We start from the raw sequence: 143,865 nt of genomic DNA on the forward strand, positions 1-143,865 counted from the left end.
CAGCAGGTCTCTATAACACCATTTGGCCGACCTGCATGGATAAACTTGATAGAAATGAATAGGTCTAAATAGGGTTTGACGCGGAACAATATCATGCAGTGTTCATAACTAGAACGATATCCGAAGAAACCGCAAGTTTTTTTCAATTTCATAACAGTCGCTCTGTGTTAAAAAAAAAAACTAGGTACCATCGGAATTAATGTCATTCATGGGGATACGGAGGATTCCGCAACTCCAGTGTGAAGGTAATTGGGAAACCGAGAAACCCCTTAGAATTATCGGCACATTCTGTCTGTCACCATGCCACAATGAAACGAAGTTGTCTGCAAGACTATCGCAACAGGCATCCCAAATAAGTGAATCTTGCTGACGTTGCGGCAACAAATGAATGACTTAGCATCTGAATTGATTAAAATATGCGCATGTATACACATACTCGGCAGGTTCTTACCTTTAAGCTGCCTGACGACCTTCTTTTGGGATCCCCAGTACTGAAAAAGAAAAGCATGTCAGATGAGCTGGAAGGGATTTACCGATTTGGTACGACCGTCACCATGGCACCCGATCAGTCGTCAGTTTTATCAATGAGGTTACATCGGGTGATTAACCTAGAACGCCTAGGGGGGTTGTATCAACCCCCCCCCTGAGGTTTTTTCGAAGTGCACGCTAAACGGCTTGTCGTAGCGGGCTGAAATTTTCAATACCCTCTGGGGCAACCTTTGCGCATCTTTTGCCGAAAAAAATTGATCGGGTCATGTCAGGTCACGGAGTTATGACGTCATAAGAGGTACAGCCTCCGGCCGACAGTTACCAAACGTGTGCGCCGAATCCCTAGGTTTTCTGCCGGTGATACCCACATTGTTTGATGGATCATGATGAAACTTCCCATGCATGTTGGGGCAAGCATTGGCTATCGTGTGGTGCAATAAAATTGACCGGGTCAGGTCAGGTCACGGAGCTATGACGTCACAAGAGGAACAGCGTCCGGTACTATTTTTGAAAAGCGCCCGAACCACTATTTTGCTAATTCTTGTCACCTCAATGGGAATATGCAGCAATATTAGCTTCTATAGGGAGCAAATGGACCTCCCAAATCCAAAAATACAATCAGATTTCAAAAATTTAAATTTTGATTTTTCGAATTTCTGCCGCCGACTGTGACCTTGCCGACTTCCGGCGCTCCCAACGCGCCATTTTTAGAGCTAGGGAAACGAAATACATACCAAACGATAGAGAATTGATCAAGGAACACGATAGTGAAGGTTTCAAGTCGATATCTCCCACCGTTTTGCCGCAATCGCCGCGGAAAGTTGAAAAAGTTTGATTTTTTCGGAAAATTTGACCTTTGACCGGTCATAAGTAGGTCAAATGTTGACCTAGGACCAAAAAATATACCATCAATCGCAAGATCTCGTTGAGAGCAATCCGTTGGTTTTTTCCGCTAAGCTCTACGACCTTCCGTTTCGAAACGCCAGGGGGGTCGTAACAACCCCCCCCCCCCCCTGGTCGTTCGTGTTATGAGAAATGGCCTGGTCGTGCGAGGGTTAAGATATGGGTATTCATTGCAGTGTTTTCCATCTTATCAATGACGATAAGCAGCACTGGCAATGCATTTTTCATCTATCGGATCTGTTGTTGAGCAAAATTCTCGCATTGGTAACAAAGTAATATGATACAGCTCCCTACAAAGTACAAAGGCTCTTGAACAGACGTAGACAAACACATTTGTCTCATCTCGCGTGTCCAATAATTGCCCTGGGTCACATCAGGTCAGTTTCCGGTGGGTTTTCAGTACGGTGTCAGCTCACCCCATGAGGTCATTTTTCGATTGCCTCCTCAGGTCCGGGCCGAGCCAAGTCAGAGGCTGCTTAAAGAATCTTCTTTATGGCCACCGAATCCAGCCATTAGCCATTGCTCGGTCCGAAGCCAATCGAGGTGTACGTCAAAAGCGCAATCAGAAGATAGCCGGGGCCCGAGCCGAACCGGCCAAATTGCTCCAGTATTATCCGGCTTGCCCTATTTAATTGGCGTTCGGGCGCGTTTTTCTCCGCCAGGAGATCGGGTGAAAATTACGGCCATACAGTTTTTACCGGGCGGGTCGGCTGGGCGGCGGGCGGCGGCACTGGCGGGGGCGGGGGCGGGGGCGGCCGCCGGCCGGTCCTGGGTGGTCGCAGGGTGACGCCGCCCGTTCCGCTGCCGCGCTGGCCTGATACGGCTTGGACGCGCGTGACCGGCGGCCAGCCAGGTGTTATGGTCAGTGACGCTGCATCCCATCCCCTCGGCCGAGACGCAGCACTGTGTGGGGTCGCCGGAGCTGGGGCCGCAACCACAACACCCCGTATTATAGGGTATCGGGCATCGGCACTATCAGAGATGTAACGGTAGAGTGAAGACGGAGAGCGTGTGGTTTTCGCCGCTTAGACCATCTCAGTGATGTCTCCGTCTGGCCTAAATACCCAGCGTGCTTCAGCCCATTCTGCATTGGAAGGACATCTTCAGACAATGGCAGAATCGATTAAATGCGCGCACCCCAATCCTTCAGTCAGAGTCGACCTTCGTGGGACAAAAACGTACAAACCAGGCCACGCACGCTCGCTTCATTGTCAGTACCGTAGTGCTGAAAGTGAGTGCGCCGTCTTCATCGCACGCGGAGAGAGTGAGCGTGTGTTCAATGGCCGAGGCCGGGTTGGGCTGTTTGGGCACAGCCACCGAGCTAGCATTAGCTCAAATAACCAGTGCGACCAAGAGCATCAACGGACCAGTTGCTGCAAACTAATTAAATTTACCTACGGAGCTCGGCAAGTGGCGCGTAGGGGCGGGAAGTTAATTTAGCCGTAAGGTGTTCCCCGACTCCTGTAAAATAAATCGCAGCTAAAACTTAACATAGGGTGATTAAACTGCATGCATAATAAAAAATGTCCGAAGATTTCGAATCTGAACTCTTCTTTATTCATACGCAAATCGACAACGAATCGGATAGACACATCAAAGAAATATGCAAATAAGTTTGTAAATTAATTATTTTTCTAATAAAAACGACAATCGAGAACACATCTCGCTGTGTTTTGGGGCGACATATCGTAAATTAAAGCCACGCTGTCTTATGCTTCCAAACGCGGCTTATCCAAGGGAGCAGCGCAGGCATACCGAAATAGCTCGCTGGTCGCGTGGGACTCGAAAACGGGTTTTGCTGGCCGGTTTTATCGCCCGACCATTAGTCAAATCCACGGGCGGCGCCCCGGGCCACGCCGTCTCTCCCTTCACTCCGAATTCCAAATTCGATCAGCATCGATATGCCATTGGCCGTGACGGAGCCTCCAGCTAAGCTCAGAGGCCTCCTTCCTCCCGCTCACATTTCTCCTCTCAAGCAGCTTCCTGCGGGTCCATACCCATTCGTCCAAGTGCAGATTGCGTCACTGGTGCACAGTGCACAGACTTGGTGTGACCACGCCGAGTGGACCACTACACCGAACCAACCCGGGCGGGCGGCCCGAGTCAGGAACGTGACTCAGCCGGTACCGCGCACCGGTCCAGACCGCTTGCCAGCGACACGGACCGGTCCGCACAATGCGCCGCGCTGTGCGCTTCTCGGTCCGTGTCACCTGAGCTGGGCCGCTGACAACACGCGTCTCGCCGAGTGTCGCTTGAGTCGCCCGAGCCAGACAGACCCGCGAGCGTCTATCAATGTGTGTCGCAGAGGTAGGCGTTTAAGTTGATGTAAAGATGACCGCAGCGATGATCGCTACTAAGAGACAACGACAATATAAAGAACAATGATGTGGTTGCATCAACAATATTAACCATGATGACGGGGCTGCATCATGGCTGCGATTAGGACCCATCCGAACAGGTCGGTACACGCGGCTGGCCCGCCGCGCCGTGCAGACGGCACCGCTCGGTCCGTCACGGCAGCAGACAGGCCGTGCTGCTACCCGGCAATCTGACCGCCGCGCCGCCACGACCGACCGTCAGGTATCAAAGCGGTCCAGAGCGCGTCCGGCCGGCGCTGCACTTGACCCATATTTCCTGGTGCGGTGCCGACAGTCGTGGCGGTCGGCTGGTCCGTACTGTGGTCGCGGGGAGGGGGCAGAGGCGACCGATCAGCTGATAAAGCGACGATGATGTGCTCCTAATGTGTCAGGGATATGGTCAGAGCCTTGTATGTGCGGCTGGGCGGGAAAGGGGTGTGTTCAGGCGAGTGGGTGGTGCCAGCAGGTGGCATAGGAGTGGCCGTCTGCGGCAAGGGTAAGCTGCGACCGATGAATCACGAAGTGGTGAAATAAATAGATAAAAGATGTGACGAAATCTACTGTGAATAGAAACGTGAAACGAAATAAATGCCCTAAAATTTAAGCAAACGAAATACGAAAGAAGCAATCCCTTCTTTTCGTGCATGGAACATACCGAGAAAGCAGTTTCGCTCAACTGCACGGTGCATGATAAGAGTTTGCCATGTGAGGACGGCCTCAGACCCACGTTACGGCTCGCATCCCCCCCCCCCCCCCCACCTCAGAGCACCAGATGCACACGGGTGGAGGGGGGGCTTAGCCATACATACCTCGGCGGCAAAAAGTCGGGTCGGTCGACAGGGAAGGGCGGCTAACGCCTATATACGACTAAAGAAGGCCGACAGCTCCCCGTTAAACCTATTATCAATGGAATTTCGAGCATTCCTTAGATGGGTTAAAAGATACTTCAACCAACCATCCTGTACTTTGTCGTATTGGAAGATATGTACCCATTTTGCCATCACCTTATAACTTATATGCTTCTGTCTTAACTTGTCATGCTTCTGCTGTCTAGGTATATTGTTGAAATTAGGTCCTTGCCATAGGCACACGGCTTGAGCAAGGACGTGTAAAATAAGGTTATCATTATAAACTGTTAGATTGACAACAAGGAACCCGTTAAATTTAAATCAAAGGATAAGACATTACAGTCTTGAATATGCTTGAAAGCTGGTTTGAGAGGCATTGTAAGTTGTAACAAATAGTAAGAAAACTGACCCTACTCTCGTGCTTCCTAAAAGTACATTTCGGATTCAAAGAAAAATTGTTTTGAAAAATCTCGTTTGTCTCGTTTGTTTCGAAAAGTTGTTTTCTTTGGAATTCAAAATTTACTTTTAAGATGCATGAGAGAGTTGGGTTAAATTTCTTACCATAATACGATAGGACATGACATTTATGCAGAACACGTCGAGAAATATGCACCTAACATTGTGATTTCAGTAGCGATATCTAGGGATAGTCAGATGTTAAGAACGATAATCGCTATATGTATGTTCGTGACAGACAAAAAGAAACAGGATAAGGTTTCTTGTTTATCTTTACTGATCACTCGTTTCCATCATGCACGCTGTTTAGGGGTTTGCGTTGAGCACACCCATTTGCCTTTTGTTTCGCTGGCACGTGCCATGTCAAGTTCAAATATGTAGAAACGATGGCCAATTAAAATTTGCTCACGTGACGGCAAACGCTACCAAAGAAGCTCTAACGTGATCATAACTGCACCAAGCATCACACGTGGCAATGAAGTTCTCAAAATTAATTTGAGCTACATCTATTTTTAACCTACCCAGTCACGAATTTCAGAAGAGGTATTGTAGCAAAAATGTTATGATTGCCCAAACGCAACATCGTGAGATTATACCCAAAAAATAGAGCATGACATTTGTTAGAAATTCTAATTGGAATGTTCCCAATTTTCAGATGGTCGTTTCGAATAACCAACTACCAAAAAAACAATGATGCAAACGGTTAGTATGCCTATTGCCTAAGGCACTGAAATCATAAAGATAAAGCGAAACGAATCAACAGCGATATGTAAAATATGCTAGTTCGACACTCTCGCCCATGCCAATGCCAAATAACAAGAATTGTTCATCGTTTGTAGAAAAAGAGCCATGAAATTTATTAAATATTAAGTCGAGCATTTTATATCGATCCATGCTTTGTCGTGCCTCGAATGTTTTGGGGACAATTTTTTTTTCCAAATCCAACAATGCAAAGGCTGCACTCATCGGTTGAAATTGCATATCAGACAAAAGAGCTTGAATTCTCTCAAACAAAAAAACATAAATTTACTAGCTTGGTGGCCGACTATTGTGACTTATGAGAAGCGGTAACACCATAATATATAAGCTTAAGGTAAGATCGCGAGCGATTTGATTCCACTAAGTCGCCAAAAAATCAGAAGGTTGACTCATCATGTATGAATTATTAGAAAGGAAAGCACGCTCCCAGTTGTGTGGGTGTTGATATTTTTACCAATCATACCTACTTCAAATGCATGTCACTACAGCATCAGTCGAAAACAAGATCTCATTCTTCGTTCAGTCTTTGATTTCACGAATTAAAAAACTGAGCACTTAAAACCGATGAGCTAATGCTTTATGTCTGATACCCATTTCAAACTGACATCACCTTGCTAGATATGTGCCATTTTAAGGCCATCATGCCAGCTTTTTCTGTGACAAAACGCTGTTTTCCTGCAGGACAGCCTCAATGCTCGCACATTTTATGCTAATGACATCGATAAGTGCAGTGCCGGCGCTGAGTAAAGAGCCATTTTAGCTCCCTAACAGCGATGTCCGCTGGCGGCCCCACCCACCGCCCCCGAATGAGGACTGTGTTGTCGGTTACCCGTGTGGCGTGTCGGGGGACCATAAAGGGCCCAGTTCTCCCGGCGCCGACTGAGCGCAGAACAATGAACCCGCTGGCCGCCGGTTCCGATCGCGATTGATTACGGGCGGAGCGCGGATCCAGAGGCCATTGTGACCGGTTACCGGCGCCGATCCATCAGCCGGCAGGGTCACCGGTCACCGGAGACGGAACCGGGCCGAAACAAATGGCAGGTAGGTCACTCAAGGCTAGCCACACAGGGCGCCAGGGCCGGGTAGAACAGTGTTTTCTATCTTATACCTACGAACGAATTGGTAAAGCATTGTCAACACAGCACTTATTTTCAGCAATATCGATACCGTAAAACATTTCAAGAGACATGTCCTGGTTATGCAAAATACACACGTCCCTTTATACAGTCACTATTCAAAGTCCTGGGTAACATTTCCCAGAACTGTATCCATTGTCCAATCTCCATTGGCCGCCACGGCGCAGGTCGGCGCGGCGGGCGCGACGGAACACCGCTCCTATCCAAATGTATCAGTTTAAACCGTTGTCCGTCAGTATTGAGTGACTCCAGCACTAGCAAACACGTCCCAGAACAGTCGAGAACAGCCTGCATGGCATCGTACGTCCCAGCGCGGGCTCAGCATGGCTCAGCGCGGCTGGGTACCGCACGGCGCTGCGCCGCGTGCGCCGAGATCGTTAGGCCCCGCCTAGCTCGTGGGGGGCGTGAGAAAGGGTCGCGATACAATCTCACGGCGCCGGAACTGATGGTCCTGCCACGACGCCGACGGTAGCAGTCAGTCGACCCGTGTCCTCGGGACAGGCAAAAGGTCATTAGCAGGGACTGGAGCAGAAGGAGAGGGTGATTTCCAATCTGTGTTTGAATCTCAGCATTCCTCCGGATTATTGGAATGTAACTAGACACCCAAGGGCGAAAACTCAATCTTGTTTTCTGGCTCTTCGGAAACAAACATGATAGAAAGGCATGCTGTGTGATCCTAATTCATGGAATGACCAGACAGAGAAAGTCCTTATCATGGCAGGCAATTTGGAGACAGCAAATTGATTACAACTAAAACGTTTTGTATTGTAGTGGACCAGTGGCGGATCCAGGGCGGGGGGGGGGCAAAATGGGCATTTGCCCCCCCCCCCCAAACGGCATGATTTTAACATTACGCCTATGGACGATGCATGGAAAGAATGGATAAATTTTTATGGTTTGCCCCCCCCCCCCCAAACCTCTGAGCTGGATCCGCCTCTGTAGTGGACTAATGAACACCTGAACAGTGAGCAGACAGCTGTGCATTGGTCGAAAACAAAGCTAGTCGACCACAAGAACATGGAATTAAGCACACCGCGAGCTAATGAAGAATCGCTACTGGTCACGACACACGTTCAATCTCCCGCCGGAGCTATATTACACCGTCGCGACCCCAACCGTGACAGGAAAATCACGACTTAATTAGACAGCTTCCACCGATAGAAATTATAGCCTAATTTAACCTGTTGGGGTGTTCCGTTAGCCATTGAATTGTAGCCTGTAAACACTACATTGCATTGGAGCATATTACCACAAACGCTCATTTGATCCATGCGCACAATTTCATCTTCAAGACCACAAGTGTTTGCCACAAGAGGAGTGACTCTTTAGAGCGCAAAAGCATTCAGTGCCTGGCTAAATCCTTTCTATGCCCTTTATAAGAATGTTCCTCAGTGCCCACATGCATGTAGATAAACGCTGAGTAAGCAACTGGAGCTGCACGATGGTCCGCACCCCGCGTTTGTACAGACTTCTGAATTTGGTGATACGACCACGCCTCTTCCTGAACGTGACAGAGCTGTGTGACAGTGCACTGCAGACACCTGGCCAGCTGGCCAGCTGGTCGACCACTCCCTCGGATACCATAATGCGGTAGGACAACAATGTCAGCAGTCCCTTCGATAGCATTACTGACCTCAGCCGAGTCTGACAGCCACAACGTCACCGACAGTGTTACCAGGCGGGCCGATAAAGCTTTACTGACACGGCCCACCCAAACAGCCCTGATTACCGACACGCTCCTCACGACCCAAAACTGACACCGACGCAGCCCAACCAGTGCTCGTATACGGAAGGCCAGGCTTCAGCCGTATGAAAAGACAAACTCGATTAGGCATAAGCTCAGAACAGGTCGTCGCAGTAAGAAGAACCAACTAATGCGATGCAATTTGTTACCGTTGCACGTTTTTGCAGCATTATTTCTTTCTCAGTAAGTTTCGCGTTTCAGGCAGCGTTTTTGTGCGGGGAGGGAAGTTCATGGCTCCGATAGTATGATAATCTCCCTTTGGCGGTGCAAAAGTGCGCTGCTTTCGGTTAGTGGCCTTGCTTTTCACCAACACTTTTGCAGATGTTGTTTCAACTCCCTTCGATAACCACCCTCAATATAGAAAGCACGACTTTAAAAAACGGCTTAGCGCCGTAATTGCCCTATATCTAGCTGCCAAATTCGTCACCAGCTCTTTTCTTCTACCCGGTAGGATTATAGGCGCCCTGATATAGCTACAGGATGATGTCAGTGGTCACCCGAGCGAGTGGGGTGAGCCGACTGCTTGAAGGAGTGGTTTGCGGGTTGGCTGGAGGAGTATCTGGGGGTAACACTCACTGACTATTCAGCTGGTTGGAGGAGTGATTGTTGGATGAGTGACCCCAGCTCAAGCTCAAGCCACAGTGTACTGTGGAGTGTCTGCCTACGTCAATACATACATACATACATACATATACATGCATACATATATCCCTAGAACGCCTAGGGGGGGGGGTTGTATCAACCCCCCCCCCTGAGGTTTTTTCGAAGTGCACGCTAAACGGCTTGTCGTAGCGGGCTGAAATTTTCAATACCCTCTGGGGCAACCTTTGCGCATCTTTTGCCGAAAAAAAATTGATCGGGTCATGTCAGGTCACGGAGTTATGACGTCATAAGAGGTACAGCCTCCGGCCGGATTTTCACAAACTGAGTGCCAACGCCCGAGGTTTCCTGCCGGTGGTACAAACATCGGTTGATGGATCGTGATGAAACTTCCCATGCATGTTGGGGCAAGTATTGGCTATCATATGGTATAAGAAACTTGACCGGGTCAGGTCAGGTCACGGAGCTATGACGTCACAAGGGGAACAGCGTCCGGTACTATTTTTGAAAAGCGCCCGAACCACTATTTTGCTAATTCTTGTCACCTCAATGGGAATATGCAGCAATATTAGCTTCTATAGGGAGCAAATGGACCTCCCAAATCCAAAAATACAATAAGATTTCAAAAATTTAAATTTTGATTTTTCGAATTTCTGCCGCCGACTGTGACCTTGCCAACTTCCGGCGCTCCCAACGCGCCATTTTTAGAGCTAGGGAAACGAAATACATACCAAACGATAGAGAATTGATCAAGAAACACGATAGTGAAGGTTTCAAGTCGATATCTCCCACCGTTTTGCCGCAATCGCCGCCGAAAGCTGAAAAAGTCTATTTTTCCGAAAATTTGACCTTTGACCGGTCAAAAGTAGGTCAAATGTTGACCTAGGACCAAAAAATATACCACCAATCGCGAGATCTCGTTGAGAGCAATCCGTTGGTTTTTTCCGCTAAGCTCTACGACCTTCCGTTTCGAAACGCCAGGGGGGGGGGTCGTAACAACCCCCCCCCCCCCCTGGTCGTTCGTGTTATGAGAAATGGCCTGGTCGTGCGAGGGATATATACAAGTGGGTAGCAGAAGAGTGCATCTCTCATCCGCTGGTCCGCAGTTGGAAAACTGGGAGTTAACACTTGCCGGCTGGTTGGCGGAAGGACGTTTTACACCCGATACCCGCTTTTGGAGTGACTTACCGGCTGGTTGGAGGAGTGGAGGAACCGCAGGCCGAAGTAGGCCGTCTCCAGCAGGTTCAGGTGACGAAACACATTATCCAGCAGCTCCTGGCCGAGCGTCGTGTCCTGAAACAGAACAACAAATGTCAGCAAAAGGTCGGGATCAAAAGAATAATGGGGTAACGCTATCTGTTAAATGTTGGCAAGTTATGCTTAAGTAAAGCGCAATAACCGGACGTGGAGGGAGGCATGAGAAAACAGCGTTAGGAAGTGACTAAATGTCTGAAGCGGTAAAATGTTAGCAGCCGGTGTTCCGTCCGGCCGTTCCGATGTGCCAGAGTGTGGATATTTCCCGTATGTCGACGTTTCCGTATCCGGTCCCCAACTATGAGAAAGTGTATGGCACCTATGTGAGACAGCCCCGCCGGCTCGGTGAGAGCCATCAGCGGTGAGAGTTTCCAGTGTCAGATAGTATCTTTAGCCATCTGCGATCAGTCGATGAGCACGATTTGTGACCCGATGATCTTGTCTGACTGCTCACTCTCCCGTACCTACTACACACCGATCCGGTATCGACCCAATGCCGCAACACCGGGCCGGCTGGTCGCAAGGCAGCGCTGCTACGGCCCGGGCAACATCCCCACAAATCAACCCCCACAAATCTGCAAGTCCGACTGATGGTCGGTTAACTACTTAGCAGCAATCATAGCCGGCCATTCAGCGGTGACTACAGGTGACTGGACCGTGCAGAGCTGCAGGATGAAATCGGTGTCATCCAGCGGGTGGTAAACGGTCCCTCCAGCGCAGTCTCTCGCCTTCCGAGCGCCGTCGCTCGCCGCTGGAGCGCAGTCGTTGACGCTTGGCTGCTGTCTCTCGCCTCTCGGGCGCCGTCTCTCGGTCCTCGATCGCCACTGCTCGCCACTCGAGCTACCTTACTCGGCGCTCGAATGTAGTCTCTCCCGCTCAGCCCGGTCCGATAGCTCCATCAGCTCGCTGTGTGGCCGGCGGTGAGTGCAGATCGCTGACCCGACCGGTTCCGGCGATCTCCGGTCACGAGCCAAGTCCGCAGCTCGGGCAGACCTAATGTGGGGTCCGTGGCCCAGCCCGTGACTCGCTCACGTTATGTCCATACGGTAAACGGAGTCGGTGCAGAAGACATGATATCACGAAACTGGGCCGGGAGAGCCTGAAGCTCTTCTTTGGCGTTTTGAACACCGTCAGTCTATGGATCGCGTAAAGATGTTTTCAATAAACACTTGGAATTGCTTTTCATGAGGCAAACTTTTCATTGTTAATCCTTCTCTTGACTCCTTCCCTGTCTCGCACGCTTGATGTTACTAATTCATTACCCGCGAGCTAAAAGATCCAAAGACCCAAGCGTCTTGAACCCATTGTCCTCCAAGCAGCTCATACGCTCTGCACAGTTTGCAGTGTGCATACTGCCCCCTCCCCCCCCCCCATCACGTCCTGTGCTGTCGTATCCGACAGACATCGCCTGAAGAAGCGACTAACAGTTGGATCTCTACGCAGCTGTAGAACCATTACCGCCCGTCACACGATCAGCCTGTCCGTCTGTCAAACCGCGACGGTTCCCGCGGACGCCGATCGACCGCGCTGCCAAGATGTTCCATCTGAAGTCTGAACATTGTCAGATTTCGCACAATCATGTTACATCCAGGTGGATGTGGGAAAGACGAAAACGTGTAAAATGGAATGAATCGAGAAGACGTTATTTCTCATAACATCTGAACCTGAACCTGGACCTTGTTTTGATTCGTCTCAGCCAGCCCGGCTTCAAATCGTGACAGGAAACGTTATCAAAATTCGCCTTAGTTATGAAGGTGGTGGTGTGATGACTGCAGTGCTGACGAAGGAGCGGAGCTGTAACCGCGGCCGGTGCGCAGCGAGGGCGGTGGGTGAGCGGCCACCATACATCAGCGGCCTGCCGACGCCGCGTGCCGCCCTGTCGGCCGCCGCGAGGGGGCGGCGCCCGGTGAGCTCCATGTCGAATGGCAGGGTCGCCGCAGGAGATTAGCATCTACCTGGCCGGAATTCAGGGTCGGCGCGGCCCCACAGACGGACAAATAACACCCACAGCGCCGGTGCCGAGCCGCACATCGCGGATTGAACGGGCGCCCGGCCAGCAGACAAAGGAGGCGCGTCATTTCAGCTCGGCACTTCAGAGACAGGGCGGCGATTATTTTGGGATCAACTCTGTAGCGGAGCTGCTGGAGCGACCTTCTCAGCCGACCTCGTCGGTCATCCAGGGTCATGGCCCCGCGCGTGATACTAGAAAACATCGTAAATAGATAAATCTGTTTACGTTTCAGGCTCAGTAGCTTTCACCGATCTTTTACAACACGTCTTTCGAGAAGACGGATCGGGGGGAATAATCAAGACGTTTAGCTCCGGATTGGATTGCTCCGTCAGTCACCCGCCGAGATGTTCAGAAATCCCATCAATATCAGAGGCGAGGTCGTATATCCAGGGCACCGCGTGACGTCACACTGGCCGACCTTCCCTCCCTCTTCAGCAAGTGCCCCTCTCCCCACCACCTCACCTGCACAGCGAACTCACGTGAGCGCCGCTCCGCCCCGGGACAGCCGTTTACCAAGAGCCATCGGACGGTAGCAGGTCCAGCTCTCAACAGCCGGCTTTCAGCACCTGGTTTGCATCGACAATCAGATTAGCTGTCTCTACTCTGCCGGCTGGACTGTCCAATGAGCAGTTCCTGGGAACGGCGGGCGCAATTTATGCCCGCCATCGAGGTAGTCTCGATATACAGAGCCGGTTCGGGGTATTCCATTTGAACCTGCACCAATAGAGACAGCACTGGCGCATGACCCTCCTGAGACCAGCGTGGCTTAGTTCGAACCAACGATTAATGGTGTGATCCGGACCTTGCCCTCACACCGGGTCTCTCTCTCTCTCTCTCTCTCTCTCTCTCTCTCTCTCTCTCTCTCTCTCTCTCTCTCTCTCTCTCTCTCTCTCTCTCTCTCTCTCTCTCTCCCTCTCTCTCTCTCTCTCTCTCTCTCCCTCTCTCTCTCTCTCTCTCTCTCTCTCTCTCTCTCTCTCTCTCTCTTTATCTCTCTTATCTCTCTCTCTCTCTCTCTCTCTCTCTCTCTCTCTCTCTCTCTCTCTCTCTCCGACTCTCTCTCTCTCTCTCTCTCTCTCTCTCTCTCTCTCTCTCTCTCTCTCTCTCTCTCTCTCTCTCTGCCTCTCTCCCTTGAGGCACCTAAGCTGCTCGCCATTTTGACAGCCGAGGTAGCCGCCCTGACGCCCTGGGTGAGACACGTGGGTGCCGCCCTCCCCATCGGCAGAGCTCCTCTGTCCCGACCCGCCTCCTCTCATCTCTCCATCTGTGTGCCATGCTGATGTCGGCGGGAGGCGCATCTATCCAGCAGGGTCACTGCCGGAGGCCGCGCGCGCCGGGTCAGCCAGCTAGATGGGGTCAGCAGGTCGTGGACACCATAGCGTCCCGCCGAGATCAGCACGTAGCCCGTATGGAGGAGACGGCTGGCGTGGGTACGGGCGATTAGACAGCCCGCTGCCCGGCCGACCGCCATGGAAATGGTCCGACGTAAGTACCGACCGTGTCTGCAATGTCAGTGAACTCGGATAATGCGCAGCGAGAGAGATGAGCTTGCTGAAAAGCGCCACTGATTAGCAGCTTTGCTGCCGAAATCAAGGCGCTTTTTACAACTGAAAGGAATCGCTTTATTGGTTTTATCAGCCATAATTCTGATATGTATATTTTTGTATAAATGTATACACGAATAAATGTTATTTCATAAATGTTTAAATGTTGTCCAGTGTTCGCTCTGAGGTGGCGACGGCGGCATGGCGGCATGGCGCGGCGGCGGCAGCCGGGTGGCAGTGGCAGAGGCGGCGGTGGCGGCGGAGGCTGGCAGAGTCCAGAGGTCGACCCACCTGCGGCGGAACCGTTATCGCTTCTCTGCGCTCCACTCAGGCGGACAGAGCTGCCCAGTGCTGCAGCCGTCACCCGTGCCCTCTCCTCGCCTTCCTCCCTCCCTAAACCTTCTCTGCCCTTAACTAGAGGTGGCAAAAGATGAAAATTTTGGGAACCAGACTCGAACCAGACCCGGCTGGATATTTCTGGAACCAGTCGGACCCGGTCTTAGTTGGAATCGGAACCAGTTGGACCCGTTCCCCAAAAGTCAATTAATACAAACTACTTGTAGGTATCATTAGTTGCATCATGTAAAACAGCCTATTTCCCACTGGGAATACTCATGAGCTACTGTGTGCAAAGAAACAATCACTTCATTCACTTCATATTTTGCAATAATGTGTAGTGCGCAAGATGTATAGTTATGGTAGGACCCGGTTGGACCTGTCAGAAAATTTCCAGGAACCGGTCTGGACCGATATGGGTCCAGGCTGGTTCTTTGGACCGGGTCCTCGGGTCCACATTTTGCCACCTCTACCCTTAACTCCTCTCCTCCCCTCTCCTCTCCTCTCCTCTCCTCTCCTCTCCTCTCCCAAACCTCTTATCTCTCTCACCTCCCTTACCTCCCCTCCCCTCTCTTCCCCTCTCTCCTCCCCACCGCTTCTGGAGATGGCATCTCCCTCTGGCATCTCCCACCTCCTCTCCGAGTTGCGCTTGCGCAGCACGAGTGTCGATCAGACCATCTTACGGCGTGAGCAGAGACGCCCGTTGCTGCTACCGCGCTGCTATAAATGCCGCCGGTATTCGCCAAGGGCAGACCAGCGGGCCAGGCCGACCTGCATGAGGGTAGGGGCGTGCAATGCGCGTGGAGGCAGCGTTGGCACGCACCCTGCAGGGGAGGCGTGCGGCATGCACCCTGCGGAAGGGAAGCAGAACGAGCTGCCGGGAATGTGGGCCGTTCTGCGGGTTGTTCTTTTGGTCTGTCTGTGGGCCATCCGTAGCCAATGTGTGGTCACGTCATGACCAATACTCGTCCACCGCCCCCGGGCGACACAGCCGATCCAAGACGCGTGCTCCCTGCTGGACAAGTGCGCCAAATTGGCCGCCCCGCACCAGTAATTGTCCAAACGGGAAGCACCTGTTTCGGCTTCTGGATGGCCTTTGTCCGCTCGCGGCCACGGCCCCGGGGCGGCTAATGCGTGCTGACGGCACGGCGGCGCTGTTTTTCACGCGTCTGATGACAAAATGATACGCGCTCCTGTGTGGGAGCCAGAGGCCATGTTCAGCCGCGCGTGCTGTTAGCGGTGCCGGGGCCGGCTCGTGCGCTCCAGTCGGTCGGCCGGCACAAGGCCAGCTAATTAAATCCGACGCCTGACCCCGCTCCGTATGCCTAATTTGTTTGGCTGCCGTTGTTTGTCCGCCGCCGCGGATGAATTCGCCGAGTGGCTGAGGTCGCCGGGAAGGGTTCTCGGCCGACTGACGACTGTGAATAAACCACTGCAGCAATGCGCACGCGGCAGGTGAACGAGATCGAGCGAGATCGGTATCGACTAATGGCTCACGCCTCACAGGTGTAATCGAACCTGGCCGCCCGCCTCCGCCCGCTGACTGCCGACAGCCCCCGAGCATCCACTAGGGGGAGATGGAATGCTCCGATCTCTGACAGACCCACAGCCGGCGGCCGGCCGGCCGCGTGCCGAGTGGGCCGGGTCATTTCCCAACAGCGCTATCCTGTCCGATCAGTGTTTGCGTTCGCCCACGCGCAGCTCCGGTGAAGGCTGGGAGAAAGTACGGAGGGCGCCGAGTCCAGAGCCGCTGCTGTCCGGTGTCCCGGTCCACTCTGTGCCATCCGCCCCCGCTCCGGCCACGCTCCTGTCCGCCCCGCCCGCACCCGTCTCCGACAGACTTTATGACGAATCCTCGGTGAGTTTGATCTCATCAGGCCATCGCGACCGCCCCTGCCTGCGCCCGGCCGGGCAGCCCCGGCGGCCGGGCGCTCAGCCTCCACACGCGTCCCTGGAATCTTCTCTGCAGCGCCGTGATAAATTGCCGCAGATTATGCGGGGAATAACAGGGTCGGCGCGCCGGAGGCAGCGCCTCACATGTTTATAGATGGTGGCCGGCGGCGCGGCGGGCGGCCGGGTGCCGAGCGCCGGCGGGCCGCCGACGCCATGGGTTATCTCAGCGCCCCGCCGCCCATCCCAGATTCCTAACGATCGCCGCTGGTATGCCCCAAAATCACCTTCTTGCCCTTGTTCTTCGTACCCTTTGGATCCTCCCGCGCCCTAAGGTAACCGCTTTGGGTGTCTGAGACGAATCCGCCATCACATTAAATTCACATCTCGCATTCCGCACCTGTCCCAGAGCGCGTGTTTGGAGCGTGCGTGCCACGCGCGTGAGGCATGGAGATATGCCACCGCCGCTACGCCGCAGATGCGGCGCCTGACGCGCGTGTCTTCCCGATACGGCCTGTGTGGTAATCGCGAGATGAGTGACGCAAACACACGCCATCTCTCCCATGACATGTGTCGCCACGGAGTCACGGGGCGCAGTCGGCTGACAAATGTCGCTACGGTGCCGTGTTGGACAGCCGTGGATGAGGTGGTAATGGGATGGGTAGCAGGAGGCTCTGCAATCTGCCTACCAAGGCCAAAGGACTGGCATGAGAGATGGGGTGAAACAAGGCGGCCAGACGGGTGGCAGGTGCGTTGACAGGTGCGTTGTGAGGGTAACATGTAAACAGGCAACGAGCTTCAGCATGCTCTGACAAACCAACAGGTAAGCCTGAAGTCTGGGTCACGAGAGATATGCAAAAGTGGGAGAAGAGCGCAGACCACAAGAAAAGGGAAAATAGAATTTGCAATGGTAACAGGTAATTACAGGCAGAAGGCGCCGTAGGTAATGAGAGGCCCGCGCGGAGGAAGGTCGCTCTCCACCCGATCACGATCGGAAAGGGAGGGAGGGAGCGTGGTCTCCGGCGTCGCGCCGTCCGCCGTGACTGTGCACCGCCGAGAGAGCTGACCGGCGAGCGTGACGACTGATTTCCGACAGAACACGACAGTGCGCGGCCGATTGGGGAGATTTGTTACACCCGCCGAAACCGGTTACCGGGCTGATACCAATAAATACCGACTCGGACTGGTTGAGCCCCGCTGAGGTCGGCTGAGCGCCTGTTAATTTGGCTCAGCTCCGCCTTAGCTCCACTCGACTGGGTTCAATAATTTGCCCCGTTCAGCTCCGCGGAGCGCGCGGTCTGCGCCTCTGCTCTCCGGCGCCGGCCGTTGGCTCGCGGCCCGCGCGGCCGGCCGGACGGCTCGCCAGGGCCATGACCGGCGGCCGGCTGGCCCGAGGCGCTCCGTATCCACGGACAAATTACACATCTCCCGGCACCGGAGCGCCGGCGGAGCGGCCGCGCGTCGGCGCTGCATGCAACCGCGGCCATAACCGAGATTAAAACGCCCCTGCAGCCGGCACTCTGGCCGCCCGGCACACGAAGGGCCCGCTGCCGCCGCCGTCGGCCGATCAAAGTCAATCGGCCAAACGACCGGCCGGCGCGCCACGCTGACACTGGCCGCTGAGGTGTGGCCGAATTTGTCAACCTGAAACGAGCCGAAGCGCGGCCGGACGAGGCGGGCGGTCGCGGCTCAAGTCGCTAATGGGCGCTCACGTCCGGTCGGCCGGGGATGTCGCATCACTGGGACTGAGAGAGCGACCGATCGGCCCATCGCCAGCCCGCCCGGCTCGGCGGCGACAGAGTGCCGTACAAATGGGCGGCCGCCGCGCCGGGGGGCGGAGGTCCCGTCGAGGCGATACCTGTCCCTCCCTCCCCCTCCCTCCCTCCCCTCAGAGGGAGGGCACTCGCCGCTGACACATTCCAGTTCAGCGGGTCGCGGGATATACGGCCTCCCGGTGCTGTAAACCTGCCAATGGCCGGGGTGACGCCGGCCGTACACAAAGGCTAATAAAACGGCCGGCCGGTGCGGCGCACGGGCCACCGCCCGCCCGCTCGCCGCCCGCCCGCCCGATCGCTGCCCGCCGCCCGCCGCCGACCGCCCGCCCGCCGCCTCTAGCCGTTCGCGCAGCTAATGGCTGCCCACAGCCACCGCCGAGTCTCCGCACCCGGAAAAATAGAGCGATCAGGCGGCGCCGGCGGCGATATAGACGCGGAGATGATGCCCTCAGGGCAGGTCAGCCTGAACCCGACGCACCCCTGAGATGACCGGCACCGGCCGAAAGTCCGGCGCCGCCCCGCGCCGGCCGCAGGGCACACCGAGGATGGTGAGGGAGGGAGGGAGAGAGAGAGAGAGAGAGAGAGAGAGAGAGAGAGAGAGAGAGAGAGAGAGAGAGAGAGAGAGAGAGAGAGAGAGAGAGAGAGAGAGAGAGAGAGAGGAGGGGAGGACTGGAGATCACTGGTACAGAGAGACGGGATTCACACAGCGATGTGCAAGTAAGTACGGCGAACCGCTAATGTGCCACCAGTCGCGACCACTCTGTTATTTCCGTAATTGAGCGCTGATGAGACGGTTCTTTGCAGTCGTCCATCACAGAAGATGAGGTGGTTCTTTGTAGCTATCATACACATGCCGAGAATGGGCAGTCATGAGGCGAGCCGGCCACCTGTCGCACCTGTGAGGATGGTGCTTTGGTCGCCGCAGCGGTCTCTCGCTAGTGTTTTGTTCCCAGACGCAGTCTCCACTGGTTTGACGCTAGCGGTGGCTTCTGCCGTGTGAATTGGACGGGAAGCGAGCAGTCTGCCGCCGCGCCCGCATTCCTATGCCAACATTTTCCTTGGTAGTCGCCCCTATATGCCGGCTTGCTCAAAAGAGGACCGTTAGCTCTCGTCGTCAACCATTGAGCAGTCACTGATTCGGTGGTATTTTGAAGCAGGCGGTCCGGGTCCGTCGCGTCATGAAGCTGTTTGGTGATTGTGGCTCGGGCAGCGGTCTCTGAGTTAATGACGCCGCGCGGACAGTCATCTGGGAACAGGCGTGACCGCCAATTTACAGCCTATTGACGCTTCGTATGTGTCAGATGCGGTATGTGTGCCACAGGGGACGGCAACAGCGAACCATCCAGCAGCCCAGCGTGGGCAAACATCATCACCGCAGCACACTATACCATTGGAACTTGTAAATCGTAAAAAACTGAGTTGGAAGCTCTACCTGAGTGCTCCATATACAATAAAAAACATTTTGATTAAGTTGAAACGGCGGTGTCAGCCCTACTCTCATCTGGTCGAGATGGAGCGGCCGCAGCAGTTGCAGCTTCTAGACCCGCTATACCGCACCTGTCGCGAGGGTGGTCGGCAGCTAACGAAATTGGCCAGCAGTCAACGAGGTCGTTTCCCAGTGGACCGGCCATAAAAGCGAGTCGTACCCTCTGGAACACCGGTCACGGACTCCCCATGGCCCTTTTTGGCAGTCATTAGACGCAAAAATGTGTGCGGCTGAGACAACGACTAATTATGTCTCACCTTGGCATGTCCAGCACGAGACACGCAACGCGAAACAAGCTTATAATACCGGGAACTGCTGATTGGTGGAAATATAACGCCGCGTGCGAGGGATTGTCGTAAACGTTAATTGAATCAGAAATGTCATGTATAGTTGAACACTTCAGTAACAAGTGTAACTACTGAACTTTTCCTCTAAATCAGTGCGATTGTTGATGACAAATGTAGAGACATGGTCTGTACGATGCACAGTGTGGCCGAACACCAGTTTAGCGCGAATTTAATCCCAGCGCCGCTCGGATCCACTGAAAATGGTTCTCTGGTTCCAAAACTGACACTTACCTTTCGCCGGACTTATTGGTTTTCAAAATACGCGCCGGTCGAAGGGGGGGGGGGTACGACCCCCGTCGCTGTTTCGCCCCTGATGGAGCTAGAGCCCCGCGGAAAAAAAAAACGAGCGTGTACGCCGTTACGAGACGCAGCGACTGGTATCCGATTTTAAGGTCTCAGGCCAACCTGTGACCTCTGAGGTCAGGTCAAGTGACCCAGGCGCGGATTCGTTTTTTATTAATAACTTCGCGAAAAAATGCCGCAGAGCCGCAATTTTGGTATCATCATGTTCGCCTCACTCAGGCGCGTCGAATGGTATACTTTTTGTTCGGCTGAAGTTAACTTAAGGTGTTGACCTTGGGTCAAGGTCAGGTCAGAATCCTCCAGATCACGAAGTTGGTTGAAGGAGGTCATGTCGCGTATCATTCGATTCGGCAAGTCTTCCTGAGTCCATTGGTGGCTTTCTCGACTCGCTAGCTCAATTTAATCGGGAGTTATTGACGAAAAACTCTTATTACCCTAGTGACGTCATAAATGACGTCACGTAAGACCAACAATGCATAAGTGAAGCATCGGACCTTGCAAGGAGTGCATGAAATCACGATTTCGTGTGCTTGAGATAGTTTATTAGGCTGGAGCCTATCCGGCCGCGCCGCCCCCGACCTTGGTCAGGTCACATAGGGCGGCCGACTAGACATGTTCAAAGCTGAGTTGACGGCAAATAGGCAAAAACTGGCAGCTGAAACTTGCTCGCTTATGTTCAGAAAGGTGCGATGAGTTCAGCCATGCCCTATTCGTCATATCCATTTTTATCCATTTTGACATTTTTCAACTTCTTTATTAAATACTATCGTGAGAACGATGCACATGCAGGGCTCTTGTTGTAACTCATTAAACTCAAAAACCATGCATTGAAAAGCTACAATGATAGCAGAAACAGCTTCATCATGAATTGTGCTATCCAGTGATATGCTATTTTCTCATATATCTTCTCGAAACTTCCGTAAAATTTACGTTGAAAACTGGACATATTTATCAGTACCATAGCCCGATTTTAGGAACCGGAGCGTGGGTCTACTTTCGGCAGGGATATAAGTCCTCAAATGGTAAAGTGGCTTAAAAATAAGGTTCTATCCGATAACTTCAGACAATTTCCTACCCACTGATAGGTATAAATAACAGTTTATCGAAAGTCGGGTTTTTGATTAAATTCGCGCTAATCTGGTATTCGGCAAGACCGTGCGATGGTCTGCGAGCGGAGGAGATAGGCAGATGTATAATGTATATGATAACTATGTAGGCAATCTAATAGGTACAAATGCCCTTGTCCAGTACCTACTTCAAGTTACGGTCACATGGTGTTACATGGTGGCTGTTATTTGAGAAAATTGCACAGCTCTAACTTACCTGTATCTCCTGTATGAGCTCCTGATCGTCCAGTAGGATTATTTTGCAGTGATAGGTGTTATTTTTGGCTCCGAAACACTTCATGGCTGGGCCCGAAGCCGCCGAGGCTTGGGCAGCTCAGCTCCGGCTGGCTCACGAGCTGGTCACTGCTCTGTCGTGGAGCTGTGTGAGCTGCGGAGCTCAGCGGCTCTGTCGGGTGAGGGGCGATCACAGTCCCCTTCAGACCATTCGTGCTATGACGGGCACCTGAGGAAGGCAGAAACAGATACTGGTTACAGTGGAAAATAAAAACACCAGCCCATCGTATATTTCAGCAACCGAAACACTTTCGAAAAACGCCTACAAAGGCTGGTAGGTCAGTAACACGAAATGAGCCCGGTTGTTGACTGTGTTGTCAGCATCAAAGCTATTCAACAGGGAGCATCTCGTATGTGCAGCGATGGCAGGCTACCAGTGACTGCTTTCACTAGTCAGATAATGTAACTTTGAAGTCAGCAATCATCAACAATATGAAGTGTCAAGTCTGTGGCATCAAGCCTTCATTCAGACGTCACATCGGGCAGTCTTCTGTCATCAGCGATATACTCAGACACGAATCACCACACCTGTCAGCCAGCTGCCTGTCAGCTGCCTGCCCCAGTTCAGCTCACGCTGTCGCCTGTCATGCCGTCGCTGTTCTACAGATCTATATCGACTGGGACGTGCATCCGGGATTATAAAAGCAGTGTTCGGCTCCGATCTATCGATCATGTAGCTCACCGTTACTTAGCTCTCTGAACCTCCAAGCGTGATTTTTTTAGCATAGCGTTCTGTTTGAGAGAACATGGTGGAAAGTTTTGAAAGGTTATCAGTCGTTGGGAAAAGTATAAAAATACTCATAATCCAAGCGTAAAAGTGCAGATAAAACACAACAGATGCAAATTTCAGTGTAGCACGAATTCCTTTCAGACATTCACATTAAATCCGACACAGTGAAAGGCGCGCCCAAACAGCCCCCTGCTGTCTCACCTGGCAGACTAACTTTCGTCGGTGCATGTTATCAACATTTGAAGCAGAGGAACGCTTCGGAATTTTCCCTGGGATGATCCCATGGGGACCTGCTGGAGGACGGAATAAACGGGCACATATCAGCACTATTTGCTCATATTCCGCTGCTCATACGATGCAGCTTTATCGAATTAACGAAAAAAGTATATAATTGGTATCTAGCAACCATCTAATTGGAGCATCCTTAAGTTTGGGGGTTCGCCTCAAAGCTAGCTTGCCGCCAGCACTGCCCGTTCTCTGCCAGTTAACTGCTAGTTCAAGTCCACCGAACTCCAGTCTGCCCGTGGCCAGCCAGTGCAGTGGTCGGCCGAAACAAAGCCGATACGCCGCAGCCTAGCCAGTGTTTATGGTGCGGCCCCTGTTAATATGGTAATGGCCAAAAGGTTGGAGAACCCATTTGAAGGCGGCGGCTCGCTGCGCCGCCTCCGACCAAGCCGGGCCCCACTACCGACCCGAGTTTTTGTCGATCGCTCCGTTCGTTATGTACACCTTGGGGGCTGTCGGCCGGCCGGCCGCCGCGGTCCGGGAACCCTCTGCGCCGCTGTTAGCCGCTGCGGGGTTGTTTTTGTCAGTCTAGTGTCATTGGCGAAAGCAAGAGCGCGAAATTCCGCGTGCTAAACGCCCCGGAACACGAGACAACAATGCGGGACGCGTGCGAGCTCTTGAGAGGGCACTGCTCTGTGTTGAATGAACACTGCCGCTTTGTCTGTCGATGGTGTCGAGTGTGTAAAGAGCTCGACGGTAAGAGTAGTCGGACTGGCTCATGAATTCGTGAGAATGGGACCACACATGTGTCGTAACACAGCGGATTGTGTAAACACGGCGCGCTGATTTCTCATTTCACTCGCTGTTTTTTGCGGCTCCCATCGACGACAGGCAGCTCCGGTGAGACTCGAGCGAGTTTACACAGAGCAGAGTGGAGTCTCTCCCCGCAGACTTCACCAGCCACACAGAGTTCCGGTCAGAGGTCAACGATCCTCCGCTAAGACAAATGTGTCTGCATACACCGCTAGTCCTCGGATGGTCGTTTGGATCGGCGGGGAGGATGGCTGTGGATGAGATCGGGTCGAGACCGTGACCGGGTCAGCGGGTAACGTTTTTAGATCAATGATCAGGTCGTAATCAAACTCAGGAATGGGGCGCGTGTAATGCGAATCAAAGCTTACGGGTTCATAATATTTATACGCGGCGCTGTAATAACACGGAGAGCTTGATAACGGAGAGCTATAATAACACGGAGAGCTTGCTGCTCATCATCAGGATAAAGATATGCCTGGCTGAGGCGAACCATACGGGAGTCGTGAGCATGTCATGAAGATAACTCAGGCCAGACACGGGTCATTCCCATCCCAGGTCAGACACCACTGATCATCGTCGATCAGACAAAGGTCGCGTTGTCTGACCTCCAGGTCGTCAGAGGTCAGCGGCGTCAGGTTCGGCAGAGGTCAGCCGCACCACACTCCGCAGAGGCCAGACCCGACGGCGCACGGCGGCAGCTCTGTGCCCGCTCGGGTCCAGAACCGACCGCGCTCATGCATGACCGGCGGTCGAGCGGCGTGCTCCCGGTATCGGTGGCCGGGGTCCCGGACGGTCACCACACCTGTTCTGGGCCGGCCTTGATGTGTGTGGGAACCGCCCGCCTCCCACAATGCCGACACCGGAAGGCGACTCAGCCGCACGAGGTCCGTCCGGTAGGCAGTATGGGGGCGGTGGAGCGTCAAACCGCCAACCCCGGGTGACGGGGCGGGGCTGAGGAGCCGGTGACGCGGACCAGGGGGCGGGGACGGTGTCACAGGAAACGGACAGCTAAAAAACGGACGGACGGGCGGCCGCGACAAGTGACGCACGGGGGCAGATGGAGGGCGAGGACGAGCCAGTGTCTCAGGGACCACTGGGGCCCGTCTCCGTGGATAAAATAGCTCGGAGGAGCACCACCGACCAGCGCTGTGCGCTATAAAGGATGCTTCCTGCCGGCGGCGGGCCGGGCCGGTAGGATCGCCGATCGCGTGCAGACCGCCCTCCCGGAGCGGCGGCCTGCACGACGGCCACACGACGATACCATCGGCCCGGAATCACACCTGCACCCAATGTGGCACCGGCGCGGCGCCGCCGCCGACACCGATGACGGCCGCGAAAACATAATCCCCGGCTATAGAATGGTCGAGTGTAAAAATGGGGGCGGATACGTGGAAACATTCCGCGTATTTTTCGTGATTCGTGAGAAAATGTATGAATTAGGTGAGGTTTACGGACGGGGAATAAAAACGGTCTACCTTCCTCGCGAGCAGTGTTGACGTCAGCCGAATCGCTGGATGACGTGATTTCGTCCGACTTACTTGACTGTCGCCGAGTCTGGTTGGCGGACCAGCTCCGATGGAATGTGATGGTTCGTGCACTCAAAACCGGCGGCGACGGCGGCAAAGTCAGCGTCGCGCGGTCCAGCACACCCCACCCTCCGCTCGCGGCACCAGCGCACGACTGGAATAGCACGGTACCGCCGCCCGCCGCTCGCCGCCCGCCGCTCCAGTCACGATCAGACGGCGGACTGTCCGGCCCCACAGTAGCGACATCCAGCGGCAGCAGAGTACACTGCAGCTTATGAGCTCTGAGTGCAGGCGACGCGGTAGTCGGTGTGCGGAGACTACAACGGTGGAATGCGTCGGTCAGCATTTGTGAACACCTAGGGTAGACCGGGGCAAGTCGCCCCGCCGAGGTAAAACGCCTCACCGATGTTTCTCGGAGCTGGCAGAGTTCTGGGGAAACATCCTCTCTTCTATAAAACGTGCACTACATGATCATTATATGAGCAGACCAGTGGCGGATCCAGGGGGGGGGGGGCTGCGGGGGCTGGCAGCCCCCACCCAAGGAAAACTGGCGCCACTGCGCAATTTTCAATTCGCAACTCATCGGAGTGCCACATACTAGGACTAGGATGCAAAAATCAGTCGAATAACGTCGTTTCAGTACGCTCCGCACCGATATTTCCAATCGTGTGGTGTCACTGTACATACTGATCCTGGGCGCCTCTTGTCAGGGCCACTGGGCGCCAATATTTCAGCGCCAATACGATGCGACTATGGCGCCCATCCGGGGCGTGGCGCCCAATTATGACCTGCAGCCCCTCCCCAGTGAAAATCCTGGATCCGCCACTGGAGCAGACTGGAAAGAAATTGTGATGACTCTTTCGGGAGATATAGCCAAAAATGTGTTTTTTGAGTGATTTTTATGTTTTGTTGTCAGATTATGCATCATAGCGTTCCTTTATGGTCCATATCAGGTTAACGACTTTTATGTATTTTGAACAACTGTTATCTAACGCTTATCATGCCGGGTTGGTTCGTGTTAAATTATGTCTTGCTGGAGTGCAAAGCTTTGTTCTCTGATCGAACTACGTGATGGGGTAAAACGCCCCAGTAGGTCACGGGGCAAAATGCCCCATGGGGCGTTTTACCTCATGTGTTGTTCGGGCTACCCACTTTCTAATGTTCGGTAGCTGGCGAACAGTAAGTTTCTATGCCTTTATGTGTATTTTTCCCAGCAACTGGATGGGAAAGAAAGTATTCTGTAGACATTTGCATTGCAATAATTTATTATTTGGTCTTATGAGGCAGGTGAAAAACCTGCTCATACAATAGTGTCATAGCTGAACACCTGACAGGATGGAAGGTGCTAACTTCAGCGCCGTGCCTCCAGAGGTCTAACAGACCTCTCATATAAGATTTAGCCAACTACCAAGTTAAATCTGTAATCTAAAGTATGGGGCTACTTGCCCCAGGCCGTGGGGCGTTTTGCCCTGGGGTTGGGGCAAAATGCCCCATTTGCAGTTGCTTCACAAATCACTTCCTAGCTTGGAGTCCGATCATAAGTGAATGAATTTGAGGGGTGCACTTTAAAGTAAAATGTCCAAAGAACGCATTGAGCACAAATTTGGCCTTCCAGGTGATGTGGGACAAAATTTATGTAGCAAAATAAATTATCTGGGGCGTCTTGCCCCGGGCTACCCTACATATAGGGCGTCGGCGGTCGTGTCCAGACTCATTCCAAATTGTAAATGCTGGCGAAAGCTCAGCTTCGGTTTGGTGGCCTGAGAGTACGAAAATCGTTTGAATTTATTTATTTGTTTATTTATTTATTTATTTAGGTATTTATTATTTATTTATTTAACGTCAGTCGTCAATTAATCTTTCCACCCATGTGTGGCTGTTCCAGAGCCAGGGTCACCAGTTAACCCTATTCCGGGCGGGCTCTGAAAGGTTCGGAATCCTTTTCGACCCCCCCCCCCCTAGACCTCGAAAATCACGAATCGGAGCGACAAACGGTAAACGGCGTTTGATAGTTTGTTGAAAGCCCTACAACTTTTATAAATATCTTTTTAGGGTAAGGTCAATATTGAGGTCACTAGAGGTCATCAAAGATAGTGTTCGAAACAGGTACTTATTGTATTGTATTTGCCATCGTAGAGCGGTCCACTCAAAGTGTGGCTATTAAGCTCCGAGTCAAACATGGTCGCTGTCATGGATAAAAAAAAAACACACACACACACACACACACACACACACACACACACACACACACACACACACACACACACACACCTACACACCTACACACACACACACACACACACACACACGCACTCATACACGGTACACAGGGCTACCCCTGTGCTGTGGCGGCCACGGCTGTCGGAACGGTCACGTTCGGTGGAGATCCAGCAGGCGTCTCTTCACGGTACGTGAAAAACGCTGCTGGCTAAGCGGTGTCAGGTCACTCGACAGCCGGTTGTAGAGGGCAGGTGCCCTCGAGCAAAAGCGTCTCTTGCCGGTCTCGGTGTTGGACCTCGGCACGTAGAGCTGCCCGTCCTGCCTCGTGCGCCGGGACCGCCGGTCACCGTTGCACACGAATGCAGCCGCCAGTGACTCGGGCTCACCACCAGCAATCACCTTGTGCGCCAGACACAGTGTACGGTGGTCGGCCATGTGCTGAGCGGGCAGCCAGCCAAGTTTCCCGCGCAGGTCACTAACATGATCAAATTTTCTCTTTCCAAAAATGAATCGTGCAGCAAAGTTCAGTACCTTTTGAATTCTGTCAATGTTTTTCTTAGTGCCGTTGCCGTAGACGGAAAGGCAGTATGTGACCTGCGAGAGAACCAAGGCGGCTACAAGTGTCTTGATGACACCGACAGGCAGGACGTGACGGACATGTGACAGCGCGACAAGAGTACCGCTGCATCGCCTGCCGACGACACCCACGTGACTGTCCCATGATAATTTCTGGTCGAAAATAACGCCAAGATTTTTTACCTCGCGGCAAGGTACGAGGTCAGTGTTGCGGAAGGCAATTTTGATGTCTGGAAGGCCGCGCAAATTTTGACCTGTTCCGAGAGTGATGAGCTGTGTTTTGTTTGCGTTTACTTTAAGGGCGTTTGCGCAGAACCACTGATCCAAAGCAGTCAATGAGTTTTCCATGCTATGAATAACAGCCGAAAGTTCGTTCTTTTTGCCAGAGACAATCACCTGGGTGTCATCAGCGTACTGCACGACACCTGCACCCGCAGCGAACAGTGACATGTCATTTGCAAACACGGTAAACAAGAGGGGGCCCAGGGCAGACCCCTGGAAAACCCCCATCGAGTTCGGCATCGGCGGGGAGACGCTGGCAGCTCCAGTGTGGTCTCTGAGTGACACACTCTGGGTATGGCCTGTCAGGTAAGCTTTAAACCACTGAACATCCACACCGTGCAGCTCGAGTTTCCGAAGTAAAATGTCATGGTCGATAATATCAGAACACTTGCTCAGGTCAATAAGACATAAGAGGGTGATCTCCCCGCCGTCGGCAGCTGTGAGGATTTGGTCGGTTACGGTAGCCAGCGCGGTTTCCGTCGAATGGCGCGGACGGAAACCGTGCTGGCTGGGGGATAGGAGGTGGTTGGAGGATAGGTAATGGTAAAGCTGCCGCTGGACAACGCGCTCTACTAGTTTGGCGATGGTGGGGATGATGGAAATAGGACGGAAGTTGGAAGGATCGGATGGGTCGCCGGTCTTGAAGATGGGGTGAATGAGCGAATGTTTCCAGGTTGGAGGGTAGTCGGATTGGGTGAGACATGCGTTAATGATATGTAGGATGACATAGCCGACGGCGGGGAAGCCAGCCTTCAGAGCACGAGCACACAAACCATCAGATCCGCACGCAGGCGAGTTCCTCATGCTGTACAGCGCGATCGTCAGCGTGTCGAGGTCGATGGGAGAGACTGAGAAGCCGCAGGCCCCCACACGCGGCAGGCGGCAGGGCAGGTCTGCCGCGTGCTCGGCCGCACCGGCCACCCCCGCCGCCACCCTCGGCCCGACAGACACGAAATACTCATTCAGCGCGCTCGGTGATAGCTGTGGTGAGGTGACATCTCGCTTCCGGCCAGCAACAACACTCCGAATGTTGCGCCACACTGTGTGGGGTCCCTGCTCCCTGATACGGGACTCTATGGCCAGGCGCGTGTCGCGGCGGATGGCGGACCGGACAGATCGGTTCAGATCGCGGTATTCGCTCGAGTCACGGCCGAGGGTGCGCAGAGCGCCGCGGCGGCTCGCCATCAAGTCCTTAGTGGCGGCCGTGACCGGCGGGGCAGATGGGTTGTGAACCTTGCGGCTCCGTATCGGCGCGTGCTTGTCCAGAACAGGTATGTAGAGTGATAAAAAAGCTCGCCACTTCCCATCGACCGTCTCGGATGTAAAAAACGTCACTCCAGTCACAGCACTGTAAATCGAGCAGAAACGCACCCGAGTCTATCCTAGCGAGTGGGCGTGACCGCGACACTACAGTGTGCGATCGTGGACGGCGCGGCACACTGAGACTACAACTAACGATGCGATGTGGGCTAAAATCACAATGTTTATTGCGGCGCGGCGTTGCTACGTTAAGACGATTGACAATGAGAACATCTAAGAGCGATCTATCAAGGTCATCATACTTGATGATGACCTTGATAGTTCAACTTCAAAATTTGACCTAGGAAGGTCATAACATGATCCAAGAAGGCCACGCTTGATACCTACCAATCAACGCGTCATGACCAGGCAAACAGTTTGGTACCATTTACAAGTCTCAAGCACCATCATATCGTGATTTACTCAGCTAAATTAAAACTATTGATGACCTCACATGACCTCAGATGACCCTTCCCGGTGCCCCTGCAGTAAATGGCACCTGGGTCATTACAGATCAGAGAATCTGTCATAATCCTGGAAGAACTGGGTGGTTTTGACTCGTTTACTCGAAGCAGGACACTTTTCAATATTTCCCCATGGGCTTGTAATGTGAAGATCGCGACTCTGACATGACCTCAGGTCACAGATATAAGAATTCTGAGGTATACAAATTACACACACTGGTAGGTACTGTAATGAAGACCTGTAGAGAGGGAACCGCTCCGTGAAAAACTCTAACTCTTACGTGATTGCAACTTTTTCTGAGGTGGGGTCAACAAACCGGCTCTGGTGACCGGGCCTGACCTGATCAGGATTTTTTTTTTATGAAATGTGCGTGATGAATATTTAGGAATGGTCACCAAGCAGAATATAACAGAAATACAGAGCGCAACAGAAATAACAAAATATGCGTCCTTCCCCTAGCAAGTCATGAGTTCAAAACGAAATATCCACTATTCTGAAACACGTTCACAGAGCATCGAAGCGGATCCTGAATCTGTTGAGTCGGCGCCATGACAACCGACACCAAATATACGGTCATACACACGCATGTACGCACGGCTGACTCCGGTTGGTCATTTCCATAAACCTTGAAGTCGTTAGTGGACACACTGCACAATGCACATCCCACCATTAGTCGGAGTCACGGTGTGATGTGAAAACGTGCAGAGTGCAGACTTATTCATTCATATATTTTGCAAGATAAATGTCACCATTGAGAAAGCAACTAAAACGAAACGTTGTGTTGTTATGGTGTTTTAAATTGCATTACCTATACATGAATCAATTTGTCTAATTAAAATAATAAGGACTGCAGACTGTCCTGAAGTGCAGGAGGCATACGAGCGTGAAAAGATAAGTGATTTTATAAATAGCAAAAAATTGAATCGATTAAATCTCATCATGCTACTGATGAAACAAAAGCAATCTGCTGGTGGCATAACAATCATTAAGAGTGGCAAATAACTAGGTAAAAAGGTGGCTTGGGAGAAGTGGTGAGACATGTAGATTTAGAAGAAAAAGAAGTGGTGATAGAAGTGGTAGCGTTAAACGGTTAGATCACATCACGATACACTCAAAGCTTTGAGAGCTTCCGCCTACCACCCCATCCCCCAGCTTTGAGAAGATGCTGCCTACTGCAACATGCAGCGACGGCTGCAGCGCTCGGATGCAGGGTGGGGCACTTAGGCTGCACCTACAGAAAGTCGACTACAGCACGCCAGTCCTGACCCAGGCTAGTGAGCTGCCCATGAAAGCGTCGTTAGCGGTATTCAGTCACGGCGTCTTGGCTTGGAGCGATTACCGGTGCTAGTGTTACAAGTCTTTTGGCGCCCGTATGGTATTAGCGCAAAAAGTGGACTTTTGATGCATGCAAATGAGCACAAAAAGCAGGAACTCTAGATAACAGATAGAGGCAGTAGGCAAGTAGATAAATGCGCTCCATCCACTTATGTATAAAGACATGCACATGCTCAACTAGTTCAACGTTTGCTCTTCTATACGTGGAAACTGGCAGGCACCGTAAAACGTGACGTCACGACTCTGTTGAATGTGCACGCTGCACAGTGCACTGTGCACACCCAGCGGTGGGTGCAGCGTGCGTGTGCACGGTGCCTCATTGAGTAAGTGCACCGTGCACAATATCGTACGCTGCAGAGCGGTGAGAATATAGCCCGGCAAATGATCATCCGGTGGCTTGTTGAGGCGTCAAAGAAAGTGATTTATTGGTCGGTGACAATTGGTAGCGCTCTGAAATGTGTGACCGACCTTGCTGGGACTGTGCCCTGCTCAATAACTGGATTGGGGCGCGACTAAATGGGGCTGTAGCTCAGACACGATGGAATGAGATAAATGCAAAGAACGGTGCAAGGGATCCCAATTGAAGCGGCATCGTCCACAGGGATAGAAAATTAAGCAAGGCGAATGATCTGGCGCAGTCCTTTAAATTTATCGATGCCGTTTTCCAGTGCGAGAAAAATAACGGGACAATGGACATGAATATAACTATCAATTTCAACAGCAGGTGCATTATCTATATAGAAATAATTAGGCATGTTTATTTCTAGCTCTTGAATGTCCTGTCCATGGTTTTAACTTTTAGCACTTTCCCATCAAACTTTTTTATTGTTTATTTTAATGGGCCGATTCCCTGCGTTCAAACTTCGAAGGGTATCATTGCAAGACCATGAGATGAGAGGATAAGCAGGGGACATCGAGGGTCGACTCTCGACTGGTAAGTCGTAGCACTGGCTACTGAGCTCATCCCGGTGGGATATGGACATCCGGGGGACAGGCAGTCCTGCCTCTCGAGTGGTCCCCACTGTAGGGAAGGGGGGGGGGTAGGTACGCTCTTATTAGAGCGGTTATCTCCGGTTATTGGGCTAAGACTCTTTCAATAGTAGCGTTACCACACACACTTTTACTGGCCAGGTCTGCTTGATATGGATCTTTTTGCGCAGCATGCTGTAGAAACATGCATCAACATATAAAACTAAAATGCAGGGTGTCGGTAGCCAGAAAAAATGTCCCAACACTTATCAATGCGGCACGTCTTACAGTTTGTGAAATAAGCTCTCATTGACAGACTGATCGTGAGTTTTAGGTAAACATTTTGACAAGCGGCAATACCTATAACATCCAGCAGGTCTGAGGCCAGCACCCCACCGTGGCCCCTTGCCCCCTCCAACCGCCACCTGCCTGCCCCCTGGTGGTGGGCGCGGTAAACGGTAGAGCGCGGCCTGGGGCGCCGCTTTCAATGGCGCGTGCGGCAGTGCGCGGCGGGGGAGGCGGCGGCGGACAGCGGCCGGCGGCGGCGGGGGACGGGAGCGGCACTGACCGGCCAGGCGGTGGTCGGACGGGACGGGAGAGGAAGGTCTGACAGCGGGGAGCTGGCGCTGACTGAGCTTGAGCTGGTGCTGAAAGGTACTGGAGCTAGATCTGGTTGGCGCCGCAGTTGACTCGAAGCGGAACTGGACCTGAGCTGGAGTCGTCTTTCGGCCGAACTGGAGCTGGAAGTGGGTTGCGCTTGAGTTGGCCTGGAGCTGAACTGCAACTGGATCTGGGTTCAATTGGGTTGGCTCAGAGCTGAACTGGAGCTCACTCGGAGCTGAACTAGAACCGGCCGACAAATCTCAAGTGAACCGGTATTGAGCTGGACCATAGCAGTGTCAGCCACGAAAACCCACGGCGGAGCTTTTTAGCCGAAAACTCAGCTTTGCAAGATAAAACAACGGTCAACACTGGGTTTCTACACCCCAGCAACACACAAAAAAAGTGAATAAGACCACCCCGCCGGTGACCCGACAGAAGCGACTGTCGCCTATAGCGTCCTCGGCAGGTGAGACTCGGGCGGGTTGGAAGGATGAAGTAGAGAAAGGGACGTATGGGTAGAGAGGCTGGATGAAACAGTAAAGACTACTCTATTAACATTTGAGGGTAATTACTGCGTGTTGTTGCTGTCGAAACTATGTTGAATATCAAGAAGATTTGACAATACCTACAAACTCTATCAGAACTATATCATCTGTTGTCAGAATTGCCATTCTGTAAATCAGAACGACAATGTCATTCCTTTTTCGGAAACAGAATATCAGCTTCCTTTCGCATAACTCTATTCAAAAGGTGTTTTTAGTGCTGCGTTGAAGAGAATAATACGGATGACATTCTTTCAATAGTCATTTACATACAAATGCTCAACAGTTCAGAGATCTAAGCACTTTAATTCAGTTATCCCCGCAAGCGAATCCCGCTTAAGCTCTTTATTTGCCGTCAACTTAGCCGAGATAAGCCCAGTCTATGTATTTAATCAATTCCCTGTCTCTTAAAACACTGCGACCACACGATATTTCGAACGCAAACAAACAAATGGAAGCCAAACAAAGGTCTGTCGGGACTCTGTCTAGTGGAAAATTCTCCATCATGTGAGATCGAGCCAACCGGCGTGGCCGTCAACAGACTGCGTCGGGAAAATCGGCCCTGCCCTTCCCCTCCCTCCCCGAGGGAACGCCCCTGTGCCCTGTGTCTGACAGAGCTCAGGGTGGCCCCCGAGCTCCGGGGCAGGGCCCCACAATGAGATTGGGCCGCCCCGGCGCCGGCTCCGACCCCCCGGCAGTCCCGGCAGGCCGGGAGGGATTAACCGCCGTTTATTGCGATAAACCGCGATTGGGGACAATGCGGTGTGCTCTTATCAGATAACAGTGAACGGTGTTTGCCCATCTTTTGATGGTACAATGCTGCTTTTCGCGATTTCGCTGTTAATTTAGCTAACTAAATAGCTGTTATGGATCTAAACGTTTGTCATCAGCTTAAAGTAACAAATTACTTTACCATTTAGAATAAGTTTTTAACTTCTAATACCTACTGGAAGTGGGTTCAAAAATAATGCAAAGAATATGCAAATAGTCTACACAATTTGATAGCTATTGATAGCCAGATCGCATGCAAAAAAGCTAGTTTATAAGGTTAAGCGGAGTGAAATGTGAAAAACACTGCAACGCGCTTTGGTCCTTTGTTCATTTTGTGCGTTGGTTTACATATATTTGCCTCCTCGCTTGCTTCCGTTGCCATCCTCGAGATTCCATCTGCATGTTTGTTGCGTAATGCATTGTCAAATGTCAACATAACGGCGTAAAGCTTTATTTTAGTTCGATATGCTTTATTGAGTTCCATTGGAGTCCTGGTGAATGCATTTTGAGCATAAACGGACGTGACAGCAAGCACCCCTTGCTCATTTCTCTCCCTCCAGCTAATCACATAAGCCGTGGAATACCCATCCATTGACATGAACAGCTCTCACTATACCAGCTGCAGCTGCCGCACCTCAGTGGCGTTGGACAATATCAGTCCCGCGGACCCCACCCCTCCAGCCGTCCTCTTGTTTCCAAACGACGAATCACAGATGGCCCGAGCGGAATAGCGGTCCCCTCCTGTCCCCATCGAGTTTGTCGCTGGAGGGGGCATGGGCCGGTCGGTCGCCGGTGGCGGCAGATGTCCCACGTCGTGTAGAGCATGAGGACAGTCGGCGACTCGCGACAGTAGAGCGACACTAGGGCGACCGTCCAGCGACACTCAGGCGACACTCGGGCGACACTGGCGGCACTGCGGCCAGCGTAGGGCGTTTGCACTCAGGCGTGCAGGGTCGGCAGCCTTCTCACTCGCTCTGACTCGCGGTCGGTCTCTCAGCTCTGAGACTGCACGCCTGGCAAGACACGGGGACCGTCACGGGTGCTCGACGGACGGACGAATGGACGGACGGGTTTCAGACGCCGACGTGAAGTCGGTGATGGACGGGTCCTCTGCTAATGGTGATACGGATTGTGCTGTTGTGATAAGTGCTATTTAAGAGTTGCAGTGGTGATTGCTATCATAAACTGGTACTAAGATGGTGTATGATGGGAAGATGTTGGTGCGATGTGCAATGCAATGCCGTTTATAAACTCAACAAAGATGCGCTCAATTTATCAAGCGAACTGATCAGATAAGCTGTGAATTGTTGCAACTAACTTTATTTTATTCTGAGGCCGGGTAAAAACCCTCCTTTTTACCCATTTAAGGTCCCTGTTTATGGCAAAACCGGGAATGGCACCAAGAGCACAAAACTCTGTATTTGTTATTTCCTTGTAGTTTTTGGGATGATCACAATGTGCCATCAATCAGAGCTGCCTAACTTTTTGTGAACTTATGATTTTTCATGAAGAGCTGTAGAGTCTCATCAAAACGTACTAAGCTCATTCTCTGAATATTTTGCTCATTATCTCAGGAAGCTAGCTAAGCGTTAGCACACATTTACATTGCAGATCTCATTGTCCTACCAGACACTTTCCTGTATCTCTATAATTGCTCATTGTCGTGTCATAGTGCGCCGGTGAGGATGATATAACCCGTAGTTGCCAAACTGTGCAGTGTGCACAGTTACCGATCAGGCACTAACAGCCGGGAAGCACTCAAGCCTGCAGCGCCTGCCCTCAACAAACGCCACACCGTTAAAACACGCATCATCAGCTCCGTAGAAACAATCACGCAAGCATACATGTAAGTTTGCAAATGACCTTGCAATTGTATTCTACATAGGTTCTTCAACCTTCAGGACGATAAAAAGATATCAGCCGCTCCCGGAGTGAATATATTTTTTATTGCTCAAACACTTGGAAAGCTTTGTTTTTGTTCACTAACCTATTCTTACGGGAAGTCAATGTTGACCTCAACATGAAATATTTTATCATTGTTGGGGTCAATGATCGCAGGCACCTATGATTTCTCGCTGTCCGATAATCTCTGGCACAATAGTGGTTTCTTCTGATACCACCCTACCCTAGGGTGCCGCCTTCTCTGTGCGATAAGTGCTCTCAGGGGCTCGAGTTTCACAGCGTTCTTGGGACGTCGGCACTGCAGGAATGGTGTGTTATGGAAAGAGCCGAACAAGTATAAACACCATTGCGTGGTTACGAATCTCTCGCGGTGCTTTGTAAGAAAGATGAATGGTGTCTTGACGTCGGGGGCGGCTGGAGTGGGCTGTGGCTAATTTTGGCTGCGCTGGTATCACATCAAAGACCCGACGCATTCGCCGCCAATTAGTATGAAAGGTCCTGACCCACTATACCACAGCTATTGACTACGTGTCATGTGCAGTGTCTCTCGAATGGACACTGAGAGAGGCCGGAGTTCATCAATGCAGGGGCACAATCAGTAGGGATGCTGCCCATGTCAACGACCAGCTGTCGCTTTGAATCGCTCAGCTGTGCGTATCCAATTTATCAAGTTAAAGAAAAAGGGTTTCGCATATAACTAGCTATCTCGTATTAAATCAGATTGCGCATTGCGCACTATTCAATACACGTTTTCACTGTTCAAATAGATTAATGCACATGCATTTGCACTTGTTGCAAAGTGACTACAAAAGAAAACGTCCGAGTTCAGGTATAACATTTGGTCTCATCTCTCAATGAACAATATTGCGCACCATGTCGATGACATTTTCCGCTTGTTTCATCCATCGCCGTTGGATGACAATGGGCCGCAGAAGTGGTTCGCCGTCGTTACAATTGATATCGCTGCTCTCAAATAAGTCTCGGGACGATCGGAAGCGGCCGGATTAATTCACTCTCTGTCAGCGGGGCTCGTGTTTCACCGCGGAGACGACACCGGCCGGCCGGTCGGCCCGTCCCCTGGGAGACGGTTCGCAGCGGTCAGCGCGGGCTCGAGGGGGAGTTTGAGGGACGAGACTGAGGTCTGAGGGGTTGCGGTCGGGGAAGGGGTCTGAGGGGTCTGGGAATTGGGGATGGTATCTTGTAGGCTGAGAGTGGAAATGCTGTGACTGGGGAACGGAGGGGAAGGTGACTGGATTGTGAAAGGGAAGTGAAACTGGAAACTGAAAGGGACCACGACCATGGGTTGGATGAACCTAAGCCAGTTTCAGCCACTGCGCGCAGTGACTGATGCTGTGTCGCTCTTCAGCAAAGAAGGAAATCATGAATTGTCTGAAATCTTTCAACACACATATCAATTAACTTCATTTTGCGGCACATATTTCGAAGAGTTATAGCGAGAACATGACTAAGCCGCTGTCTACGCTTCGAAAGGGTCGGAAGACGCAGCGATGTGAAACATCAAGAAAATCTGGCATTGTAGTGCCCCGTAATAAATGACATCGTCTGACAATTGGTTTACGATAGTTGCAAATCATGCGAAAGGCAGACACAACTAGTGATATTGCGAACAAATGTGGAAATCCATCAAACATAATTGCGCTATGACAAGGTTGAACAGATATGCGCCACTAAAATAGTCCGCAACTACATTCACCGATAATCTCCCGATTTGTTCTGCTAAATTTGTAACGGCCTTGTCAGCTAGAGGCTTTCCGTTAGCATGTGTGGGTAAAATGATATAAGGTGGTTTGTTAAAATGAGATGAAACCAACAGATCAAAAAGGCATTCTGTGATGCATGATAAATGATCAAAGTATCAAACCAAATACACTATTTGGGATGCAAATGAGGGCAGTACTGGGCTTTATGCGTGTTTACGTGCAAAGTGGGGCCCGCTGCTGGTTTAACCAGCCGTCATTCATTTACTCTTATGTCACACCAGCTTTGAATGCTTATCATTCAACGGCAATCAGTCTGGCCATTCTTGGGATATATAAACAGCTCATGCTCATGCACGTGCGCACGTGCAGTGGTATTCCAACCGTGACACAATGATTCGTCCTTTAAGTGCTAAACGATAGGCCAAGTTTCAGGACAGATGGTCTATTAATTGCTGAGCTATTGTAAGCGGAACAATTATACATCTCTTATGTTCATTTCAAATACATACGTACAACGTTAAAAAATAGATCCACCGCAATACGCAGATATCAAGGCATTGTCGCTGTGCTCAACCGTTGCCAAGTCAACACGGCAGACTCGTTAATTGATCTCGTGCGTATGCCAAGTGTCATCCAATAAGCAGCTCTCCTGTTCAACTGCCAAGAGCCATTTCTTTATTATTCGGCGTCCTCTCCAAGAAGCGCTAACCTCTCCCGGCTGAATCCAATCAAATGAGTGACAGTGCCTCCTTCTAATTAGATATTCAGCTCGACTTTTTATTAGGCGGTCGGCCGGCGGAGGGACTCGGTTGAGTGGGGTCTTTGTGAGTACACAGCGGCTCGCCGGCAGTTCCGCTCGGCTCTGTCGAACCGCCGCCATGTCTCGCGCGAACAATACATCGCTAATGCAATGAAGGCGCCGGTCGAGCGGCATCGGCGGCAATTTTCCCGTTCGGTCGTGGCTGCAATCCTACCATCGGACAGCCACGCCGGATTTAACCACGCGGCCGACATTCGCAGGAAGTTTGCCCCACATTGGGCCACTTTTATTGGCCAATTGAGGCGGCACCGATGGCCGCGGGAGCTATAAGAAATTAACATAGCTGCCACAGGGAGACAGAGGGCTGGTGGGAGAATATTGGGTCATCGGACCTCTTCCAGTCTTATGTCTCTCATTCGGGGAAATGTCTGGAAGTGGAATCCTCTGAGCTGCTGCGGTACTGAGCACCAGCACGGAGAAGTCTGGAGGATGTGCAATCTTATCCTCTCTGCTCCCTCCCCTCTTAGAGACGTCAGATATCTATAGCTACTGCCTGGCGCTAACTCGCCGGCCTTTGTTTCTTTCTATTGTTGCATATAAGGCTCACGGCTCGTGGTGCCCTTTCCCCGCGCTCTGAAGTGTCAGATACATGAGTAACTATATGTATAGCTTATGTCTGAACACCTCTAACCCGCCGTTCTTTTTTCTTTCTCTTGTTGCATATAAGCTCACCGCACCACGAGCCCGCGACAGCCGCCGGTCAGCCACCCGTACTTGCCGACTAGGATTTATTTGACGGATACGTGGCCTTTCTGTCAGGAGAGCAGGTTTATGATCAGAGCTGTCATATGCCACTGCCGCACCGCGCGGTGAAATTGTATTGCGTCTCTGGCTTCAAGGAATATGGTTCAAATTTGTTACTGCAAATGAAGGGTAACATCGGTCTAAGGCGTACGCCTCTCCAGTGGTTATTTTTAATAAGTGTTCGGGTGTTTCTATGGAGGCTGCCGTTCAGCGTAACCAAAGCTGCAGTTTTGTGAGAACACGATTGGGAACTGTGAAGCTCGCAATAAATGTTTTTCACTTAGCACCGCCAGCAATTAACTTTTACCGCCGGTCAAGCCAAGTTTGCAGATCATCGCTCTCCAAAGCAGCTCGTAGCGTCTCGTAACCATCCAACTTTGGGAGGCGCCCCCTACCACCCCCGCTCGCTGGTACCCCTCCCCCTCCCTGCCACCCCGCCCGGCGAGGTGGCACGAGCCTCTGTTTGGAGCTCCTTCCTCACACTGACCGGTGGGCCCACTGAGTGGCCCCCACATGAATCACGCTAATCTAATCAGGGTGCTATTTCAATTTTCCAAATGCCCCCGTGTTTGGTTCATTGGCAGTGGCGGTGAGAATTACCCCCGTGGCCGCAACAAGGCCGGTTTAAAGTCGATCTGGACGCCGGCTCAGTGGCGGGCCTCATTTGTTTCCGGCTGTGAAAGAAGCCGAGCGATGGTCGGCGCCGGCGCCGGTCAGTCAACTCTCCCGCCCGCCACATTTATCGCCGGTTCCATTGTCTTGCGTCCATTAGTGGAGGTGAACCATTCGGAAAATATAGCATTATTAGCTGTCCTGGATGATTTTTGTCGGTCGGTATCTTTAAAGGGCTTAACACATGTAAAATAGTTTCAAGCAATTGGTCATTGTGCGAAGTTTCAAATGCTTTTTCATGTTAGCTACATTTCTTCTCAGCGGTTTTAATCGGGACATGATCATTGATCATCTTAATAATGCTAGAAACGAGGTATGCCTGGATGCAGTCCTGCAGCTTGTGCACAAAATAGGAGCCTTGCCTCAAGGTCAAATGCTGAAGTGCACGTTTGTGTAAATATGCAGCCGATAAACGGTCGTTGTTGGCTGAGCCGGGGAAGAGTCACGTTACAAACTGACCGGTGCCGATCGATTCGTCGCGGTGTGCCGCATTGATTGGTGGAGGGACGAGCGCGGCTGATTGTATAGTCGGCACGCAGTCCGCTGATTGGTTCGCTTATCTGATCACCAGGGCCGAATAAGATCGCCCCCGCCCTCCCCAGTGCTCCCTCAGATTGCATTCCTGCCGGCACGCTGGAATTTATACAATACCGGGACCCCACAGTCACCGCACGGAAAACGACCGATACCGACTGTTTAAATGCGGGGATGACGTCGCCACGGCTATTTCTGTCCGAGTGATTACAGAAAAGGCGATACTTACGATGATGCCAATTACGATGCATTTCTCAATTAAAATTTTGCTATAGATTAGCCATATGCATTATACCAATGATAAGCTACATGAATTGGATCAACGATTTTAACTCTGAAAAGCACGTAGCACGGTATCGCTTCCAAGAAGTAACGAGAAGCTGATATCCGAGATTTCTGTTGCCCTTTGACCTAAGCGGTATCCAAAAAATATAAAGACTGAAGGAATTCAATTATCAGGGAAGAAAAACATCCTTCACGCATGCAAAACAGCCGAGTACCTACAGTTGCCAAGAGCAGAAAAGCTGAACAGAGTCAACGATTCAATAGATTTTGCAGGGACTAAAACACTTCCCCATTCAAGCAATGAAAAATGCATTCATACCCCAGCCGACGTCTCGTTAAATGAACGATTAAACGCAGAGGCGATCACCTACTGGCGTTTCGAGAAAAACGTAAAGCACAACTAACAGTAGTAGATTCAACGCAATGAGTCATCGCTATTTTGCTAGGAGCATTCCACAGCCTCAACGACTCATTCAAACTGCTACCACTCTTCCAACATGCGGCTTGTATATTGTTATTACGCCCTCGGTGCTGTTTTTACCCGTGTGACCGAATTACGCGGTGTCACTGCAAACAGTTGGTATTTACGCCACGTATAGTGAGGCACCCAATCGATCCCGTACGGTCAGTGTGCTCTGGATTTCATTTAGCGTCGCCACTTTGGCTCGTCCAACTGCCGGAGGGAGCGGGTGACCCCAGTCCCCCTGCCCCCTACCGAAGCTGCCCGTCCCCCCTCCGTCGCCTGGCGGCGGTCGGAGATGGAGCGTCGACTGGCCAGCGCCGGGCAGGCCGCTCGCTTTATTCAGTTAACCATTACACCCGTTCGTGACCTGACTTCGGAGCGTCCACAACAATAGACGGAATTATCCATGCAAAGTATACAGTGGCCGTAAAAATATGGCCGCTGGTCAGAGCGCGAATGTTAAGCAGGTCAATTGGAGCTGGTCGACTGGGCAGCTCGGTTTGATACTGCCGGACGCCGCTCGTCTCCATCCGACCGGCCGGTGGAGACGGACGCAGATGGGCGCACCGTCGCCGAAAACGGCCCGCTCCTGGCCCGAGAAACGGCCTCTTGGAGACGCGGAAAAGGACACGGAGGCATTTTGGCGCAGGTACGGAGCAGTACTTACGATGCGATACGATAGAACACTGCAAGAGCCTTTATGCTAGCATTTGTATAAGTGGTGTGTCTGAATCGGTCGTATCATCGCAAGAATGTCTTCTTGAACAGCCAAAAATGTGACCGGTAGAGTCCAACGAGATACGTTAGGCAAGGAGAGTGAATAGCACTACATTGGATACATCTAAGTAATACTTTATTCACCTTCTTTGTTCATATGTTCCCTTTCAACCATCAATTATTTTAATTGATGAGAGCGAATTTCTTCACTAAAAGGACGGCGCTGATTGGCCGGTTTGTCTACTAGCCGCTGTTGACGGCCCGCTGTTGGCGGCGTGTCCTCCGCCTGCTCCATCCGTCAGCTCCGTCCGCACGTCCCCTGATGACGGGTCAGTGGTCTGTCCGTGACGCCGGGGTGCCACTCGACGCTGATTGTCCATTCACGCGCCCGTACGCACACGCATAATAACGCACGGCGCGCCCTCGCAGTGGTGGAGGCGATTAACGCGCGCAGGTTTGTGGGAGTGGAGTGATTTCGTGATTGGATGTCACCTGCAGAATTTAAAGTGATCTTGCTCTACGGACTAGGCATGCTCAGACGAATACTTGATCACGTTGCTTGTTTACGAATTAAGCAAATAAATATCTACATATAACCATGTTCTTAAGAATCTGTAATTATGCTAGCACAGGTACATTATATTGCTTGGAATAAAAACGTCCCACGACCCACTTTTACCTTTCCGTGTCCTTATCGGTTTTGGTTGACCTCAATCGATAATAGCCTAAATTGTTTAATTGACGGAATTAATTAGTAATGAATTGACTGATGCTATAAATGATTATTGCATCGCTGATGGTAGCTCTCGAGACAACACGCGAGCATTACTATCGGGGCGCAAACATTCCTTCGGTGTGACAAAGAAATTCAGAGGTTTGACCAGGTAGGTTTAGCACCACTGTTCCAGTTGCCACCGTAGTGCCGGCCTGTTCTGGGCTGGCCGCTCTGTTGCTGTGCTGACCTATTCTGGTGCTGTGCTGGCCGCTCTCTGGTGCTGTGCTGGCCGCTCTCTCTGGTGCTGTGCTGGCCGCTCTGTTACTGTGCTGACCTATTCTGGTGCTGTGCTGGCCGCTCTCTGGCGCCGTGCTGACCGCTCTCTGGCGCTGTGAGCTGACCGCTCTCTGGCGCTGTCTGGCCGCTCTCTGGCGCTGTGCTGGCCACTCTCTGGCGCTGTGCTGACCGCTCTCTGGCGCTGTGATTGCCGCTCTCTAGCGCTGTGCTGACCTATTCTGGCGCTGTGCTGGCCGCTCTCTGGCGCTGTGCTGGCCGCGCTCTCTGGCGCTGTGCTGACCGCTCTCTGGCGCTGTGCTGGCCGCTCTCTGGCGCTGTGCTGACCTATTCTGGCGCTGTGCTGACCTATTCTGGTGCTGTGCTGGCCGCGCTCTGGCGCTGTGAGCTGACCACTCTCTGCCCGCCGCGCCGGTCACCAGCACATGATGACGTCATCACTTGTGAGAACGACCGCAATGAATAAGGAAGACCTAAATTGATTGAGGGCGTCCGCAAAACAGTGGCACGCGCCAACCGACAAGGACAGCACAAACAGCTGGGGTCGAGAGCTGAGGGTGGAAACTAACATTTGAAAGTTCAGACGATGTGAAACTGACATTAAATATGAGAGTTCAGAGCCAGGCGTAAGATTAGTAGATGTAGGTAGAGAGTCATGCCTGAGATCTGAGGACAGAACGCTGAGAATTAAGGGCCAAAAGCAAAAGATTGAGGACATGAGAGCAAGAAGGGAGCTTGAAGAACAAAGATAAGAACCGTCATTAAATTTCTGGGTTTAAAGCTGGGAACAGAAAGTCAGGAAGTCGGTGCCGTGAGTTGGTTTGTCTGCAATAGAGAATGAAGCGGCCGCGTGCGTTTTCCCCCGTAATGGATCCTTTCCCCAACGGGATCATCTCGATGGAATCCATCTTTTCCATAGCGCCGGCTCGGAATAGTCCGGCAGAAATCATCGGGCCGGCGCCGCGGCAATTGGCGGCAATTCCCTGAAACCATCGGGCTAAATGATTCCCGGCTTTATTGGCCGGTCAGGGTGGGATGCGGTAATCGCCCGGGGTGTCACCGTTGACAGAGCGACGCCACGGGTGGGCTGACCTGACCTCGCACCGCGCCACTGTGCATACGTCCAGCCCATCCACATCCCGCCCCAGCCGAGCAGAGCACGAGCGGCCCCTGCCTTTTTTCTAACGGCGTCGTCTGCACCCGGTCCATAAATACCGCCGCGCTCCACTTTGTATCGAAATGAGCAATTTATTTCCGCCGCCGGCCCCAGTTGCCGTAAGAGTAGAATAAACACTCTGCTTTGATGCACGCGGCGGGCAAACAATGCTAGCGGAGAGGCTATGCAGGCGCTTTGTTTGATTGGCGTGCTGTTGTTCGCCTCTAACGCGCTCATCGACAGAAAGGAGCAAGTGGAAAAGGTCGGATGTTTTACAGAGATCGGACGAGGAGTTGTGCGCATCTGAGCTGTGTTCGTATCTGGTTTCATGTGGCTGTTGAGTTATGGCAGGCGGCAGCTCCCCGGCGCGGTAAAACGGTCGTGTATTTTGGCCAGACAGGCCTCCAGGTTCAAACCACTTTCCCAGCTCACGAGAAGAGGCATTCGGATATTTTCATTACTTTTCATTTCGCGTTACTTTGGAAATATTTCCGCGGGGAACTGGCGGATTAAAATTGCCGGACGGGCGAAATTAGAGCTGTAGAAATGATGGAGCTAGGGTCGGCTTTAAAAATGATAATGTCGGCCGCTGGTTTGCTGTCAGGGTTGAGACCTATCATCATTTCACTGGCGGATACCTCTCACGGGCCAAATTTGCAGTCAAATACGTACGGATCATAGCTACGGCTTTGTGGAGTCGAGATATCTTTATTTAGGGCTTGAAAATTAAGGCCTTGGTTAATTCAGTTGCGATAAATCCTTCAGAGAGATGAGAACTACACTGGCGAGCATTAGTCAAGTAACCGAGCGGCATGGATCCGATAGCGTGTCATGCGCAGTATCGGCTACACTGAGGCGGGTTACGTGTTTATGCAGAGGTGTTGCACGCCCGTGCACCTCATATCGTGTTGTTTATAAATAAACGCCAGCTTGATTGATGCATAAAGCTCTCGAGCTTGACAATATCGACATTGAAGATTAACAGTTACGTCAATGTCAAAGGACACCAATTTGCCACAACCATGAGCACCAAGCACCGCTAATGCGCTGTTTCGCACGCCATTTCTTACACATTGTTTCTTTACAGGTGTGAATAATGGCCAGCCTGCAGATCAATCTCCTCACCAGTTTCGTTCTACTCTCGACAGGTAAGGAAGTGATAAGGCCCATATCACTCCACTTTTGATGACATCATAATGACATCATCCTCAGGACAATAATGGCGCGGTGTGCCACGATCGCTTCAAAGCTACTTGCCAACAGTTGCCATTTTTGAAAATATTATTTTGAAATAAAGTTCCAAGTAATAAAAATATTGTAATAAAGTTGTTGAATAAATCGATACCATATCTAAAAACTTACTGAAAAATGATTTATTTATAGTAAAAATATAAGTTCGATGCGTTTTTTCGTTGCTTTCCTGCAACTGCAGAGGATTTTTAAATCGTCTATATCTTTAAAACCGGCCATTTATTAGCATATTGTGGCTCTTTTTTATCGCTAGAAAATTAGTTGGACTTTCAAATGACATCAACGGCTGACCGATATGTGTAGAGTGTCACCAACAATCTTCAAATGAAGTTAGTCATTTTTACGTTGTAAAGGAATGGAGTACCCCTTGCGAGCATCAGAGGTGACGTCACTCAGGATCTGTTTCTGATTGGTCGGCGGGGGAGTGACTGTACCTTCTATAAATGGCCTTGGAAGTGATAAGAGCATATGACAAAAAGAGAAGACAATATGACCCAATTGAGTAAAGATCTTTTTTATTGTATTTTGGTCATTTTAGTTTCTCCATTTCTCTGTTTTACCTTTATTTTTCTATCTTCCTCTCTCTTCCCCCCTCTTCTCTCCTCTCCCTCCCATTCTGGCTCTCCCCTTTCTCGCCCTCCCCTCTGCCTCCTCGGTCACCCTCTCGCGCTGTGTGTGGCAGCTCTCACGTCTGCGGCCCACTCGCACCACTCAGCGGCTGTCGGCCGCTGGGCGCCGCCCCTCCCATGCCTCCATTACCCTGTCGATAGCTAAATGAATCGCGTCGGGACCGATGCCCGCGCAGTGACCATATCAATTTCATTGCGGTGATCGGTCTCGGTACGACCGCCCGCCGACTGTCGCGGCTAATTTGGTCCACCGTGGTGTGACGATGGAGAGTGGAGACGGTAGGTATTGGTGGATGGCCACCGCCGGGTCTTGGGTGATGCTGAAGTCTGGTGGCTGTTTGGGGTCTGGTTTGGCCGCTGCTGATGATTTGGGTCCCGTTTGCTACTAACGTAGACCGTCAGTGCTAGAGTTTACGACGGCAGTCTGAGGTGGGGTCTGACTGCTGCTACAGTGTGAAACGAGAACTGACCACGAATGCAGTCTGAGGTCTGGTCTGATCTCTCTTGCAGCTCTTATCTTCAGCCTGTATTTAAAAATCGGGCTTGCACATTGCATAATGCATACCACATTACCACTATAAACTGTCCTTAGAGATAGCAGTTAAAACTTTAAATATATGATATTGTTTGTCTTATGTCGACCTGTTGTGACTGCGGCAGTGTGTGGACGCCGCCACATCCACTGCGTGCGTTAGTATTCTCTCCCTCCCGGCCATATAAGTCGCCCCGGGCGCTGTTTTTGTTTCGTTGAGATGCATCGAAAGACGGCGGCCACTGAGCACGGCACACACCCGGTCACAAAGCTGAGCTGATGAATAATTTAGCCAGGACCGGCAGCCGCCGCAGCCGCTCTCCTGATGAGCGGTGACCGCAGACTGACACTCTGCTACCCTTTGTCTGTGCCCCTGCACTGAGGCACCCCTCCATCCTTCCCTCGCCACAGTACCAGAGGCGCGTGGTTCGGCAGCGCTGGCTTGGTTTTGTCGGCGGTTGCGAGCAAAAAGCGCAGCCAGCTGTGAAGACAATAACCGTGATGAGATGATGAGACAGTAGTATTTCAAGCAGTTGTGGTAATGACATGGTCGGGAATCTAAACAGAGAGAAAGTACGCAGAACATATGGATCTTCACAGTTTTGTAGACCGAACGGCTGCGAAAACCGCTGTAAGAGAATTTAACAAGTGCCACTAGGAAGTAACCACTTGGTGAGCCGTCAGCTGTTTGCAGATGCAGTGCACTTCTGCTCGGAGCTTGCCATCGCTAGAATGACGATGGATGGTGCTGCATTACGATACTCAGCTGCAGAAAAAGCTATCATGAGCGGAGCTATAATTGAGCGCATTGCACGTCATTTATCACGATTACCTATGTCCACGAGTCCCATAAGCACTACAAGGCTGATGAGCAAATGACTTCCGAATGCTGCGCTGCGCTTAAACGGTGTTGGGACTTTGGACGTCGCTAATACCAGTAAATCAACTGCGGAATTGCCCTACACAGCAATCCGGTTCAGATACTTGCAAAAGTCCTTCCAAAGAAAGCGTGGGCGATAGCTGCCAGATGACTTGTCCATTTATTTAAAAGAAAAAAAAGAGATTGACTCACCAAACAAATTATTCTTATAAAATTTCGGTACAACTAGGATCATCTTTTGAAATATGCATCAAATCAGCTGTGCAAGAGATCGGTCAGCCAGCCAAACTCCATCCAATTGGCCGCGGCAGCCCACCGTTACCCGCCTCCCACACAGCTCATGGCCCGGCTCCGGCCGGCACCAGCGACGGGCGCTGTCAGGTCCGCACTGACGCAAAGTCCATCTTCCCTGACCGAATCCGGCCCACAGATCCCGACTATCATCCGTCCAGCGCTGCTAAGGGACAGATTTGACCACCGCCGGCCAGCGGGTCATTAATATATAACGGGGTCGAGGTGGGCCGCCTGACAGTGCCAAGATGAATGACACCTTGTGGTGCCCAAATCACTCGCTCGAGTCCCGGTTGGACCGGGTGACAGCCGAAATCTCAGTGAGACGAGCCATATAGGGTGTCACCTTGTTACAAAGTCAGCCTCCTCTGGACGCGAGCCGACGCTGAGGGCCGACAGAAGGCGGGCGAACAATGCTGTGAAATAAAAAAATTTGAGAGATTTGGCTGTGGTCTGTGAGATTTAGATGTTGCAAGAACTTCAGAAAGCATGGTTCATACTTCATTGGTGCCGGCCGAAGAACCGTCAAGAGATCGAAAAGTATTGGAATGACCCTCAGATATCAGACAGAATTATAGTTTTAAGCACGCTGAAGCTTCAAGTATAAATAATATTAGGTACCCATTAACCCATAATATTGTTGCAACTCACGCAATATACACTGCAGTTCTTTATCAAGAAGAACAGGCGACACGTCGAAGCTCTGTTTCGAAGCGGCAGCTGCCGTGCGGCATTTTCTTCGGAGCATGTAATGGTAGGCTGCCCGCATTGCTCGGGTGCGCGGCGGCACAGTATACCAACACAGGTATACGGTCGATTTGTCTATCGGCATTCGGCATCTCGGCTACGTTGTAGCACCGTCTTCTCTCACGAGTCGCTACTCAGTGTCTCTGTTTTCTACTTGTGCATGAGATGTTCTAATGACTTACTCCATGTTTTCTTGCTAAACGTGGCTGCTTTATTTGCCTCATGTCCTTGTTATAGCTCTAAACATAGATAACAGTAGAACATTAGCATGGTTAACAGTTCTACTGTTATCTATGCTTTAAACAATATCAAATAATCTGAAATTATCTGATCACTTCGCGAAATACGCAATAATAGTTTTCAGGGAGTTTTTTATTTGAATTTATACTCATAAAACAGGAATGTCCCTGAAATGTAATGCCTCCTTGTCTGGTACTTTCCCAGTTCTGTTACCAGTGAAGAAATCGATTGTTCCCGTATCTTCCAGTGTCTTATCTGTTCACTCCAGTGAGCTTCAAATTAAGAAACGGAATGTTTCCGAGTCTCACGCTCTCTCCTCTTCCTTTCGTCAGCTTTTGGTTTGGAGCCGGAGTTTAAGAGGCCTCTGAACAACATCACAGTTCCGGAGGGTCGGGACGCCACCTTCACCTGCGTGGTGCATCATCTCGGCGGCCACAAGGTGAGAGAGCTTCCACAGACACGAGATCGGTATCAGCGGGGCTTAATTAGTTAATTAGGACACAAAGTGATCAGCTTCAGAGGTACGGCAATCGGTCTCAGCCGAGCGGGATTATTATTCAGAGGAACCGGGTGACCAAATGCAGAAACGTGGTTACCGTTCTTAACTAAGTAAACTGAGTCCGCCTCCCTTGCTTTCTGAGAGTTGGGTCTAAAGCAATATAAGTAATTATAAAACTTTGAATCGGAAGTCGTTAAATAACGACAAACGAATTTATTATAAGATACAAATGAAGGATTTACTTTCTCTAAAAAAGACTAATGCGTTATAACATTCTGGCGAAGCACAAGCTATTCACAGATAACATTGATTCGTCGTGAACGAGCTACTGCCTTTTTAAGCCAACTATGTGCTTTTTAAATATGATGCCTACCACACTCAAGAACAGAACCTGTTAGTCTTCGTCAAGTCATTTAACGAGAGTGGTGCTTCTGCATAAAATATGACTTAGCCCGGCATTTGCTCTGGGTATGACACTTATTGGTTTCCCTAAAATGAGCTCCAAACAAATTGAATGCCTCACTAGTCAATAAGACGTATTGTTCATCAGTGTGTGCCGAAACAAGCTGGCAGCTAAAAGAGTGGTTTCTATCCCTCGTCGAAAGCTGTGTGCTAGGCAGCCGGGTTTGGAAGTAATCAGCTGCCATTACTTTTCCAATAACGCTCCCTTTCTGCTGTTATATATGAGAGATGCCTTAAATAACGATCAGCATTAAGCTTAACACGTTTTTACTCATGCCAATACCATTCAGAGGCCCGTGCAATAATGACTGACTTATCTGGTATTGGTCTTTTGGTCTTTTGCTCGTCTGGTGACATCACTCATGATGTAACCTCACTAACGGTGTACCTGGTTGCACCAATTGCTTCTATGACTCCGAATACGACCCACCAATCATATAAAGTGCCACATTGGAGCACGTTAGGATTCATTCCGGACGTAACCTTTTTGGCTCTGGATATATAGCAAAACTAAAATAGAAACCACGCAAGGACCGCTCGGCTGTGACTGACCAGCGCTGACCACCAGATTGAAGTTTCCTCGCACTGTACAAACAGACGCTCTCCAAACAGCGCTCGCTGCCAATAGCGTCATGACGAAACTCCCGCGCGATCTCAGACCTTGCGGCTCAGGCGGTCCTGTTTTGGAGGTTATTGGTCGGATGTTCTCTCCGTCTTACAGTAGCGAACGTGATCACAGGCTATGAGTTTGCGGCGTAAGACCACTGCGTGCTGGACAGATACTTGAAATTATGTGTTCCTAAATGACAAATAATTAAGTGCTCCAAATGCCCATTCATATTGCCTATGTGAGCATTTTTGCATGTTGGACAAAGGCATTTTTGCATGTTTTTGCACCCACAGAAACTTACAAATTTATCCAACCGGGCGTACGTTTGGCCGTTATAGTTGTAGCAACAGCTTCCCGGCTTCTTACATTGCATTTCATACCGATCTAGCCCCAGTGGAAGGCCGGAACCCGATGGCGGTCCCAATAACGGATGGACCCCTCTTCAGAGCACCAGAGGTGGGGGCAGTCCCGGCCAGAGCACGATATAGGTCTCGGCCCCGCTCAGAGTAATTGCATTACGCCGCCAGCCGGCCGCCAGATGGCGCCGACAACCTTTGCGCGGCCAGGTCCACCGCCAGATCCCGGCTGCAAAACTATGACGGCCCGATATAATTTGGTTAGAGCCATTAGCTGTCGACGCGACGACGGCGGCACGGTCAGAGCACGGCGCTGGCGTTCTCCCGACGTGGCCGTGCGGGCGTGCTCGCGTCGACGTGGTTCAGTCGGCACGCGGCGGGAAACATCCCATTTGATTACGCTCCCAGCAATATCGCACCGCCTCTGGCGTTATGTGAGAGCTAAGCCGGTAAGTGGCGCACGACCACCCATTACGTCGTTTTTGGTCACGGCGTGCTCTTGCGACAATAAAATGTGTTTTGGTCGCAGACTGTGGAAACCTGCCCTATTCGATACAGGGAAACTTTCCATAACCTTTAAATTCAAGGTAACTATTGATGGTGTTGCACCACTGTTCTTGTTTTATGATGCATTTTTAACAAATAAGTAATACGAGTACAAAAAATTATCATAACATAGAACTTCAAGTGTTAAGAGTATAAAAAATATTGTAAGAATAAAGGTCTGGACGAAAGAGTAGAAATAAAACAATTATTATTGAAGGCATTATCAAATAATAGCGCTGTTTGCGTAGAAGCAGCGCAGTGGTAGCGCAAACACGATCTTGTTTGGCGGCACCTGAACTGACTGGGCGTGTGTCACCCATTTCCGGTCGGACGGGGGAGAGACGTCTGTTTGGGCACCAACGGCGCCCCAGTCGATCGTCTCCGAACCCTGCACGCTCAGCAGTTAACTTCTGAAGCGAACCATTAACCAAATTATTAATTTTGGCGTCCGCCTGACGGCGCGCCGTCCGTTTGCGTTGGCAGCTACACATTGCCCGCGTCAAGAGTGGTCAGTTTCCGAAGGCGGAGGTTCAGCAGAGCTATTCTGAGGCCTCGGGAGTGGGGTTAAATGGGGCACATCAGGGCGATACAACCGCAGACTTTTTGAAAAACACTTTTTTGTTAATATTTTTTTCAATTGATATGTAGACGGGCATGACTCTAAACTAGTCAAAAGTCATGTTTGCTGCGTGGTCTAATCGTCGTGAAAACACGCCAGCGAGTTAGTAAACTGCATTAAAGTGCAGTATATGAGTTGTGCTCGTTAAAAGATGCTGAATGTAATAGTGCCATTTTGACGATCATTTCGCTGATAGTTGCAAAACAAATAACGCTTTCCTCTCGCAGCATTAGCGATAAGTTTAAGGCAGTAATTCTGTCCCTAAATGGTTAATGCGCATCAATAGTTTATGTTCATCGTATTACACAGTGCAGTAGAGCCGACGAACACCTACAGAGTGTTTGGTAACTGATGGGATCATTCGGTCGTCCGGTCGGCATCAAAAGCAAAACATCACCGCTCTCCAGCACAATGCACACAGAGTGTCAGTAGCCAAACACCAATTCTAAACAAACACGCTTGCAACACTCGATTGATTTTTCGTGTCGCCCAAACATCCGAGACGCCGCCGCGTAATGGCGTGTGGAGACAAAGACCGCGAAGGGCCGGAGAGACCGCGGGATTGGAGCGGCTGGTGGGAAGGAGGGGAGCAGTGGACACCGCCCCGGGGCATAAGACCGACGTGGACCGTCGCCCAAGGGCGGTCGGCCTACTCCGGGCAGAGTACGGGACCGGAGATGTATGGCGAACTGACTAATCTGGAGAACCGCCGCCGGCGTGCGGCCACTGACCGATCTACGGTGGTAACGCACCATTTGAAGCAGATTGGTCGACACAAGCCTCGGAGCCTGTCAGGCGCACGAAAAACAGAGACAGGTGGAGGGGAAACCAAGTTATGGACGCTGATATCCAGACTAGAAATTTGGTCTAAGGATTATTGTTGTGGGCATGGGTTTAAGACGGCTGTAATCAAGGCTATGGAACGGTCACTTCACGGTTAGATGAAGTGACAGTGATCACTTTATTACATGACCGCAGTTCCAGCGTGTCAAGAAATATGTGCTGGCGTCGCTTATTAGTAACAAGGTAAAGAAATAGTATTTTGGGATAATATTTAGACATTTAGAATAAGTAGGCAGTAAGTAGCCTCTGTCATTTTCGTTTATCAGTTATTGCTCCTTACATAATGTAATATGAGTTGTTTATTCCCGGGATGCTCCAAATCGCTTATCCATCAGGGTACTGGCTGCAGCGCAACAATTTGATTGGACTACAGGGTGTTTCACTAAAAGTGTCAAAAAGTAAATGCTTATTAAAGATATATAGAATATGAAAATCACGTGGCTGCGCACGTGGCTTTGTTGCAAATTTTTGGACATTTATTATTTATCCATTTAAGATATATTTTACACTCATACGGAGCGAGGGCAGGAGGCCAAAGTTACTAGTCATTTTTTCCTTATGCAAAACAAGAACAGTTATTTACACCGCAACAGGAGGGGTGAATTACACTTATGTACATTTGGTGCCATCAGAAACATTGAAACCGTATGCCGACTTTTCAGGAAACTTTTTACTCTCTCACCTCGCTACGTTCCAGATTATAAAAGTTTCAAAGGGCTTGTTGAGAGGTTTAAAAGGGTTCCTTCGATGCCGGTTCCAGTCCAAAAAATGCGGGGTTGCCCCCACCTCTCGGCGGAAACCGTTGAGAAGGTCAGGGTCTTTTTGAGGGCCTTTGAAGATAACAAGAAGCTAATTCCAACATCAGAAATAGCCAGGGCCTTACAAGTTATTAAAATCAACCACTGTAACGGCTGTAGCCACCAGGAACTGACTGGACCAGAAGCTCCTGGGCCGAATAATCAGCTGCCTCGCCGCCCGCCCCTGGCCGGCGCGAAGCCCCGATCTGTCACCGCTAAGCCTCTGGTTTGGTCAGTGACTCAGTAGCTCTCGCAGAGCTGAGGAAGACTCAAGTCGCATCACTTCGGGAGCTGAAGAGCACAATTCAAGGCTTTGCCGACAGTCTGGACGCTGAAGATGAAAACGGGCTGTGAGGCACCTCCGGACAAGTGCCGAAACGGTGCATCAAAAGAAGGGGCAGATGTGTGGAATAGGTTTGAGTGACGGTGATATCGTTTTTATATATTCAAATGTCCAACAATTGCGGATAAAATGATATGCAAATTTCCTTAGAAAACATTGTTATTATGTGCATTATGACCTTTTACTTTTTGACACTTTTAGTGAAACACCCTGTATATTGCCCGTTCAACCTTCCATCAAAAGAATATCCCTTATCCATAATCCGCCCGCCGATACTCACTTCTTTGCCGTATCCTGCGGTTGTGAGCGCTCAGTGTGGGACGCTTCAATAACTATCTACAGGTCAGCTTTGCTCCGATAAAGCTCTACTCCTATAACCGTTTACTGATTATCCGGTGGTGGTTTCCGTGTGGCTGATTGCAACGAACCTCGGGCGGACTCCAGCTGCCTCGGCACGGCTGCTCAGCGTCTTACACTGGCAGCACCTACTCCAATCAGCACAGTGTGCCCGAGGCGACCAGCTCCCGGCGACCAGTACGGCGTACCCGCGGTGACCGAGCCCGCAGAACCCAACCCCCTCCACCTATACCCCCACCGATAGCCTCACACAGGATCGACAGAGCAGGCCTGCCGCCGACGGACTCAGATCGCAGCAGCCACGCCCGCGAGCCGTGGTTTTGATGAAAACGGGAGCTGAACGGCTAGAAAATAATTAAACCTTTCTGGGAATCGTGTATCCGTAACTCAGCGGTCTGTTCTCTGTGGCGCCAGGGTCTGCGGTAGTACTGTCTGCGGTGAGAGGGGTGGGGACTGTATGCGGGTCTGTCTGAGGTCGGTCAGGGGCCTAGCTACGCCTGGGGTTTGTCGTCGCATAGTCAGTCAGGGTACATGACTGCGACCTGAAGGATAATGACCTGCCGCAGGAGCCTGTCAGGGTTTGATGGCAGACGGGTTACAGTGGTTAGTGGGATCGGTTTGTCGTCGATGACATGCATCTCTGCTGTTGGTAGGGTTCGTTCTGCGTTGGACTTGTCTGAGGTTGATAGTCCACCTAATTGCGCTCGGTAACATAAAATAGCCAGGTAAGCTACTAAATAACATGATACAGCATAGGCGTAGGAACCGGGGGGGCCAGGGGGGCCACGGCCACCCCACCATTTTGGAGTGGGGGGGCCAGTAATGTGTGTGCCCCCCCCCCCCCACTTTTGAGAGCACTCCAATGTCTGAGATTCGCTCTTTACTTTAAACACGATTCAACCAACTAAACACAAAAAGATGGGCCACGGTGCCGTTTCTGTCACGGATAATCTGTGCTTTGCAGGTAGAATTAACACCGTCTAAAACATGCAGCAGTTTAGCGATTTAGCGCGTAAATTTTCAAATTCAGCGCAGAAGAGACATATCTGATATGTTTATTGCGCCAACCGGTTTCGTTTTGTTGATCTGGTCAAGGCACTAAGATTAAGATCTGGTTTGAGTCAGGTAGAATTTAGAAATGAGATGGATATAAGAAGTTTTTTTGCGAAAAAGGTGGGTGTGTATCTGGTGAATATACATATTGCATGATTAATGCGACCTTGACAGGGGTGGAGAATTATGTAAATCCCAGGGTTGCCTTTTCTGGACGGACCTATGCACCTACCCTACCTACAATTTCCCCAATTTCATTCAAAATTAGCTACAAATGAAAGGTTGCCTTTTGTTCATGGGTACCTTTGGAAATAAGAGTGTGTTTAAGAGAGTGTGATAAGAGAGTGTGAAATAAGTGTGTGGAAATAAGAGTTTTTCTTCAATAACTAGGTACCGATCAAATTGAGCTAGCGAGTCGGGAAAGCCACCTATGGACTCAAGAAGACCTGCCGAATCGAATGATATGCGACATGACCTCCTTCGACCAATTTCGTGACCTGGGGACGCCGACCTGACCGTGACCCGAGGTCAACACCCTAAGTTTACCTCACCCAAACAAAAAGTACATCATTCGACGCGCCTGAGAGAGGCGAACACGATGCTGGCAAAATCGCGGCTCTGCGGCCATTTTTTGCGAAGTTATTCACCAAAAACGGAACCGTGCCTTGAGGCACTTGACCTGACCTCAGAGGTCACCGGTTTTTGTTTGTTTTGTTGGGTTAGGCCCTTTCAGTCCAATGAGACCATTTCAGAGTCGGAAGGATGATAGGATATACATAGAGGGAGACATTGGTCTGGGCAGGCACCCTAGTGAGTCGGCCGGGGCTGAGCCCGTCCAGAGGACAGGCCACCCAGCCCCAAGGCACTCACTGCACCCGGCTACGGGGTGCGCTCCCTCGGGAGCAGCGGTGCCGCTCCAAGGGAGCAGCCCGCATGAGATAAAGTTGCCTGTCCAGCCCGGAGGGGGTTGCGGTGTGGAGGAGAAGGATTTCAGTATCCTGAGGATAGAAGCACGGAACGGTGTCAGAGGTCACTGGTTGACCTAGGACCATAAAATCGGGTATCGATCTCTGCGTCTCGTAACGGCGCACACGCTCGTTTTACCGCGACGCGCTAGCTCCACCTGGGGCGAAACGGCGAGGGGGGTCGTACCCGCCCCCCGCCCCCTCGGCCAGCGCGTATGTAGAAAACCTATAGGACCGGGCCGTGGAGGGTTAAACTGGCCTCTGAAGGCCCAGACCGTCTAAAAGTCCCACACCGGCCTCTGATAAGTGAAAGTCAATCAGCCCAGTTGCAGTGGTCGCTGATATAAAACCTCTTAAAACGTTATAGGCCTGGCTGAGCCTAGCTGGGCCGTTCATGCTGATTTTTATAGGTATATTGAAAAGACTCGCTTTGCACGTTTCACGCTTGCTCGTAATGAAAAAGTTGCTGGATGCCTCTGGAATTATTTGTATATACGTATTTCGGACCGGTTTCAGTGCATTCCAGCATCATCATCAGCGATAAAATCACATAAAACAAACACTTATCGTTTCACTTACATCGTTAACAAGTACTTTCGACGGTATGTTGACGACTGTTTCTTAGTTTTTAATGACCAATCACATATCGATAGTTTCCTTCATTATCTCAACGGACGTCACCCGAAAATAAAGTTCACGAAAGAAGTAGAGAAAAACGGAACACTTGCTTTCTTGGATGTCAATATCTCTAAGGATGGGTCACGCTTGAGTACCTCTGTATACCGTAAACCATCGTTCACTGGTCTAGGTCTCAGTTTCTTCAGTAGTATTCCAAAGACTGTCAAGTTCTCAGTGATTAAGTCTTCCATCTTCCGAGCTTTCACGCTCTGCTCGAACTATAAGTTGTTCGATAACGAATTAAGCTTTCTAAAAACCTTCTTTAGAAACAATGGGTTTCCCGCCTACCTTGTCAACTTGTGCATCAAGAATTTCTTAAACCAGAAATACTCAAACACGCTACCCCTCTTCAACGTGCCAAAACTCAAAAGATATTTTGTACTTCCCTACTTTGGTGAACAGTCCCTGGGTATGCAAAAAGAAATGGTTGATCTACTGTCTAACTATTATCCGTATCTTGACCCCAGAATTGTTCTCCATAACACATTAACTGTCGGCTCATTTTTCCATTTCAAGGATAGAGTCCCCAAGGCCTGCCGCTCTGGTGTTGTCTATAAATATTGTTGCTCCTCGTGTGGGGAGGCGTACATCGGTTCCACCCTTGTCCGACTTAAAACCAGAGTAGCGCAACACCTTGGGGTTTCTGACCGAACTGGAGAAATGGCTTTAACTCCCAGACAGTCTTCTATACGCGATCACAAACAGACCTGTGATTCACCTGTAACCATCGCTGATTTTACTATCATTGCCAGAAGTAGTATAGAGGTTGACCTACGGCTGCTGGAATCTTTGCACATTCATGAGAACAAACCTGCTCTGAATAATAAGTTCTCAGCAGTACCCCTCTATGTAGTTACTTAGTACAAACAGTGGGCGCTCATTCTTGTATTGAGTACACCAAAGTGTTATGCATGTGATGTACTTTTGTCGTGTATCGCTTTTCAAGGAAGATTTGAAAAATGTGTCACGAACTATGATGTTAATGCGAATTCGAATTGTTAACGATGTAAGTGAAACGATAAGTGTTTGTTTTATGTGATTTTATCGCTGATGATGATGCTGGAATGCACTGAAACCGGTCCGAAATACGTATATACAAATGATTACTGCTACAAGCATTCTATTACTACGGCCTCTGGAATTTGCATGGGTGCCAACGGCTGCGGAGGACAGGGGAACGCGTCCATCAGTTTGAGTTTATGGACGGGAGAGTGGAGACTCCCTGAAATTTCAATCAATTTTTTTCTTCTTTTTTTTTTGTCTCTATTTTTTTTACCTCTGAGCATGTTTGCGAAAACAAAGTGGCCGAAATCCGAGGAGAAATCGGATTTTGGGGGTAGGTTAGGTTTTGGATCTCTGGGACCCTGGCCCCCCCCCCCCCCCACTTTCGAAAACGTTCCTACGCCTATGTGATACAGCCAGCCTCAATCCCAGCCGCAACACAAAGACAAAACACGACTTTAACTATCGATGACCATGAGTTACTATAAATATTACAATTACGACCAAACATGGACAATGAACATAAAGAAACAAGCACACCCACATTTCATATTTCCTACAAATCCATCTCTAAGCCCATTTCGTCCGCGCCAGACAAAGAATCAGCGCAGACAGTCCGAATCATGCGTGAGTAGCGTGGAGTTCAACGGACCACGCTGTGAGACCATTTAACGAGGGACTGACTCACCGAGCAGAAGAAACGACTCGCGCCGCCGATGGCACGGGCGTGACTCAGACACAATTTCTGCGCCAAGGTCAGTCGTCAACTCTGAAAAATGGTGACTTCCAGGCACAGTACTCCGTGCGCAGACTAAAGTACGATTGATTATTGGCGTCTAGACCAGTCGTCATCCTTCTGAATCACTCTCCCGAGAGATAGCGTCTCTCCCTCCTGCAGCGTGCAATCGACCCCATGGCAACTGTCATAACCGTCATCACCTCCGACAACACACATGACTGAGCTGCCCCGGACAGCTTACGGAGAACAGCAATGTTCCGTGAGCGTGCACTGTGCAGGGGCCGAGGTCAGATGTCCTTAGCCGCGTGAAGACCACACAGGAGACAAGTGCCACGATCCCAGTGACACCGACATGCCTGTGGCTGCGGCGCCATCTCCCGCTGCCCTCACTAGTGAACCTATTGTCTCAAGAGTTATATCATCAGCGTCGTTTACACAACTGTTCCTAGCTTAGTGTGTGTTTATAAAAGCACGACAAGGACCTCAAGCCGCTCAAACCATGTGAGACAGGCTCAGGTCGAGAAATGTTTTATTGTTTACGGATGTAAGGATTTTTTTAAAGTTTTTGACTCATCTTGTATTTCTTTTTGTTGGGTCCGATAGGCACGGTAAAAAAACAGCATGGCGTGGGGAAAGAACCTCATGCTAGGAATTAGCCACCGACAAAATCACTCAACATAAACGACATTAACCCTATTTAATTTATATGTATGTGTTTTATTCATTTTGCACAGCTTTTCTCTACTAACATCTACGTTTTACGTGCTTATCATCTCCACCAGGTGGCCTGGATCAAGTCTGATAGCAAGGCGATTCTGGCCATCCACAACGCAGTCATCACGCACTTCAATCGTCTCTCCGTCGCGCAGAGTGACCACAACACGTGGACTCTGACGCTGCGGAACGTACGACAGTCGGACAGCGGTCCCTACATGTGCCAGGTCAACACGGACCCCATGCGCTACCAGGTTAGTCGTGTCGCTCGTCACACACGCGGAGACTTCCAAGCTCGTATGGGTCAGGGCTTGGGTATGTGGAATGTGGATGGTTATATTGGCATACAAATATGGGCTATGATGGGTCATGGATTTAACATGTTTACGAGTTAGATAGTACCGTTTTGTGAAGCTTTCACTTTTTCAATAGGTAATGTATTCATTGGGCTGGAAATGGAATAGACAAAGGCAAGTGAATTTTTGGCAGCATACTTTCATCAGTTATGCCGGTACCCCAAGGAGAGGGCCGTCGGCCGCCCTGTGTCGGTCGGTGCCGCGCTCTGACACCCAGTGCCCCTGTCCCTGTCTCAGGTGGGCCTGCTGGAAGTAGTGGTGCCACCCGACATCGTCACCTCGGAGACGAGCAGCGACATCATCATCCCCGAGGGCGCCGGTGCGCGGCTGCACTGCAAGGCGGACGGCTACCCTCCGCCGACCATCAGCTGGCGACGGGAGGACGGCCAGGACATCGTGCTCAAGGACGGCCCGCGCAAAGAAAAAGGTCAGTCGGCGCACAGAGAATGGAAAGTGGGTATAAATATGTGTATTTATCTATCTTTGTAAGGTAAGCAAGGATCAGTGACTTCGTTTGGAATAAAAAACAAGGGACGTTAATATTCATTAGAGAAATGAGATTTTGCTATAAAATCTACTCGAGTATGCTAATGATTTCGCTTTTATTTTCCCCTATTCTACCCCGCTTTTTCGCCTAGAAATACGTAATTTTCGTTCATCCTGAATTATATTGGATGTATAATGTTCTTCGCTCCCGACAGAAAATTAGTTCAGATATAGCCGTCTGTTGAGCCTCGCGCTTGGCAAACTTCCATTTTGTCCGTCATTCATTCGGCACCATAGCCCCGTTTCCACCCACATCCCACCGTGCATGCCATCACCAGCGCTCTGGCGGCTGTGATAAGCACCGTGGCATAGCGAACAGGCTCAGTCGCGCGCCGGGTGTCCCATCACGAGCTTGTCTGTGCCACCCGGCCGGTCCTGACCCGCCCCCATCGGCGACCCACGACCGGCTCAGAGAGCGAAAGAGCCGCGCCGATGTCTCGTAATCCGTGCCCGTGTCGCCAGCCATTCCATCATGCCCGGCGCTGTAAAACATGAGCCGCTTCGTCAGCTAGGCTCTCTGGGAGCTCGGGCTGGATGTGGCTGACCCGCTGCTGGTCGAGAGGGCGATACGGGAATGTGGCGTTCGAGCGGGATGGATAGAAGGTTGATGTCTGCCCGTGGTCAACAGTGGCGCCCCACATAGCTGGACTGCGTCGTCATGAGGTTGGGTGCTAGTGCTGGCAAGGCGAAAAGGACGAAGACTCCGCTCATGGATTGATTGGTGCTTTTGCTGCTGCACCACGCCGAGTGTGAGCCTTATAAGCGATGTGGGACAAAACGACCGGTTTTTTATGTTAACACAGCGTACAAAATAAATGCAGCACACCGTCCGATAGTGGGTGTTGAAACTTGAAATACGATCTAAATTCATAGACAGTTGCACAAATGAGCAATGAGCATTCTACAGTAATCATCGATAAGCTCTAACTTCTTGTTTTTGGTAACTAACTAGTAAGAACATTTGCCGAGCAATTTTGGTCACAGGCTTCTTCAAATGCCTAGCATAGATCCGGTGGCAAAACAAATAAACCTCTTCACCACTAGAATGATCTACTGATGTTTCTTTTCACAAGCGTTTAACACGGTCATTTGTTCCAACCATCAACGATGTCGCTCCATCACTCTGCAGAACATAACGAGCCACGTTGGGCGTGAAAAGGCTGCAGGAGTAGCCCCGCAGTGGCACTAAGCGGCTCTCCACGAGGCGGACAGGCGACGGGCGGGGGCGGGGGCGGGGGCGGGGGCGGATCCGCCCGGTCGGTTCATCACGGGGACGGCCAGGTGCCGCCACTTCCCCCGGTACGCCACATACAGATGCAAATCGGCCGCATCATTCATGTCGGAAAGTTTGTATCTGGCGGGTATCGGGAATAAATCGGGGCGCCTGTCGCCAGCGGCGGCGGTCTCTCCCGCCTGCCCGGGGCGGGCAGGCTCGCTCAGTCTGCTCCATCCCAGTTGCGCTGTTCTACCGGCAGATGGTGAATCGGTACCCAGTGAAAAGAGCTTCGATACCTGTATAAGTTAGTATGAATTTTCGAAGACATTCAGAATTGCCACCTGAGCATCACAATTATTTCACTGTGAAATAAGGTGATAAGTGATAACTATTTATCATGTGTTCTAAGCAAACGGTAATTTTTACAAAAAGAAAATTGGGCTGGAATAGGATAGCACTCATTCTTCCAGGTTACCTTACAAAATAAAGGTGTCCAGCTTCAGTTTGACGGTGATCATCTAAGCACAGAAATGCTCGGAGCAAACAAACGTCTCCAAATGGCCTGTGTGGGAAGCTTTACGACCAAAACAGACATTCTCCCGGGGCTGAATCCAAAACACTGCACTGGGTATAATGGAGAATCTATCGCCTTGTAGTCTGGGGAACCATAAAGCCATTACGGCGCTACAAGGAGTCATCGAACCCTTTGCACGACTTGGTTAACTTACATTAGTTCAAACACAGAACAATAATGGCGATAAGAGCGAGAGATATCAACGACAGGCTATATGTGAGATACCTATAACGACAGGTGATAAGGCATCATAAAAAGTTGTAAAAGCATATAAAGTTGTACTTAAACATCTTTTTTTTGCGGGCTGAAGCATTTTCGGCATATGCCACTCTTATCGTTATGTTGTGCCTTTAGATATGCTTTTGATCCACGCTGTCCGTCATCTGTTCGATACAATCCTTTCTCCCCTTCTTCGGCTATTGATCAGTGACGGCTTCCGAAAACAATTTCCGCCTCCGGCACGACTGCTGCCACCCGCTGCCGAAATGTTTATTTTCCGCAACGTTTAACATCGTCTAAATCTGAAAAATGCAAATTTGGTAATCTATCTAAACGCATGGGGCACATATTTCGTACGTGCAGTAGGCCAACGCGGCGGCGCGAGCGCTCATGTCGTGCTCCAATCGGAATCGTGTCACATTCAATTCCGTGACGCCATATCGTGTTTCATGCGCACAACTGACCAATCACAGATCGCAGTTCCACAGCCCAGTCCTGTTACTCCCAAATCGCCCGCCATCCAGATACAGTTGGGCGTTAGTCGGTGACCGGGCCGGCGCCGCTCCGGTGTGGAAACCCCACCTCATTCACCTGCCAATGCCCCCCGCGACGGAAATGGTGCGCGCCAACAAAATCATTGAAATGTAAAATCTCGGCCGCGCACCGCGCCGCCTAAGAATCGGGGCGATAAATTTGGCCGGCCCTTATTGAAAGAGCGGCCGGCTCGCGATAGCATCTGGCCGCTGCCGCTGCCGCTGGCCGGTGATGACGGGACTGGCCGGGGCAGAGCAGGTGGACGGGGGCTCGGACTGAAGGTGGACGGGGTACTCTGACTGAAGGTGGACGGGGACTCGGACTGAGGGTGGACGGGCGACTCGGACTGAAGGTCACGGTGGACAAAGTAAGTAGGTACGTACATACTTACATACTAGGTACGCACTCTGGGCCTCTGGCTAAAGGTGGATGGAGTACTCTAACCGGTGGACGGGGTACTCTGACTGAAGGTGGATGGAGTAATTTGACGATGGATACTGAATAGAGCACTCTGACCGGTGGACGGGGTACTCTGACCGGTGGATGGGGATTGGGAAACTCTGACTGAAGGTAGATGGAGTACTATGATCGGTGGACGAGTTCCTCTGACCGGGGTGGTGGAGGGGAACTTCTGACCGGCTATAGACGGGACAGACTATTGTAGTCTCGTCTAGCTCTCCCGGTCGGCGAAAGAGACCCCATCTGACTTTTCTGACCTGTGGACGGGTCCGACCGGTTCTTCTTACCGGTGCTAGCGCCCAATGGGTTGGACTGACTGCTCTCTGAAGCTGCACTGAACTGTGCTGAAACCTGCTCTGAACTGTGCGATGGAATGGTCGGACTGGCTCGTCTGTTCGCAGATCAAAGTGTGGGGGGGGGGGGTCTGTCAGACATATACGAGATCTCACCAAGCATTCCACTACAAGTGCGGAAATTTCACCGTCCCTGAAGGTACAAGATCACTAAACAAAAGTACCTATAATTTTGTTACTTACAACGACGACTTTAATTTGTTTCAGTTACCCACGTTACATCCGAAGTATTGGAGCTCAAAAGAGTGACACGCTCGGAGATGGGCGTCTATCTGTGCATCGCAAACAATGGCATGTAAGTTCAAATGATACTGGGGATGCTTGTAACTAGGTACTTATATTAATGTTTACGAAATAAAAACTCCTAAGATGCATGATTGATACATGATGAAAATAATTTTTTAGTTAAGTCATTCATTTTTCGACAATAGATTGATTGTTGCATTCCTAAGAAAGTGCAGTAACAAAGCTGTGATGTTCTGACGGCAGTGTGCATATTTTTCGCACACGTTGACATATTTGTATCGTCTTTTCAGTCCGCCTCCGGTCAGCAAGCGGACGATGGTGACCGTCAACTGTGAGTATTCAAGGAGGAAACCGAGTACTTGTAACAGCTCCCGGTTTAAAGTCAACAGAGGTCTCGGGGCCAAAAACTATTTACATTTTATTATCTTGTGTTTTAAACATAGGACATTACAGAAATATGATGGTCTCATGCTGTGCGCATTCGCATATGCGCGATTGGTAAGACCTCCGGCATGATTGAACAATATGTCCTGAATTTAGTCTTTTTTAAGCTCATCGTAATCGCAGCTTGAGTTTCAAGTGATAGCAGCTTTTTGTTACTGTAGAGCTGTTAGAATTTATTAATTTTCAATTTTACTGAGTGATCTGTGCGCTTACATAAACGCAGCTCTAGCCGAATGCATCCGTAGCGGTAGTCTCATCACTAGATAGTGCATCCTGGCAGCCCCCTCCACCTCCCCCGCTGAAATGGCCTCGGGCGAACGTGCTTAGAGAAGCGGAGGCTGCGGCGCGGGCGGAAAAACGCCCACCGCAGATCTGTGGAGATTACCAGACGCGTAAGCCGCTTGACCAAATGGGAAACTTATTGAAACCGATGAGAGTGCAGTAGGCCGGCGGCCGGTCGGTCGGTCCGGATTAGGCTGACAATTAAAGGCCACCAGAAGAAAGCCGCACCGACGCGGCATTGAGCACTCGCCAAAGCAAGGTCGGTAGTTTTCAGGCGAGTCGTTTGTTTAGGTAAATAAATTAAAAACGTTTATGTAGCATTTTTCATGTCATTACTGTTACGTGAAAACTGAAATTACCTGAGGTCTTGAAATTTGTGTTGGGCAAAATAAGTACCTAAATTTAGGTGTGATGTGGTTAAACATTGATGGTTCATTTGCTCTTGTACAAAGACAGCATCAATGCCTGAGTTTTCATAACACAATAGGGCACCTTACCTTAAGCACTGCAATCCAAACTGTATGGGTCTTTGTTATCTCCGTCAGCTCGCTTATATCTGTTAAGTTGCTACTTCCCACCCGAAAGCACGGCCTTTTGTAGCAGAAACCGTGCCACAATCACCAATCCTCCCTGCTGAGATGGGCCTCCGTCCAGGACCACCCCTGCTGCCAAAGATATAGACCTTACATTTACTGCAGCATTTTCACACATCCCAACGAGCCCAGCAGGATGAAACGCGACAATATAGCGAGAAAGAGCAAACTTAACCCTCGCACGACCAGGCCATTTCTCATAACACGAACGACCAGGGGGGGTTGTTACGACCCCCCCCCCTGGCGTTTCGAAACGGAAGGTCGTAGAGCTTAGCGGAAAAAACCAACGGATTGCTCTCAACGAGATCTCGCGATTGGTGGTATATTTTTTGGTCCTAGGTCAACATTTGACCTACTTTTGACCGGTCAAAGGTCAAATTTTCGGAAAAATAGACTTTTTTCAACTTTCGGCGGCGATTGCGGCAAAACGGTGGGAGATATCGACTTGAAACCTTCACTATCGTGTTCCTTAATCAATTCTCTATCGTTTGGTATGTATTTCGTTTCCCTAGCTCTAAAAATGGCGCGTTGGGAGCGCCGGAAGTCGGCAAGGTCACAGTCGGCGGCAGAAATTCGAAAAATCAAAATTTAAATTTTTGAAATCTGATTGTATTTTTGGATTTGGGAGGTCCATTTGCTTCCTATAGAAGCTAATATTGCTGCATATTCCCATTGAGGTGACAAGAATTAGCAAAATAGTGGTTCGGGCGCTTTTCAAAAATAGTACCGGACGCTGTTCCTCTTGTGACGTCATAGCTCCGTGACCTGACCTGACCCGGTCAAATTTCTTATACCATATGATAGCCAATACTTGCCCCAACATGCATGGGAAGTTTCATCACGATCCATCAACCGATGTCCGTACCACCGGCAGGAAACCTCGGGCGTTGGCACTCAGTTTGTGAAAATCTGGCCGGAGGCTGTACCTCTTATGACGTCATAACTCCGTGACCTGACATGACCCGATCAATTTTTTTCGGCAAAAGATGCGCAAAGGTTGCCCCAGAGGGTATTGAAAATTTCAGCCCGCTACGACAAGCCGTTTAGCGTGCACTTCGAAAAAACCTCAGGGGGGGGGGTGATACAACCCCCCCCCCTAGGCGTTCTAGGGTTAACCGCTCACTGGGTGGAAATGTGCCCTGGTATGGAGAGAGAAAAAGGACCATGTGTTACACTGTCGGAGTCTTTGTTACAGCTTAAAGATACCTTGTAACTAAAATGTTTTTCATCGAGCATCGGGTAAAAAATAAAATAAAAACACCTGGTTAGACGTTCGTAATGGAACTGCATGTAACCGTTGATAGCAATCTGTAACGTTTCTTATTTTTATAGTACTCTACATAGATGCTGCAGCCTTTTTAAAACCTATTGTTCATTATTGTTCATGTTATGAAAAACACTGGCATTGGCGACATCAATATCGTACACTACATATAAATTTACAATACAAATATTCGAAATTTTTGGTTCTGGTGGGTTGTAGTATTTGGACACCCCCCAAGCACCACCGAGCAACGTGCTCAACGGCGACCACGGACCAGGACGCTGTAGAAATTATTCCGATCATTTCGTCCTATCATCACGGTCACCCTCTATACTCGAGCTTTCAAGTATCTCACTGAGGGAACCACCCCGTGAAAACTCGATTACCAATCAAGTTGTACGCTTAGGCTTACAAATGAGGAACTGAGAGTAGACCATAATGCGGCAATACTAGGCACGTCGTAATTATTAGCTTAAACATGGTTTTGATTTGGACGCACGCTCGAGAAAAGACAAAAGTCGATTCGAGCTTAAAAAGGGCATGCTTTTTTCATTTGCTTGGACTGGTTCATGGACTGGTTCAGTAAGCTGAGAAACAAGACGTATTGGTGTGAATTATTTCCCGGTCAATAACCTTTCTTCTTTTCTCAGGTAATTTAGGGCAACTACGGATCCATTGTGAATTTGTCCTTTTGTTTTGCCTTTAAATTTGCTATCATTAATGACCCGCACGAATTTATTTTGAATATCAGACACCCTTGAATTTAAAATCTAATTTGATCATTATTGATTATTTGCTTCACGTCATGGGAGATGTGCATTGTGCAGCTAATGGAAAGCTGGATTGATAATTATCAAGAACGTGGACTTTGCGCGTTCTTTTTTATTTGACCGTCGACCGTGATCTTCGGTGCGTTTCTTTTCAGAACCTCACCTATCGTCTCTCTCTCTCTCTCTCTCTCTCTCTCTCTCTCTCTCTCTCTCTCTCTCTCTCTCTCTCTCTCTCTCTCTCTCTCTCTCTCTCTCTCTCTCTCTCTCTCTCTCTCTCTCTCTCTCTCTCTCTCTCTCTCTCTCTCTCTCTCTCTCTCTCTCTCTCTCTCTCTCTCTCTCTCTCTCTCTCTCTCTCTCTCCCGTTGTTCTCACCCTGACCTGTGCTCTCTCTCCGTCGCCAGTTCCACCTCAGGTGGAGGTCACCAATGCCCTGTTGTCAGCCCACATCGGCGGCACTGTCATGATGGCCTGTCGGGTCGAGGCGTCGCCACAGGCCATCTACTACTGGTCACGCGGAAACGGTGAGTCAGCTGATATTTGTCACAAATACTCGTCGCAAGCAAACTGTCACATGCTACAAGTTGGAAGATTTAAAAAAAATAAAGTTGGTTCGAATCTTTTGAATGGAAGGATTCACAAGGACAGAGCTCCCGCTAGGCGGAACTTGTTGCGTTAGCCTCGTTCTACCTTCTTAAGATCTTATTTCCATTGTGATACTTAACTGAGATCGAAAAATAAAATCATTTTACGTGCGCAGAATAATTTTCTGTTACGTGAAGATTGTCGAAAGTCCCGCTTCATTTTCCTTCTCTCTAAAACATCATTTTCAATATATCACAGGTCGTGTCCAGCGTGGAGTGCACATTGTGTGTTCACTGCTGTCTTCAGTCGGGCTCGATGGCGGCGGCAGTGGCAGTTTAATGTTTGTCGCGGACTCCCACAAGTGCCACCGGCCCCACTAATCTTATCGACAGGGAATAAATGGGGTCCCGGTGCGCGCGGCACCGTGTCGCTAGTCGCTACCGCTCCGGTGCCGGTGCCGAGCTCCGCCGCCGCGCCGGCCGTGTTGTGCTGTTGGGTAAATCTCCAGCGGTGCGACCCACACCCCAGCGGCTACTGGCGGCTCGTGCGTGCCACTGAGCCGGTGCCTCACAGACGAATAAACCGGACCGGCGCGCGACTTATTAAACTTCCGCCCTGCCGGCCGCCTCATGCCCAGTCTCGCATAAAAACCCGTCCAGCGGGTGAGGCAGATAGGAGAGGAGACGCCGAGCGACGGGAGACGCCGGGCGACGAGCGGCGGTGGGCGGCAGCGGGGGCGACCGGCGTCGAAGTAAACTAAAACTGCTGGTGTAACAGGCAAAGGAAGGGTGGCGAGACAGCCGTAAAGAAGTTCGGTGTTATTCAATGCAAATGGCTTAGCCAAATTATTTGCAAATGAAGAACAATTTAGTTCATATCGAAGGGCACATACAAGCATTATCGTCACCAGTTTGAGTTAAGTTAAATGTAACCTAAAAACGTAACTTTTGTACCAATTTTATGCATCTTTTTATGTGATTTTGGCCACAAGCATTTGCCATATGGATAATTGGTTAATTTTACATTAATATCTGGTCCTGCTTATTAATAGGTATTCTTATTATTGATTTAGATTTTATTAGATGCTCATTTTAAAAATCACATTTATAATTAGGCCAGTAAAATGTTTTAAATTTATTTAAGCATCATCTCCTTTATCCAGTCTGTTTCATTTTTTTGCCTCATAATGGCGGACAGAGAGCCGGTGCCACGTCTTTTCAGCGCTGCGGCGATACCATCTCATTCTGACATATTCCGGAAAGAGGATGAGATAAAAGAATCTCTCGGTTGGCAAATAAAAAGATAGCTCACTCCAGGGCGTAAGACGTGATTCACAGACTCGAACAGCGCTGGAACCGACAGTCCCGAGGCCTCCTAAAAGGAAATTGGCACATGACCCATGGTGGCACGGGGTGGATATTAGTGATGTCAATTACGGAAAATTGGAATACCGATACCAAACCAAATACCAACCAAAACCGTGGAGAAATACCGAAACCAAACCAATTTGGCAACATGAGGAAAATACCAATATTTTACCGATTTCTTAGCCTCTTAAACGTTAGCGAGGGTTCATGATACCAACAAAATACCAAACACATTAGGATTGAAATACCAAACACCGAGTTGGTATCGGTTTGGTATCGGTATACCAAAAAGTTGGTATCCGATTGACATCTCTAGTGGATATGCCCTAGGGCCATCCAGTCAGCTGTCCACTTTTTATTACCAACATGCCTACTATCAATGGCCCACATACTTTTTAGCAAATAGATCGTTGCATCACAAACTGACTGAGACGTTTGATGTTTTACAAGTTGACGTTGCTCTGCAACGTCTGTTCACTATGTCGACAGATTCGATTAACTCTTCTGACATTATCGTCTCCGACGGAATTCATTCCCCATTCCGACAGATCGATGGTCCTTTCTGACAATGACGTGCCTGACAGTCATCTACATACATATATGTCAGCAGATGCGATGATCCCCCGACAATGCCCTTTTCACGACGGCCATCTGGTACACATTTGGTGCACAGCTGGTACAGATTAGGTGCAGATTTGGTCAAATCAGGTTCAGTGTGTCTCTTAGCAGCTATCAGCTAGGGTTGCACTAATTGCTTATATGCCTGCTTTGTCATATTATCAGAGAGCACACTAAAATAAATTCATAAAATGAAGATATTTGCTGTAAAAGAAATTAGGTGCAGATTTGGTCAAATCAGGTACATTCGCCGGATAGCCCGTCGTGAAAACGGCTATTAGGTATCATCCCTGACAAAAAAAAACTTCGCATGCCGACAGATACGCTGTCATTTTCTATATTTATGTCTCTGACAGATACAATTGTTCTCTTTGACAGCGCCTACTGTCTCTAACAGAGTTATCTTTCCCGACAGATGCGATCATCCTCTCTGACAGCCGAAGGAGGTATGGCAACTCCAGCTCCCTCTACCGCTACAACATGACGCTGACCATTTCACCGGTACGAGAGGAGGACTTCGCCTCATACCGCTGCGTCGCCAAAAACTCCATCGGAGAGGCCGAGGGCGTCATCACACTGCACAGTGAGTCATCGATCGAACAGAAGTAGATCACAGATCCTCACGGTCAGATATCGGGTAACTTATTATCTCTTACGGTCCCAAGAGATCTATGATCCCTAACACAGCCTATGATCTCTAACGCGGAACGCCCCGACTATATATCTCTAAACGGGGTTGATGTCGACCGCCATCTATCGAGCTCTGTGGTCGCGTTTTACCACGGCAGGTCGATGCGTCACTTCACGCCGCACCCTGCGATTGAGACAGTTCCGGCGCGTGTGGCGGTGGATGGCACTGTGCAATCACAGAGGACAGACCGGCTGGCGCGGCGGTGGTCGGTACTTTGGCGACACCCGCACATTGGCGCCGGGTCGGAACGTGGGAAGACCGCCACTTTGGGGAGTGTCACTGACGTGAGCGAGCGCTATTTGTCGATCGGGACCTTTGTAGAGCCAAAACCGGTGCGAAGTGAAAGTACACCATCCTGGGCCAGAGAAAAGCTAGGTGTGTAAGACCGGCATTCTTGGTAAACGAATTTATTAAATTTAGGTCCATTTACAACAACATAGGCTACAACATAGGTTTGGAGATGTGCGGTACAGCATAACTTCAGGCGCAAGCTGTAGTGCTATCTTTGTTTGTTTTTTGTTTTGTTGGGTTAGGCCCTTTCGGTCTGACAAGACCATTTCAGAGCCGGAAGGATGATAGGAATTAGGGGGAGACATTGGTCTGGGCAGGCACCCTAGAGAGTCGCCGGGGCTGAGCCCGTCCAAATGGACAGGCCGACTAGCCCCCCAAGCACTCTCTGCACCCGGCTACGGGGTGCAGCTCCCTCGGGAGCAGCCCGCATGAGATAAAGTTGCCTGTCTAGGCCGGAGGGGGGTTGCGGCGTTGGGGAGAAGGATTTCAGTATCCTGAGGATAGAAGCACGGAACGGTGGTAGTGCTATCTAACGGTAGCGGTACAACATAGGTTTGGAGTCTGGAGATGTGCGGTACAACATAACTTCAGGCGCAAACTGTAGTGACATCTAGCGGCAGCGGTACAACATAGGTTTGGAGATGTGCGGTACAGCATAACTTCAGGCGAAAACTGTAGTGACATCTAGCGGCAGTGGTATAGCAAAGGTTTGGAGATGTGGATTGTGCGGTACAGCATAACTTCAGGCGCATGGTGTAGTGACATCTAGCGGCAGCGGTACAACCTAGGCTTGGAGATGTGCGGTACATCATAACTTCAGGTGCATGGTGTAGCCGTGACATCTTGCGGCAGCTGTGTAACGAAATACATGTGAAGCTAGTTACAGTATGTACAGCATGGCTGTAAGCGGCCCTCTCACACAGGACACGCTTTCACAGTGGCGGGCCCTCGCAGGTGTTGTCTCTGGCACCCAGGACCTCGGCTGGTCCCGCCCAAGTTTTTGTGTAAAAATACTAGTAATGCAACCGATGACCTAGGTAACTTCTCATGTTACCCTGCACCCAATGCTCTGCTGCTAAATACCTACTGCTGCTAGCTTGACCGATCGGAATCGAATATCGGGTATGAGGGGATAACGGGAGGGAGTGAACAGTGACGAACGTACTTGACGCCCTCAGGAGCTGGTCATTAGTGGCTCGTGTAGAGACGCTGACGTCATGCCATTCGACCATGCTTTCGACTGCTGCGGGCAGCAGCATCGAAATGAGCGACCATACCGCATTATAGATTTGAAGTCGTGTCTGATGTCATCGCCCGCCTTGTGTTCACAGGGGTGATGCTGCCCTCCTCCACCGGCCCGGACGAGTATTTCACCGAGCCGAGCCGACCTCTGGGCGACACCAGAGAGTACGAGCCGAGCGGCGACCTGCCGCCCTTCACTGACGACGAGGACTTCCCTTACGGGCGCCAAGATGAGCCCGCCCGACCCCGCGGGCAGGCCGCCGATTGGCCCGACCTGCGCTCGGAAGAGGCCAAAAGTTCGGCGTGGGGGAGGCACGGTGCGGTGGTGCTAGTCGTGCTCACAGTAGTATCTTGTACAGATGTGTTTTGGTAGGAAATATAGACGGAAAAGCGATCACGATGACGCCGGAAGACATATCTCAAGCGTGGTTAGGTCTGCATGATTTTGATTCGTGTACAACGTAGCTACTCGTCCTTTCAATATAAGGATAACTCCCTTTTCCCGAAGCTCAATTTTTCGGCCACTTTTTTGCATCCGTCGCATTTATCCTCTATAAAAGCTATAGAAGACTGTCAGATGCTCTTGCTGAATGCGTTTGTTCGAGACTGTGCCTAATAAGTCCATGCGTAGACACTGTTGACATCGATATGTATATCACCTTGCTGATGTTGAAGGCATCGCCAAAATAGGCAAGGATAAAATAAGTTACTTTTTATCAATTAGATAAATAGTCTTACAAGTGGAAAAATTTGCACAGATGTGAGCGTAACGCCTAAGGTCACTTTCAATCAGATTATGTTGACCTTTCAGGTCACTATAGCCTCTGGAAGAGTGAGACAGGTGTTAACATCTGATTCGCGTAAGGAAGCCAACTCATTTGTGGCGTTCTACGGCCATGTTCATAAGCTCGTTATATAACTGTGCATACTCTGTGATGTGCTTGCACTCTGTGATCGTTTGTACCATACGATAATTGGTATGTTTTTTGCTTACTCATGCGTAGTGCTTTACTTGCTAGATCAGATGCTTAATAAAACACACTATCATCCCGGTAAATGCTATCGGAAGGTAGTGCATTCGACGTGGACGTCTATATGGTCGGCGGCACAAATTATAGGACAAATGTGTGTCGACTCGACCGAAAGCGAGAGTATTCGTATCGTGAAATAATTGTGCTCACACCAGCTAGTACATTTGAGACGGAGCGTTGTCAATTGTGCATGCCTTTATTTCGAATATAAATAGGTATGTTTCAATTTCATACCATTGATATCATATATTAGAATTCCTACATGTACCTGCGACAGTTTGTGCATCGCTCTTTATCCGCTTATTCAGTTTTAAACTAGTGCGTGCCGTGCTGTAATTTATTGTAGGTAAGTCTGACCTATAAGAGTAGTGTGTGTAAGATGTTATAGCAGCTAAACACATCATTTCACTTCGTTGCCCCACTTTGTCGGTGAAATATGAAGAGCACAGACCCTCGAAGTCTAAGCCAACATGAGATTGAAATGTGACGCGCCAGTTCAACGTCTGTGAATGAAACTAGAGTGACGTGTACCTATATCTGACTTCAGCAGGAGAGCTGAGCCATTTGTCTTTTATTAGTGGAGTGGGGAGGCTTCTGTTTGTGCAATTTGTGCCGATGCTCGTGTAAATTGTAAATATGAATACCTGAAAAGGACAGTGTTATGTATAGCGAAAGAAATAAACGTTACCCTGGCTTAACATTCCTATCTATGACGCAAATAATGGGCATTGTCTATCTGCCCCGTGCTTGGTCTAGCATACGTTTCTCTTTTACTAGTTTTACTTTTTCTTGCTACTTTATTGGACTAGGCTGTAGGCATAGGTATGAATCTCAATTTAACGGTCTAACCCCAAAAATGGTAACAAAATGAACTATGTTATAGAAAGTGTTTTGTAAGCCCTATATTTCGCACATATCCAAAACGAGACAGGCACTAACACAAACCGCCGGTACAGCAGACCGCCAACTAAGCCCCCGAGAGAGCTGGCCGCCGCTGCTGGCCCTCCAGCGGGTCGCTAACGGGAGACCCTGCGCCCGCCGGGCTGAGGAAATCAGGGTATATAACGAGGAGATGGCCACCGAAAGGCTGGGACGAGGGAACGGCTGGTTGCCGAGTGACCGACAGACTGGAGAGTGACCAGCTTTGGACTATGAGCAAAGTGATATTGGTTGGGATGACAGCCGTGCCCCGGTACTGGTGGGTGGGCCGTGCCGTCAATCAAAGTCCAGCAGTATTGCGTGGTAGGTACATACATACCTACAGTGAGTACAGATAACACTTAGAATTCACCAGCCGGACCAATAAACCATGAGAAAAAGACTCTTGTCTTTTCTGCTGCCACACTGCTACAGCAAAAGCTGGGGATAAATTGCTAGATTAACTCGTTAGGATGTAGTCACTAGTCAACCAAACAATGGGACAATAAGGCAACGGAGGAACGATGGAGCGAATATCGATGGAGCTGAACTGACAGAATTGTAACGGAGCTGGACAAAAAATGTAGGGGAAGGAGGGTGAATTGCGCCACCTTAAGGAAAAACGTTAATTGCAAGAAAAGTGCTGGAGATATAAGCATGCACTGGTAACCATTTCAAAGGGGAGCTCATTGGCTACGATTTGAGAGCCTCCCGATCAATTAAGAATGTTTCGTTTGCTTCTGACAGCTGCTTTTTCAGAAACATGCAAAAGGGCGCATTTGCCAACAACTGCTGTAAATTGCGCCAGGGGGATGGCGCAATTAGAACCCAATTGCGCCCTATACTTTAACATGGCTGAGTGAATGAGACGGAATGCATACACCCCGGCAGTCTAATGTCATTGCGGCTTACTTAAACATTTATAATGTTATTCAGGCTGGATGAATAATAAATGTAGATATAAATCGCGATGTTTTTTGCCCAGGTAGATAACTTTACATGTGTCCGTACGCTTGTAAAAATGCAACGAAAACGTTTACTGTAACCGACTAGATATATGTGAACTTATGCGCCTATACAGTTTAATTTTCAATCGGTTCTCTCAAAATTAACAATTTTTATCGTTTTGACAACTTAATGACATCAGTTTTTACTTTTTTATCATAGCTGTCACTTCTCACGCCTGAGTCCATGTTGAAAATGTCGTATTTTGTCAATTACACCACAAGTCGTAGCCTAAATGGCAGCTGCATTATAAGTTTGACGATAGAGATAATTTGCGGACTGACGACAGCGGGCTGCTCCTTTGCCTGACATTAAACTCCTTCTTTATTGCAATCAGTTAATGATGCATTCATACTGTCGTGATACAATGGCTACACCATTATTCTATTTGCGCCCCCTGGCGCAATTGCCATGGGCGCAATTAAAATTGAGGTACTTTTTAATAAAAGCATAGAAGTTATCATTAAGATGTTGCAGGAAGTTTACGGTTTCAGTGAAATACAATGAAAAAAGGGGTTTTCTTTCTAATTATCACTCTGAAAATCACACAAATAACGTAAATTTTTATAGCCAACGGTTCAAAGTACTGCAAAAAAAGTTAAGAAAACGCCATAACATCTTTGATGGCGTAATGAGCCATGCTGATTGGCTTCATCGGAGTGTTTGGGCCATAAAATGAACAATCCAGTGGTGAAAATAATGTTTTCGAACACAAAATTTTAAACATGCCATTGAATCCGTGGGAATGTTGGTGGGCGCAATTGGTTAGGAGGGCGCAATACACCCACTTTCCCCTAACACTTTCCATTAGGTACTTATTTATGTAGCGAGTCCGTTCTGCTCGCTACCGTTCCTGAAAACTGTAACAGCGTTCCGGAACGAATGAACGTTCAACGAATATTGAATTATGGACTGTTCTCACCTATGCCAATCAGCAATTATTTGTTTGTTTGCTTTGCTGTTTGTTTGTTTGTGAACATTTGTTTGTTTGCTGGGTTAGGTTTTTTGAAGGTCTGACGAGACCAGTTTCAGAGCGAGAAGGATGATAGGAATTAGGGAAGAAATTGGTCTGGGCGGGCACCCTAGTGAGTCGTCTCCCCCCCCCCCCCCCCTCATTCACGTTACACCCGGCTACGTGTGTGCTTAGTTGGAGCTGCCCGCATGAGATAAAGTTGCCCATCTAGCCTGCATCATGTGGTCTGGGTGTGGAAGAAAAAGATGTGATTATCCTGAGGATGGAAACGACGGAATGGTGAAACCGACAATCGCCCTTTTTTGCTAAGCCCAGATCGAGGCAATAAGCGCCTGTTCTTGCGGTACAGCATAACTTCAGGCGCAACCCCATACTGCCACCTAGCGACAGTTCTGTAAGTAGGACCGCACATAATGCATTCGATCATAGGTGTCGCTAAAGTACGGTGAAGTCGGTGAGGTGCTGTTATTTTTCTCATGTTTTAATTTTTCTTCACATAACTTAAGGATTCCCATTGTAAAATGTACTAAATTCGTGCTAAATTCCTAGTTGACAGCCAAAAATAATAAAAATAATCCTTAGATTTTTTGCTTATGTCATTTCGCGCCATTTTTATTCAAAACTTCCGTTGGGGCTCCGAGTGAAATGCGGCAGTTGCGACGCGGGAAATGGCGTCTTTGAGCCGCAGCGTGGTGGGGGTGTTGGTGGATTGCAATATATTTGGGCCATTTTGTTCTCATAGATAGGATGTGCCCTAAATTAATGTTGCATTGCACACTATTGGACTTCATGGTGAGTGTGAGCTGACTGAGTTGCTTATAAAATAAGTGAAAAACCGGAGCTGCGGTGTCGCGTTGATCACGATTGTGAGAGAATTGGAATGCCAAGCATGGAGGGAAGCCTTTTAGTTATATATGAATAAGGAAAGCATCATTGGTGAGGGAATGAGCAGGTCTGTTTTTGTTGAATATAGTGGCATGTGCTAATCTAGAGTTGTGCTACTCATTGGTGTGGGAACATAAGATGTGGAGTTACAAATCAAAATGTAGGGAAAGGTCTAGAATGCAAAATGTGGCAGGTTTTGATGAGAGCTCGGGCGTTCCTCAGGCACGCAAAGCCTTCACTCCGTTCGTTGGGCGCTTGGGGGGCGGACGTGCGGAGGACCACGACTTTTGGGACGATTGTGGCGCGAGATCTTTGTGCTTTGTGGCAGTGATTTCTGGGTTATCAGTTAACAAGATCTTTGTTTTCTTAGTTTTTCTTATTGTTTGAGGAAGGGTTTCAGGGCCCATTCCTCCTTTAGCTGTTTTTTTTCTTCTCCAAATTAACTGTTGTGCTGGTGGGTTTGTCCTTTTTTTCTTTCTCAAGTTCTAGTACTTTTGGGTGTTTGGGATGAGCGTTAATATCAGCATGGATGAAATATCAAAAATAGTGGGTGATGCAGTAAAAGAGGCTACTAGTAAAATAAGAGACGAGTTCAAAAATGAGATATCTACTGTCAAGGCGGAGCTTGTTGCCCTGCAGGCAGAAAATTTGGAATTGAAGACAAGGGTCATCAATGCTGAGAGGATGATAGAAAGAAACGAGCAGTACAATAGGAAGTCGACACTCATCTTGGGGGGTGATGGCGTTCCACTTCCAAAAACAGATCATCAAGAAACGACATCTGAAACCAGGGCCCTAGTAGCAGATGTAATAAAGAACAAACTGAAAGTAGACATGCAGGGAGCCATAGTGGCTTGCCACAGGCTGAAAAACAAAAAGAGAGTACTGGTTAAATTTCAGGACATGGATGATCGCGAGGCTGTATATCAGGCCAGATTTGAGCAGTCTCAGGATGCCAACGGAAGGGTAGTCATCCATGAAAATCTCACAGAAACCAGAGCAACCATGATCAGGCAGCTAGGTCAGATGAGGGAGAAAAACATGATATTCAATTATCATACAAAAAATGGAACCATATATGCCAGGAGCTCACGTGACAACAGGTACTCCATCATCGAACCATGGTACACTGAGCAGGAAATCATTGATCTGGTGAAAAATGCAAAAAAAAACTGGACCCTTGCCACGCGATAACTTGATGAAGTCGCAGACCCTCAACAACATCCCACCTGGTACAGTGGCAGGTCGGGTGTCTGACCTGGCCGAATATGTGGTACCAAACAAACGACAGACTCGGGGTCAGACAAAAGTGAATTCACAGTAGGTTTGCACTGAGAACCTGAACCTACCATATCCTACATTTGTAGTGTGTACCTTACCTGTCCTGTCTCATAGGTGGGTACATTGTGGCATGTGGTGTGAATATTTTTTTTTTCTTGCATTCCTCTGTTCGTATTGTATGTATTCAGGTGCCTGCATCTTCTGTCACACTGTCTCATTGTGAGTGTGATGTGATGGGAGTGTGAGTACCTACTCCTGACTCCGGGGCTGGCTGGATTTGTTTTTCATTGTTTAAGACATCACCCTTGCACCTTCCTAACCTACCAATTCTTGGTAACTTCACCTTTATAGTAAATGCTATATTGTTATGTTGCACCTTCCTACCTACCAATGCTACCAATACTTGGTAACTCCGTCTTAATTACAAATGTGATATTGTGGTCATCAAGCTCAACAAGTACATAACTTCAAGTACCTATATAATTAGGTCACCTGTTGTAACTTGTAGCAGGTTCTTCCTATGCTTCGGACACTTGCATTCGATCATGGCCATGTCATACACCACCCTTCTGATGTTAACTGATCAATGATCATTTACACTAAAGCTTGTTGATTGCTGAATGTACAGCAGAGGCTCATCACCACCTTCATGCAGCATTTTGATAACAGTTCACTTAACCCACTAAGTGAAGTGACTGCTTCAAACTGGAGTATGATCCTGCACTGGCATACTTCCAAAATGTATGGGTGAAGAGCCAGTGCTTTGGCACCAGGTCCAGCTCGGACCTTTTTAACCTGTGTGGATGGATGACTGAGCACCTTTGGTGCCTGGCCTTCATGGCTATTTTACCCTGATTTTAACTTCATGAGTGTGGGTGAGCTCCATGGTGAACCAAGGTATGAATGAACACCACTGAGCTTGGGTTGGCAGAAAACCCATTTTATCTGTTTTAACCTGTATGGGCTATGTGTGAGTGCCTGGGCACCTGGTCAGGCAGAATGACCATTTTATGAATGAATGTGACTTGTGAGTTGGATGGAATGCTTGATATGCCTTGAGCACGAACTGGCAAAACTTGACCTTTGCCTCCAAAATGCGGGCATCTGGTGAGAGGATGGGCTAATGCATACTATCTATGCATCTTTTTTATACAGCCAACTGTAATAACAGTTACGGAACTTATAATATCTAAGATGGAATGTGAAGTGTTTGATGATGGGTGGTGCTGACTGTTGGCCAACAGGTGTCCTGCTTTTTTCTTTTGGATTCATTAGCTGCAGCATTACATGTGAAATGTATTATAAGCTATCTATTATCATAATTCAGGTGATCTGATTAAATTACCTTTCCTTTCCTAAGGTATGTCAATAATGTTGTTTTTTCTTCTTTTTTTTGTTTACACTAGTTAATGTATGCTGATCTCGTTTATTCAATGTGTGACTCATCTTTCCATTGATTTTATCCAGCCAGCCCTGAGGATCAAATCAGTACCTACTTGAATTGTGCTATAATTATGGATATTTCCGTTTGCTCTTTATATATGCATGGATGTATAATGGAGTGTGTGTGTGTACATTGTGCATTATGTGTGAAATGTGTGTTTGTGACTTGTGAGTCTATTAGGTATTGTAGGCTGACCCAACTTAGCACTCCTCCGGTATTATGCCTAGAGTAACGCTCGACCGATAGATGGCGGTCATCTCTGACAGTACCTAGATGGCGCTGTCGTATGCAGCCAACTCTGGAGCGGGCCACGCTCTAGGCCTTCTGGCCGCCGGCCCGGCCGTGGCGGGGGTTGGGTGGCGGTGTTTCCGTGACTGCGGCCGGCTGTTGCTGGTCCCACGGTGCCTCTTGGACTGCCTGGGGCCGGCGGTGGTCGGCTGGTGGTCTCGGGGTATGTCTCTGCCGCGGCCCCTGCTGCTGGCCTGCTGGGTTTGGCTTGTGACCGCCTTGAATTAAGTTTAAAATTGGGTTCTGCGTCATATCCGCTCTGGACACTGCGTATTTGTATGCAATCGACCCGGAATATTACATTGATTGACATATAATAGTATATCATCACCTTACATCGGTTCATCCCAAACGCTAGCTCGACCGAGTTTCGTTCTAGTTACTCAATTTCCTTGTGTTGTATACACTGCACAGCGTTATATGCCATTAACTACGGTTAGTTATAATGAGCTTCCACGTTTATATGATAAGATATTGCATCCATTTCATGAAACAAACACTGATTACGACGAGACTGTCAATCATGATTTTGAATCAATAAGAACAAGCTGCAAATACTATGTACTCACAAGTGATGTACCTACTGGCTCTAAAGACCCAGAAAAGCTGTATGTTATACACATTAATGTTCGGTCACTTTTAAGTACTGAAAAGTATGAATCCCTTCTTACCTTTCTGCACATGACGGATATACAATGGGACGTTATATGTATATCGGAAACATGGTTAAACGACGAAATTGATAAACACCGTAACATAGAAGGATACACTGCATTTTATGAAAATCGAGTTGGACGAGTGGGCGGTGGATCAGCCGTATACGTACGGACAGACGGTTTCGTCTCCACCACTCGCCTGGTCATGGAGTCTCCGACTGGCACTGAGTCGGTTGTAGTGCAGTGCAGCTTACCTTCTTCTAAAGTAACTATCGCACAGTTCTACAGACCTCCAGATATTTGCCCAGCTCAGTTTAATGAACAGATGTCTCTTATTCTTGAAACCATCACTACACCTACTCATCCAGTAATCATCGCTGGTGATTTTAACTATGACCTATATGATATCAACAACGACCATGACGTTGAAGTATTTTTTAATATGCTGTTGTCCTTTGGTTTTCTTCCCCTAATTTCTCTACCAACCAGAGAATGTGAGACTAGAGCATCGCTTATAGACAATATATATTGCAACAATATATCAATTACAAGTGGTCCAGGAATCATATATAATGATTTGTCAGATCACTTTCCAGTATTCATAACCATTAAAACAGCGAAACCTAGCAATGATAGGATGATGAATGCCATTACAGTTTTTAACTATAATAAGGTAGCTGATCTGCAAAATCATTTGCAGAATGACTTACATGACCTTTTACATGTAACGGACCCTAATGTAGCATGTGAGAGGATTATTGAGTCCTACGCTGTTGGAATACGGAAATTCAGCAAGACCTTCGTGCCATCACGAAAAAATACTTCCAAAAAACCTTGGATTACTCCAGGAATTCTAACATCTATAGTGAGAAAAAATGTTCTGTTTTTGGTAAAAAATAAAACACCTTCTTACGAAAACATCACTAAATATCGCAAATACCGTAACGTGCTTGTAGGTATTATACGTGAGGCAAAGAAAGCATACATACAAAATAACCTAAAAACTTCGGATCCCAAAAAGACTTGGGGCATCATTAAAGAACTCACATCAGGTGCCCCGGATAACACCAGATTGCCAGAAGCATTTAAAACCGATAGTGGCCTGGTGGAAGGCCCTAAAAACATTGCCGAAAGCTTCAACTCCTACTTTACCAGCGTTGGAAGGAAGCTTAAAAATAACATTAACCATTCCAATAAAGATCCGATAGATTATCTTCCTAACTTTGTAGGAACTCCGCTACGTGAATTGTGTAGAACAGATGAGGAAGAAGTAAAGAAGATTGTTCATGATATGCGAAATGTGGGAGGTGGTCATGATAAAATAAATACCAAAATATTTAAATCAACATTCAGTGCTATAATGGTACAAATTGTACATTTTTTAAATCTGTGTCTTGAGAATAGTGTCTTTCCAACATTATTAAAACAAGCAGTTATAAAACCAATTTATAAAGCCGGCGACAAACATATTTTTAGTAACTATAGACCAATATCGTTACTTCCAGTTATTTCTAAGCTATTAGAAAAGATAATATATGCTCGTTTAAGCCAACACTTATTCTTGAACCAAATTATCAGTGACAAACAGTTTGGCTTTAGATCTGGCATGAGTACATACATGCCTATAGTGTTATTACAAGACAAAATCATAAGTGCGTTTGAAAGTGATTCGAACATGTGCGGCATTTATCTCGATTTACGTAAAGCATTTGATACTGTTGACAAGGAAATTCTTCTTAGAAAATTACTTCAGTACGGTATTTCTGAAGATGCCCATATGATGTTTCACTCATATCTCAGTGACCGTACCCAGTGTGTGGAAATAAATGGCATGCGTTCATCCTTCCTTCCAATTGATATTGGAGTCCCTCAGGGATCAATTTTGGGACCACTTCTGTTTATACTTTATATAAATGATCTCCCTTTGATATGTGGTGAACACATAAGTACACTCTTATATGCTGATGACACTGCTATTTTAATAGAAGGGGAAAGTGAGCATATTTTACAAACAAGATTAAATACCTTGATGCCAAAGGTAGCTGAATGGTTTACTTCTAACCAACTGTCTCTCAATGCTGATAAAACATATTATCAGATATACACGAACAAGAAACGACAACTTGAATTGCGAATCGAACTGAATGGTGTGATATTACAACGTACTAATACTGTTAAATATCTTGGTATTTTCATAGATGAGGATATGAAGTGGAGAACTCATATCTCCAAACTCCAGAAAGTACTGTCGAGAAATGTAGGTATTATGTTTAAATTGAAATTTTTCCTGGACAGTAAACATTTGTTATTACTCTACAACTCACTCTTTCTGTCTCACGTTAATTATTGCTGCTTTATCTACAGTAATACGTACATAACAAACCTAGGTGAATTAGACAAAATACAGAAGCGTGTCGTTAGATTAATAGACGGCCAATGTAGATTAGCGCACACTGCACCAATCTTCAAAAAATTTAAACTTCTTCGTATCCAGGACATCGGGCGACAACAGATGTTGTTACTACTACATAAAAAGATTCAAGGAATCTTACCACTTTCGATTGATGAATTATTTGAGAGAGTAGAACAAAATAGAAACAGTCGTTATAACAAACACTTCAAAGAAATATTTTCGTACAAATTATATAAAACACACACAATCTCATGGGCTGGTCCAAGGCTGTGGAATCAGATAATGGTCCCCGTTTACCCTGCTGTGCCTCTGGTGCCTCATTCAAAACACACAAAAAAAAAGACTAACAAAAAACTACTTTTTGAGCAAGTATTGATTATGTAATACAATACTCTCACATTAAGTATATTGTGGAGGTTCGTAACATTACGAAAACTATAAATCACATGGTGCACTATCATGATATCTTTACTCTTACCTCATGGTTTATTTTTCTTCACCATTGTTTTTATTTATTATTATTTTTATTATTATTTTTATTATTTTTTACTCTTATTCATTATTATTATTATTATTATTATTATTATTATTATTATTATTATTATTATTTTTATTGTTATTATTATTATTATTACTAGTATATTTTTTTTGTTTTCATTTCATTTCATTTCATTTCCCTCGCATACTCTACATAACCACTCATTCTCATGGAACTGATCTCCGTTGGTTGCCCAGCAACAAGCCTCGCTTAGCTGGGCAAAACAACGGAGATTCAGTAAATGACCCAGCTTGAACACTGACCAGCAGATTTGTATATAATACCCCTGCATGCATGATTCCCTTCATCTGAATCCTTCTAACACTGCTCCTGTGTGGATGTATGAACGAATGTGTACTCCTGGGAATTAGAAACTAGTCACTAACTGTTTTCAGTTATGACTACTATGCCTTCTCTTACACCTTTATACTAACAGCATGATAATGTGTCTCGTTTTTTGCTTCCTTGAGTTTGTTTCATTTCCTAGCTGGGAGTGCCGCGACAATTGTCTTCATTATTTTCCTGGTGGTGTTAACGTAAGGTTCTGTGTGTCGTTGGGATAGAGGGAGGGGGCACTCCTGGTCACCTGATAATGGGTGGCGGTGTAGAAAAAAAAAAGCCGAAGGTGTGGTCAGTGAATGTGAAGATAAAGTCCGTATGACCTTTCAAGGATAAATCTTCCATATGCCTGTGTCATTTGACATCCTGAATCAAAAATTGATACATGTGCTAAAACATAAAAAACAAAACACCATCCCCTCACCTCAACCTCTTCACAGTGCGGTATCCTGGTCTATATCAATATCAGTAAAGCTGGCGTCACCGTCGCTGCTAACCGGCAAATATGTAGATGAAGTTAGAGTAAAAAGACAATCTAACCTGACCCAACCTTGCCTCCTAGCCTACAACCTACCAACCGTCACCTAAAAACTACCAACCTATAACCTAACCCAAGGCCCTAAATACAAGGTTGCATGGACTTATTTCTACTAAACCTACCAGAATATAGTTTCACGGTTGATTATTTAAATAATTATTTAATCAAAATATCTTTATTATTATCTCGTAATCATTTATAAGCAATTTTATAAATCAACTTTCAATTTGCTTGCCTTTTACTAGCAAAATAACTTTTCTAGTATTGGGTCAACATAGTGGTGTAGCAGTAGGAACCACATCTGGCAAAACCCCAATGCCTACATACAGCAGAAAAGCAGCCACCAGGTGTCGCCACAGTCGCCACTTGGTCGCCACACAGATGTCGCGCGCGTCGCCAATCGCCACACTACCGATTTCCATAAGGACGCATATGTACGGATATGTATAGGAAAGTCGCCCTTAAGGATTACGCTTACATCCTTTGCTTATGAGGTCGGTGGTTGGAAATTGGGAGGGGCTCAGCTATTTTCGACCACGGATATGCCTTCATCACATGATGAGGAACATGCTGATAAGCGTTTTATGCGTCATAACAGCACAAAAGTATTTTTAATCATTTTTCAAAAATAGCCGTTCTGCCGTATCTTTCAGTGCAAGGTGCCGTCGGTCATCCCCGACGTGACGTCACGCAGGGAATTTGCCAGATTTTCCTACTAGACTTCGACACCCCCTGACCTAACCTACCTACCTACCGCCAACGGTGACGCCAGCTTAACTGATACCTCAGGTATGCACGCATGTGAAAACAAATGAAAATTATCACTGTTACAGTGCTAACATTAAGATAAAATATGATAGCATACAAATGAAAATAATAAAGAGTAAATACCATAAAATGGGATGAAGTGAACCACAAGATATACTTTCTTCTCAAATAACCACAGTATGCTTGAAAATTGAGCAAAACTGTAAACTATCAGTGTTCAATGCAAAATAGTTCCTAGTTTTCAGGTGCAACGCATGTTTTAAATAATTTCCCAGCACTCACATTGATGCATTGAGGTTGATATATGGTTTGTGACAGATTTGTGTGGTTTTTATTCAGTTTTGAGGCTAGGGTGCAAAAGGTCTAGTTCACCCAGGGGGCTGTTCACCAGCCCTGTGTGTGGTGTGACCACAAGCAGGCTCTAAGCTCAGTCCACTACCTCCCTACAGGCTACAACATCCTTTAGCGGGTGGAAAAATAGATACTGCATGCAGGGACTGCTGTGGTCTGTCAGGCCAGCCCCAAGGGGGGGCATCAGCTGGCAGCTACACACAGCTGTGTGACGCCACACTAACTGCCGATCTCCTAACCCACCCCCACGCCTGCCGCAAACACTGCACTCAGCAATTTGCTTTGCCTGTGAAGTGTGAACAGCCCTCGGGTTTATACAATATAAACATAAACAGCAATTAATTTCAAGGTTATCCATTGTGATTAGTTTTTTTTTTCAAAAGGCCTTTGGCTCCAAGTTTATTATTAAAGCTCTCATGTGAGTTTTGACAGCTTCAGCATCTGGCCAAGAATTTCTTACTTCCCTTCCCCTGCCAAAAAAAAAAAATCAAATTATGCTCGGTAAATGCGGGAAATTGTGTTTTTGATGACGCCACTTGTGGCAGCTGGCACCCAATGTATGTATGCACGATGGCACAAAGTGTTGACAAATCTGAGTAAAACTCCGCTTCCACAGTGTTACAGAGGTTAGAATCAGCAGTTCTGTCCATGGTAGTTATGCTGTATGCATAGGTATGTTACATTGCAATACAAGTTTGACAGCATGTTATCACCACTTTTCTAATATCTGGCTCCAAAACGCACTTAAAATTAGTCGACGCTCGATTTTCTCAGGTTCAGTTTTTGCCCCATTCGCTGGCTAAAACGTGTGCTTATTTGGAAACCATGGAGTTAACCGCCTTTCAAAGAGAACAAACTATATGCCTAAAATTTGGAGAAAGTGCCGGAATTGTGTTGCACAGGTCATATGTAATCAAATGACAATCAGTGTTTTTTCAGGTTCTCTGATGGCAGGCCCATCCGGGTACTTCTCGGATGCCTCGTGGTATGGCACGGACTGCACCCCCGCCGATCAACCCGACACTGATTTCGTGGACGAGCCGTCTTCGTTCATCGACCATCAGTACACCATCACTCACTCTACGCCCATACAGCCGGCGCGGCCCTTCACATCCACACACAAGGTAGGCTCGGCTCATTTTAATCATCAGCTTTGAAAATTGAAGCTCTGATAATTCTGCCGTGCAAAGGCAAAGACGATTACATCAGTTCAGAGGTCATTACTTCAGGTTAGAAGTCACCCTAACGTGATCGTTTTTGTCTTTCCACGGGAGAATTGCTGTGTGGTGGTTAACCCGCGCCCTGGTGGGGGGGGGGCTATTTTTTGCCCCCCCTCCAGACTTTTCGATATATCTCCAGAACCGCTGCGCCGATCGTAACCAAACTTTCAGTACCCTCCCGGACATCAATTTTACATATGGTGACCAAAAATTTTTCCAAAGGCTATGATAGGTTGGCGGGAAATGACGTCAGAGTGACGTCATGTTCTGCCGTTTTCGACCCAAAAAAGGGTTTCGCGGGAAGAGCTGTCAGGCCTATAGCTTTGCAAATACAGAAAAATGATAAAGACATAAAAGCTGTAGAATTGACAGGGCTACAAAACTGCTATCTCGGATTTTTGAAATTTTTGGATTTTGACCCCCAAAAATCAAAAAATATTTTTTTTGGATATAATGATCGAAAAATCCAAAAAGTTTTTTGAATTTCGCAATAACCGGAATATATGTGATAGTCCTTACCGCCTTCCATCCACATACCAAATTTGAGATTGATACCTCTTTTTTTGGCGAAGTTATAGTGAAAAAACTGTTCAAAATTGATGACGTCAAATTTTCAAACTCAATTTTTAGCAATTCTAGACCCCGTAGCGCAAAACAAAGACCACCATTAGACTCCCCGTGACGAGCTGCATCGAATCAATACCCTGTTTATGCAAAACTATCAACTTTAAAATTTGACCTTTTTTGGTCTGACCTTGACCTGACCTTGACCTAAACTTCACCAGAAAGTGACCTAAGCCGTACCTGATAGTCTTATAACCAACACCATTGAGTTGGAAATGAAAAATTGGCCATAAAACATGCATCACACAACCTTAGTAAAGTTGGGCTCATGTGACCTGACCTGTGACCCTTGGTGACCTGACCTGTGACGTGACCTGGTATTGTCAGTGACCTCTAATAGCAACATATCTACTAGGCAACTGACGCCCTATCGCTGATTCTCGACAAAATGCGTTTTCCTCGGTGTTATAGCGCATTCCTTAGAAGACCCGTGAACGGTGAAACATTTCATCTTTGACCTGACCTGTGACGTCATCGGTGACCCCGAGGTCAATGAAATTTGGTTTCCTTCGACAAATTTGACAGGCCTTTCGAACGCCGTTTGAATTTTGCGGATCCGTCCAGTAGTTTCGGAGATACGAGGGGGGGGGGCAAAAAATAGCCCCCCCCACCAGGTCGCGTTATAAACAGACCCCACCAGGGCGCGGGTTAATCTCGCGTTTGGGTAAAATCAATAAGGTGTTGAAATGTAAGCTTCCAAGGCAGGCTGGTTAACAAGTGCATCACACTTTGACAATGGCTGTATATTTAGTAACAAATGCCTAAGTTTCCATAAAACCAGACCAATATTGTTACACATCATTGTGTCATACATACTTTCTTTTTGCAGACCGTAAAAAGAAGACTCAACCTAGATTCTCCTCAGCATGATGCGACTTTCAAAACTCCAAATAAGACGCCCCTGCACAGAAGAGCGAGGTATCTCTCGGGTGATTACCCGTCGCCCAGTCCGTCTAAGCAGGGTGAGTTTTTAAACTTTTTTAAATCCACATTCTCTAGCGGGTGTCACATGGCCATCGTTGTCAATTTTGGCGATAGAGGTTGACGAATCTCGGAAAATCATTGTGGTAAGCGTATTTCGCAAGTAACTCCGTATTGTTGGTCCTATCTAGTACCTAGGTCATTATAATATTAGGTATGAAGGTGCTATATTGTATCCTATTCAACCATGCACTACGACTAGCACTGTTCCGCCTGTCTGCCGCCAGCTGACACGTCAGGGAGTCTGCCATCGCCCGCGGAGCGGTCCCGACATGAGACCTCGCTCGGCACGCTCACCAAGCGATTTGTGGGCCTGGTGCGAGCCGCTGGTGACGGCGTGATCGACCTGAACCAGGCCGCCCAGCTGCTGCGCGTCAAGAAACGCCGCATCTACGATATCACCAACGTGCTGGAGGGGGTCGGCCTGCTGGAGAAACGCTCCAAGAACCGTGTTCGTCTGGCGGAGGCGGCCAGCGCGGCGGATGCCGGGCGCGCCGACGCCGAGCGGCTCGAGCGGCAGCTGGACCAGCTGCTGGTACTGGCCGGCCGGCTGGCCGAGCAGCGCCCGCCAGCCTATGTGCGCTACCAGGACCTGCGCGGCCTGACGGGCCGGCGCGACTGCACCGTGCTGGCCATCCAGGCGCCGCCAGAGACCACGCTACGTGTACCTGATCCGGCACAGGTGAGATGTACGAGCAGCTTGCGCTTCCGCGCGGGCAGTGATAGTGCGTCTTGTGTTGACGCGAACTTTTAAACCCAACAGGCGACACCTCGATGCAATATTTATAGTGTGATTTATTGAATGTCTCAAAGCTCAAGTTATCACAGTTTGAAGCTAATGACGATATGAGGAAAGTGTTATTTTCTGTTACTTTTTCGAACTGTGTGTCGATAATTGTGCCGTAACATGTGAAGTAAGAACGCGTGCTGACTGTAAAGTGTTTCACTAACTCTCTCCCGTCCTCTGTCAACAGGAGGGTGTCTACCAGCTGCACTTGCGCTCGGAGACGGGCGAGATTCAGCTGCTGCTGTGCCAGGACGACCTGCGGCCGGAGCGCAGCCCGCGGGACGACTCTGCGCTGACCGGCAGTCAGAGTCCTCTCCCCCCGCCCTCGCGGACCCCGTCAGACACCCGTACCGACGACTCCCTCCTCACCGGCGCCGAGTCCGGCCTGGGCGACTCGCTGCTGGACGGCCTGTCCGGACCGCGAGTCAAAGTGGAGCCCGTGGAGACGGTCCGGCTCGGCTCGGTCGGATACGGCACGGACTGTATCAGTTCGGAGCCGGAGCGGTCACCGCGCGCGGAGCGGCACGACGGGAGGGGCGGCGACACCGAACCGCAGCCGCAGACGTCAGGTATGTGTGTCGAGACTCGAGAGAACCTAGCAACGATACGGAGTTTGGGATTTGGCTTGTCGTAGGTGTATGCAGTTTCGAAGCAGCCACGTGTTTGCTGTAATCTAAAACGTGATCCGGAAGCTTAAAAATGTTTGCTGGTCAAAGCATTGGCGTTGTCGTGTATGCATCTCCTAGTTGTTTTCTGCGACCATGGCAACCATGGACTACCTGCAGCTGCTGACGACACGTCTAACGTCTCTGAGAGCCGGCCTGTCGCGCCCGGTACTGTCGCTGTGATGTGCTGCGTTCGAGTCATATCACAGAGGTAGTACCGTGTGTGCTGGGCCGCACACTCGCCCCTCCCAGCGGATACTGAGCGGCCGGTGCCGGAGGGAACTGGCCAGGTGATGTGCTGTGGTCCAGACATATCACAGGGCTAGTTTCACTCGGCGCCGGCGCGCTGGTCGTCGTGGAGACAGCGCCGGCTGACGGACGGACTGAGGGGAGTCGGGTAGTCGGCGGCGTCCCGCTGGCCCTCGCGGTGCTGTGCGTTGTTCGACCGCCATAGCACCACGGGATTCAGCGAGAGGCCGACGGCGCTACAACCACACCGGCCCGGACCGAGGCGATGGATCGGGGTGGATAGGTGGAGATGCGGGACGTATGGAAGTTTGCCTTACACTCGTACTTTTAAACCAATTTTTCTGTCGGTTGTGCATAATTATGCAGCCATGCTATTGCAATGCGTACCTGTGTACTTCACGTTGATGCTGCTGTTTCATTTAGCCATATCAGACTTATTTCACGACGTATTACCCAACCTTGTCCTTGCTGAGTGCCGCCTCTGTATCTGCTTGTGCCGTCCACTGACCACTGCCGGGGCCCCGACAGCTGCTGCGGACGCCGACCTGGCCCGCCTGGAGCAGAGCGACGACTTCCTGGCCATCGAGCCGCCACTCTCCGAGGCCGACTACTCGTTCTGCCTGGAGGCGTCCGAGGGCGCCATCGACCTGTTCGACTTCTCGTTCTGAAGGTGTCACACTGCCAGCTAGGCAGAGGTGTCCTGGATGATGACTCGTCAGAGGCGCTCTGACTTGCGTCTCGCGACTGCGCCCGTTAGGAGCCGATCGCGGCGAATGGATGGGGTACATCCATGGTCGGAGAGATTGGCTCCAGAGGATTGTGATTTGTGTGTACTCATTCACTGTGTGATGTCATCGAATCAGTGTCTCATTGCAAGTTTTTATAAGAGCATGTAACAATGGTATAAAATTAGGCACCAACCTGTCTAGAAACAAACTGTTTTCTCCCGGTAGCTGTGATCCGATCAATCCTTCTGCAGGAGTTTCTCTTCGAGGAGAGCTGCGGTGGCCAGCCGATGTATTGTTCTGTGTGATTCTGTCGGCTAGCGAAATTCATCTTCGTTTTTACCTGAAGGCTACGGCTGGCAAGCGGCTTTTTTACATGTGTTGTATACCTGAGCTCTGCGCAGTAGCGCGACCTTCTGTAATTGTGATTGGTGCTTGAGTAGTGTGCTCTGAAAAACCGTAGATGTTTTCAGATAGTTTTTTTTCAGCGTAATATTGTTTTATGTATTAGTTATTTTGTTTTATATTTTATAGTGAGCCGATTAATATTTTCTGAACCCTGTACCTGTTGTAATGTAGAAGCAATCTGGATTGGTTTGTGGGTGCACTGAACGCATTCAGGTAGGTTTACCTGACTGGCCACTCTAATCCAGCACAAATGGGTTATGGATTATCGCACAGGTGGCATTCACTGTATATTCAGAGCACTGACATACGTTGTTTGCTAATTAAGGCACGTGAAAGTCCCGAGTCTTGTACGCGACAGCCCGCACAACGTTCTACCGCGGCACCGGCTGCGCAGGCACGCCTTCCCTTTGATTCCTGCCACATGGCAAGCGCAAATGTGGAGTGTGTTCGATTTGCTACTCTTCTGTGCTTTCAAGTGCGACAGCGTGCCCAGTCGGCCGCAGGACGGGCGGCGCGCGGCTCCAGATTTCGGCTACCTCTTGTGACTGAGGTGCGCTATTTGCGCGTTTATCCTCAACGCGCTCTTGGTGTCTTGCTTTCATTCTGGTTTTGTTTGATTAATTTCTTGGGCTCTAAAGCGTCCAGATTCATTTTATATTGTACTTATGTCTGTGTCTTGTTTTGTTTGGCAATCGCGCCTCGTTTTCTCCCGAAGGAGAAGCTTTAACAAATGCTGATTTATGGATTTCCTGTTCGGGATGAGATTGACCACTTCGTGACCTGAGAATATACAAACTGTGGCTCTTATGTTGCGTTTAAACACGAAATATGATTTTTAAATGACATGGGTCCTTGGACACACATTTCCGTTTTCACCCTGACCTGCGATGAGCCACTCGAGAGTCGAGTGAGAGTGACATTCAGCCAGGCGAGTGAGAGTGACATTGCTAGCTCACGAGTAGGCCGTTTTTGCCAAATATTTCAGTTGAAACGTCATTCTGTGACGTTTCAACTGAAATTGTGATTTGAACCCACTTGGATTTTACGCGGAGGTTTAAAAAGGCGGGGAGGGCAATAAGTCGGGTTCCCTCGATATCAAGCATTAGTGCCCTGATCAAGCACAAGACATAGGCTGTGTCGACAAAGTTTCTGGTCAAGCGACTAAATGTAGGCAGCTTTCAGTTTGTGTCTCGATGCGTAAGGTATGTCAAGTGGCACGAAATTGTCCAATCCAATGCCCCTCCCGCCTCCCGTTCCGATTGCCGATGTCATAATAACTCATCGTTTATTTACGGTCACATCTCAACATCATACATTACGTGTCAGACAAGGCCACCACTACCAACCGGGTCGGTCGGAATCACAGCTGATTGCTGTCAAGCAACTACACACAGCCTTTATTAGGCAGTGGGAACCACCCTTTCACAAGTCCGTATTTCATACAAGCGCGATATGAAACCAATGCGAGTCATCCTATCAATGGTAAATACCGATACCAACTGAAATGTCAGGTGTGTGCCTAAAATTACAAGAAACATCAAGCGTAAAACAATGTAGTCAATGAAAGCGAGATAAAAGCATGGCTGCAACCAAGTTGCATTACAGAGTATATCAGCCTCAAAACGGACGAAAATCGAATTGAAAAGTTAAAAAAGTTTTTACAAAGGTGTAAGTAGCTATAAACAACTGCATAAACCTAAAGGGTATGCAGGTCAATAATAGAAATGCCCCGCTGTTGGCCATTTCACTCACAACAGCAAACAGCTGTTTGGAATTGAATTTAGACACGTGTCGTCAGGGAGCGTCAAAGTGAAATCTCACAAATACATCAAAAGCATGCCCACTTCGTCGCGCGACTATCTAGAAACTTCATGCAACCTAAAACTTACATTACATCGCTCCAGGTGAGAAGCGCCGTAAAATACTCAGCGAACCAGTTCAGTCAGGCTGTGGAGAGGGTGTGGGATCACGCACCTCACCAAACGGGCAGTACGCGGTGTGTGCGCGCGGCGCGGCGCGTCCACATGGGCTTCACTTCACGCAGCGGACTGCGGTTGCGGTCTGCCCAGTCGAAGAAACGTTCGCCGTGTGACTGACACAGGAGCAGCAGCGCCTCCACGTCGTCCGCGGCGCTGTGGCTCAGTGCCGGCGGCACGCCGAACCGGCGCTCGTAGAGGTCGGGCAGCGCCAGGGAGGGCTTCGGGCCGCCGCCGGCAGTAGTCGTGGCGCCCTGTTCCGGGAACAGCCGGCGCCGTACGCGCGGCGGCGGCCGCCGGTAGCGCGGCACGTGGTCACAAACAACACATCGCGCACCGTCCGCGTGGCGACAGCGGATGGCGCGCCGGCTGCCCACCGACGTGAACTCGAACTCGCCGATCGCGCGATCGCACTCGTCGAACGACACCCACATGCCCGGGTTGCAGACCAGGCAGGAGTCGTCGGCGGCCTCGTGGCAGCAGGAGAGGGTGGTCGGGTTGAGCGCGTACACGGTCGGCGCGCCCGGGGCGGGAGGTGGCTCCGGTCGGTCGGTGCCCGCGGCCACGGCGCGGAAAAACGCCAGCGAATCCACGCACAGCAGCTCGCTCGAGTCGAACCACGTCTGCGGCAGAGGGCGCGACGAACGGTCAGCGGCAGTCGGTGCGGCACAGCACAAAGGCACCAGACAAAGCAGTCAGCACCCAGCAGTCAATAATAGCTTGGCTGTTATCTACGCTTAACCGCCAGGGCGAGAATTTTGTTGGGGATTAGATCCACGATTCAGGGGCTCATTTTCATTGCCAAACGAATCGCCATTTCACACTATGTACCTATACGTTTTAAGCAGGCGTCCTCGATGGCTCACCAACTGGTAACAGGTAAACAGGGTCACTCGTCATCCATCACAATGGTTTCAGTATTCAAACCTTTGCTAGCCCATAGCAATGTCACACTTAGACTTATTTCGTCGACTCCATCTAGTAGATGCAGGATCATTTCTGATCGTCTTCCAATTATGTTAGCTGTCTGGATGATATAAATTTTCAGGACATCATAGTTGGGAGGACTCTTTAACAGTTACTCTTCTTGGTTATATTCTCTTTCTCAGTGAGTTCCTTGCGCACACGGGCTTGGTAGATATAATGGATGATCAAGCTTTGTGGCTTATCGGCGATGATGATAAGTTCTGCTGCTGGTAGCGTTCTGTTCAAGATAGTTTTGTATATTTTTTGAGCAGCTACTCTATCGTCTTTCAGTTTGTCACATTCAAAGAGCATGTGTTCCAGAGTTTCAATGGCATTACGACACAATGGACAAACAACAGTTTCTTTGTGCCTTCTAACCATGCTTGTGGCCACCAAAGAGTGGCCCGTTAGTAGGACAATTTACAATTTCCTACTAAATCCTACTAAAGTCACAATTTACTTACATATGCATTTGCACAAACCTAGAATAAGAAAGTTAGAAACAACATTCATGTCGCTCAACTAATTAATCCGAACTTCAATGCGGCAAAAAGTGTAAAACTAGCCAATATTGAAGACGGAAAACATAAAAAACGACGGAGGCTGAGGCCTTCCGCCCCTATACGGTAAATACTTAAAACCGATCGATTATGTGGCAGTGTGATTATCATAATAGCGACAAATGACAATCCTGACTCCGCCGACAGCAGACTGGTATTGGATCAAATAACACCAGTTAGGTAGGCCGGTGGCAGCCTGACGATTCCGCGCAACTCACCGCTGCCGGGAGACGGTAAACTCAACGCTACTCCACACTGAAGAGAACACAGCGACTCATCTCAACTTACCACCGGCTGGGACACGGCAACTCACAACAACTCACAACTCACCACCGCCCACCGCTTCTCACCTGTTTGGCATGCAGCAGCTCGGCTGTGAGCAGCGGAAAGTCGTATCGGTAGCCATTGTGCGCCACCAGGCACACGGGTGCCGGCAGCCGGCGCAGGTAAGCGCGCAGCATTTCGGCCAGGTCGCGATCAAACGCTGAGTGCGCCTCCAGCGTCTCGTTGTCGAGCTCTGTCCACACATCGGAAATAACACTTTAGGGAAGCGGCAAAACAAATATCGTGGAAAATAATGAATAAGACGCATTGCGCTGAAACTGACTGTAATACTGAGCGTGTTTGCTAGCGATTCACATTTTCGGAGCGTCGTCGACACTGAGGTGATAAATGATTAGGTATGCGTCAAATAGTAAGATAAGTTATCATTAACATTTAACTACGCTCAACGCTGTGCCTTCACGGAGTATCTCCTTCTTGACGAAACCTAACCGATTACAAACACGATCAAACAAGCACTCGCAGAGCTTAAGCTCCACTGAAAAGACCCAAGTTGTTTTTTGTCATGACGGTACGGCATAAGAGGGGTCTGAGGGCGGTTTGTTACCGGTAATATCGGTGACGATCGCCGGGATCTGTTTCCGCGGACTGACGGCGAGCAGCAGCGAGTTCCGCACGCGCGGCGGCGTCGGCACCGGCAGCGGCTCCGTCGGCGCGTCGTCGTCGTCGTCGTCTTCGTCCGAGGTATCGTCTGAGACGGGCGGGGTGGCACATCCGGCCACCACCCGCGGCCGGGGCCGGGCGCGCGCCGCGCCGGCGGCCGCCAGACGGTCTGCGCACGGTCAGCGGGCACGGGTCAGTACAGCCCAGCGGTCAGCGGGCACGGTTCAGCACAGCCGAGCGGTCAGCGGGCACGGTTCAGCACAGCCGAGCGGTCAGCGGGCACGGGTCAGCATAGTCGAGCGGTCAGCGGTTCCATGTCAGCAGAGCTGAGCGGGGTTCAAACGCGCGCCAATCCCTTGAACGAGAACACACATCGGCCAGAATGAGCACAAACGCACAGTGAACGCACCCCGAGAATCACGGTTCACACTCGCCGGGGTAGGTACTGCGACTTATAAATCAACTACCTTTTCAATGTGCAGCAGGGCCAAAAGACCACCATTTACGGCAAAACGGATATACTGGACTGAGAGAGATGGGATGTGAACTGGGAGAAAATTGCGACACCTTATGAATCTTGTATATCACTACTATGGATTTCAAACAATCTGTGAGCATCTTTATCGTCTTTCTCGTACTCGCCCATTCGTTCGATTCCAAACAAACCTAGGCACGTCCTGTTTTTTGAAAATACCTTATGTTTGGCACTACGGTCTGTTACAAAAAAAGGGACTTGTCACTGATGAATATTACAATGTCACTAAAACCCAGTTTGAAGGCTAGTCGCGGGTGGCACTCATTCCGACGTTTTCTGACGATTGATGACATTACAATCAACGGCAAATGCCTTCAGTTTTTATTTTTCGCTCTTACCGATTAAAACATGGCTGGGTGTGTGTTCAAAACTCAGTGCCAAGGTTTCGTTTGAAGCAAACAAATGGACATTGAACAACGAGACATAGCCTTAACCTTCGCCCCAGTGGGGGGGGGGACATATGTTACCACCCTGTCGCGTTTTTTGCGTGTAAATAAAAAACCGCGGCGCGTAGCGCCGCGCCGCTTGGGGTAGCTTTTGATACATCAATTTTGGACAATGTGTGAAATTTTTGACCCCAGGTCATGTCAGGTCAGGTCACCAGGTCAAGTTAACTGACCAAGCCTAAAAAAAATTTGCAATCATGTCCAGTCTGCAGTGTTTGTCAGAAAGGTTTCAAACTTGGTGGATTGCATGCTGTTATGGGCGCCTACAATTTGTATATCTCGGATTTTTTTTTATATCCGTGACCTAAGGTCAGGTCAGTGGCGTGACCTTTCCATTACAAGTCAATGGAGAAAAATGAAAATGCCTCTAGATCCGTGTGTACGCATAGGAACAGTCCAAATATTTCAGAATTACAATGACTTAGTCCACTCGTGATGACCAAGGTGTCATTTTTGCTAATAGCCTCTAGAAAGGTCATCCGAGGTCATTTGAGGCTACAAACAGTTTTTTGCCCATAACTCGCGATTGGAAAGAGATAGAACGCTGGGGTTGGTCTCATTGTGTTTGTCTTTTTGAGACGCATCGACTGATATGCAACATGACCTTTTCCGGTCAGGTTATGACCTTGACCTGAGGTCAAATTTTCAAGTTGACCTTTCAAGGTCAAATTATAGTTCATTCGACGCGTCTCGGCGAGAGGAACACGATTCTGGCAATATAAATGTCGTGGCTTTTTGTATTTGAAAGTTATTGTCGAAAAACACTTTTCGTAAAAACAGCTATTTTTGGAGTTTTTGCCCTCTGGAAGCTAAACCGTTGACCTGAGGGCAATATTGATAATGATCTTTTCAAAAGAAGAGTTCAAAAGCTATCGATTGCTGTTCCATGCGTTTTTCTAGCTACCATAGTTCCTGAGATAGCGGCATGTTTTCTGAAAAATATAATGACGATTGGCAAATTTTGACCTTTGATGACCTCTGGTGACCCCAATATTGCTCTAAGGTGAAAAATGACCGAAATACTTTCAAACGTACGCATTGAGAGCTATCGACTGCTTTTTACCGCGTCTTTCTAGCCCTCTTAGTTTTTGAGTTAGAGGTGTTTGTTTGTTTATTGGGGCTTTAGGGCGCGCCGACTGCGAAGGTCATTTTGCGCCCATAACGTCACTCTAATAAAACAAGTGTTTCAAAACAAGAGACCTTCTATATACCAAGGCTAAGAAAGTAAAAGACTTGATAAAAACGGCAAGGTAAGATAGAACAACGCAAGAGCGTCGTAACAGTCAACTGACTAGACAAGTAGACTAGAGAGGAATTGGGTCAGGTTGAGTAAATCACCTGGAAGTTGACCGAACGGATAAAGGAAAAAATATTGCCGGATAAAACCCAGGGTGACTCGTCACCCAGTAGGTGGCGGATAGTGGTACCAGGAGCAATACAGCCCAGGTAGCGTGTCCGGTTCCGTTCAAAGAGTGGGCAAGATAAAAGAACGTGAGCGACGGTTAGAGGCACGGAACACCTGTTGCACAAAGGCTGCTCACCTCCTGAAAGGAGATAGCTGTGCGTCGCGTATGTGTGACCAATACGGAGTCTGCAGAGGACCACTTCCTGGAAACGATTGCCTTGCAGGCAAGACTGCCAAGGCTCTAGAGTTGGTTTCAACTCTCTCAGGTTGTTCCTTACACACAAATCCCACTCTGCCTGCCACTTTGAAAGCATGAAAGGTCGCACCAGCGGATACAAATCCCGGGCAGGCAGAGGCAAGCGCCGAGTGCAGGGTGCTGCGGCGGCGCGTCTGGCAGCAGCATCAGCAAGCTCATTGCCTTCAATGCCGACGTGACTGGGAATCCAGCAGAAACGGACTGATTTTCCAGATTGCTCCACCGACGTAAGCCGAGTTAAAATGTCCCGCACGATGGGGTCAACTGAGTTAAAAGTACGTAAGGCCAATAAGCTGCTAAGAGAATCAGATAAAATCAAGTAAAAGGGACTGCCAGAAACCTCGATGAAACACAAAGCCTTCTCTATAGCGACTAGCTCTGAAGAAAACACCGAGGCGGAAGGTGGCAGAGAAAACGAGCGGGTGTCACGACCAGCGACAAAAGAGCAGCCCGCTCCCTCGGTTGTCTTCGAGCCGTCTGTATAAACCGTGATAAAACCATCATAAACGGCAATGTGCTCTAAGGCTCTGGCTCGCGCCTCAGCAGGCAACAAGTTGTCCTTCTTAACAGTCGATAGTGAGAGGTCCACTTGCGGATTGGCGTTTTTCCAGGGTGGAGGGGGCGTGTCCCAGGTACGCCGAACGCCACGCAAGGATATGTTAGCAGCTGAAAAAAGACCTCCCATGCGTTCTCCAAACGACGGTCGTACCCTCCCGTCAGATCGAGTAGCGTGACGTGAAAAGACGTACGGGTACGTCGGATGCGTTGGGTATTGGCGAAGTTTCAAAGTGTAACGCATCCCCAGCATCTGGCGACGAAGAGCTAGAGGTGGCTCATTCGTTTCAGCCAGAAGACTACTCTTTGGAGAAGTGCGGAAAGCCCCGGTGGCAACGCGGAGCGCAGCGTGATGTACTGCGTCCAGGGACTTCTTGCTGGACTCACTTGCAGAATCATAAACAAAACACGCGTAGTCCAGCTTCGATCGGATGATCGACCGGTACAAGAGGAGCAGAGTTTTGCGATCCGCACCGTATGATGTGCGGGCAACACACTTTAAAACGTTCAGGGATTTAAAACATCGTTCTCGAAGCGTTCTAAAATGTTCTTTATACGTCAAACGTCCGTCAAACGTCATACCAAGAAACTTCGCCACCGGCTGCGTGGGGATCGTCTGTCCGTACAGACGGATACCCAATGTAGGGTCGGCGCAGCGGCGGCGACAGAAATGCATGGCAACAGTCTTCCTCGTTGAAAAACGGAGACCATTGTCGCGGCTCCATCTCTCAAGCCGTCTGACTGCAAGCTGCAGTTGTCTGGCCATGTGCCGAGCGCTGGAAGCGGCGAACCAGATGGCAAAATCGTCAACAAAAAGCGATCTGCCGATAGAGACCGGGAGATCATCGGCGATATCGTTAATCGCCACTGCGAATAACGCCACACTAAGCACCCCTCCCTGAGGGACTCCATTCTCTTGGATAAAACTGCTAGACAACTGGTTACCGACTCGGACTTTAAACCGACGACCCGATAAAAAGTTCTCGATAAAGAGGCCCATCCGGCCGCGTATGCCGTACTTATATACTTTGAAAAGTATGCTGTGTCGTAAGACTGTATCATAGGCCGCCTCAATATCAAAGAACAGTGCTCCAAGGTGCTTCCTTTCAGTAAAACAGGTGCGTATCTCGGTGTTAAGGGCTAAAATGTGGTCAACAGGGCTGCGGTGCTTTCTAAAACCGCACTGGGCGTTTGTAAAAACACCATAATGTTCCAGAAACCAACTAAAACGCACATTGACCATCTTCTCCATCAGCTTTGATAGCGATGATGTGAGAGAGATGGGCCGATAATGGAGAGGGTCATGTCCCGACTTGCCAGCCTTCAAGATAGGAATGATAGTGGCTTCCCGCCAGGTCTCAGGGAAAGTGCCAGTCTCCCAAAGCGAATTGAAGGTTGCTAGCAGCGCCTCGAGGGCAACTGCTGGGAGATGACGGAGCATGTCGTTGTGGACAGCATCCGGACCTTCTGAGACGCTGCGCAACGAGCTGATGGCAGACGTGAGCTCAGCCATAGAGAAAGGCTCGTTGTACACCAAATTTTCAGCTGTGCTGAAGTCCACGGCGGCTGGTGCAGGTCGTGAGGACGGCTCTCCTCGGCAGCGCTGATAGAGTGCACGACCTATCGTCTCTGCGACGTCTGAAGGGTGAGATATGTCCGTGTTGTTCACTCTTAAAACCGGAAGCGGAACAGAGCTGAACCGGCCTTCAATGCGCTTCATGCGTGCCCATATTTGGGTCGTAGGAGTAAAACGGTTTAAGGAACTTACATAAGTGCGCCATGAAACAGCCTTTGCCTCCTTTAAAACGCGTCGGGCAAAAGCCCGCGCTCTCTTAAAAGCGATGAGGTTCTCAGTAGTACTACTCCGGTCAAACTTTCTGAAAGCGCGTTTCCTGGCACGAATCGCATCTCCGCATTCCTTGGTCCACCACGGGACCGGAGGACGACGAGGCTGACTCGACGTCTTGGGTATGCACCCGTTTGCGGAGTCATTGAGTAAACATGTAAAATCCTCTGTAGACATCACAGAGGCGTCGGCTCTGGCTAAAACAGAGGCCTCTACAGCGGCCTGGAATTCGCCCCAGTCGGCTTTCCGAACATTCCACCTAGGTGGACGGTTGCCCGACACTGGGGACTCCTGGTGCTCCAGCCACACTGGGAAGTGGTCGCTCCCGAGTGGGTCGTCATGGACGGACCAGGTAAAAAGCTGAGCTAGCCTCGGACTGACTAAGCTCAGGTCCAGAGCCGATGTTTGACCGGAGGGTGTTGTAAAATGGGTGCGCTGTCCTGTATTTAAAATACACAGCGCCTCATCGCGGATAAAAGATTCTAAAAGTCGACCACGAGTGCCAGTCGTGTCGCATCCCCACGCCAGGCTATGGGCGTTAAAATCGCCGACTACCAGGACCGGAGGTGGAAGCTCATCGACAAGTCGATGAAGCTCAACCACCGGGAGCGCTATACCTGGTGGAAGGTATAAGGAGCACACAGTCAGTTCCCGGTGGTTGAAATCAACTCTGGCGGCCACCGCCTGCAGGGGAGTCTGCAGCGGCACCTGGCGCGCAGGTACGCTGTGGTGAACCGCCAGAAGCACACCTCCATGGGCAATGGTAGGGGTGTCCAGGTCTCTCCTAAAAACAGAGTAGCCCTTGATGGCAAGGGTGACATTTGGCGCAAGCTTGGTCTCCTGGAGACCTAAAACAAGGGGTGTGCGCCAACGGATAAGAGACTGTAGGTCCTGGTAGTTGGCCCGGAGGCCTCTACAGTTCCACTGTAGAATAAAAGGCGTGGTTAAAAAGGCGCAAAAAGGGCGCGTATAACATGAGGCAAAGGCGCACGCAGATACCTGACTGACCACAAAAAAGGTAAAAAACACCGAGAGAAATGCACCTGGTAAAAAAGCGCAATAGCGCGAAAAAGATAAAAGGATAAAAGAGGAAATGACTAGAATGAAAGACTAGACTAGGTCCTCTAACTCCGAGGAGGCGCTCCCCCCGTAATGGATGCGGGGGTGCCCCGAGCCCTCTCGGTGAAGCCTCCCTTCAGCGGAGGCAGATCGGGCGTGGCTCGAGCCCTGCTGGGGCTTTTTCGCCCGAGGGGCGTCACCCTCCGAGGGCGACCAGCTCGGGGGCGTCTGCCGCTTGGCGAGGCGCCCTGGAGCCGCGGAGGACTGTTGCCGCCCGGACGGAGATGTCGAGGCGGCGGCCTGTGTCCTCGACACAGGCGTCTCTGGCAGCGGCGGTGGTGGCCGCCGCTGCGGAGGTGGAGGAGGCGGCGGGGGACCCATGATGGGCCGAGTCCCCGCCTCAGGTGTCTCCGGGGTGTCAGCGGCGGCGGCCGCGTTGGCACTCCCGGAGGCGGAGTCGGCAGACGAGGCTTCTTTAGCCTCGAGGGCCTTCTGGACGAGGCGAGCCCTCCTCGCCTCACGTGCCCTCCTCTCCTCCTCCCCCCGCCGCAGAGCCTCCTGCACCGCCGTAGACGGTCGGGGGCGGGGCGGGGTGGGTGGCGCCTTACCCTGCGCCGGGGGGCGCCGACCACCCTGTCGGCGCTGGACGACGGTCCACTCGTCTCCACTCGCGGCTGGAGCCGGACTGGGTGGACCCCACACTGACTCCTGAGCAGCCTGCTCCGTGTCGCTCGGCGGCGCACGAGGCGCCGGGGGGTCCGCTGAGCCATCAGTGGCTACGACAGTGAGGCCGAATCGCTTGAGGAGCTGCACAAGCTGTGCAACACTCATCTGGGAGGCATCGGTTGAGTTTGTCACTCTCACCTTTTGGGCATACGAGGTCTTCGGGTGAGTTTGGTTATACACCTCCCGGGCCTCTTTAAACGACAGATTTCTGGTAGCCTTGATGGTGTTTATCTCCTTCTCTTTGACGTATGTAGGGCAGGACCTGTCATACGCGGAGTGCGGTGTCTGCCCCTCTCCGCAGTTGACGCATCGAGGGGTTTCCGAGCTGCACGTGTCGTCAGTGTGGTCCTGGGAAGCACACTTGGAGCACACGGGTTTGCCTCGGCAGTTGTCCTTCGTATGACCAAAACGTTGACAGCGGAAACAACGCATGGGTGCCGGGACGTAAGGTCGCACACGAACCCTCACGTACCCCACGCGAACCTCGCTCGGCATGTCGGTGGAGTCAAAGGTTAAGATAATGTTATTCGTGGGGACCGTGCCTCTCCTCGCCAAGATGCGGTGTGCTGCTGTGACGCCAAAGTCGGCGAGGCCGTCTGCGATGTCGTCATTGCTCACGTCTCTGAGGTCAAAGCAGTTGATGACCCCTCTGCTCGAGTTCTTTGACCTGTGCGGCTCAACTGAGAGAGAGACAGAGACCAGCTTCCTGCCGGAGGCCCGTCCCTCGGTATACACAAATCGGGTGGCGCTTAAGGCTTTTGCAGCCTCCTCACTTTTCTCGAATTCGACTTCCAAAGCCCCATCGCGCATCCGATCGCAGCGGAGGATCTTGCCGAGGCGGTCGCAGCCGTCCTTCCGTTGGAAGGGGGACAGCGCACCCAGCTGTTTGTCACTGCTCCTTAGGATAAGGATCTTTGGGTTTCGAGGAACCTTCTCGTGTGACGTTCGCCCGCCGGCCGAGGCCAACGGGCGAGAATCGGCCGAAGCCGAGGGGTTGGATTGAGGGGAAGGGGGGTTGGTCCGGTCATCCATGTAAGTGTGCTTGGTCTCCGCCAGCTCGGCCGCCGACGCTCCGCAACGGCGCCGCTACAAGGCCTAGGACGGCCGAGCTGACTGTACGGGACTTGGCGGCACCTTCCGAGGGGGAGAGAGAGACTCACCACCCCCCACGGTCGGATACCGCCTCCTCCCTTGACGCCTCGCCGAGTCACCGCCAGGGGCAGCGACAGATCAGTCCCACCGACGGAGGACGAGCACAAGTGCCCGAACCCCGCCGGCGACACCTCTCCAACACCACCCCCGGCGGCATCACGACTGGGAATGGCTCCTCAAGTGCGGCGCCCCACTGAGTGTCCCGCCCTTACAGAACTCAGGGCCAAAGAGGCGTGTTGCCCAGCCACCGCGACTGGCTCCGCACGGTGGGGGGCTCAACCTCCAGGATCCCGTTGTCCTGGGGTACGGGTCGGCTCGCCTAGCCTAGTAAAACCGGCTAGTACCCGAGGGGACGCCACTCCCCTTACACTAGCCCAACTCGGCTGTGTTCCTGCGGGTGCAAAAAAACAACGAAAAAAGGGGGAAAGGAATCAGAAAGCTGTGATCGAACGAAACGCAGACATCCGGTGAGAAGCAAAGCAAAAGCAAACAAAGACCGCTCAAGAGAAACAAAACCACGGAAACCAAGAAAAGTCGGGCCGTACCATCTGTCCATCCAGTGATCAAAAGCAAATCGTAAGCAAGCATGGGTCAAGCTGGGGCCGAGGGGGCGCTACTCCCCTTGCTGGCCGAGGCCAGGGCCGCCGCGGGGCGAGGGCCCAAGGAGCCCAGTCCAACAGCGACCCAGGCCACTGCCAACCCCCTGCGGGGCCAATCCTGCAGACAATCCATCCGGTAAGCAAGGCAAGTCCAGGTCAAACGCGCGTCAAGCTGGGGCCGAGGGGGCGCTACTCCCCTTACTGGCCGAAGTCACAGCCGCCGCACAGCCGGAGCCAGATGACCCCGGCTAAGCAGCAGCTCTGACCACGGTCAGCCCCCTGCGGGGTGAGTTAGAGGTGGGTGGTAACATATGCCCCCCCCCCCCCCACTAGAGCGAAGTTGGCTGAGACCGCCACTGGGGCGCGGGTTAAAAAGAGACTTACAGAAGGCTTGAAATCCATACAAGATTAGGTTGATAAGCCAGGATAGAAGTCCTAAAAGAGAAAGGACAGTCATCGTCATGATGGGGTATACAAAATGGAATCATTTAATCCACCATGCACGTCTGTTTATAAGTTGGGCTTCAGGGCAATGTGTGTGGAATAGAAAGGACTCTGACCGGATGAAGTATGTTACATTGGTATGAAGAATTGCCAACTCAGAGGGATACTGATCGAATAGACAAAAACTTTATGTAAAACCTTCCAGTTCCAGCCATTTACGAGCCTCAACACAGGCGCGAAATCAACATATACCTACATACACCAAAAGTCGTCACGTGTTACACCCTGGACCCATTCCACATCCCCGGCGTTCCCACGCCTCCTCACCATGCTCTCTGGTTGGCCGCTTCGGCGTCACGCGGCCCCTCTCGTTGGGAGGCAGGTGCTCGAGTTTCCCGGGGATGGGCACCGGGCGCCGGGGCTGCGCCGCGCCGCAGCCAGCCGGCCGCTGCACAGCCACCAGGGAGAGCTCCATGATGCGCACCGGGTAGTCGGCCGGCTGGCTGGGCAGCCCCGTCCCCTCCAGGTCGAAGAAGACGAACGTCTGGATCCTGGCTGGCGCGGCGCCGGTCGCCATCCCGTCAGAGGGCGCCCGACGGGGCCGTCTGGAACAGAGCCGAGCCGAGCTCAGCAGCGGTCGCACCAATACACAATGAACGGGGAAGAAATTTGCAAAAGTATGGCAAGACACGGAATAACTTCGATGGAAACGCATAAAAATACCATTTCATTAAAATGCTATGCCGAGGTCGATATGCATCATGAACGAGAACACCAAAAGTCCTACGCAGTTAAGCTGAATGGAAGATGATATTAGGCATGAAACATTGCTAATAGAATATAAATACTTTTCAGGTGAGTAATGTGTGGGCCGTGGGCCTTGTCCGCCTTGTCAGTGTAAAAATCTACAGATATGCAAGATAAAAATTTCCACAATGCGCATGAAATTCTTTCAATCATAACTCCTAATCAGGGATATCTTGGCCATCGCCGACTCTGGTTGGCTTCGAGTTAGAGCAAAATGACCCGGAATTTCCGACAAAGTTCAAACTATACAGAGTCTCGCTTTGGAATAAATACTGATTTTGACAACTCTGCTATCAGCTCCAGCGCTCGTTTGCGGTAAATTATCAAAAAATAGCCCCCAAGCCACACAAGGACAAAGGAATTCACCGTAAGACACAGTATTGATGACCCCCCCCCCCCCATTTAATGCCTCAGAAAAGAAGTAGACTGAAAGATAGGCGCCGCTCGCACCATAAGAACTAACTAAGAACTAATTAAGAACTACTTTTAACGACGGTGCCAATCTGCGATCACTCACAGGTCTTGTCAACAGATATCTCGGTATCTGTTGAACAGTCAAACAGGTCTCGATAGTCTTGTCAACAGATATCAACTTCGGAATGGAGAGAGGGGACGAAGGGGCGGCAACGACCATACCATGCTGAAAATACCAGAGAAGAATGGGGAGAGAAGTTTCGAACATTCCGACGGGGAGCGATCACGATCAACCTGACCAACAACAACAAGGTCGGTCAGGACATTCGCAACACGATCCGTCAGGAGACAGCAGACACGCTACATTTTTTTTTCCGGAGCAAGCCAAATGGAATTGGAGCAACATATCCAGTGGAGGTACTCAGTCTCCTGCTGAGCTTCATGGCATCAAAAGCACGCTGGAAGAAGCAGCCTCTCAGGTATTCAGAGAGACCAGTAGTCATTCGTGTTGATTCCAAGGCAGTGCTGACCCAGGTGAGTGGAGGCGTCGGATCACAGAAAACTCAGCTGGGAGCAGTGATCTCTGATTTCTGAATGGTTTATCTTGTGGCTTACATAGCTTTGGTATAGATGCTGCTATTTCATACCCCCCAAAGCCAAGGAATTACAGGAAACATGAGGCCAAGAAATCACACTGCAGGCTGCAGGTGTCGGCTCAAAGTGGAATCCCCAGAAACGAGAAGGCAAGTGAGATGACGAGAGGAGCCTATTTCCAACAGGAGGCGCCAGCAGATGCCCACACGATGACAATTATGGGTGCCATGGCTAGAACAGCTTCAGGGACATGGCATCAAATATGGCCATCAGCCTCTAAGTTTGAGCAAATCTTGGAAAGTAAATGCCGAGTCCCATCTTCAGCGTGGCCAGGAGTTCAGTAGTTAACCAGCACCAGTTAAAGTTCCATGCCAATCAGTCTAAGATGATAAGGCAGTACCTCCACTGTATCAGCTGACAGCTGTGCCTGTATCAATATGTGGGCCTGCACTGATTGGCCGCAACTGCTGCCTCTGGACAGTGGAGACAGCGGTGCTTCATCTATAGGGACCTGGAGGCACACCTGAACATCACAACCTACTGTTTTGGTGTCCGTGTGGCTGACATATCTTATCTTATCGAGGTCGGGAATTGAAGGCCACTAGGTCTGGGGTACACTGTACATTGTACAGGGTTGCGGACTGCGGAGTCAATGAATTATCGGTAAAATCGACTTCAACTCCGGGCAGAACTGTCAACTCCGAGTCTCCGACCGACTCCGACTCCACAGTCCTGGTAGGTTCGCGGAGCCGATGGATTTCCGTTAACTCCAACTCCGGCTCCAGCTCCTACAATCGACTCCAACTCGTCAGTGCGGTTGGCTCCGACTCCGACCGACTACGGCTATGGCTACGGGTACGGCTACGACTCCGCAGCCCTAGCCTGGGGTCCCCCTATCTTGGAGCCCCGAATGTCAAGTGATGAGCAATCATGAGCTTCAAAAGGAATATAGTGAGTGTGGACATTGGACATCTCTCAACGGCTAACCATGCGATGGGAAGGATGGAGCCCAGCTCCCGTACCTACACATCGGAGGGCTGGCCGGGAAGCAACGGCGATAAATTGCAAGGATGCATACCATCAATTGAGACGTTATCCAGCGTTTCTCACCATGCCTACCCTCTCGCACACATCAGCAGGGTGGGCTGGGACCGGCACGACGGCAACAGTCACAAAGCCGCGTGCCCGTGGGGTCGCATCGTCGTTAATGCTTGCACACATCTGACCATAACACAGCAGAGCGTTATGCAAGGGGGGACCGCAATTACCGCGAGTCAACGCATGGGCGCCCAGTGGTGTGCAACATTGTACACACGGTGGGGCTCCCTCTGATAACATGGAGAAACCCATATATGACCTTGGAGAAAACAGTTCAGGTACTGCAATGCAACTAGTCTGGTGGTATCGATATACCTATGACTGCATTATCTTTCCCGGCCCAGGCTGAGGCCCCAACCCAAACCCATGTTACGGTTCGTTCAATCTTGATTCTCTAAAGCTGAGCTCTGTTCGCCCCCCGTTTATTTATCAGCACGCTGCGACCATGCTGCTACTTCTTGGCTCCTCATTGGTCGACTTCAAGTGGTCTATTCGTTAGACCAATGAGAGGCCAAGACGCGCCAGCAATAACTTCCTTATATGGGGAAAACCGACAGCACGCTGATATAAAACATCGACCGAACAGGGCCCAGGTCACATATAAATATTCTTCTTACCAAGGCTTATAAAAGCAGTGCTATTCGCTGTCACTGCTCTAATCATAACAATAACTTGAACTGCAAACAACAACAAACAACAACATTCCTGATACCTGATACCTGATATTTGGGGATCATTGAAGGCACTAGGATTGCCCGGTGGATCCGTCGTAGAGAGCTCGGGTAGCATTAACAGTCTTATCTATTGTGGAGCGATGAAGGCATAGTTCATCCAGTGCTTGTCCAGCCGGTTCTTGAAAACATTTGTCGATGGCGAGTGTTGTGATGCGTGCTACTGAGCCGGCACGAGCTATGCCGGCGCAGTCAGCTGACAGCTGTTGCCAGCCGCCGCGGCGCCGGCCGGCGCCTGATGGCAGGCTGTGCCGCCCGGCAGCTTCCGGTGTCCTTGAGTAAAGAGTATTGTTGTGCAGTCGTCAGCCGGACTCAATACAGTTCACATCGGGAGTGCGCGTGTGCGTCTGGGGCGGCGGAATCGCGACGATAATTAATTTGCTATCGAACCATCATTAACGTAGACTTAAATGTAAAACCATAACATGGCGCGATCGGTATAATTTACTTTTTATCATTAAATGTAGCATTTTTTCGTCGGTTTTAGCGCGCTTTTCTCGCAATGACGGAGGAAGGCAAGCCGGTAGACCTGGGAGCCCTCGCCCAACTCCTCGCCCAGCAACTGGAGCTGGCTCAAGAAGCTCAGCGGCAAAGCCAGCAGCGGGAGGAGCGTATGGTGGCCGTAATGGAACGGATATGGGCCGGGCCGGCGGCCGGGGCCGACGCTGCAGCCGCGGCGGCTACTGCAGCGGCCACCCCAGCCGATACGAGCGCAGCCGTCAATCTACCGCCCAGACTGCCGGCATCAGCAACTCCCGCTCCACAGTTGTCGTCATCGGCGTCACTGAAGGAGTTTGAATCCTGGCGACAGAAATTTCACGGCTACAGTCTGCTGACTGGCGTCAACAGGCTAGCCCAGCCCGAGCAGAAGGCAGCCCTACTCGCTCTGCTTGATGATGATTGGACCAGGGTGGTCAGGTACGGCCTGCCGATCCCCGAAGACGCTGACATGAACACCATCATCACGGCGATGCAGACGCATCTGCGCCGCCAGCGTAACGTCATCATTGATCGGAGAGATTTTTACACGCGAGTACAGGAGCCCGGTGAGACCGTGGACGATTTTCTCTGCGGATTGAAAGAGATTGCATCGTTCTGTGATTTCTGTCACCACTGCCAGGACAACAGGTTCAGAGATCGAGTCGTTGTCGGCACGCGAGACGAAGAAGCACGCCGCAGAATGTTGGAAGAGCCGGATCTCACGCTTCAGAAGGCAGTGGATATCGCCCGAGCGTCAGAGAATGCCGCCTCCAACAGCTCAGCCATTCGTGAGCCAGCTGGCTCGACCCTGGCGAAGGTCTCTCAGTACCAGCGCAGCCGCGGTCGCCCGAGAGACCGGTCGGCTGAGAAGACGTGCCCCCGCTGCGGTGGTGAAGCTCACCGTAGCGCCGGCGACTGCAGGGCCGTCAAGAGGACCTGCCGAGTTTGTGGCAAGGTAGGCCACTTCGCGTCTGTCTGCCGCGGTCGCAGCGCCAGTCGCTCGCGCGCTCCGGCGGCGAGCACAGACCGGACCCAGCGGAGGTCCGATGGAGGCAGACGTGTGTCGCTCGTCACAATGAAGACGCGAGCGGCATCTGCACCTGCCAGACAGACAGTGGACCAGCAGCACCGAGACTGCATGATCCAAGGCCTGCACACGACGCGTGCTCCGCAGATCCAGATTCTGCTGCATCGGAGTGACGGTCGCAGGCAACAAACGAAATGGACGCCAGATACAGGCGCTGAGGTGTCTGTTATCTCTCAGGAGGCAGCGAAGCAGATGGGCATCAACGTCAAGAAGCTGACGCCGCCCTCTGGAAGCCTGTTCGCAGCAGACGGACGAGAACTGCCCTGCCTGGGAGCGTGCCAAGTCGCACTGCAGCTGGGAAGCATCAAGAGGACGATAGCCGTCTCTGTGGTGAAGAAGCTGCACAGCTCGCTGCTGTCGTGGCACGACGCTGTTCGACTGGGAATACTGCACAAGGAGTTCCCACAGCAGATCCGTTCTGCCATCTCAGACGAGGAGGAGACCTCCAGACCAGCTCCAGCGGTCTGCTCCCTGAAGACCATGCCAGGGAAGAGCAAGATACCCCGCAGAGTGGTCAAACGAGGCTCTGCTCCTGCACTTGAAGACGCCGGGAAGGCGCAGAAGGTGCACCCGCTGAAGCCGACGTGGGATGCAAGCAAAGGTGTGCCATCGGCTGAAGAACGACGGAAGCACTTCTCAGCGATGAAGGAAGCCTTCCCACGAGTGTTTGACGTCACCTCGAAGCTGTGCAAGATGTCCGGAGGCTCAATGGCCATCGAGTTGACTGAAGACGCCACACCAGTTGCCGTCTCCACAGCTCGCAGTGTACCGTTCTGCTGGCGTGACGACATTCGGCGCCAGCTGGATGAGCTGCTGGAGAGTGACGTGATCGAGCCGGTGGAGCATCCGACCGAGTGGTGCCACCCCATCGTGCCGGTGGCGAAGCGGTCGCCGGACGGCACGGTCTCTGGCTGCCGTCTGACGGTCGACCTCACCAAGCTGAACCGATTCGTCAAGAGGCCAGCGTACCCAGTCAGGTCGCCGCACGACGCTGTGGCCTCGATCGGCAGCGGTGCAAGCTTCTACACGAAGCTGGATAGCAAGTCTGGCTACCACCAGATCCCCATCCGCGAGGAGGACCAAGACAAGACGTGCTTCATCACGCCATGGGGCCGTTTCCGCTACAAACGTGCCGTCATGGGTCTGATCTCGTCAGGAGACGAGTACAACCGAAGAGGCGACGCTGCCCTCGGTGACATCCCTCAGACCTGCAAAGTCGTAGACGATATTCTGGCGTACGACTCGAGCTACTCAGCTCACCTGGAGCATGTGTGGAGCATCCTGCAGAGGTGTGACGACCACGGGATGACTCTGAACCCAGACAAGTGCTCCTTCGCCGGGAATGAGGTGGAGTTCTGCGGATTCAAGATTGACCAGACAGGCTACACCGCAGACAACAAGAAGGTGCGAGCCATCGCGGAGTTTCCGCAGCCGGCGTGCCTCACGGACCTCAGATCGTTTCTCGGTCTCGTGAACCAGCTGGGTGACTTCTCACCAGACGTCTCGGCCGCCGCCGAGCCTCTGAGACACCTCCTGCGACCGAAGAACGAGTGGGTGTGGACGCCGCTGCACTCCAAGGCCTTCAGTGATGTGAAGAAGGCGCTGGTCTCGCCACCAGTCCTCGACTTCTTTGACCCGCGGCGCCGGACAGTCCTGGAGACCGACGCCGCACGCCTGCGAGGGCTGGGTTTCTGTCTGCGGCAACAGGATGCAGATGGACGATGGAAACTGATCCAGTGTGGGTCTCGTTTCCTGACCGATGTGGAGTCCCGCTACGCCGTCTGCGAGATTGAGATGCTGGCAGTTGCATGGGCTTGTCGGAAGTGCAGCATGTACCTCTCGGGCATGCAGCAGTTCGAGGTGGTCACAGACCACCGACCGCTCGTTCCAGTGCTGAACTCCAAGAGCCTCATCGACATCGACAACCCGCGACTGCAACGGCTACGGCAACGTCTCACGCCGTTCAACTTCGTCGCTGTCTGGCGGCAAGGGAAACTGCACGCGATCCCGGATGCGCTCTCCCGGGCACCGGTGGATACTCCGACTCCAGACGACGAAGAGGCGGAGAAGGAGGAAGCCCACCAGATCGCAAGCCTGATCGCCAGAATCGCCACGGCTGATCCGACCGAGGAGGAATCACTGTTCCCGGACGCTACCCTGCAGAGGGTCCGGGCGGCGTCTGAGCGTGATGCAGAGCTCAGCGCCCTCCGAGACGTGGTCTTGGCTGGCTTTCCAGACCACAAGTCGCAGCTGGAGCCGACGCTGCGGCCCTACTGGACAGCTAGAGACCGTCTCACCGTGGACGGCAGCTTGTTGGTATGCGGGCAGCGACTCCTGATTCCCCAGAGTCTGCGTCGGGAGACGCTCGAGCGGCTTCACGCCAGCCATCAAGGTGTGGAGCGCACCAAGCGTCGGGCTAGACAAGTTGTCTACTGGCCCGGGCTTGACCAGGACACCGCTAACCTCGTCGCAGCGTGCAAGTCCTGCCAGATGTATCTTCCGAGCCAGCAAAAGGAGCCGCTAGTCTCCGAGGCGGTACCGACTCGAGTCTTTGAGGCCGTCTCAGCGGACTATTTTTCGTGGGCTGGTCGAACGTATCTCGTATACGTAGACCGCCTCTCTGGATGGCCGTTCGTCTTTCATTGCTCTGGAGAGACGTCGGCGAAGGACCTGGTGTCCAGCCTGAGGGTCGCCTTCGCGGCCACTGGGGCACCCCAGACTCTGCGAACGGACGGAGGGCCGCAGTTCGCAGCCCGTCACACCCGCGATTTTCTGCGACGGTGGGGAGTGACCCACGAGATCTCCACTCCGCATTTTCCTCAGTCGAATGGACACGCGGAATCTGCAGTGAAGGCAGTGAAGAGGCTCGTGCAGAAGGTCAGCGACCGAGGCAACCTGGACAATGACGCGTTCGCGCACGGCCTCTTGGAGCTGCGGAACGCGCCTCGGGCCGATGGCCGCTCTCCGGCCCAGATACTGTACGGCCACCCGCTGCGCTCTACCGTGCCAGCTCACCACCGAGCGTTTGCCGAGGTGTGGCAGCGCGCGGCGGAGGAGTGTGATGAGAGAGCAGCCGCTCTGAAGTCCCAGACCGCAGAGCGCTACGACGCGAGCGCCCGCTCGCTGAGACCTCTGCGCATCGGTCAACAGGTTCTCCTGCAAGATCCGAAGACTGGTTTGTGGGACCGGACAGGCGTCGTCGTTGGCATCGGCAGCCGCCGAGACTACCTCGCTCGCCTGCCAAGCGGCCGCACCTACTGGCGGAATCGACGATACCTCCGCCCGCTGCGGCCGATGGTGACCACGTCACCCGATGGCAGCCGAGACGCCATCACCGAAGAAGGCGACAGCGCCCGAACCAGGAACGCCGACAGCGGGACCCCAGTCGCTGACAAAGTCCCCCGCAGCCGTCCGGGCGGAGCGACCCCCGCGCCTGAGGTCTCTGTCAGGCGCAGCGAACGACTTCGTCGACAGCCTAAGAGGCTGACTGTGACTTGGTCGGACCCAGTGTACGAGTTCGTGTAGCCATCGTGCGCTGACACGCGTTGGTGCGTTTGTGTTTGTCGGAGGCACCGTTTTTGTTCTTGAGACGTGTTGTCTCCCCCACGTCTGGGGGGAGGTGTTGTGATGCGTGCTACTGAGCCGGCACGAGCTATGCCGGCGCAGTCAGCTGACAGCTGTTGCCAGCCGCCGCGGCGCCGGCCGGCGCCTGATGGCAGGCTGTGCCGCCCGGCAGCTTCCGGTGTCCTTGAGTAAAGAGTATTGTTGTGCAGTCGTCAGCCGGACTCAATACAGTTCACATCGGGAGTGCGCGTGTGCGTCTGGGGCGGCGGAATCGCGACGATAATTAATTTGCTATCGAACCATCATTAACGTAGACTTAAATGTAAAACCATAACAGCGAGCAGACAACTTCTTCTGGTAGGGCGTTCCAGTCCGACACAACCCGGGTGGCGAAGTGGTTGCGCCGGACGCGGCTGACCGCTGGCTTCTTGGCCACCTTGAGTCGGTGGCCGCGGGTGCGTGTACTTGGGGCGGGCGAGAAGAAGTCGTCCTTGTCCAGGCCGGAGCGTCCGTGCATGATGTTGAACATCGTGATCATATCTCCGCGTCGACGGCGGTACTGGAGGGAGGGAAGTTTAAGACTCTTCAGTCGTTCTTCGTAAGGCAGATGCCGAAGTCCAGGGACAAGGCGCGTAGCCCGTCGCTGAACCCGCTCCACCAGCCTCACATCGGTCGTGTTGAACGGGCCCCATACTTGATTGCAGTACTCTAGGTGCGGGCGAACCATTGTCTTATACAGCAGAGGAAGTGTCTTGGAGTCGATGTGGATGAAGCTGTGCTTGATCAGGCCGAGGGTTCTATTGGCCTTGCCAATGGCGGTCGCCGCTTGCTCCCTGAATTTAAGCAGTCTGTCCATCTGGACTCCCAAGTCTCTTTCCGTGTCGACAGTCTTCAATGCAGCGCCTTCGATCGTGTACTTCGCCCGCACGTTTTGGCTGCCCAGGTGAAGCACTGTGCACTTGGATGGGTTGAACGGCAGCTTCCACTTCCGAGACCAGGCCGCCAGGGCGTCCAAATCCTGCTGGAGCCTTCTGCGGCCGATCTCGGTGCCCGCTCCGACGTACACCTTCGTATCATCAGTGAAGAGCTTGCATGCGCTCTCTATGCAGCCAGGTAGGTCGTTGACAAAGCGATGAAGAGCACTGGTCCCAAAACTGTGCCCTGCGAGATACCGCTGCCAACTGCGACCCAGTCCGAGAAGCTGCCGTTGACAGTGACCCTTTGCTTTCTCTCTGTCAGGAAAGAGCGAAGCCACTCGAGGAGGCGTCCCCTAACGCCCATGTCGTGGAGCTTCTGGAGAAGACGCAGGTGAGGCACCGAATCGAAGGCGCGTCGGAAGTCCAAGTAGGCGACGTCAACCGGCTCGCCCTCCTCTATCAGCCAAGTCCACTCCTCGAGTGTGCTGAGAAGCTGCGTTGCGCAGGAGCGCCCCGGGCGGAACCCGTGCTGGCATTCAGTTAGCTGGCCTGTCACTGTCATGTGCTCGAACAGGGCGTCACGCACGAGCGACTCCAACACTTTCGCCGTCACGGTCAACATCCCCCAAACCTTTCCCCAAACCTACCGTATTCACTTGCTGTGTCAGTTTAGCTGTTTGCAGGGCCCTAAAACACAACTGTAAACAAACAATGCTGCTCCAGCTCGTTTGTTTACAACCGCGTACGCTTCGCTCCGCCCATTATTATGTATAACAGCTCCGCCCAAGGCCCTAGCTCCGCCGCTCCGGTATATAGGGCCTTGCGCCGCTCCTCGCTCTTTAGGGAGAGACTGAGACGCCGCGTCGCTTGTTGTTTTCGTGCTTGTTTTTTATCACAGAGGTACTACATAAGAGTTGTACTAAATTTTACGTCATTGGACCACAGGAGGTACGCACAGCAGGTTATCAAAATTTCGCAAAAATAACCATCGTGCCTGCAAATGAGATTCTATTATAGATACTGAATGTTGTTTTGTGATATAATTGCATGGTAGCGTAAGATAATTTTAAAGAAAAAAATTAAGCATATGACTGACAGGAATTTTAGCCCAATATGATTCACAAAATGATAATGACGTCACAATACCTTTTTATTTAAAGACACACGTCAACTGGCTTCGGCTGCGGCGTGAGCCGGCGCAACGTGCGCGCGTGACGCGCATTAGGTACGCCATTTTTCTCAGTGCAACTGCTTCGCGGGAGGCTGCGGTGGTCAGGTGCTGATCCAAATTTTGGCTGGATTTTGAAGCAGAATTCTGTCAAAGGATCGGCCTAATCAAGGTACAAGCAACGGACGGTTATACCCTCTTGGATATATGTAAGTACAAGCTTGTGTCAGTGTTTTTGTGCTTCGCAGTTCACCATGATGGCGACCTCAACTTCAGACCAAGACTGTGGACGACGGCCAACTCAGTTTTAACTTTGAGGTTGAAACAAATCAGCCATATTATGGTTCATATTCACTTTCCTGCCTCTTCCACATGCTTTGATATAATTCTGACAGTGTTACAGCTAAAAGATGTTGGCACTTTGCACAATCCTACATTGACTTAGATTGGAACTAAGGCAGCAGAGCGGGGAACGACGGGCACCAATCAGCTAGCGTGCCACTTGGGGTTGCCAATCGCCTGGACGCACACTGCGCTGTATGACTACTCATTGTGGCGGCGCTGGTCAGCGGTGTAACATGACCTGTACAAATAATCAATGACTGGCTCAAAGGCAACATTTCTCCCCACCTAATGTGGGTGGGAGACACATTTCAAACACTGACACAATGCATCAAAAACTACATCGACATCTACAATAACAAGAAAAATGATTTGTGCTCGATAGCAATTGCTCACTTGCATTGCCAGCCCTTGACTTGCTGGCATCACCATCACCATTGTCCATCACTATCACTGTCCACCATCACCATCTTTTTCTTGGTTGCCGTCATCCGGAGCCACATTTGCAGCTCAGCAGTGTGCGCCAGTTTGGCTTACCTGGCCGGCAAGAGGCAAATCCCATCCTCTTGATACCATACCAGCCTTGGCAGGTCGGTACGCATAAGTACCTGCCACCGCTTTTCTACAGTACCTGACGGCGCAGCACGAAGCAGGTCCCACTTGGCAGCTGGTTGAGCAGATGGAGTTCAAGGTGAAAAGCAGCTGTCTGCTCCCACTGGGTCCCCATGACCTCTCCAGCTAGCTGGGGAAGCGGACTGACCCAACCAAACACACCACTTCTCCGGTCTCAAATTGTGACGCCTGCACGACCTCTATGGCGCTCTCAGAGACATCTTACAGTCTACAGAGTGTGTCTGCCAAAGCTCAAAAGACCTGTGCACTTGCTGTATACATCGTTGCCTGACATCCAGAGGACGGTGTCGTCATGCGGATCCTGCTGAGCCTCTCTGCTTCTGCAGACCTCTCCTGGAGGAAGTCAAGCATGGTCCGCCTTAGCAACCTCCAGGCCCGACTGGAAAAAATACATCCACTATGCTGGAGTATTCAGCAGTTGCGCTGCGCCGAAATTTCGGCGCAACGGTCTGTGCGCCGAAACTTTTTGTGGTGCTTTGCCGTGTGGCGTGTCAAAACTTCATTTTGCGTTTAAAAACACACCATGTGGCAAAACTGTTCACCGCACCTCATATTAGCACCAGCAGCAACGGAACGGATGCAGTGGTCAGACAGCACAAAAGAATTAAGGCACTTATACACACTTGAATTACAAGGCAAACGAGAACATAGACATCATACAAGAAATAAAAAATACGGTTTGTAGGAAGCTGTCATGCGTTACATGTATTACAATTTCACATCATCTTGTGTGCGGAGAACTTTCGCGCAGCTGTCTGCAGTCTAATCTGGGAAAGCTTTGTGGTCCGTCCCGTGCCCATTACCCATAGGCCTGCTTACCCTAGAAAAAATACCATTAGAAAATCCTAATGGTCTAATGGTTGATGGGAATTGGAACAACCCTAATGGTTTCTCATGGTCTACACCTTTTTTCGTCCGAATTCACAAAGATGAAGTCCAAATTCACAAAGCTGAATTCCAAATTCACCAAGCTGAATTCCAAATTCACAAACCTAAATTACGAATTCAAAAGTCAAAAGTCCAAATTCACAAACAATTAGTTGGAATTCAAAAAGATAAGATCGAATTTCAAAAAGCAAAAATGTGATTTCAAATAAGTAACAAGCAATTTCACAAACCAAAAATGCAATTTCAAAAAGATAATGCTGGATTTCAAACGTTGTTTCTTGTTGTTTTCTGATGATATGTTACCTAGCTCTTTTAACATATACCTACAATTTAAAATGACAAAATATTTTGTTTTTTTCGGATGTAAAAATAATGTTCCTATATCTTCAGAATTTGTCGGTTTTAGCTTATAGTGGATACCTAATAACGTGATAATGAGCAGAGTGGCCATCTGCAGGCACTGATCTCGTTGAAATAAATGCAAGGCAACGGACGGACAGTTTTATTTGCGACTTAGACAAAAACAACGCAAAGCTGCTTGTCTGACAACGCCGTAGGGCACGTTTGGAACTAAGCCACTACAAATCAGAAACATATCTTGAACCTCCATCACTCTCACACGCCCATCGCCAGGTCGGCCAGGGCCACGCACCCGGCATAGTGGCGCTGGACGTGATTGTAGAAGTTCATGCACATCACCGGGTTGATGCACTCCATGGCGGCGTCCATCTTGGCCTCCAGGTAGCGCAGCCGGTGCTCCTGCTGGGTGATGCCGTCAGTCGTGTCCATCATGGCGCTGAATGATGACGCCATGCCCCGCTTCATGTTCGCCTTCACTGCAGACCAGACAGCCTCAATCGGGTTCAACGGCGCGCTGTATGGCGCTGTCCGTACCAGCTCCAGACCAGGGAACTCGGCTGCAACTGCCTCCAGGTCACAGTGTACCGGCGCGTTGTCACAGACGATCGTCACCTGGTCGGGCGGCAGAGGGCAGGCCTGCAGGGCACGTCGCAGCCAGTCAGAGCAGTCCGTCTTCCGAAAGGACCCTCGTCGGCGCTCCCAGTAGATGATGCCGGTCTGCGACATCAGCCCGATGATATGGACGTTGGGGCCCTTACTGGTGGCGGCCTTCACCGAACATCGCAGGCCGCGGCGGGATCGGCCCTGAGAACGCCGCAAAAACAGGTTCGCGTTCGTTTCATCCATGTAGAGCACCGATCTCCCACTCCCCGTCGCCGCCATCACCTTTCGCACGTACTCGGCCCTCTTCTGCTTATTTGCGGCGTTGTTCATGGCCACTGGCTCGGCCACGACCTTCTTCATAGTAAACAGCTGGCCGTGCAGGTGGCGGTGGATGGTCGGGACGGATATGGTGACACCGGTGTCCTGGCGCAAATTGCGACCGATCTCCACGAGAGATATCAATGGATTCTCCTCGACGTAAGTGACCATCTTGTCGACCATCCCCTGGGTAACTTTCTTCTTTGTGGCACCGCCACGGGGACGCGGCAGCTGTCCTTCGGGCCTCGTAATGTACCCGTAGGCAGTGCGGACCGGAATTCCATTCGCTGTCGCAGCCGCCTTCCAGTCTCCACCTTCATTGAACACGGCCACGACCCGCTCTTGGGCATCCCGGGGGATCCGCTTGTACAGTAGGTCTATTAAAAAAGTCCCCAGCACCAGTGGGCGCTGCATTCGCTGAGCCGAACCCCCGTCTGCCTGTCCCATATCGCGCCGGGCTCAGGTCAGGTAGGGTCAGCGGGACCGCTCGGTCCGGCCCGCGGGCGGTGGACGGGCGGCCGGTAACGCTTTCCGCCAGTCAGCTGTAGAATCCAACAAACGGGACGGCCACCGCTCAGCGCAGCGAAACCGGTGTTAAAGTATGGCAGTAGATGTTCATGGCCACAATGATTATGAGATAGTCATTGTTAGCCCGTGCCCCACAGGAATGCCTAGACTCGCACGCCCTGTTGGAGGGGAGATGGGGATTGAGCATCATTCTTTTAACTCAGCTTTGGGCATTTAAGTGGTATTCGAAGTAGCGTCAAACGTAGCAAAAAGAAGAAAAAATACCTTAGCCAATTTTGGATCGGGTTAGAGCCAGAGGTAATGTCACCAGAGGTCATCGATAGTAAAATTTTGCTTGGACAGGGTGCCTTGCGCACACCTGTGCATTGGGTTTCCAATTTTCATGGAAACATCAACAGACTCGGAAGCTCGCAACGCTAGCGTGGAGCCGAATTCATTACAACCGCCGCAATAATGCAGCTGCAGCGCGTGGCCGTGAACCACCCATCAGGGCTATCCATGTGTCAGGGCAATCCAACCCACCATGTGATGGGCTCGGCCCCAGCGGAGCATGAGGTCCAGGACTCCCGCCCAGGCCCCCTGTCTCCCCCTAATTCCTGTCATCCTTCCCACTCTGAAATCGACCGAAAGAACCTAACCTAACACAACAATCAGCTCGTTTACCGCTATGTCTGAATAATATTGTCAGATTTAATTAAGGTCAACGGCTTAGCATGTAAATAACAACAACTGCCACCATCGGTATTATGAGAAAACCAATTACTTTTCCACCAACCCTTAAAAGTTTTTAGCTTAAAACTTGCATGAAATTAATTTTACCAGCCTCGTGTTCCTCTTCCTCAAAACCCTTCGAACGAATCAAAAGTTGATCTTTAAAGGCCATTTGAAAAAAAAATGGTCTATGTTCAAAGACATGACCTGACCAGAAATGGTTATGATGCATAGCAGGATGTTAGATCCGTATCGTGGAACTTTACAAACACTTCAGATGATTGCATAACTTGAGCATGTCTATCAAAAATAATTATTACATGGCGAATATGTTATTACTTACGAGTTATATGTTGAACGCAACTGAAATGTTCTGTCGGCCACAATTTCTATATTTAATTTATCCTCCCGGATTTCATATTTTTATTAATGACACCTTGACGATGTCGAGAAAAAAAAAACGCTCAGGAGATTTAACAGCCTGAGATACATTCAGTATAAGGAAGGGTCAAGGGTGCTAGATTCCTTCCGTCCTCGCTATCCTTAGGAAAAACCAATCCGCATCGCCCCTAGTCTTCATGCTTCCCTTTCTGGACTGGAGGTCACCCCACCAGCCAACCTGTAGTTGATGTCGGATCCATTCCAGGACACATAATCCTCTTCGGGTGACCGTTTGGGAGACGGCTGGACCGTCCCGACAGCTGGCAATCGTCCCACGGGAACAGTCTCGCTTCCGCAGATCACTGTCGCTGGGTCGCACAACCCAATTACTACACCATGAGCATAGTTATGTCATATCTCCACAAGGGCCTTTTCAGACTGAAAAAGATGGCTCCCAACAAAACAAACAATTTTCTCATTCAGTATTGTATCTCATCAAGCACCACATGTTTCATAGTGTTATTATGCGTTCCGTCCAAAAAAGCGCAGTTCAATTTTCTCCCATTGACTTGAGCGATCTCAAAATTGACCCAACCTTTCTGTCAACAATGTCAAACTTCCAAAGTAAGCGTTTCAAATACATATACTGTTGCCCATTGAAATCTCTGAAAGTTCTAAGGGGATCGGTTAGTCGGTGTATTTAGATATGATGAGCACAGGAACTTTCCTTGAGGTAAGGTCACTTGACGTGATCTGGCGTTATGACCTTGAATTGAAAGACTTGGGCGTGACAAAAATGGGTCATTTGAAATCTTAAAATGCTAGATTTTAACAATAATTGCAAACACTATCCCGGCCAAATAGTGAGTGAGAAGGGAGCGATTCCCCAACTCCATGTTTAGCTCCTATAATTGAGCTAGCTGCTAGAGCCTCGCGGAAAAAAAACGAGCGATGGCGTCGTTACGTGACGCAGCGGCTGGTACCCCATTTTAAATTATCAGTGACCTCTTAGGGCAGGTCAAGGGCCCCAAGGCATGTGATCGGTTTTTGGTAAATAACTTCGCAAAAATGGTCGCATTATCGTCATTTCGATACAATCGTGTTTTCTGTTCTCAGACGCGTCGATTTATATGCTTTTTTGTTTAGGTGAAGCAATTTAGGATGTTTACCCCAGGTCAATGTCATGTTAGGGCAACACAGGCCACGAAGCTGTTGAAAGGAGGACATGATGCATATTAACATTTGATTCGGCAAGTCTTGCAAAGTCCATTGATGGCTGTCACGACTGGCTAGCTCATTTTGCTCGGGAATTATTGACGAAGCACTCCTATGTCCCTAATGACGTCATAAATGACGTCACGCAAGGTGAATAATGCAAAAGTGAAGCATTAGACCTTACCAAGAATGTATGAAGTCACGATTTCATGTGCTTGAGGTATAGTTTCAGATCATTTCCGACGCCAAATTAACAGTTTCCATATTTCCCCATTATGCTTATATGATACTAAGTGCACATTGCGGATTTGCATCATTTTACAACCGACAACCGTGCAGAGGTTTACTTAAGACGTCATAGTTAAGTGACCTGACCTGAAAACGTGGTTGATGTCAAATGATACGGCTTGAATCAAATGCAAGGCATATGAAATGTCAGCCTTCTATCATCAGTGTGCTTTGAGCTACCGCAAAAAATACATGGTGGCAGCATCCACCCCTTCTTCTCGGCCGGCGAGGGTTAAACCTCGCTTCGAATTATTGCAGATAATGATGCGACGGAAAACAAAGCATTTATCTTTGTCTAGAACGGCCGCTGACTTGTTGGACAAGATCCCCAATATTAATTCGCTAGATGAGAATAAAATACTCGGTATGTGATACATATATACCCCTCGATTTACCCTCGCGCTAAGTCTATTCTAATCAGTCATCACTGTCGCTTTTTTATCCGAGATGATGTCGCCGCTAAACGAGTTGTTTTGTTTGCTTGCTTGCGTTGAATGGCCATTACGGATTATTGAAGGATTATGATAAAATAGGAATGGGGCAAGGGAGGATAAGCACTGCAGGTGTTTAATTTATATCACAAAGGCATCATTTCCGGCATCGTGGCGAGTCATTATCTTCCTCTCCTCTGCACTGCGGCATCTCTGCGCCCCACACATGGCGTCCTCACTCCACGGCCGGCCGCCGCCAACTGACCCACTCGCTTGCACTCGCCGGGCGCCGCGACCTGACCCGTGTCGCTGCCGCGGCCTGCACAATAGAGTCGGGGCTGGAATCCGGGGGTTCGGCCGGCCGGCCGCCTCTGGAGCGGGGGACTTTTTTAGTAGACCTACTGTACGGCCCACGCCTGGTGCCCGGCGGAGGGCCGCGCCTGCCTCGCGGCTGTGGTGGGCCGTCACCGCCACCGGCAGGTCCAGCTTCGTCAGGAGCTCCGTCAGGAACTGGATTTTCAACCTCTGTCAATTCTACCTCAACTTGCATATCCCCATCATGGTTAAAAAAATGGTCAACCTCCGTTGAGGACTGAGACATACCTGGCTACAATAAAATAAATCACAGCAAGTTATTGACGTTAACAGAGCAAATGAGGTAAGCATCTGTGAGTTCAACGTTCAGAATGATTCATGTGGATTCATAAACAATTGTTGTAAAAAATCACGTGTTCCATGTGCTATTTTTGTTAAATGAGTTCCTCCAAATAGGAATATTACATAATATTAGCAGATGTATTCCTCATGCGGAAATTTATGTACCTTTTCTTATAAGCACCTCTTATAAAAATATAAAATTCAGGTGCAGCAGCTTTGTCTGTAGTTAGTTCAGAATATCTTTTGAAATCAAACATTATCTTTTTGAAATTGCATTTTTGTTTTGTGAAATTGCTTGTTACTTATTTGAAATCACATTTTTGCTTTTTGAAATTCGATCTTATATTTTTGAATTCCAACTTTTTGTTTGTGAATTTGGACTTTCGACTTTTGAATTCGTAATTTAGGTTTGTGAATTTGGACTTCAGCTTTGTGAATTTGGAATTCAGCTTTGTGAATTTGGACTTCATCTTTGTGAATTCGGACGAAAAAAGGTGTAGTGGTTTCTGATGGTCCATAGTGGTTCTAATGGTCCGTAGTGGTTTCTGGTGGTCACTAATGGTTTCTGAAGGTCTCTAATAGTCTGTGATGGTTCTGATGGTCTTTAATGGTTTCTAGTGGCAGCTGGAAATCCCAGGCCACCCCAAATTATAATCTTGCAGTGGCATAGCTGGGTGGATTGTCTATCTCACCAGACAATCCACAATCCACTTGAATGCTGAAAATAAATGGCATAACGACTAGCGTGATGTCATCAAGCGTGTGTGAAATGTTACAGGACGTGTTCCTTCGACAACTTTGTTGATTGTTGGGGCATTCCACGATAGATCGACAAAAAAAAAAAAAATTAAATTGACACCCTCATATTTTATTTTTCGCTCAAAATTGGTGTACAGGGTAGAAATGGGCGGGAAAGCCAGCTGTGGCAAGGATAATTTTTTTTGACCTACAGTTTTCGAGATATAGCCTCGGGCAATTCCTGGAGGTCACGCAGCAACCCTATGTTTGGCGGCTCATAACTCAGAAACTATTGATTTTTGTATAAGGATAACTTTATGTCTTCCAACTCAAAATTAACCAAGGAAACTTTTGGCTATCTCGGATTTTCGATTTTCGAAAATTTTGGTCACGTGACCTCTTGACCTATTTTTTGAAGAGTGACCTTGACACTTTCCCACCTGAAAGTTAAAATTTGGTCTGATGACGATTCAAGCCTTATCAATGGTCGTTCATATGCGACAATAAAAAACATGGCTATCGGCCTGCATTGACCTCAGGTCAGGTCATCTTTGTGACCTGCCCATTATAAGTCAATGGCAAAAGTACCGGCTAGGCCACTAAAACGCATCGGACTGGTACAGTTACTTCATAATCATACCATATTAGGTTATTATTGATCACTCTGGTGCAATTTTGCATCAGTGACCCGCGGAAAGGTCATCCGAGGTCACATTATGACTCACGACATTCATATGCCTTTTATGTCTATATCTTTTGATAGAATAGGTATAGGGATTTGGGAAACACATCAATTAGTTCACTTTGGCCAGGCGCATCATGCCATACGCAGCCTTATATGTTAAGGTCATTTCGTGACCTTGACCTAGGGTCAAATTTTGGTCAAATTTCATATTTGACCTTTCGAAATAAACGATCCGACTGGAAAAAGCAAACACGATGGCGCTATTTTATACATCTGACTTCATAAACATAATAAGATATTGGCGAAAAACGTTTTTATTCCGTGAAAAATGTTTATTTTCAGCCAGATTAAATAACAATATTTTGGCGTGGTAAAGGCATTCGAGGTGCATAGACACGTTGGCGTAAGTACTTGTACCTAAGCAATTCACGCTCATATGACTCGGTGTTGCGGTCATTTCTACAGGTACCAATCTAAAAAAAAAAAATAGCATAGGTAGATATGTGATGATCAGCAGTTTCGTACATTTGGCATGAATAATAATCACTCACATGAAACATTTTCCTATGTAAACCCTAATCGGCACGCACGGCACACAGCAAACCGACAACATATTCACAACAACACAACACAACATTGGTCCGATCCAACAGTGCAACTTTCCAAGCTCGTCTACTTTGTATGTGCTTATCTAAGACACTTTGACTTCCTTGCCCTCCCGATCTTCTGAAAGCTCGTGGACGCGGACTGTGGTCAGGTCAACTGGACAGAATCTGTGGTACTGTCTCTTCCCCTTCACAGTTTTGGCCCTGGCGAAGCGAGCTTTGAGCTCCGTAGCCGCCTTCACTACCTCCCCCTTAGCCACGAAGAGGAATTCTATGGCGCTGACAAATTGCTGGCTTAGAAAGTCATACATGTTTTGGGCGGTCAGAATTTGATCAGAAACCGTGCGCCGTAGACTCTCGCGGTACGTTGCGCGCTTGACGGTTCCACCGATCCCGTCACAGGCTCCTTTGCCGTGGGAGGTGGCGAAAAAATTCCATTCACAGGGAACCTGAAAGTCGTCAGCATGGCTGCATACGTTTACGAAATTGAACTTATTTTTGTACTGCCCTCCACAGCCGTCGCTAAAATAGTGAATCTTTTTTAGCCCCGGTACACGGTTCTTGATCATCGGCACCAGGCGGCGTAGAAATGCGTGCACTGTGACGGTGGTGTGTTTGGTGCAGTCAGATATTACGCAGTAGCTTTGATGGTATTGCTCGCCGTCCTGCCGCCAGTGCACCACAAACGGGTGGACTGTGCACTGGGACGCGTCCCAGTGGAAGCCCTGTGCGGCATCCTGCACAACAAACGAGAAGTTTTCGGAGAAGTCACCATGGACCACGGCCTCTCCCTCCCCAAGCGTCTGTTTTAGTTTAGCAAAGTACGAAGCCTGCGCTTTTGCCTGATAATGGTGGCGGGTGAGGTGATATATCTGCTGGCTAAGGCTCAGAAGACATTCTTCACGACTCGCCACCATTTCTGACAACGTGCAGCGATCACCGCTCTCCCACTTTTTGTAGCGAATCTCGACGTCGTCATCATCATCGCCCGCATCATCATCGTACACCAGCATCTTCAGATGGTTAATCACACCCTCTTCACCGGGACACTCATCACATTCGTGCATCATACAGTCTCGCTTACGTGTGTCACATACAGCTCGCTCTATCAAATCCTCACATGTCACACGTGACAGATCGAGGGCTGCGATCAAGAGGGTAGGGTTCTGGTGGTACGTACAAACGCAAACAGACCTATCTCTGATAGATCCGAAGATATCGCAAAAAAAAATGCATATTTAGGTATGCATGTCGTGAGTTTATCATGTGACCTCGGATGACCTTACGACAGGTCACTGATGCAAAACTGCACGAGAGTCATCAATGATAACCTAATTCGGCATGATTCTGAAGTATTTGAACAGGTCAGATGCATTTCGGTGGTAATTGATATTTCTGCCATTGACTTATAATGGGCAGGTCACAAAGATGACCTGACCTGAGGTCAATGCAGGCCGATAGCCATTTTTTTTTATTGTCGCATATGAACGACCATTGATAAGGCTTGAATCGTCATCAGACCAAATTTCAACTTTCGGGTGGGAAAGTGTCAAGGTCACTCTTCAAAAAATAGGTCAAGAGGTCACGTGACCAAAATTTTCGAAAATCGAAAATCCGAGATGGCCAAAAGTTTCCTTGGTTGATTTTGAGTTGGAAAACATAAAGTTATCCTCATACAAAAGTCAATAGTTTTTTAGTTATGAGCCGCCAAACATAGGGTTGAAGCGTGACCTCCAGCAATTGCCCGAGGCTATATCTCGTTAACCGTTCGTCGAAAAAAAAAATCATCGCCACAGCTGGCTTTCCGGCCAAAAACAACCCCCTAGACGAATTTTGAGCGAAAAATAAAATATGAGGGTGCACAGCTTTGGTCGATCTATCGTGGAATGCCCCTGTTGCAAGCAAACTTTTGAGTGATAGCAATCTAACTAACTCTAACTAGATCGATTTACAGACCAACACACGATTGGCGAGTTATTGGCAAGATTAAAATTCAAGTAATGATTTATAACAGCTGTATTTCCGAAGAGTTTGAACTAGCAGTTATGTCAAGTCTCCTTGCTATTTGGTGTCATCGCCATCCAGCACCACCACCAAGCACTGCTGCACTGCAAAGCGAGGCCCTGGCATCGCTTCTACTCATGGTTTCTTCTCTGCTTGCGGACTATGTCCTGGATTTTCTTCTTTATGAACTTGGGCGTCTTTTTCACCGCGATAGCAGCGGCCTCGTCGCTTCCACCCCTTTGAAGTACGAAGCGAGTAAGCCCATCTGAAAAGGATAATTACAGCCAATTAGCGGTGTGATGAACATGGGCGAATGACCATTGGTTATCGGCGCGTAAGTAAGGAGCCAGTAAACAGACAATGGTTTGCGACACGTGCGTCAGGAACAAGGGAATTACATGGTGTTTCAAAAACGGCATACTGTGACGTATTCCATCTCCTATAGCACTAAAATTGGGCTTTTTTATTCTTTTGCTCTGGTTGAAAAACCATTCTGCCTAGGAACTTGTAATTCTGCCTTGTGAAATGTTATAATATTGTCACTACATCTGGAAAATGTGAATGATGTAGGTCATATAGTTACGAAATGGGAGATGTTCAAAACTGTGAACTTTCTGAAACACCTGAAAAAAAGGTAATGAATTGACACAAAAGTGAGTTTATTTATTATAAAGTTTTAAGTAATAAAAGTTTATATTTGCCCCTAAAACAAACTTTTGCCTTTTGTTGCCACACTTGGTGTATAATTCATTTAATCATAGACCCAATCGAAAGAGTGGAGGAGCACGGCAAATCTCTGTGCTATGAATTCTGATGACGTGATCGTGCAGTACAGCGAACTGCAGGGTATCACAGGGAGCGTCTCGAAGATGACCCGATTCAGCTCCACGTCGAAGGTGCCGCACAGCCCGCGGCACGCCCGGTCCAGGTCGACTGCCTTCTCCAGGGTCTTCAGTACGGGGGCCACGGACTTATCATACTTGAGTTAAGAATAATTAGCATTACACAAATGAAAATTAGCTCATAATACCATCCAAATACATGTCACCAAATACGGGTAAACATATCATGCTAAATTATGACACCCAATGGACGATCGGAAAAGATTTGCCTTGCTGAACAGCACAAGGATCTGCAGAGATGTGCAGTGTGCACAGTGTGATAGCATGTTAAGTTGCGCATTGGGGCACGGCAGCTCACACATAGGGCCCTGATGTGCCCCTCGTGACATTGGCCATAAATTCTAATGCACATCAGACATTTACCTGTGGAATTAGATATGTTGTTACAAACGAGGCTGATGGTGGGCATTATACCTCACAATCATAGTGGAGGCAGCCTTAAGTTGAAGGGTCTTGGCGGCCCGTCGCTCTCACGATTCTCCAGTCACGCACTGATAGCGTCCTTTGGGGATGGCGCCCTCTTGGGCCGAAAATGGCGCCCTTGATATAAGTGTCCCTGCGAAATTCCCGACTGCGCGCTTGCTAGTGTAAATTTATCAGGTGCGACATATGCTACCTCTTTATATGCAACGTGCATTAGTGCCAGTTATGTTCAATATCAACGCCTATGTCCCGCCCACCTCGTCCAATCGGAGCGTTTCCCTTTACGCGAGGGAGCCTTACGCATAGCAGTTCAGCTAGCAAAGTGAGATAAGACAAATACGATCCAATGGCAAGGTCCTGAAGTTCGGATTTGTTATGAGAGAGGTACATGGCTGAAAGGGACATTGTACTGCACTTACAGTTATTCTACCTTAGACCACTTTATGCTTAGGTAAGTTATGTTCGATTTCAGGCGTCTTTCCGAAACCTGCTTCTCAATACGTTCATCTGGCTACTAGGATGTATAACGTTTAGCTTCGCTCACCCCAATTGCAGTCTTTTTTTCTGACGATCCGTTTTATGCACTGAGGCGGCAATTCTTCCATTGTCAAAACTTTTAGTCATTAAAACTTGATAACCAACACAAGCAGCGTCGCACTTTCACCCACCCAAAAAAAAAAGATCACAAGACAACACGATTGGCTGCAGCGGGAAGGACAACAGACGTTTATGGCCAGCCTACATAGGCGCCGATCACCCGTGACGGCAGCGAATTATCGAACCGCGGCACAGCAGCATCAACTAAGCCGGCAGCATTTCTGACGACCGGGGAGGCACCGATTGGCCGGGATAAACGTCGTAAAACCGAGCAATATTACACCTGACATGTACCAGTCACCTGAGCTGTAAAAGGAAAAATGAAGGGGGCATTCACTAACCTGCTCGAGCATAAGCTTCAGGTTCAGGCAGATCAGAAGATGATTCACCCAGGGCACGACCTTCTAGGGCGGCGGCTGAATTTCTTCCAGGCGGTACATCTCCACCACCACTGGCCGCATGATATCGATCGCGCACACCAGATCAGCGGCGAAGTCATCGCCACAGACCTGGTACTCCAGCTCACTGAAGATGTCGTCGGTGTTGTGTCGCATGTCTCGGTGGTCGTAAAGCGCTTTGATGTACGTTGGAAACATGGAGCAAGTGGTCTCGTATGCAGCGTAGTTGGAGCTTGTGAACCCTGTCGCACTGAAGGCTTTGGCTGACAGGGTCTTCACACCCAGTTCGCTGCCGACAGACTGCACAGTGCACAGCCGTGCAGTCTGTCTGCAGTCTGTGCATTTTTCCGCGTCCTAGCTGAGTGTGGAACGCGGCGCATCGGCATCAGAGTATCGCTGTCTTTCAGTGCATCCTTCACTGCAAGATCCATCCAGTGAGCGGCATCCCAAAGGACGGCGTACCACTTGGGCTCCTCCACTACTTCGCCCAAGATGGTGGTAGTAAACCCCCGGCTTTGGTACTGACCGTCCCCGCTGACACCCACCCAGTACTGCTTGTCGACTGAAGGCAGTTGTGCAGCTAGGGTGGAGGCAACCTGTTTGGCCAGCTCATCAGACTTCCCGTCTTTCAAATCTTCATCGAGTTTTGAGTACACCATTGGTGGGGCGTCGATGAAGATGGCGCACCTTTCACCATGGACCATTGGGCAGATCATAATTGACTGGTTGGTCTCTCGTCCTGGGGTCGACTTGTCCATGGTGCACCACCAGTGTGGCGGAAGGCCGGTGGAGGGCAGAGGAGCACTGAGGGCCTCGCTGATTTCGTGGTCAATCGGTTTTGCCACTGTCTCGATCAGCTTCGGGAACGACTTTCTTGAGTGTTGTATGTTGCCAACGTCGCTGCCCATGACGGATGCCGTGGCTACTTCCGTCTCAAAGTGTACAGCTGCGCTCCTCGCCTTGCACACCTGAATTGCGCAGCGTAGCAGATTGCAGACAGCTAACTTCCCACGTGCTATCCTCTTCTCCTCCTCGAGCGCGAATTTGACAGCCCTGAGAACAGGAAGATCATTAAGTTAATCACATGGTTAACACTAACTTTTCAGTAATGCGGCCGATTTACTGAGAAATTCAAATGGCCAACAGTTCAAAATATGACTCACAACGAAGTAAAGTAATATTTGAAAGTAATAAGCTATGGACAATGGACATCTTTTCATAGTTGAAGATCGGATGCACACTTGAGACTTTATTATTTAGCCCGCGGGTGACGGGTATTTTCCATAACGCGGCTGTACTGGGGGGGGGGGGGGAGGAGGGTGGCTCTACAGAGCCCTCACCTATCTCCGAAATTACTGGGCCAATTGTCAAAATTCAAACGGAATCTGATAGCCCTGGATAAACTGTCCCGCGAAACCTAATTTCATTGACCTCGAGGTCACCGATGACGTGTCCATTCTCGTGTCCATTCTCTGCTCTTGCGTTGCGACTACAACTGTTTCTCTTTTTTTTTGCACCGCGGTGGCTCTCCCGTGGCATTCTCTGCTCTTCTGCGGTGTTCTCTTCTCTTCTCTGTCATCTCCCGCAGCGGCATCACCATCTTCCGCAGCGGCATCACCACCTTTCGCAGCGGCATATTTGCCTCCCGCAGTGGCATCGCCATCTTCCGCAGCGGCATCTTCATTTCCTGCGGCAGCGTCATCATCATTTTCCGCAGCGATATCATCATATTTCGCAGCGGCATCATATTTATCATCTTTGACAGCTGCATCACCATCTTTCACATCCGCGTCATCATCTTCCGAAATTCTTGTGAAGCAGCAGCCGCATTTCCTGGCGCGGCAGCTGTGTTTCCGACTGGGTCGCCATGCCGCTTGCGGGGAAGTTGTGCCTCTGGCGGCCCTCGTGCACGGTACGATGGCGGCCCTCGTGCACGGTACGATGGATGAATTACGATGCTCGGTACGATGTATTGGCAACACCCAACTCCCTGGCCAGAGATCGGATTGACCTGCTGGGATCCTGGTCCACCATCTGCTGCACTCACGCCACAAACTCCGGTGTCCTGACGTTAGAGCGAGGAGCAGGCTTTCCACGTTTGGTGTCGACGTCCTTGGGATGTTCAGACACCTAACTTTCTCTTCATCCTGTAAAGCGATGGTCCTGGGTAACCGACCGGCGCGAAGGCCAGCAAGCACGGCCCTTCTTAGTTTCCTCCGTCATCGTTACGTGAAGAGCCTGTCTCATGCAGCTCTTCTGCAACTTGTCGAAGGAATATTCAAAGAAGACCTTAATAAATGTCGTTTTTAACATGGATGAAAACATAAATAGAAAGCATGAAGTGCAGGAAGGCAGGAATAATACCTATGCTCACCGATAGCGCCGTTCCGCTTGTCCTGGTCCAGAGCAGGTCTGACCTCCAGACCTGCCTGGCGGTACTTGTTGCTGTTGCTCGGCCGTCCAGTCATCGATGACGTCCGGAGCACCGGTGTCGTTAACACACTGAAGGGTGGTCGGATATACTCTGTCAGGGTACCCGACAAAGGGAAGCGAAAAAAACAATGAATATAGTTAACAATAAATGAAGTTTTCGCGATTTATGATAAAAAAGTTTATCGTTCAAACACAGACGATCTCATAAAAACTCAGCGCGCTTAGATCACATTTAAGCAGCTGATAGTATATTTCTACAGGGTGTCCGGAAAGTCATGGCGCTTTTCAATTTTTCGCAAACAAATGCGGCTGGTTCATATATATTTAACAACTGGATGAAACAATGATCGGGGACAACAAGAGACATCCTTCCGCCAACTGTTCACTCGATATAGCCGCCGTCGGCGGCGACGACGGCCTCGACGCGGGGGCGGAAGCCCTTGCATGTCTTGACGATGTATGCCGCCTCCAGACCCTCCCACGCTGCCACGATGCGAGCCTTCAGCGACTCCAGGTTGGGATGAGAGGTAGCCTGGACCTCATCCTGCAAGACGCTCCATACGCTGTAATCGAGAGGGTTGAGGTCGGGGGACTGAGGCGGCCACATCTTCTTTTGCCAGAAGTGGTCTGGCCCGCCCAGCTCCTCTGTCAGCTTGGCTTGGACGGCGGCAGCGTTGTGGGCGGGCGCTCCGTCCTGTTGAAACACGAAGTTGCCCTCCGGGTAAGTCGCCTTGATCCACGGGATGACGTGCCTGTCCAGGAGCTCCTCGTAGACCAGCCTGTTGATCTTTTCGTTGGCATCAACGAAGATGATGGGACATTTCTGCCCGTCCGATCCGATGACCCCCAGGACCATCACCTTCTGCGGGTGCTTGTTGACTGGGTTGAACCGAATCCGGGGATCCACTTCGTCAACAGGCTTGTCGGACAAGTAGCGAGAGTTCCTTCGGTTGATCTGAGCGTCGACGTGGAACAGCTTCTCATCGGAAAAGATCCGAACGAAGCTGGAGGTCACTGGGCTCTTTAAGAAGTTCAAGAGCAACTTGCTTTTCTCCAGACGGCGAAGACGCGTGACCTCGGTTAGACGCGGCCTGTTCTGGATCACCCTGGACTTCATCCCCAAATCTTGGTGAATCAGTTCGTGCATGGATGACTTCGGAAAGCCGAACTTCTTTGCCAGTTTTCTGATCGGCTGCCGCGGATTCTCTTCGATTGCCGCTGACACGGCAGCCACGTTCTTGGCAGTTCTGACCGACCGGGGCCTTCCCGATCTGGGGGCATCTTCTAAAGAATCCCCACGTCGGATCTTGGCTTTCACCCGCTGAACCGTTCGCCGAGAAACGCCACATCGTGCTGCGACTTGCGCCTCGGTCATGCCGGACCCGGCCGCCGCGCGCAGACAGCCAGCGACAAGTTGCCTCTTCGTCTGTTTTTCCATGACTGAACGCAATTTCAAGGTCAAATTTACACGGCCCACGGCTGACCGGTCAGTGAGGGGTCACGCCTGCGGTGATTGGCTGATCGTCCACCAATCACAGCGCTCGTTAGACGGCATATAAGAGAAGCGCCAGGACTTTCCGGACACCCTGTATACTCAGCGGAAGAACCACTTTGTGATCTGTGTCATAGAGTTGGTACTGTTATGGGCAAATGTTTTCATCTCGAACGATAGCGTCCCGAAGGACTTGAATGACATTGAATGAAGGGATCTGCTGGTGTGTGTGCTCTTCAGAGACATAAGTTTTTGCCGTGATGATGTCAAGAAGTTAATGCCTGATATACGGCTTTGACTGATTTTGGAACCTGGATGGAAACTTTACATATACTGCAGAACACCTTGAGGATGGCCTCCTGATATTCATTTGGATGTGTGCCGTCCACATGTAAGTCTTCGTCTCCAAATGCGTGAAACTTGAGTGTTGTCCTTTGTCCAGGATAGCACGAAACCATGGCGCATTTGCAGCCCTCGCCCTGTAGTGTACCTGGAACAGTCAAACAGAGTGTAAGTACTAATCCTCCACCAGCGGCACCGAGGTGAAAAACCGGTCCATGGTGACGCTGCGGCCGGTGCCGGCCACCTCCTGGGCCATGTACTTCACCATTTCCGGCACCGATTCGAAGTAGGTGGCCGGTGGTGACTGCTCGGGCGCGGCCTGTACGGCCACATCTTCCACATGTAGCGAGGCTGGCGTCCGCCACCGTCCGGATTAGTAGACCGTACTTGCCCGGTTCACTGGGCATGTTCATCTTGAACGGGCACCTGCTCCTGAACCGAACTCTCGTCGAGCGTCAAACACTCGGACGGTTTGAAGTGTCGACGAAAGTTTTGATCCATCTCGTCGAACACACCTCTGATGTGACACAGTCTGTCACCTGGTGGGCGCTCCTTCCTCGTCTCTTTGTCGTGAAATGACGTGAATTAAATTATCTTGAGTTAAAGTAAATCATAGTCATATATGGCTATGATTTTGGAACCCGAGTGGAAGCTTACTACTGCAGAACACATTGAGGATGGCCTCCTGGTACTCATTTGGATGTGTGCCGTCCACAAAGATTCGTCTGATAGTCCTCGGGACTAGAACGTACGTTGACTAGACATAGGACTCACATCGGGACGTCGTGAAACCCTACGTAAAAGCTCTGCGGGCTAGGGTGGGCGCGCCGAACGGCGGAGACGACACAGGCCGGGATCACCCGGCGCTGGGACCTCCCCAGCGTGCCCCACCTGGAAACGAGAACAGTTTGTATGTTTATGCCTGAACACATGCGCCGGTACGAACACTTCGCTTTCCGTCTACTGGTTAGGCGCGCATATTTACGCGATGAATTGAGATGTACTATGTATATACAGGGTGTTTCGTATAAATTTGACAGTTTTGCTCCTTTAGGTTTTTTTTAAATACACTTCTACTCACCGGCGCACGACTTTGGCGGAAGATGAGGAAGCGAGGGCGAGATGAAGAGCCCTGGTAGCTGACGAGCGCTCGGAACAGAACACGCTTCCCGATCACCACGATCGGATGACGTAAACTGGGACGAACGTCCACACGGTTTACAGGTTGGTGTCTCTCTCAACTGCGCCCCATACGTAGTAGTCCATAGGGTTGCAGTCTGGCGAGTTAGGAGGCCACATGTCCGGGCTGGTGTGGTCGTGGAAATTTTCGGCCAGCCACTTCTGACTCTTCCCGGAGGTGTGGCACGGCGCCGTTGTGAGTCCTGTTGCCACACGTATGGCCGTCCCGCAGCCACCCTCTCCATCCAGGGCCTCATTACCTTGCTCAACAGCTCCACATATCCATCTGAGTTGAGGCGGAGGCCTTCCTTAAAGATGTGAGGGCGCATGACGTCGTCGTCGCTGGAGACGCAGCCGAAGACCATCACCGTCTGGGGAAACTTCGTCTTCATGACCCGGGGGACTTCGTGAGGGCTGACAGCAAGCCACCTGTTATTCTGCGCGTTTTGCAACTGGTCCTGACAAAAGTTCTTTTCGTCGGAAAAGAACCAGAGAGTGCCTGGCTCGACAGGATGCTTCACCTTGTTCAGAAGTTTCTTTGCCTTCTTCAGGCGGTTCTTCCGAGCTTCGTCAGTGAGAAGCTGTCCCTTGCGCCTCTTGTAGGAGTGGTAGCGGAGGTCCTCGTTCAGTGCGCGCTTCATTGTGGTCACTCCGACGTTCATCTCCCTGGCCAAAGACCGAATTCCCTTACCACGGTCCTTCCGCACCTTCTTCTGCAGTTCCTTGACGAATTCCGGTGACCTAGCCACGTCCGATCGCTTCCTGTGTGGCTTCCGGCTTGCCACAGACTTTACATCCCCCTCACATTCCTCCAACTCCTCCCGAACTGTCTTCACAGTGTTAAGAGCGCACTGAGCAGCAGCCACAATGTCTCGATTATCAAAACCGGCGCGTATCATCATGATGCATGTAACTCTCTTCCAATATTCAGGTGGGTTCCAACCATCCATTTTCAAAGATTTTTTTTTCTCCAACAATGAACAACAAAACAGGAGTTCAGATGCACTTTACAGAATCAGAATATTCCGTTTGGTTCTGAAACAAGAGAGAAACAAAAACTTGTCAAATTTATCCGGAACACCCTGTCTGTAGCGTCCCGAGAGGATTGGCAGAGTCTACTGAGAGCGTGTCGTGTCTGGCAACACTAGGAGGCCTAGCCATGCTCGATGCCCCATGGCGACGACTTGCTGCCGTCTCGCTGCGGCTCTTGCTGGACGGCTGATCAGCGGCGTCCACGTCACCAGGGGCAGCTGTGGAGCCGGCACAACACCGGGTGCACCGTTCCCGTTCCCGTTCCCGCCCCACGTACCGCCCCCGTCCCCGCGCTCGAAGCACCATCCACGTCCCCGTCCGACGCGGCGCCGCTGTCCCCGCCCGATCGACATATTTTGAGCACAATAACATGTTCCAAGTTTGGTTGAAACATTGTGATGACTTGGATGCCGCCATCATTGACCTATAATAATTATAATAAGAGACCGATGAGCATATAAAATGAGTAATTATCCAGCTACGGCAGTGGAGTATGCCTTTTTGGCCCCACCCCTGTTCTTTGCATATGTGTACAGTCCACAGCATGTGCTCCCAGTGATTCTATTTCTCTCTCAGTATAGCCCACAGCGTGTGCTTCCAGTGCTTCTATTTTGTCTCTCAGTATAGCCCACAGCATGTGCTCCCAGTGATTCTATTTTCTCTTTCAGTATACTTAGCCCACAGCATGTGCTCCCAGTGATTCTATTTTCTCTCTCAATATAGCCCACAGCGTGTGCTTCCAGTGATTCTATTTTCTCTTTCAGTATACTTAGGCCACAGCATGTGCTCCCAGTGATTCTATTTTCCCTCCCAGTCGCACACCACGGTGATGCCTGGTGTTCCTGGATGGTTGAGATAAAGGCACCATGTCCAACACAGTACCTCCAGCTTGTCATGTATTAAAGAGAGAGCTCACTGACGCTTAACGGCTCTAGGTGAAATAGCAGCTTTGCATCAAGCTGCATACTGCTTTCTACGAATGTCCCAGAATAATTATATCTTTGAAAATAATTCGTCTTTGCGTGGGGGCGTATCTGGAACGTGGCTGCCTGAGTATGGCTCAAGCATGGATGAGATAATAATCGAGAACCATATCAAAAGATGCACGTCTTGTATTCCGTTTGAATCAGCTTTGCTTCGCTGCTTTATTGCTATTCTTATTCTGATGACGGTGCAATATCGAAATATATCAATTTAGTTTTAATTACATCAATTTGCAACATATAACATGAGCATAAGGTTATTCACTCTATTTACATGAATGAATGATAATTGAATGAATTGAAGAAAATGTACTTACCGATGACGGGCCAGCAGCTCCAAAGATCGCCGGTGGCGGCAGCGGCAGGCCGCTGGTCCCCTCAATGGGGGGAGCGGTGCCGAGTCCCTGTACGGCGCACGGAATGCTTGGCGTCAATGGATGACACTTAGATAATTTGACTGATATCTTTTAGTGCCACGTTTTAAATGTAATGTTATTCAAATGGATCGGTTTCCATCGCACATCGTTATGCAATTCTCCTTTCCCTGTATGCTCACCGATGACGGGTCAGCCCTCCTTGAAACGGCGATCTCCGGCGGCCCACTGGTGCCCTCGCCGGGGTCGACGGCGGCGGCTGCTGAGCCCTCGGCATCGGCAGAGGTGCTGGGACCCTGGAAAATAAACAAACAGATGCCGTTAATGCTGCACACAAAAATATAAGGCAATGTAGGTGTTATATCATCCATGGCTCAAGCATGGCGAGCATGTTGCTAGGCAGGGCGCAAAGCATCTCATGAAATGCAGCTCTTCTCTTCTCTACAGCTACCGGTTTCGAACCAGGGACAAAAACCACATATCTGAGGGGACAGCTTCACGCATTCGTTGTTCCATTTTATTGCATAGCATATATTCAGCTTGGGTCTTGCCACCCACGAATTGCGCGTTGCCATTGTATACGCTTTGCAGCCTCTCTTTCACACATTGCAGCCAAATCTTTCTCTCCTTATTACATCGTGACGAGTGCTGGACTAGCAGTATTCCACACTGCTCACTGCTCATATTAGTCATACTTGCTATTTTAATTCCGTATCACGCTTCAACCACGATTAACACTGAAACTTTCGCCACCTCGCTTCCCCCCCCCCCCTCCCTAATCACGCTTTGAAATCTCGCTCGCGCCGCCGCTCGGTATCACTCTTTTTGCTATGGAAATTGTTGTCCCCAGGGGTCGCCTACTTTGCTGTCTCGAGGCGATTAACTTGACGAAGTAGTTACATCGAGGTGCCCTGATTAGGCTCAAACCTATTCCCATAAGGTGCTACCAACAAGCATTAGCAGTGCGTGCATACACTTGAAGCGAAACTGCGTGGGATCAGGGTTGTCCATATCCCCACGTTTCTGACGAATGATATTTGCGGCGATGCTTCTCGACCACTCTAGGAAGGCACTGTTTCTGCTCCTCAGTTTTGGCAAGGGATAGGTGAAGTACATCATGGCAACGCCGTGCTCCTCAAAGTCGTTGACAATTTCCCCGTACCGTTTTCACGCTTTCACGGGCCGGCCAAGCGGCCTACCTTCAAAAGTCAGGGGCTCTCAAACCAGAGAGTGAGCAATACTTTTGAGACGTAATGCTCTCAAGAGAGACTATATTTATGTACACTAGTGCCTGCTTCCAGTTTGGCCCCTGAATCCTCTGGAATGAACCAGGGTTGGTCTCCATGCCGAACGGCATCCTGGTCCTATGATGCAGTCCGTACTCAGTGGCGAACGCTCTCACCCCTTCGACTTCTCTTCGAGAGGAACGGACCAATAGGTCGCTCTTTGGTCCAGAACTGAAAAGTACCGAGCAAGCCTTGATGTGGGACCGTCTCCTACATCAGCCAGATGAATGAAGTTGGGAGTCAAATCGAATCATCTGTCCTAATCCCAATCGAAAATCTATGGGGAATCATGAGGGAGGACCTCAGCAAGATTGAACCAGCTCCCACAGAGAACGGACTTTAGAGGAACCTGTGAGAGGTGTGGCTGAACATCAGCGCGGATACTCTGGACATCTTGATCTATGGAAGGCCAAAGCGGATGAGGGAATGGATATGACAGGGCAGGGGATAAATCGGTAAATAAACCATGTCCCGGGGGCTCTTTGTTTATTAATTATGTCGGCGAATTGATGGAGGGGCAAATAATTTCCGGACACCCTGTACAAGACTCTTGCAAGAGCCTTGTACTGTCTGTCTTAAAAGCACCGTGCAAGGTAACGGTGGATCCATCAAGCCTGACCGAGGAAGGGCCTGCTATAATTTGAAAGTCGCCGAACCAGTTGGCCTGGGGAATGGACGAGGATGTCCATTGTTTCGGTGACTCAAATTTAGCAGTCCTTTCTCGGTCAGGCTTGATGGATCCACCGTCACTTAGCGCGGTACCTCTAAGACAGACTGTACAAGGCACTTACATCATACACTGATCTGATGTGACACACTACTCGGCCCTGGCCATCCTGGCTCGGAGCAGTTTCACTTCGTCACGGAGTTTTGAACACACTTAGTGCGCACATCGCTGGGCGATATCCGCATCTTTCTGTCGAGGAATTCTGCGGTAAGACGGATGCTGCAAGAAAACCTGACAATGTAACTTTAACCCTCGCCCATGTAGGGGGGGGGTTGGTGCAACCCCCCCCCCCTCAGACTTGTAAACGACTCAATTTTTTTTTGAGTCGATTCTTTGTTTGAGTCTGGAAATTTGAATCGATTCATCAAACGACTCATGATGTTAAATTTATTTGATTCGAATCAACTCATGACTCATCAAGTTCCTCGATAAAATGATTCGAATCAACTCATGACTCGAGCAACTAGCCAACGGAATTATTCAAATCAACTCATGACTCACACATTTTGATGAATCGATTCAAATCAACTCATGACTCACACGACATTTTTATTGAACTTATTTCATTCAACCCATGACTCACTATAGGCATTTGTTGATTATTTGACTCAAAGCTATGATAAAATGAATATGCCGCATACCACAATTGTATTAAGCAGCATAGTAGCCTTGACCAAAGATTCAAGCAGCTACCTAGTAGGACTAGGTACATAGGTAGGTAGGTACCTACCTTACACCTACATATCTTCAACACTCAACAGTCAACAGTGGAATGTCAGATAAATTTGTTAGTAACTCTGAGACAATTATAATATAAGTAAGGACTAAGGAGTAGCATAGTAACCTATCTCTTATTATTACCTAGAAAGTCTTATTTGAAAATTCAAAAGCACAAGTTCCGAGAGGCATTCATGTTTTTTTTTTATCAAACTTTTTCTACATGATGATGAGACAAATGTTACTACTTCTTACTTATCAGATAAAATTATTCAAACAGTACATCCGTCACTTACCATTTATGTTGGCTCAACGTGGAGATCAAAATGAAGGAATATAAAAAATATTGTTAGTCTACAATTTTAGATTAAAAATGACGTCATTGAATATTAATCGATATCAGGAGCACCGGGGCACTGACCAAGTGGCTCTTTTGGTAAAAATAAATTGTCATTGGTGCAATTCGGGCAACGTCATTCGGCCAATTTGTCACGAGATTCAGACGTGAAAGTATCAACTGCGCCATTAATGTAGTTTTCTTAAAACATACTATGACTTTCACATTCTATTCTCGAATTCATGATGTCACTCATAGTACATATTTTAGGCGAATGGAGATCGCTGAGGAAATATTTCAAAGCCGCTCCTTTACATTATTCTGAAGATTCTATGATGTCATAAAACAAGTTTCTTTTTAAACTTCTATTTCATGGAAAAATGAGCATTTTGTGGTTTATTGGCAGTTGAGCATCGCAATTTTGCGGTTTATAGGTGAGTTTATTTATATTATAGCATAGCCTATAGGTAGTTTATAGGCTATAGGTAGTTTGGGCGTATTTGACTCTATAGACGCCCAAACTCTTATGCTGTTTTAACTCTTATGATTGATTATTGGGACAAAATTGGGACTGGGAGAAGGGGAGGCAGCCGCAGGTGTCAATTATGACTTCTGACATGTAAAATGTAGGTACCTAGGTAGTGTAGCAGGCCCTTGGTTTGGTAAGACTAAGTACCTACCAACTGCCAAATGCTTTTGGCTCATTAGGCGCCTGTGCCTGAGCCTCTGAGGCTCTTGTAAGTCTGAAATATTGAGTTAAGTGATGGCTAAAGCTGAGGGGGTGATCTAGCATTGATTATTAGGGTGTTGATGGTGACTTGTAAACGACTCAATTTTTTTTTTAGTCGATTCTTTGTTTGAGTCTGAAAATTTGAATCGATTCATCAAATGACTCATGATGTTAAATTTAATTGATTAGAATCAACTCATGACTCATCAAATTCCTCGATGAAGTGATTCGAATCAACTCATGACTCATCGAAAAACGGTTTGATTCTGAGTCGATTCACGAATCAACTCAGAGTCGTTTACAAGTCTGCCCCCCCTGAGGTTTTTCGGAAATAGTGCAAAAACGGCGGCGCTGCGCGCCGCCAAATTTTGGGTACCTTATGGGGCAAACCTTGCGCATCTTTTGATAAAAAAAATTTGACCGGGTCATGTCAGGTCTATGACGTCACAAAGGGAACAGCCTCCGGCCGGATTTTCACAAACTGAGTGCCAACGCCCGAGGTTTCCTGCCGGTGGTACAGACATCGGTTGATGGATCGTGATGAAACTTCCCATGCATGTTGGGGCAAGTATTGGCTATCATATGGTATAAGAAACTTGACCGGGTCAGGTCAGGTCACGGAGCTATGACGTCACAAGAGGAACAGCGTCCGGTACTATTTTTGAAAAGCGCCCGAACCACTATTTTGCTAATTCTTGTCACCTCAATGGGAATATGCAGCAATATTAGCTTCTATAGGGAGCAAATGGACCTCCCAAATCCAAAAATACAATCAGATTTCAAAAATCTAAATTTTGATTTTTCGAATTTCTGCCGCCGACTGTGACCTTGCCGACTTCCGGCGCTCCCAACGCGCCATTTTTAGAGCTAGGGAAACGAAATACATACCAAACGATAGAGAATTGATCAAGGAACACGATAGTGAAGGTTTCGAGTCGATATCTCTCACCGTTTTGCCGCAATCGCCGCGGAAAGTTGAAAAAAAGTCTATTTTTCCGAAAATTTGACCTTTGACCGGTCAAAAGTAGGTCAAATGTTGACCTAGGACCAAAAAATATACCACCAATCGCGAGATCTCGGCGAGAGCAATCCGTTGGTCTTTTCCGCTAAGCTCTACGACGCTCCGTTTTCAAACGCCAAGGGGGGGTCGCACCAACCCCCCCCCCCCTGCATGGGCGAAGGTGGCAGATATCCGTTTACGGGCGAGGGTTAAGGGACATATACGAGTAATTAGCAGTATTCAAACATGATTTAAATTTCTTACAATGATATTGCTGAGACATGTTCCACCTCTGACCCTGAATAAAACAATAATTCCAGCAGTATGTATACGATAGCTGGCCTGCGGAGCTCGTGTCGCAGCTCGTCCATGGTGGTCTGGCGTGTGGTGCGCTCCTCAACCACTGCCCTGATCACTAGTTCTGTGAACAGCTTACGAGCAGCAATCCTTTTCCTTCCACGGTTACATATGCCGCGTGCTCCTGGCATGTTGCTGCACAGGAGTCTTGCTTGTCTCGTGTAATGATGGGCGCAAAATGACCTTAGTAGTCGGCGTGCCCAAAAGCCCCAATTAACAAACGAGGATATAATTCATCTGAAACATTTATCCGACTCTATTGTGACTCCACAACTATTCTCTATACGCGACCGAAGCTGTGACATCACTTTCTTGGCGCAGTCAGCTGCTGGGCGTAAACAAACTTTCGCTCGAGCGATATCAGTGGTGAGACGGTTTTCGCAGGGGGTAAACTGCTGGTGCACCAGCCGGGGGAGGGGGGGTACGTTCAGGTGCACACGATGGAGGGAGAACGTCGCGGATCGTGAAGCCCTTGTCAGCCACTATAAAGTCACCTGGAGACAGTCTTTCCAAGATCCCGCTGCGCAGGGCTATGTCTTTGTCGGATGCCGACCCCAGGAACAAATCACTCACAAAAACCACAGTGCCATCAGGCGCCCAAAACCCCCAATTCATCATCAGGGCATTGTGAGCAGGCGCATTGTCGTGGTGAAGCAGCCACGAGTTGCCCTGCCACAACTCCCGCCTCTTCTCGCGCACTGCACGAAGCAGACGCCACAGTACTTCTTTGTACACATGTTGGTTGACTGTCTGGCCCTGTGGCAAGAACTCGCAGTGAACGATGCCCCTCACATCGAAGAAAGCGATCAACATGACCTTGAAGATGGACCTGGACTGCCTTGCTTTCTTCGGCCGTGGCGACGCCGGACTCTTCCATTGAAGGCTCTGGCGTTTGGTCTCCGGGTCGCACTCAAATACTCAGGACTCATCGCCGGTGATGACTCTCCTGAGCAAGTCTGGTTCAGTTTCCAGACGCTCGAGGATGTCCTGACACACCTGCATGCGTCGTCCCTTCTGGTCATCGTTCAGGAGTCTCGGCACCATCTTCGCACAGACTTTCTGCATGCCCAGATCTTCAGTGATAATCTTCCACACGCTGTTGTGGTTCACGCCAAGCTCATCTGCGATCTGTCGAACAGTCAACAGACGATCGTCACGCACCATCTGCTTGACGCGCTCAACATTGGCCTCATTCCTGCTCGTTGAGGGTCATCCACTCCTGGGGTCATCTTCCACGTCCTCCCGGTCCTCTTTGAACCTCTTGCACCACTCAAAAACACGTGAGCGTGACATTGTCTCATCCCCGTACACTTTTTGCAGCATACCCAGTGCCTCTGACGGCGTTTTCCCCCAACTGCACCAAAAACTTTAAGTTTGTTCGCTGTTCAGCGCTCATTGTTAAACAACCTGCAACAGAGACATGATTTTAAAAGCACGTAAGAAAAAGACTAGTGACTGTAGAGGGTTGGGAGCGCAGTTGTATACTCCAGAAGGATTACTTTGAAGGGGAAATATGGTGGTTTGTGGCTTGGGTTTGAAATTCATCTTTTACGACACCAGTCCTGGAACTTTAATGACACACCTCGTATTTAACCGTTTTGCATTCTTTGTAGGATTAGAATGTGATTGACTGGTTTACAGAAGCGCCTGGCTTTTCCGCCTGAATCATCAGACAATGATGCACGTAGTGCGTGCAAAACAAGCCTTAAAGGCAAGCTGTTGAGCCTGCCTGATAGCCTCGGCGGGAGGCCAAAACATTAGCTCTCTCAGCGCCTCTGCAATGCATGACAAATGCATAGCAAAGAGTTTGCCTGCATGACCTCTCGATACTTCGAAGTCATCAGCTATGGCGTCGGAACTCCTGTTCAGCTTGATTTTCATCAACACAATCAAACACACCTAAGCACTCGGACCTGATCCAGCAGCGTGGTGAATATG

The 143,865-nt window shown here is 49.8% G+C and overlaps 5 protein-coding genes and 1 long non-coding RNA gene across 10 annotated transcripts; 2 read left to right on the forward strand and 4 right to left on the reverse strand.

The window, feature by feature from the left end:
• Positions 1-10,480: 10,480 nt before the first annotated feature.
• LOC122373742 lies at positions 10,481-25,101 on the reverse strand. The gene is made up of 3 exons (XR_006255099.1): positions 24,942-25,101; positions 21,559-21,804; positions 10,481-10,585 (listed from the first exon to the last, which is right to left on the reverse strand). It is a non-coding gene; the product is annotated as an uncharacterized LOC122373742 (long non-coding RNA).
• A 7,454-nt stretch (positions 25,102-32,555) lies between these two features.
• LOC122373743 (opioid-binding protein/cell adhesion molecule homolog) lies at positions 32,556-73,545 on the forward strand. The gene is made up of 10 exons (XM_043352096.1): positions 32,556-33,144; positions 45,102-45,162; positions 48,917-49,023; positions 59,236-59,421; positions 59,761-59,950; positions 63,632-63,719; positions 63,961-64,001; positions 67,425-67,544; positions 70,006-70,173; positions 71,904-73,545. Exons 2-10 carry the CDS (start codon positions 45,111-45,113, stop codon positions 72,185-72,187), a joined length of 1,236 nt encoding a protein of 411 aa, XP_043208031.1. The 5' UTR covers positions 32,556-33,144; positions 45,102-45,110; the 3' UTR covers positions 72,188-73,545.
• A 2,797-nt stretch (positions 73,546-76,342) lies between these two features.
• On the forward strand, positions 76,343-91,708 carry LOC122373740 (transcription factor E2F1-like). Its single transcript, XM_043352093.1, has 6 exons — positions 76,343-76,533; positions 86,182-86,366; positions 87,916-88,048; positions 88,295-88,749; positions 89,042-89,423; positions 90,297-91,708. Exons 2-6 carry the CDS (start codon positions 86,190-86,192, stop codon positions 90,434-90,436), a joined length of 1,287 nt encoding a protein of 428 aa, XP_043208028.1. The 5' UTR covers positions 76,343-76,533; positions 86,182-86,189; the 3' UTR covers positions 90,437-91,708.
• A 461-nt stretch (positions 91,709-92,169) lies between these two features.
• LOC122373738 lies at positions 92,170-114,915 on the reverse strand. Of its 5 annotated transcripts, none has more exons than XM_043352089.1 (6): positions 114,711-114,915; positions 104,699-104,976; positions 104,312-104,362; positions 95,293-95,517; positions 94,754-94,920; positions 92,170-93,500 (listed from the first exon to the last, which is right to left on the reverse strand). In XM_043352089.1, exons 2-6 carry the CDS (start codon positions 104,946-104,948, stop codon positions 92,877-92,879), a joined length of 1,317 nt encoding a protein of 438 aa, XP_043208024.1. In that variant the 5' UTR covers positions 104,949-104,976; positions 114,711-114,915; the 3' UTR covers positions 92,170-92,876. The 5 variants fall into 5 exon arrangements, with proteins under 5 accessions (XP_043208024.1, XP_043208023.1, XP_043208025.1 ...); XM_043352088.1 differs by lacking the exon at positions 114,711-114,915 and adding an exon at positions 105,220-105,543; XM_043352090.1 differs by lacking the exon at positions 114,711-114,915 and adding an exon at positions 105,095-105,173.
• On the reverse strand, positions 97,447-99,602 carry LOC122373737. Its single transcript, XM_043352087.1, has one exon. The coding sequence runs from the start codon at positions 99,543-99,545 to the stop codon at positions 97,650-97,652; it is 1,896 nt and encodes a 631-aa protein (XP_043208022.1). The 5' UTR covers positions 99,546-99,602; the 3' UTR covers positions 97,447-97,649.
• An 18,465-nt stretch (positions 114,916-133,380) lies between the features above and the next one.
• Positions 133,381-135,283, reverse strand: LOC122373741. The gene is made up of 2 exons (XM_043352094.1): positions 134,645-135,283; positions 133,381-133,524 (listed from the first exon to the last, which is right to left on the reverse strand). Exons 1-2 carry the CDS (start codon positions 135,281-135,283, stop codon positions 133,381-133,383), a joined length of 783 nt encoding a protein of 260 aa, XP_043208029.1.
• Positions 135,284-143,865: the final 8,582 nt, after the last annotated feature.

Source organism: Amphibalanus amphitrite, unplaced genomic scaffold (assembly GCF_019059575.1).
Source record: "Amphibalanus amphitrite isolate SeventyFive unplaced genomic scaffold, NRLGWU_Aamphi_draft 001544F_arrow, whole genome shotgun sequence".
NCBI classification, from domain to species: domain Eukaryota; kingdom Metazoa; phylum Arthropoda; class Thecostraca; order Balanomorpha; family Balanidae; genus Amphibalanus; species Amphibalanus amphitrite.

Coding starts and splice junctions, on each gene's coding strand:
- LOC122373743 (XM_043352096.1), top strand. CDS start 45,111: ATGGCCAGCCTGCAGATCAATCTCCTCACCAGTTTCGTTCTACTCTCG. Junction 45,163..48,916: donor TTTCGTTCTACTCTCGACAG/GTAAGGAAGTGA, acceptor TCCTTTCGTCAG/CTTTTGGTTTGGAGCCGGAG. Junction 63,720..63,960: donor TGCATCGCAAACAATGGCAT/GTAAGTTCAAAT, acceptor TCGTCTTTTCAG/TCCGCCTCCGGTCAGCAAGC.
- LOC122373737 (XM_043352087.1), bottom strand. CDS start 99,545: ATGGGCCTCTTTATCGAGAACTTTTTATCGGGTCGTCGGTTTAAAGTC.
- LOC122373738 (XM_043352089.1), bottom strand. CDS start 104,948: ATGGCGACCGGCGCCGCGCCAGCCAGGATCCAGACGTTCGTCTTCTTC. Junction 94,921..95,292: donor GATCGTCACCGATATTACCG/GTAACAAACCGC, acceptor ATGTGTGGACAG/AGCTCGACAACGAGACGCTG. Junction 93,501..94,753: donor AGCTGCTGCATGCCAAACAG/GTGAGAAGCGGT, acceptor CCTCTGCCGCAG/ACGTGGTTCGACTCGAGCGA.
- LOC122373741 (XM_043352094.1), bottom strand. CDS start 135,283: ATGATACGCGCCGGTTTTGATAATCGAGACATTGTGGCTGCTGCTCAG. Junction 133,525..134,644: donor ATGTGGAGCTGTTGAGCAAG/GTAATGAGGCCC, acceptor GTGGCCGTACAG/GCCGCGCCCGAGCAGTCACC.
- LOC122373740 (XM_043352093.1), top strand. CDS start 86,190: ATGGCAGGCCCATCCGGGTACTTCTCGGATGCCTCGTGGTATGGCACG. Junction 88,750..89,041: donor GTGTACCTGATCCGGCACAG/GTGAGATGTACG, acceptor CTCTGTCAACAG/GAGGGTGTCTACCAGCTGCA. Junction 89,424..90,296: donor ACCGCAGCCGCAGACGTCAG/GTATGTGTGTCG, acceptor GGGCCCCGACAG/CTGCTGCGGACGCCGACCTG.